General features: G+C 47.2%; 4 protein-coding genes, 1 long non-coding RNA gene and 1 pseudogene across 6 annotated transcripts; 2 read left to right on the forward strand and 4 right to left on the reverse strand.

The window, feature by feature from the left end:
- Nucleotides 1-19,443: 19,443 nt before the first annotated feature.
- Nucleotides 19,444-21,038, forward strand: LOC100273423 (uncharacterized). The gene has a single exon (NM_001147860.1). The coding sequence runs from the start codon at nucleotides 19,456-19,458 to the stop codon at nucleotides 20,716-20,718; it is 1,263 nt and encodes a 420-aa protein (NP_001141332.1). The 5' UTR covers nucleotides 19,444-19,455; the 3' UTR covers nucleotides 20,719-21,038.
- A 2,030-nt stretch (nucleotides 21,039-23,068) lies between these two features.
- On the reverse strand, nucleotides 23,069-27,244 carry LOC100273428 (uncharacterized). The gene is made up of 7 exons (NM_001147865.1): nucleotides 26,860-27,244; nucleotides 26,602-26,775; nucleotides 26,040-26,208; nucleotides 25,871-25,932; nucleotides 25,492-25,616; nucleotides 24,394-24,511; nucleotides 23,069-23,565 (listed from the first exon to the last, which is right to left on the reverse strand). The coding sequence occupies exons 1-7, from the start codon at nucleotides 27,091-27,093 to the stop codon at nucleotides 23,425-23,427; spliced, it is 1,023 nt and encodes a 340-aa protein (NP_001141337.1). The 5' UTR covers nucleotides 27,094-27,244; the 3' UTR covers nucleotides 23,069-23,424.
- Nucleotides 27,245-28,274: 1,030 nt separating this feature from the next.
- LOC109941796 (GTP-binding nuclear protein Ran-2-like) lies at nucleotides 28,275-86,240 on the reverse strand (annotated as a pseudogene).
- Nucleotides 40,161-43,680, reverse strand: LOC103635361 (uncharacterized). Its single transcript, XR_002264425.2, has 9 exons — nucleotides 43,455-43,680; nucleotides 43,290-43,368; nucleotides 43,121-43,188; nucleotides 42,335-42,504; nucleotides 42,048-42,221; nucleotides 41,148-41,620; nucleotides 40,930-41,037; nucleotides 40,687-40,845; nucleotides 40,161-40,588 (listed from the first exon to the last, which is right to left on the reverse strand). It is a non-coding gene; the product is annotated as an uncharacterized lncRNA (long non-coding RNA).
- Nucleotides 86,241-105,578: 19,338 nt separating the features above from the next.
- Nucleotides 105,579-108,012, forward strand: LOC103637020 (F-box protein At1g70590). The gene is made up of 5 exons (XM_020542651.3): nucleotides 105,579-105,812; nucleotides 106,269-106,451; nucleotides 107,100-107,366; nucleotides 107,466-107,573; nucleotides 107,650-108,012. Exons 1-3 carry the CDS (start codon nucleotides 105,594-105,596, stop codon nucleotides 107,277-107,279), a joined length of 582 nt encoding a protein of 193 aa, XP_020398240.1. The 5' UTR covers nucleotides 105,579-105,593; the 3' UTR covers nucleotides 107,280-107,366; nucleotides 107,466-107,573; nucleotides 107,650-108,012.
- A 29,129-nt stretch (nucleotides 108,013-137,141) lies between these two features.
- LOC100276744 (uncharacterized) lies at nucleotides 137,142-139,861 on the reverse strand. 2 transcript variants are annotated; one of them, XM_020542002.3, is made up of 7 exons: nucleotides 139,626-139,861; nucleotides 138,374-138,416; nucleotides 138,208-138,288; nucleotides 138,039-138,101; nucleotides 137,857-137,952; nucleotides 137,678-137,755; nucleotides 137,142-137,589 (listed from the first exon to the last, which is right to left on the reverse strand). In XM_020542002.3, the coding sequence occupies exons 1-7, from the start codon at nucleotides 139,799-139,801 to the stop codon at nucleotides 137,503-137,505; spliced, it is 624 nt and encodes a 207-aa protein (XP_020397591.1). In that variant the 5' UTR covers nucleotides 139,802-139,861; the 3' UTR covers nucleotides 137,142-137,502. The 2 variants fall into 2 exon arrangements, with proteins under 2 accessions (XP_020397591.1, NP_001278569.1); NM_001291640.1 differs by having other exon boundaries at nucleotides 137,234-137,589; nucleotides 138,196-138,288; nucleotides 139,626-139,816.
- Between the last annotated feature and the right edge of the window lie 4,318 nt (nucleotides 139,862-144,179).

Below are 144,179 nucleotides of genomic sequence, written 5' to 3' on the forward strand. Positions count from 1 at the left end.
TAAGCATTACAACTCCTATCATGATGAACATTTCTAGAAAATTTCCTATCATAAATAAATGCATGATTCTTTTGAGCACTATTAGCCATAGGGGCCTTCCCTTTCTCCTTGGTGGAGATGGGAGCCTTATGGCTTGTTAAGTTCTTGGCTTCCTTCTTAAAGCCAAGCCCATCCTTAGTTGAGGGGTGTCTACCAATAGTGTAGGCATCCCTTGCAAATTTTAGTTTGTCAAATTCACTCTTGCTAGTCTTAAGTTGGGCATTAAGACTAGCCACTTCATCATTTAACTTTGCAATAGAAACTAGGTGTTCACTACAAGCATCAACATTAAAATCTTTACACCTATTGCAAATCACAACATGTTCTACACAAGGCTTAGATTTATTTGCTACATCTAGTTTTGCATTCAAATCATCATTAACACTTTTTAAACTAGAAATTGTCTCATGGCAAGTAGATAGTTCACAAGAAAGCATTTCATTCATTTTAACTTCCAAAGCAAGAGATTTTTGTGCCTCTACAAATTTATCATGTTCTTCATACAAAAGATCCTCTTGCTTTTCTAACAATCTATTCTTATCATTCAAAGCATCAATCAGTTCATTAATCTTATCAATTTTAGTTCTATCTAAGCCCTTGAACAAACTAGAGTAATCTATTTCATCATCGCTAGATTCATCATCACTAGAAGAAGCATAAGTAGACTTTCGAGTACATACCTTCTTCTCTTTCGCCATGAGGCATGTGTGACGCTCGTTGGGGAAGAGGGATGATTTGTTGAAGGCGGTGGCGGTGAGTCCTTCGTTGTCGGAGTCGGATGAGGAGTAATCTGAATCCCGCTCCTTTCCAAGATGTGCCTCGCCCTTTGCCTTCTTGTAGTTCTTCTTCTTTTCCCACTTTCCACTCTTCTTTTCCTGGTCACTCTCATTATCGGGACAATTAGCGATAAAATGACCAATCTTACCACATTTGAAGCAGGAGCGCTTCCCCTTCATCTTGTTCTTGTTGGGATGCTCCTTGCGGCCCTTTAGCGCCGTCTTGAAGCGCTTGATGATGAGGGCCATCTCTTCCTCATTTAGCCCCGCCGCCTCAACTTGTGCCACCTTGCTAGGTAGCGCCTCCTTGCTACTCGTTGCCTTGAGAGCAATGGCTTGAGGCTCATGGATTGGGCCATTCAATGCATCGTCGACGTATCTTGCCTCCTTGATCATCATCCGCCCGCTTACAAACTTCCCAAGTACTTCTTCGGGCGACATCTTGGTGTACCTGGGATTCTCACGAATATTGTTTACAAGATGTGGATCAAGGACAGTAAAAGACCTTAGCATTAGGCGAACGACGTCGTGATCCGTCCATCGTGTGCTTCCATAGCTCCTTATTTTGTTGATGAGGGTCTTGAGCCGGTTGTACGTTTGGGTTGGCTCCTCTCCCCTGATCATTGCAAATCTCCCAAGTTCGCCCTCCACCAACTCCATCTTGGTGAGCATGGTGACATCATTTCCCTCATGTGATATCTTGAGGGTGTCCCAGATCTGCTTGGCATTGTCCAAGCCGCTCACCTTATTGTATTCTTCCCTGCACAAAGATGCTAAAAGGACAGTAGTAGCTTGTGCATTTTTATGGATTTGTTCATTGATGAACATGGGACTATTCGTACTATCAAAATGCATTCCATTTTCTACTATCTCCCATATACTTGGATGGAGAGAGAACAAGTGGCTACGCATTTTGTGACCCCAAAATCCGTAATCCTCTCCATTAAAGTGAGGGGGTTTGCCGAGGAGAATGGAAAGCAAATGAGTATTGGAACTTTGCGGAATACGAGAATAATCAAAGGAAAAATTTGAATTAACCGTCTTCTTTTTCTCGTAGTCATTGTCGTCGTCCTTTTGGGAAGAAGAGGACTCGTCGCTGTCGTCGTAGTAGACGATCTCCTTGATGCGCCTTGTTTTCTTCTTCTTCCCGTCTTTTCTTTTGTGACTCTCGCCCGAGTCAGTAGGCTTGTCATCCTTTGGATCATTGATGAAGGACTCCTTCTCCTTATCATTGACCACCATCCCCTTGCCCTTAGGATCCATCTCGTCGGGCGATTAGTCCCTCACGTGAAGAGAACGACTCTTATACCAATTGAGAGCACCTAGAGGGGGGTGAATAGGTGATCCTGTAAAAACTTGAAACTTAATCCACAAAACTTTGATTAAGAGTTAGCACAATAAAGCCAAGTGGCTAGAGAAGAGTTCTTGCACAACACGATAACCACAAGAATATCAACACAGAGATGGCAAAGTGGTTTATCCCGTGGTTCGGCTAGTCCAACACTTGCCTACTCCACGTTGTGGCGTCCCAACAGACGAGGGTTGCACTCAACCCCTTTCAAGCGGTCCAAAGACTCACTTGAATACCACGGTGTTTTGCTTTTACTTTACTATATCCTGCTTGCGAGGAATCTCCACAACTTAGAGCCTCTCGCCCTTACAAAGATGTTCACAAAGAAGCACAGAAGTAAGGATGGGATGAGCAACACACACAAGACACAAAATCAGAGCACAACACGCACACAAGTCACAACTCGAGCTCACAACACAACCCAAAGAGTTCTCTACTCAAAAGGAGCTCTAGTTGCTATCACAAAGAATCGAATGCGCGGAATTGGAGTCTTGGTGCTTAGGAATGCTTAGAGAATGCTTGGTGTGCTCCTCCATGCGCCTAGGGGTCCCTTTTATAGCCCCAAGGCAGCTAGGAGCCGTTGAGAGCATTCCAGGAAGGCGATTCTTGCCTTCTGTCGCCTGGCACACCGGACAGTCCGGTGCACCACCAGACACTGTCCGGTGCGGATTTCTTTCCTTCTTTGGCGAAGCCGACCGTTGGAGATTCAGAGCCTTTGGCGCACCGAACACTGTCAGGTGCACACCGGACAGTCCGGTGCCCCCTTCTGACCGTTGGCTCTGCCACGCGTCGCACGCGGATTACGCGGCCGACCGTTGGCCCGACCGACTATTGGCTCACCGGACAGTCCGGTGCACCACCGGACAGTCCGGTGATTTATAGTCGTACGCCGCCGATGAAACCCGAGAGCAGCCAGTTGACAGAAGCCAGCCTGGCGCACCGGACACTGTCCGGTGCACCACCGGACAGTCCGGTGCACCCAGACCGAGCAGTCTTTTGGCTGTACATAGCCAACTTCTCCATAATTGTTTCTCCTGTTTCTAGAACTTAGACACAATACATTAGTCTTCAACACAATGTACTAAGTCTAGAAACATACCTTTAATCTTGATTTGCACTTCTTGAGTCTTTGGCACAATTTAACACTTAGGCACTTGTGTTGGACACTTAATCACCAAAATACTTAGAAATGGTCCAAGGGCACATTTCCCTTTCAGCACCCCGGTGCAGGATAACATAAGGCTCATTTCCTTCTTGTGTTCCATCTTGCATCAACCCATCTGGGCAGGGGCACGCAACAACAAATTCACTGGTTGGTTGACGGACCTCGTGGGTCCGAAACGTCGACAGTTGGCACGCCAGGTAGGGGCTCGCTGCGTGTTTACGAATACTTTCCCGTTGAGTTCCAGATGGGTAGCCTTCAGCAGCCTCTTTAGCCGGGGACGGTGCTCCGCTTCGGGAGTCTCGAGTTCATGTCCGCGACGGCGGCTACGACATGGTACTCCTCCCCACGCAGCACGACAGCAACGACGGTCGTCGGCTCGCCCGGCGGCGACGAACTCGACGACGACTTCCCCCCGTGGCAGAAGAGGAACACCCGAGTTCGCCCCGCCACCCTCCTCGCCGGAGGAGGAGGAGACGAGGCAACCGTGGCCAGGCAGGAGGCGGCACCTCGTCGGCTGTCGGACCAGAGCGAGTCGACGGCGCCGGCACCCCTGCGGGGGACATGTCGAGTGTTGTCCTCGCACCTTAGACAACGACGGGTATCGCTTCCCCACAACGTGCCAACCCCGAGCGGACTGATGACGCCAGCATCCTCACGAAGGACTTGCTGGGCGTTAGCCTCGTACCTGAGATGACGGTGCATTTCGTCCCTGACGTGACTTCACCACCGTCCATCGACCAAAAGGTACCATCCGTTTTCCACCCTGTCCCTTTTAGATTCAGCTTCGATCCACCAAGCGACCCCGCTTCGGTAAGCGCTTTCGCAAGGGCATACCCTAACCTTCCAGGGTACCATATGTGGTCAACCTGAGACCGACTGATGACCGTCTCAACCTACGGACCCGCGGGTTCCAAGGAAGAGGACGACTCCGACTTCGGTTGGGATTTCTTCGGGCTCCGTGATCCCAGTGCTGTGCGAGACTTCATGTCCGCATGTGACTACTGCCTCTCCGGCTGCTCTGACGATGACCACAGCCTCGGCGACGAGGGTTACGACCCAAGTCGCGAGTGTTTCCACATCGATCAGGGGGATCACGGCGAAGACAACCACCTCGGCATGCCGGAAGATGACAACGCCCCTATGCCTACGTCTCGCGTTGACATCCCGCGGGAGCTAGTTGTGGTCCCAGTCCCTGCGGGGGGTCAGGACACACAGCTCGAGCAGTTCCGTGAGATGCAGGCCAGGCTCGACGAAGAAGCGGGGCGGCTTGTGCAGCTCCGACAAAACATCGAGCAGGAATGGGCAGGTCGAGCACTCGCCGGAGGAGCGCGTCTCGGGCCCGGGACGTCCAGCGCCGTATCGTTGACGGCGCCAGCGGGGTCGACCAGAATCTAGCTGCAGCAGCGATGCTGCTTCGAACGATGCCGGAGCCATCCACCACCGAGGGGCAGCGTATCCAGGGCGAACTCAAGGATCTCTTGGAAGATGCCGCAGTTCGACGAGCCGAGAGCTCTGCCTCCCGAAGGAAAGGATGCCCCTCGGAGCATCACGTAACGCCCTCACGACGCATACGGGAGGCCTCGGTCCACACCGAGCGCACACGGGACGAGACGCCCGCGGCCCCGGATCGCCTCGGCAACGAGCCACACCACCGCGACCGTCAAGCCTGCCTCGAGGAACGGGTGCGCCGAGGCTACCACCCTAGGCGCGGAGGTCGCTACGATAGTGAGGAGGATCGGAGCCCCTCGCCCGAACCACCAGGTCCGCGAGTCTTCAGCCGGGCCATACGACGGGCGCCGTTCCCGGCCCGGTTCCGACCCCCGACTACCATCACCAAGTACTCAGGGGAGACAAGGCCGGAGTTATGGCTCGCGGATTACCGGCTGGCATGCCAGTTGGGAGGGATGGACGACGACAACCTCATCATCCGCAACCTCCCCCTCTTCCTCTCCGATGCTGCCCGGGCATGGCTGGAGCATCTGCCTCCTGCGCAGATCTCCAACTAGGACGACCTGGTCAAGGCCTTCGCTGGAAACTTCCAAGGTACGTACGTGCGCCCTGGGAACTCATGGGATCTCCGAAGCTGCCGCCAGCAGCCAGGGGAATCCCTGCGAGAGTACATCCGACGGTTTTCAAAGCAGAGTACCGAGCTACCCAACATCACCGACTCGGACGTCATCGGGGAATTCCTCGCCGGCACCACGTGCCGGGACCTGGTGAGCAAACTGGGGCGCAAGACTCCCACCAAGGCAAGAGAATTGATGGACATAGCCACCAAGTTCGCCTCTGGTCAGGAGGCGGTAGAAGCCATCTTTCGGAAGGACAAGCAGCCTCAAGGAAGACTGAAGGAAGACGCCCCCGAGGCGTCCGTCCAGCGTGGCTCGAAGAAGGAGGCCAAGAAGAAGACGCAAGCGAACCGCAATGCCGTCGACACGGATCTCGTCGTTGCCGCTGAGCACAGGAACCCCCGGAAACCTCCCGGAGGGGTCAACACGTTCGACAAGATGCTCAAGGAGTCGTGCCCCTATCACAGGGGTCTCGTCAAGCACACCCTTGAGGAGTGTGACATGCTCCGGCATTACTTCATCAAGGCTGGACCCTCGACAGAAGGTGGCAAGGACCAAGGCAACAACAAGAAGGGGAGCGACAAGGATAAGGAGTTCCTGGAGGTCCACAACTGCTTCATGATCTACGGTGGGCAAGTGGCGAACGCCTCGGCTCGGCACCGCAAGCAGGAGCCCCGGGAGGTCTGCTCGGTGAAGGTAGCAGCGTCAGTCTACCTAGACTGGTCTGACAAGCCCATCACCTTTGACCAAGATGACCACCCCGACTGCGTACCGAGCCCAGGAAGGTACCCGCTCATCGTCGACCCCGTCATTGGCAGCGCTAGGCTCACCAAGGTCCTCATGGACGGAGGCAGCAGCCTCAACGTCATCTACGCCGAGACCCTAGGGCTCTTGGGGATCGATCTGTCCATGATCCAGACCGGTGCAACGCCTTTTCACGGGATCGTCCCCGGTAAGCGCGTCCTGTCCCTTGGGCAACTTGACTTGCCCGTCTGCTTCGGAACTCCCTCCAACTTCCGAAAGGAAACCCTCACTTTCGAGGTGGTCGGGTTCCGAGGAACCTACCACGCGGTGCTGGGAAGACCGTGCTACGCCAAGTTCATGGCCATCCCCAACTACACGTACCTCAAGCTCAAGATGACAGGCCCCAACGGAACCATCACCGCCGGATCCACGTACCGCCACGCTTACGAGTGCGACATGGAATGCGTGGAGTACGCTGAGGCCATCACCGAGTTCGAGGCCCTCATCGCCGACCTGGATTGCCTCTCTAAGGAGGCGCCTGATGCGAAGCACCGCGCCGACAACTTCGAACCGGCCAAGGCGGTCAAGTCCGTCGCCCTCGACCCCAGCAACGACGCCGGCAAGAAGGTCAGGGTCGGCTCCGAGCTCGACCCCAAATAGGAAGCAGTGCTCGTCGACTTTCTCCGCACAAACGCCAAAATCTTTGCGTGGAGTCCCTCAGACATGCCAGGCATACCGAGGGATGTCGCTGAGAACTCGCTGGACATCCGAGCCGGTGCCCAACCCGTGAAGCAACACCTGTGCCGTTTTGATGAAGAAAAGTGCAGGGCCATAGGCGAGGAGGTCCACAAGCTGATGGCTGCAGGGTTCATCAAAGAGGTATTCCATCCAGAATGGCTAGCTAACCCTGTGCTTGTAAAGAAAAAAGGTGGGAAATGGAGGATGTGCGTAGACTACACTTGTTTAAACAAAGCATGTCCAAAGGTTCCCTACCCTCTGCCTCGCATCGACCAAATTGTGGACTCCACTGCTGGGTGCGAAACCCTGTCATTCCTCGATGCCTATTCAGGTTATCACCAAATCAAGATGAAAGAGTCTGACCAGCTCGCGACTTCTTTTATCACACCTTTTGGCATGTATTGTTATACTACTATGCCATTTGGCTTGAGGAATGCAGGTGCAACCTACCAAAGGTGCATGAACCATGTGTTCGAAGAACACATCGGCAGAACGGTCGAGGCTTACGTCGATGACATCGTTGTCAAGACAAGAAAAAGCCTCCGATCTCCTCTCCGACCTCGAAGTAACTTTCGGGTGCCTGCGTGCAAAAGCGTGAAGCTCAATCCCGAGAAGTGTGTCTTCGGAGTCCCCCGAGGCATGCTCCTAGGGTTCATCGTCTCCGAAAGAGGCATCGAGGCCAACCCAGAGAAAATCGCAGCCATCACCAACATGGGACCCATCAAGGATTTAAAAGGAGTACAAAGGGTCATGGGATGCCTTGCGGCTCTGATCCGCTTCATCTCGCGCCTTGGCGAGAAAGGATTACCCTTGTACCGCCTCTTAAGGAAGGCTGAGCGCTTCACTTGGACCCCCGAGGCCGAGAAAGCCCTCAGAAACTTAAAGGCACTCCTTACTAACGCGCCCATCTTGGTGCCCTCCGCTGCGGGAGAAGCCCTCTTGATTTACGTAGCCGCAACCACTCAGGTGGTCAGCGCCACGATCGTAGTCGAGAGACGAGAAGAGGGGCATGCACTGCTCGTCCGGAGGCCGGTCTACTTCATCAGCGAGGTGCTATCCGAGACCAAGATCCGCTACCCACAAATCCAGAAGCTACTGTACGTAGTAATTCTGACATGGCGAAAGTTGCAACACTACTTCGAGTCTCATCCGGTGACTGTGGTGTCATCCTTCCCCCTGGGAGAGATCATCCAGTGCCGAGAGGCCTCGGGTAGGATAGCAAAATGGGCAGTGGAGCTCATGGGTGAGACAATTTCATTTGCCCCTCGGAAGGCCATAAAATCTCAAGTCTTGGCAGACTTCCTGGCTGAATGGGTCGACACCCAATTGTCGACAGCTCCAATCCATCCCGAGCTGGACCATGTATTTCGATGGGTCGCTGATGAAAACAGGAGCAGGTGCTGGCTTGCTCTTCATCTCACCCCTCGGGAAACATGTGCGCTACGTGCTGCGCCTCCATTTTCCGGCGTCAAACAACATGGCCGAGTACGAGGCTTTGGTTAATGGGTTGCGCATCGTCGTCGAGCTAGGGGTTCGGGGCCTCGACGCTCGTGGCGACTCGCAGCTTGTCTTTGACCAAGTCATGAAAAACTCCCACTGCCGCGATCGAAAAATGGAGGCATATTGCGACGAAGTTCGCGCTTGGAAGATAAGTTCCACGGGCTAGAACTCAACCATGTTGCTCGACGGTACAACGAGACCGCGGATGAGCTAGCGAAAATAGCCTCGGGGCGGACGACGGTTCCTCCGGACGTCTTCTCCAGGGACATATATCAACCATCCGTCAAACTCGACGACGCGCCCGAACCCGACGAGACCTTGGCCCAGCCCGAGGTACCCTCGGCCGCCGAGGGTGAGGCCTTGCGCATCGAGGGAGAGCGGAATGGGGTTGCGCCAAACCAAAACTGGCAGACCCTGTACCTGCAATATCTCCTCCGAGGAGAGCTGCCCCTCGACAAGGCCGAAGCTCGACGACTGGCTCGGCGCGCCAAGTCGTTCGTTTTGCTGGGTGACGAAAAAGGGTTTTACCATCGCAGCCCCTCAGGAATTCTCCAACGATGCATATCCGTCGCCCAGGGACAAGAGTTGTTACAAGAAATACACTCGGGGGCTTTCGGTCACCATGCAGCACCTCGGACCCTCGTGGGAAACGCTTTTCAACAAGGTTTCTACTGGCCAACCGCGGTGGCCGACGCCACTAGGATTGTATGCTTCTGCCGAGGGTGTCAATTCTACGCGAGACAAACGCACCTGCCCGCTCAGATCCTGCAAACAATACCCATCACTTGGCCGTTTGCCATATGGGGTCTGGACCTTGTCGGTCCCTTGCAGAAGGCGCCCGGGGGCTTCAAGCACCTGCTGGTCGCCATCGACAAATTCTCCAAGTGGATCGAGGTTCGACCCTTAACTAGCACCGGGTCCAAGCAGGCGGTGGCGTTCTTCACAAGTATCATCCATCACTTTGGGGTCCCAAACTCCATCATCACCGACAATGGCACGTAGTTCACTAGGAAGAAGTTCCTGGACTTCTGCGAAGGTCACCACATCCGTGTGGACTGGGCCGTCGTGGCTCACCCAATGACAAATGGGCAGGTGGAGCGCGCCAACGGTATGATTTTGCAGGGACTAAAGCCGAGGATCTACAACGACCTCAACAAGTTCGGCAAGCGGTGGATAAAAGAACTACCCTCGGTGGTTTGGAGTCTGAGGACAACGCCGAGCCGGGCCACGGGTTTCTCGCCATTTTTCCTAGTCTATGGGGCCAAGGCCATCTTACCCACGGACTTGGAATACGGTTCCCCGAGGACAAAGGCTTACGACGACCAAAGCAACCAGACCAACCGAGAAGATTCGTTGGACCAGCTGGAAGAGGCTCGGGACGTGGCCTTACTACACTCGGCGCGGTATCAACAGTCTCTACGACGCTACCACGCCCGAAGGGTTCGGCCCCGAGGCTTCCAAGTGGGAGACTTGGTACTTCGGCTGTGACAAGACGCTCGAGGGTGCCACAAGCTTACTCCTCCCTTGGAAGGGCCTTTCATCATCGCCAAGATTTTGAAGCCCGGGACATACAAGCTGGCCAACGATGAAGGCGAGGTCTACAACAATGCTTGGAACATCCAACAGCTATGTCGCTTTTACCCTTAAAAATGTTTCAAGTCGTTCATGTATCTCGCTTTTCTTTACATGCATAAATAAAGTCTAACCGTCAAGGAAGGATCAGCCTTGCCTCGGTAAAGCCCGACCCTCCCTCGGGGGCTAGAAGGGGGGAACCCCCTCTGCGTCAAAATTTTCCTCGAAAAAGTCTTTTACTAGAACATCTTTCGTGCTTTTCGACTGCGTCGATAACAGAATCCTAACAACGAGCAAGAGAGACCTTGAACGGCAAGGCCGACCGAGTCGAGGGACTCCTACGCCTCTGGGATAAGGATACCTCACTCATCACTTTCCGCAAAAAGTAGCTCACGCTCGGATAAGCGATTCTGCTACCGAACAAGTCCTAACGCTCGGAAACTTTTCTACCAAAACGACTTTCGTGCTTTTCGACTATATCGATAACAGGATCCTAAAAATGACGAGAGAACACGTAAGCGGCAAGGCCGACCGAGCCGAGGGACTCCTACGCCTCCGGGATACGGATACCTCACTCATCACCTTCCGCAAAAAGTAACTCACGCTCGGATAAGCGATTCTGCTACCGAACAAGTCCTAACGCTCGAAACGAGAGGAAAGAAAACACATCTTTATAATCCAACATTAAAATGTTTAAGCCTCAGTGGCCACGAAAAATATACGCATACTTAGAAACTGTTCCTGCAGGCTCAGACATCGGCAGGGGGAGGAGCAGCACGCTCGGCGTCATTTCCACCCTCGGCAGAATCTGGCCCAGCCTCGGATGGCGACACGAGCGGAAGGATCTCTACCTCAAAGGAGGAAGCCAGCACCGCACTCGAGCCCTCGACAGCCGCGTCAAGCCTCTGGACCTCGACTAAGGCAGCCTCCTCTTCATCGGGTAAGCAGTACCCCTCACTGACCCACTCTAGATCTACGTCGTAGTGGGAAGCGAGCACGGCGAAGGCCCGCCTAACGCCGTGGTGCAGCGCCCCGCGGAGTCTGTTGCGCACATGGCCGCCCAAGGCCCGTAGATGACTCTGGGGGGAGCTACCCGAGGAGACGCCGTCGAGGCCGAAGGCCTGGCAAAAGACCGAGATAGCCTCGGACATGGCCACACGGTCGGCCTCCTTCTACTCAGCCGCCTCGGCAAGCGCCTTGCAGTTCTTGACGGACTCGCTAAGAGCCGTCTCGAACCCTGCAGACAGCAGAACAAAATTCTTCGGATGCAAGAAGAAGAATGGAGACATAAACAAAGTCACAGAGCGGGCAAAACATACCTTCGGCCCGGTCACGCTGCTGTGAGGCCATGCCTCGGGCAGACCGGGCAGACCCGACGACCACAGCTAGACCCTCTGCAAGGGTCCCGGGCCGAGCGGTCGCCTCGGGTCTAGAAAGGGGGAAGCCCCCTCTGTGTCAAATCTTTCCTCGGAAAAGTTTTCCGCCAAAACGACTTTTGTGCCTTTTGACTGCGTCGATAGAGGAATCCTAACGACGAGCGAGAGAGACCTTGAACGGCAAGGCCGACCGAGCCGAGGGACTCCTACGCCTCCGGGATACGGATACCTCACTCGTCACCTTCCGCAAAAGGTAGCTCACGCTCGGATAAGTGATTCTGCTACTGACGAACAAGTCCTAATGCTCGAAACAAGAGGAAAGAAACACGACTTTATACCCAAATGTTCAAGCCTCAGCAGCCACAAAGAACAAACACAAGTACTTGGGGGGTAACAATGGTACCTAGACTTAGACGTCGGCAGCGCCCTCGGTGGTTGTCCCGACCTACAGCAGATGTCTTAGTACTTAAAGCTATTACATCTCGCTCTCAAGAGGGTACCATTACAAACGGGACTCCGGGTCCATTCCCGCAGGAATGAACAACCTTCACACCGGAAGGCCTGCGGGATAACAAACTCCAGGTGGCTCGCCGGCGACCACTGTACCAGCAGTGCGACAACGACCTCCGTCTCGGGCGGCTAGACAGCAGCAGCGATGGCCTCAGGGCAAACGCTACTGCTGAAAGGCCCTCGTTCACATCCCCTCACGAAGGACGAGAACCAGCCATTAAAGCCAAAGAGCCGGAGGTCCGGGGCGCAGGTGGCACTGACGGTCTCGTCGGCGGAGGCAACCGCTTCGGCAAGGGGGAGCCTCACCTATGGCGACCACCCCATCAGCACCGACGACAGCGGCCACCTGCCCACCAACACCGCACCGACGAACGGCGGCCGCCCCAAAGCGCACCGACAGGTCCTCACTCCCGTCCTCGCCGAGGCTGTCCCAGAACACGAGTACCGCCCTCGCGGAGTACGACATGTTGTGCGACCCCCCGGTGCAGCCGACGGCGCAAGGAGGACCTGGACGTGGCTGGCCCGTGCAAGGCGCGACCGACACCCGTGCGGCGGACGGGCAGCCACGCTCCGCCCCAGCGGTAGGAGGTGGCACCGGAAGCAGCGCCAGAGCCGCTTAGGCCGGGGAGCCAGTCACGCGGCCGCTGCCAGCGCCACGGACGGCGAATGCCCTTCTCCCTCGATCACTGAGGGAAGGAGCGGGCCGCTGCCCATACGGAGGCGGGCCCCAACTCGGTGCACCCTCCTCCCCAGCACGGATGATGAACATCCTTGAAGCTGAGGGTAGGGGGGAGGCCACGGCCCGGCTCGCTTTTCCCCACCACGAGGCCTACGGTCATCATCATGGGTGACCGTCGGCGGGGGACTGCAGCCGGGCTGCCTAATGAAAATCCTTGAAGCCGAGTGATGACTAAAGAGCGCCAACCCCCACGGGGTCACGCTCCTCAAACAGCAGCAAAAAGAAGGCAACACAGGTGCACCCCATCTGGGGGCTCGGAAGGTGGAAGGGCACGATGGATGAGAGGAGTGTGAAAGCATGGCTACCACCCGGGGGATCGATCCCTTTTTAAAGGCAGATCTCCTCACTCGCACCCCAAGCGTCACGGGCAAAGTCTCCACCGACGTGCTCCAGGGTTCCCACCCCACGACACAGGGGCTGGGTCCCACACGTCATGCGAGCCGACCTGAAACACAAAGAAGCCAAACCGCCGCACGCGAAGCATGTAACCGCACCGCGGTTATAAGCATTCCCCCATCCTCGCCGAAACCACCGGTCCAAAGGACGGACCGCCACACAGGAAGCATGCAACCGCACCACGGTTGTGCACCCTTTCGGCTTCATCGCATCCAGCGGTCCAGCATGGAGGCCCGGGCCCACATGTCATGTAACCGGCGCAACGGTTACTACGTGCAAGGAAACCGCACCGCCACTCGCGCCAATGCCGCATCTTCTCGACTGCAGAACCAGTGCCACGAGTTGAGGCAGCCCTGCGCGTGACCCAACAGTGCCAATTGAGTGCAACGATCACGGGTCAGTCAGCCGCGGGGATAGGCACGACAGTCGATATGGCCAAAAGCGGACCGGCAGTAATTGTAGCAACAAACGGGCGGAAGCAGCGGTCCAATCACCTACAGTATCGCATCCTCTCCTGAAACGGCAGGGGAGCCCTCTCCCGCGGAGTAAAGACGACATGCCCGTGTTATGTTCCTCGAACGGCTCGCGCACGCGCAACAGACGCCTCGCGAATCGCCCGTCCCGTCGCATTAACTCCTTGGCAGGGCAAGCGACACCTCCAGCAGGAGAAGCGGGCGCCGTTTCACCTCCGTCATGATGGCCACGTCAAAAAAGGTGTGCCACGTTATTTAAATTCATATCCTTTTCCTTTTCCTCTCTCTCTCTTGCCACAGGGACCGGGAAAGGGGATGTTCCGAAAAGGATCCTTCCCAGTGAAGGAAACGGGCCCTGAGCCCTCCTACTGATCAGGGGTTCGAAGGTTGCACCCTCCGGGGTTCGGCAACCTCCCCAGAGCACTCGGGCTTCGAGCCCATTACTGATCAGGGGTTCGAAGGCTGGCCCCTCGGAAGGGTTCGACAGCCGCCCCAGAGCACGTAGAGTCAGGGATGACCCTAGGTACGTCCGTTACATGGCTGAGGCTCGGGCTACGCTCCCGAGGTACCCTAGGACATTTCCGAGACCAGTGGGAACGATTTGTAACGGAATCCCACCGGAGGGAGGCATCAAGCCCTCGGACCCTATCGAATGGGTCCGGGTCCGGCAAATCACCCGTAGGTACTTTTGGAGCACGCCTCTAGGCCACTAGCCGACCCTTATCGAACGAGGCTCGGGCGTCCACTCAGATCACCCGCTAGCAACTCACTGGAAACACCATGTTCGATGCCCTCCGAGGGTAACATGGTGCTTCCCCCCCTTCCTCCTTGCGGAAAGGCGACGAAGGGGCGTACAATAAAAGTCGAGACGGTCCTTGATCGTCCTCTCGCTCCGTGCAGGGGCTCGGGGCTGCTCTCGCACCAGGCTACGACCGAACCGTTGACCACGTCAACAAACCAGCGTGAAAACTCGGAGCCTGACCGTGCACCCGGGCTACGGCCAGGCCGCATGAGGGAACACAAGGCCGACCGAGGCATCGCAAAAAGAATTAAGACCTCAGAGGAGTCAAACCACTCCTCCGAGGCCTCGGGGGCTACACCTGACGGGTGCGCTCGCGCGCACCCATCGGAACCAAACACGACCGAGAAGGGCCGGTCCCCTTGCAAAAATCTGACAGAACCTCCAAGCAAGTGACCGCACTCCCTTTGAGGCTCGGGGGCTACTGTTGGGTACCGTAATTAGGGGTACCTCCAATACTCCTAAACACGGCCGGAAAACATCTTCAGAACCAACCATAAATAGCTGATAAAGCGCGGTCACCATAAGTCAGGGCCTCGTCTACCAAGGGACGCAACCTCATCCGAGCCCAGCCTCGGGCGGGGAACAGTAGTCCCGGGCGGATTCACGCCTCGTCCGAGGGCCTCCTCAGGCAGTGAGCGCACCCCAGCTCGCCTGAAGCCCAGCTTGGGCGGACTTTGTCGTGCAGCGACCTCGGCCGGATCGCCCTCCCAACCGACCGTATCGCATGCACATTTAATGCGGGGATCGCCTGACACCTTATCCTGACACGCGTGCCTCAGTCGGCAAGGTCGAAGTGACCGCAATCACTTCGCCCCTTTACTGACCGTTCTGACGAGAAAATAGCACTGTACGCCCCGCTACTGTGCCAACCACCAGGGTAAAACTGAGTCACGATATCCCACGAGTTCGGCCTCGGGCACAACAGGGAGCTCCGCCTCGCCCGACCTCAGGCCTCGGCCTCAGCCTCGGCCTCGGGAGAAGGTCTCTGCCTCGCCCGACCTCAGGCCTCGGGAGAAGGTCTCCACCTCGCCCGACCCCAGGCCTTGGCCTCAGCCTCGACCTCGGGAGGAGTCACATCCTCGCCCGACCTCGACCTCAGCCTCAGGAGAAGTCTCCGCCTCACCCGACCTAAGCCTCGGACCGACTACGCTACAGGGGATACATCATTACCCTATTCCTAGCTAGCTACCTCAGGCTATGAAGGAACAAGACCGGTTTCCCATCTAAGGTTACTCCGACAACAGGTAATGATGGTTCCCCGCGTGCGCCCATGACGTCGGTTGCTCTCAAACCCCCTACGGAAGCAAGCAAACGTCAGCAGGATCCATGCCGCACCGCCAACTATGCTTCTACAGGGCTCAAGGCACTTCTCCGACGGCCACATTAGCTCGTGTACAGGGCTCAAGGCGCTTCTCCGCCAGCCACGTTAGCACATAGCTACACCCCCATTGTACAGCTGGGCATCTCCTTGTATCTATAAAAGGGGATGTCCAGGGCCTTCCCAAGGGAGGTTCAGGTTCACGTTGACACACAGACACATGGACGACGGGGCACGTCGACATAGAGGGAGGCATGGTAGACGAGATAGGCAGAGACGGACACACACAGGGACTCTCTCTCTCTCTCTCGCTCTCGCCCTCGCTATCTCGCGACGCTTGTAACCCCTACTACGAGCACCCCGGTGCAGGATAACATAAGCCTCATTTCCCTCTTGTGTTCCATCTTGCATCAACCCATCTGGGCAGGGGCACGCAGCAACAAATGCACTGGTTGGTTGACGGACCTCGCGGGTCCGAAACGCCAACAATAATTTTGAGAGAGAATTTATAACAATAGTTAATAATTTGTGATGTTGCCAGCAGGGCAAACATTTCTCCTCATATTATATACCAATTTGTTCTATAAAGCATTATTTCGATCTCTTTGTTGTTTGGCAAAAAGAGAAGCTTTGGAATAGAACAGACAAGGCCAAGAATTCATTTTTATCTGGGAAAAATTATTATATAACTAGCTTTTCATGAAACAAACGGTGATAACTGCTTGGCAAGAACGAAACAAGACTGGTATCCGCCTAGGATCCGTCTTCAACAACAGATAGTACTGCTCTCATATGAAGAAATCATCAGGAGTAGAGAGGATACAACAGGTCTCTACAAGATCTTCATATTTCTATCACAAATTATCATCACTAATAGTCTAGTGGTCAAGACATATGACTCTTCTGGCTCCGAGGACCAAGGACATGTTAATGTCTAATCTAGCTTCAAGCTCTGTGGTGATGTGGGATTTCATAGTTATTTGTCTACTCTTCTCACTTCCGGTAGATCGGAGGTAGATAATGGTAAGCATGCCAAAGGGTGGAATTCAGTGTAGTTCGACTACATAAACCCCAGGTATGTGTCCATTTAGGACCGACCTTTACCATTTAGCTTATAGTGTATACCAAATTGTCAAAGGACTATCCCGAGTCAATACAGTGACTATAAGTATTTACAATTCCGAGAGATGTATGCGACACAAGCATAGAGGTCCTAGATAGAACGAGTAAAGTGGTTCGACGGGAACACACTATGGTTTTCACACCAACATAGTGAAAAAATTCTCAGAATAACCTCTTGGTATACTCGCAACTTCATGTTGATGGCGATTACATGTCCTTTTATCTCATAGTTTGCTTCATATCATTTAGCGGCAAAGAGAGCAATGTGCTAACATCTGGTTGAGAAATGTATGGCTGAGATTTATAGTCTTAAATCATTTGGTAAGGCCTTTTGCTTACTAATAGAATCACAATTTGTGATGTCTTCTATGCCAAAAAGGCTTTCATGCATTATATTATATATCTTCGGGTTACTTCGGGTAAAACTTTATGCACGAGGAGAGAGAAAAAATTAACTTATCTGTGTTTTATTGTAATTCAATTTCATTTCCCAAATTATTCAAGCACTATAGAGCTTGATATAATTGTTATGGCCACTTGGCAATATAAATAAATATATGATGGCACACAAAACAATCAAATAAAATATGGAGTTAAACAACATTGTTTACGAAGGTTGTGCTATGCTGTGACTTCAGGGGCTCGAATAATCCACCACATTCCACGCGAGTACAAGCTCCAGCGTATCTAGCGTCAACGTGTGTGTGGCCATTAAGGCTACGACAACGAATAAGCCTCCGTAACAAGCGCAACAGGCACAATTGTGGCTCGATAGTCGGGGTACAGGATAAGTCCACGCAACGTGCGCAACAGGCGCAATTGTGGCTCGTTGATTATGGCGGCCGAACCGTGCCTGCAGGGCATGCAAAAAATACGCGACTCGGTGATGGGGGTCCGACTCAACGAGAGTTGTCCGACTAAGTAAGAGTGCAACATAGCAATCACATGACGCAGCCAAGTTCGTACGACACAAATAACGTGTCGTGTTGCCAGGGCGCAACCAATGCTCGCCAATGCCATAACTCAACCGATTAACAATAAAGTCTGATCAACATGTTTGAGTACCCACTATACAGTTTAATCGCTCGATATGAGTCCAAAAGCTCAAAATAATATAAATATTTAGTGCGATTTAAATATGCACAATAAAGAGTTTACATGCATTTTAATATTTTTCTGCTAAATATCTACCACGATAAATAAAAGCAGAAAAATAAACACTAAAATTAATGCATGAGCATAACACATCAGGGGTAAAAGGTGACTTCCTTGTATGTAAGCATGCATTTTTCTAGTAATTATTTACTACATGAAATAATTAATTGAGATACATACTGCAACAGAAAGCATGTCTTATTCTATTTATTATTTGCATACATAAAATATTATAGAAAAATCACACATGTAATTATCCGCATCCGCTCATGTTGTGCGTGGGCGTCTCTAGCCGTTTCTGGTTGGTCAAACGGAAGTGGTCCCTCACCTTTTTTCACGGCAAGAAACGAGTGTTGGACGGAGCCGTCCAGTGCAATACAACATAAAACATGCTTCACTCTATTTATTATTTGCAACATAAAATAAATAGAATTAATCATATGGAGGATGCGTATAAATTAAAATTAGACCTACTTGATTCAACGAGAATTAATAGGTAATATGGTAATCTTTTTTTCTAGCTGCATGCACTCATGCGTCACCAGGTGTGGAAGGCGTGCATGGCCACCAACTAGATCCATCTTTTTAGCAGCTTCTTTGACCGAGTACTCTCTTTTTTATCGGGACTAGATCTGACCGCTTGCCACATACGACGGACATCGGACGACACATTGTAATATCGCTCTTCGGTGTTGCAGGACTGGACGGTAGCGACGCTTGCCCGGGCGCAACACCACGATGGTGATGGCAGTTTGTCGCACACGGTTCACGGCACTTGCACAACAACATATCAAGAACAGTAAATTTACCGTTCTATTGTGTACAGGGAGAATCGAAGCCTGTCGCGTAGGTCAGTTCGGCTAGACCGAGGGACATGCCGGCTTGATGGAGAGTTGATGCCGATCGAATCCGCAGCAACGTCGAGATAGAGCGTGCTGATAACGTGTTGAGAACTATGTTACCACGGACCACCAGATCCGCTCCTTTCACTCCCGTTAGCAGATTAGGCGCGAGATGCTGTAGAAGATTCGTCTCCCTTCTCATAAGCACGACATAATAAACATACGAGACACAGGGTATATGGTTGGACCTCTGGCCTCTTTCTCTTCTCTGTATTATGAGGGAGTGTACATGTTCCTTATATAGAGATATGAGACTCCTCAGAGACAAAGCAGATATTTGCTCACATAACCCTAACTAGGGTTATTTAACAATTAACACTTCTGTGTCTGTGACAGCCGAATCCACCAACAGGCAACACCACACCACACGGAGAACTGAACTGCAGGCCCAACTAGACCCTCGGCCCGGGTCCTGACTCATGGCAGGCCATACTTCAGAGGATTCATTGATTGGGCCTAGCCCATGGCAATAACCTTTATACTTTTCCTTTTTTCCTTTTCTTGAAAAATGAAGTTCGGGGGCAGCCAGGAATCAGTGACGTAACTGCGTAACCGCTGCGCATACAGTTCTGTTTGCGTTGTGCTGTTTGCCGTGTGGCTGGCGTGCCCCGCATTTCTCCGCTCACCTCTTCCGTTCACCCTGCCCTCGGCCATGCAGCTGCACACGAAACGTGCCCCGCTTCACCTTTCGCACCTCTACCTAGTTTGGGCATGCAGCTGCGCACCAGACATGTCCGTTCCATGACCCAGTCCCAGCACGATCCATGTCATGCCTTTGCCGTTTGCAATCTTCGTCGTCAGAATCAGAAGCAAACCCCCGAGCAAGCTACCGTCACTGTGTACACCAGAAGAAGCACCAGCAAGGCAACTGCGAGCGAGCTGCGTTACGTGCCCAGCAACATGTCCCAGCACGGCGGCCTCGGGGACACGGCCCGGCGGTGGCGCGAGCTCCACGGCGGCGACAACAGCTGGACGGGGCTGCTGGACCCGCTGGACCTCGACCTGCGCCGCACCGTGCTCCGCTACGGCGAGATGGCGCAGGCCACCTACGACGCCTTCAACTGCGAGCGCGCGTCGCCGCACGCGGGGCTCTCCCGCTTCGCCAGGGCGCGCTTCTTCGACCGGGCGCGGCTGCCGGCGCACGCCGCCGCGTACCGGGTCACCAGGTTCCTGTACGCCACGTCGTCGGTAGCCGTGCCGGCCGCCTTCATGCTCTGGTCCGTGGCCGGGTCGCGCCGGCGGTGCAGGGAGTCTAACTGGATCGGCTACGTCGCGGCGGCCACCGACGAGGGGAAAGCCGCGCTCGGGCGCCGCGACATCGTCGTCGCGTGGCGCGGCACCGTGGAGGCGCTGGAGTGGGCCGACGCCCGACGACCTCGAGTTCCCCATGGTGCCGACGGAAGGCCGCCTCGGGGACGGCGACGCCTGCGACGCCATGGTGCACCGCGGCTGGCTGTCCATGTACACCTCCGCCGACCCCGCGTCCAGCCACAACCAGGACAGCGCGCGGGACCAGGCGCTGGGCGAGGTGCGGAGGCTGGTGGACGCGTACAAGGACGAGGAGCTCAGCGTCACCGTGACGGGCCACAGCCTCGGCGCGGCGCTCGCCACGCTCAACGCGTTCGACATCGCCGCCAACGGCTACAACGTGGCGGCGACGGCGACGGCCGCCTGCCCCGTGACCGCGTTCGCGTTCGCCAGCCCGCGCGTCGGCGGCGCTGGCTTCAGGAAGCGGTTCGACGCTGTCCCGGGGCTGCGGCTCCTCCGCGTCCGCAACGCCCGCGACGTCGTGCCCAAGTACCCGGCCGTGTTCTACCACGACGTCGGCGCGGAGCTCGCGGTCGACACGGGGGAGTCGCCGTACCTGAGGAGCCCCGGGCGCGAGCGGACCTGCCACAACCTCGAGGTGTACCTGCACGGCGTGGCGGGCACGCGAGGCGCGCGCGGAGGGTTCGAGCTCGCCGTGGCGCGTGACGTGGCGCTGGTGAACAAGGCGCACGACGCGCTGCGGGACGACCACGGGGTGCCGCCCGAGTGGTGGGTGCCGCTGAACAGGGGGATGGTGGAGGGCGCCGACGGGCGCTGGAGCTTGATGGACTGCGAGGAGGAAGAGGATGACGAAGCGGAGTAGACGGCGAAGCCCAGTGGAACGAACTCTTGACAGCATGCATGCAGGCGGCGGACATGGATAGCTTTGTGTGTTTTCTGCATGATTAGATGTGCAAATGGCTTATATATCATTTGTGTTAAAAAAAACTATATGTCACTTAAGCACCTAAAAATGATTTTAGGTCACGCGCGTGTTATGGTTTCTTCTTGATGAAACATTTTTCCTTTAAAACTACGGAACGACTTTCACTTTTATTTTTTTAATCACAGTGTAATGGCACTTAGACGTATACGTATTCTCACTCTCTCTTACAATCTCACTTTTCTTTTCTTTAATCACAGTGTAATGGTTTTGTTCAATGTTCATACTTCCGGCCGGTAGGAGGAAGAGGTGAGGTGAGAAGCATCACGCATACAACCAGAATACGATAATAATACTCGTAGATTACATGCATGCCGTATTGGCACACATTATTTGTACTACATCGATCGTGATCGATACAGAGGTAAGGGCCGTAGACTCGTAGTATATAGTTACGACTTACGAGCATGATACATGCATGCATCGTGCATGGCAGCCAGTGCCGGAGCTCAGATTTTGAGTGCGACATAAAAATTGGCCTTCCTTATAAGTATAATATTTTATATACACATATATGTGTACATATATATATATTTTATATTATATGATAATAATTAATGTGATTTCAAAATATTATACCAATAAAATTTACAATACTTCAAAAGTTTCTTCTAACATTTCTTAAGGCAAAGTCATTAATGATTGTGTTGATATCAATTTTATAATATTTTTTCTCAATACATAGGTAGTCAAATGATTAAATCATTTTTGAGAGATTGTAGATATCGAATAGTTCTTCAATTATTTCAATATTGAAACTCCTTTTATTTAATGCCACCAAGACAGGTATATTAAATAAGATTTGATAAGATAAGGTATAGAAGCATTAGGATACAAATTCATCTTATTGACATACTCAAATATTTGTGTAGAAGACATATGTGGTTCTGCCAAGCTTAACTTCAAAACTCTCAACTTAGATATTAGATTATTTAACTTAACATTAGCTATAATGTTAATTATATAATTAGTTGGGCCCTTAGAATTAGAGAGCCTGGGGCAGCCTTCCGGGTGGCCCTATGACCAGAGCCGGCCATGATGGTAGCACGAGCTTGTCCTCCGTCCACATTCGGCACCCATGGCCATGCGCTTGTTCTTGGTGCCCTTGACCCACCATGCGGCGGGCCGGGGGCATCGAGTACTGGTCCATGAGTAGGGCTGGATATCGACCAAACTCGGCTCAGCTCGTTAATCTAACGACCCATAGAGTCAGCTCGGCTCGTTTAGCTCACGAGACAGAGCAGAAAATAATATATATATATATATAATCAATTTCTAGTTAATTTCAAATTAATTTAACAATATAAAATGGTAATTATACTCATATTTTTACATAACACATCAATGTAACATCAAATTAACACAACTCGTCACTCATCAATTCACTATTCACACACATGTTCATCAGTATAACCCACACTTATATTTGTATAGACCAATTTAACACATAGACATAGTTCATTTAACTTATAGGTCATATACATCACATATACATCTAATATGATCATCAATTGTTACGTAAATAATATACATATAGTTTTATTTTGCTGAAATGTGATAGCTTGTTTAGCTTACGAGCTGGTTCGTTAACGAACCGAGCTAGATGCCAGCTCAACCCTTGAAAAAATTCAAACTAATTCGATTCGAGCCAAGCTAAATACGAACCGAGCCACCACGAGCATTTCGTCGAGAGCGCGTCCCTTCCTAGTTGGCCAGCGCGATGTCGCGATCCACCTCCAGCCTGATTGTCTGAACCCTCCGGCGCTGACCTGCTCGTCGGCCACGCCATGTCCCCAACGCCCGAGGCTCTGCAGCGTCGCGATCGTCCCGGGCTGCCGCAGGTGCGGCGACCGCCCCGTCCCCCGTGGCGATAGGCAGCTGCACGGCCACGTACCCCAGCGGCGGGTACGTACGTCGGCGCGATGTTCCCGGCGTTTTCACGTGGAGCGCCTGCAGGTCCGGGAACGAGGCCAGCGCCCTCTTGAAGTTGCCGCCCCCGACGCGCGGGCTCGCGAACGCCAGCGCATTCACGGACAAAATCTTCAACGTTGTATAACATTCCGAACAAAATATCACGAGAACAGCAGTCTGGATTTTTCATACCAGTATCTTGCAACTCCAGTGATTGGATTCCTGTGTGCAAGACGTCCAGCCTCGAGTCCAAAACATGCATACAATGAATGAGAAGGCGCTCGGAAATGAGCAAGTGGAAAGTTTTTCCATTCCTTCACGGCTCAACTACTGGTGGTTCAGCACAAAAAAGAACCGCTGTTTGTAAACTGCTCCTGGTGCACATTTTCTACACTCCGCTGTGTTTTATTATGGACCACAAAGCCTCGTTGCGCCAACCATAACGGGGCGGGGGGGAAAAGGCAGTCAAAAAAAAAATTTTGCAAGGGATATCAACTGTTAGAAGCCGGGCGAGTTGCCTAGCTCCCGTGGGCGAACTTGATACCCTTGTCAATGGAAGACTTGAGCTCGACCTTGAGGCTTTCCAGCCCCTTCTTCTCGAAGTCGTTGAGCTCACCCAGACCAAGCACTTCCTCCACTCCATTCTTGCCGAGCCGAACCTATAACATGAAAGGGAGTAATGTTAGAACTCCAAGACCAAGACCATCTTTTAGAAACCGTCCAAGACCATCTTTTAGAAACTGTTAGTGGATTTTTGTAACAAAACCAAGACCAATGCTGCACCAGAAACCGTCCAGCTAACAGGCAATAGTGAGGTTATTGGAGAACACTGAACACACTGTTTTTGCACCCTCCGGTCAAGATTACTTGAGGTTTAGAGCAAGATAAATGATCTAAAGCTAGTTCTCATTTGCTGTGTCCAAAACACAACAAGTAATGCTGACCGGAGGTAGTGCCACACAACTAAATACAAACTGACAAACAATGACATGTATAAAAGCATGGAAGATGCTACTTTTCAAAGGTTCCTGGTAACTGGAACTTGCTAATATGGAACCACATGGCTAACATGTGACGCCGATGCTCAATGCACCAAAATGGCAATTGGTTAGTTTGTTTGCAGGTTCAGTACTCCAGATCTGTTAATCCATAAGACATGACGAACCCATCGATACGAAAGAAGTATTATAAACATAAAACATGCCGAATCCATAATGACATGTAACACCTCCGACCAGAAATTATTCAGGCACAGAATGAATGATTAGGATCCTTGCTTCCAAAGTCAACTAAAACTAAGAGTTCCACTTATATAAGAAAGAACTGAGAAACAAATTGTACTATCGTAATTTAAATGCCATTAAGCTGTACAAGGCTACAAGCCTTCAACAGAAAAAAGAAAAGCAGGTAACAAGAACCAGAGATTTACTTTGACCATACGATAAATACATAACTAAACTTTACGTAGACAGTTATACATTAAGTACCTTGGAGGCAAAGAACGGCAACTCTGTCACAGTTGATTGCACAAAAGAGCACTCTACAATGTCCGGAACTCCATTCAGACCCTTCAAGCATGCATCTGCAAAAACAGCACCAGCATATCTGCGAAAAAAAGAGAAAATGAATAACACTATCAGCATAAACCTAATGTGGTTATGCACAACAAAGGTTGATGGAGTATTACAGAGTATGTCTACAAAGGCACTATTGACATGATGATTTTGTAAAACAGAAGAGTACATACAAGCAGAGCACTTATCAAATCTAAGGTAAAGTTACAGAGGAATTCCAGACAAGGGGGGTATTAGGAATTAGGATGAGGGTAATTGCTCTGTTTACTTTAAAGGATAAGGATCCAAATCCCACCTACCCAGACAGAGCTTCTCTCATGTTGCAGTAAATTATTGGCAAGAAGCTTCGTTCCAAATAGCAATATCACGAGGGGTATTTGACATGAATGCAGTAATACAGAGCTAACAAAGTAGAATGAGCGAGTTTTCCTATAAGAGCAATGTCTATAAAAACAGTGAAGGTGTCTCACTGTCTTGTATAGTTATAATCACAGATTTAATTCAATTATACCTGTATAATGAATATCATAAACTGCTAATGATGTTTACAGTTACATATAGCTTGATAGCTATACATCCAATTCTGACAGGAAACTATTGCAATAGACATACAATCAAATGAGTACAGGAACAACCATGAAACAGTAGTTCTAAATTTTGCTCTTGTGCATTTAACTATCTTGGAAGCTATAAGGTCAACATTAGTAGACAATCTGTGCACGAGCATGTATTGGGCAATCATGCAGCATCTAATTTATGACACAGGCAGTTGTTCAAAGAAAATTCAATGAAGGCAAGAATCATCCACTGGTGAAGCTGCTAATTCATGCCAGAGGCAGTTCTTCATAGAAAAATCTATGGAAGGCATGAAACATCTACTGATTGACTGGTTCCAGAATCCAGAGCATAGTAGAAAATACTCATAATTTTCCAAAAGGGTCATAAACAGACAGGATATGCTACGCAACCAATAGACATGCTGACAATGGTACATATGTTCTATAGACTTACGCCATGGACAATGTTGCAGAGCCCTTTCCAGCCTTTGCTTCAACAACCTCTGTCCCACCATCTTGTGTCCTCTTGGTGAGAGCCTCAATGTCTTCTTGGGACAACGAATTGCTTGCAGGAGTGGCCTGTACAAAACATTTTTTATTTTTATTTTGAGTTAGACATTTATGATTGAGTTGCTAGCTTCAGATATAAGGCACGTTATAGAATACACCTAGCATGACAATGGAAATGACTATACAACAAAGGGTTATGAAATGTAAAACGCTAAAAGGTTACTCTGTCACTGATTACATATATTCTAACTTATTACATTTTTGGAGGGGTCATGTGTATCACTCTTGCAGGAAACCTCAGACATGGTCCATGGACGCAATACCTGTGAGAAGAGTGGCAGAATAGTAATACCCGCATGGCCCCCGACAACAGGAACATTCACCTCTGCAGGACAACACACCAAGAGCTCATGTTAAGAGGGATGAAAAGTTGATTCTGACCCACAGTCTCAATGTCTACAGCAACTGCCAACTAAAACATCTTATTATTACCAGTAACTGGCACGCCAGCCTTTCCAGCATAAAACGTTTTAGCACGAACAACATCAAGAGTAGTCACACCAAACAGCTTCTTCTCATCATAAGTACCAGCCTTCTTGAAAACCTCCGCAGCAATCGGGACAGTAGAGTTGACAGGGTTACTGATCATATTGACAAGAGCCTAAGAAGCATATATTCAACATTATCAGTGTGATAGAACAAATTAAGCAAAACAGGATGAAAATGTTTACTGTGCATATATAAGGAACAAGCATGCATATATCACTCGTATTATCTAGCATCTCATATGGAAAGCATGGGGATGTTCACAGATCTATATGAGCTCTATAGCCCTCTTTACTTCAGGTGGCAATTTCAAAGCATTGAGGCTGGCAACTAGCACGTGGTAATTATGTATGTTTTGGGCAAACAAGTTCACTCTATTTCCTGTCGGGTAGGTTCAGTACTGAACGCTAGATCTGCACCAAATCCAACCACCGGCCGCTGCAACTGCCAAAAGTAGGGTAGCTACCTAAGTTGTAGATCTACAGTGGCAATGGGGCGCGACGCTTACGTTGGGGCAGTGCTTGGCGATGGCAGTGCACAGCGCCTTAACGATGCCGGCGTTGATGTTGAAGAGGTCGTCCCTGGTCATGCCGGGCTTCCTGGGCACTCCTGCGGGGATGATGACGATGTCGGAGCCCTCCAGCGCCTCCCCGAGCTGGTCGTCCCCCATGAACCCCTTCACCTGCAGGAGCAGAAACCAGTGAGCTCGGATCCAGTCCAGTTCCGTCCGAGCCAAGCCAGAGGAGCGCGCCGAGCAGGGAGGTACCAGGGCGGGGGAGTTGATGTGGGAGACGTCGGCCGCGACGCCGGGGGTGCCGGCGATATCGTAGAGGGAGAGGGAGGAAACGAGCGGGTTGAGCTTCATGAGGAGCGAGAGCGGCTGCCCGATGCCACCCGCCGCGCCCAGGATGGCCACCTTCCGCTCCGGATTGGCCGAGGACGCGTAGCCGCGGCTGCGGCGGAGGAGCTCGGCCGTGGACTTCAGCAGCGACGGCCTCATGGCGGCGGCTGGGTCGGGGATCACTCGCTCGGGCGTGTCTCGCTGTGGATTGGTGGGGGGAGCGGCAGTGGGCGGCGGCGAGAAGTGAGGGGAGCACTGGAGGAGAGGATCCAAACGTTGGATGGGATTGGGATCTGAAGAGAAGTTGTTGGTGGCGGACGGCGGTGGGAGAGAGAGAAAGGCGAGGGGTTTTGGGCGTCTCGTTTCGACGTCTCCGCCCGTTCGCCCGAGGTGATAACTGTGCTCTGCTGGCCTGCTGTGTGCCCAGTAGAGAGTTTAATAATACATGGGCTTTATGTTATTATCATGTCATATAAAGATAACTTAAAATCTAATCAAATAATAACACAACCTATCTTTTTAATACTTAGCTCATCTACTTCAATCTGTTTTAAAATCCATGAGCACTTGAGCAGCCTGCTCATAACTTGCTACTAGTGTGTAGGCCAGAGGCCGTAGGCCACTTTTATGATTTCTCTACTGCTCTTTCTTCTACGTTATGCGTATAGTATGTTAAGTGAGCACAAAAAAGATACTCTTGGTTTTGTACTCCATCTCTGGCTGAATGAACACAACCGTTTCTACAGTTGCGGAGGTAAGGCGCAACAAAGTTTAGATAAATTATATTACTTTGGATTACTCTTGGTTTTGTACTCCATCTCTGACTGAATGAACACAACCCTACAGTTGCGGAGGTAAGGCGCAACAAAGTTTAGATAAATTATATTACTTTGGAATCCCGAGTTCAAAGCAACTTCAGAAGATTGGCCAAAAAGATTAGTTAAATTTATTGATTTAGCTATTCATTTTCATGTTATGGTTGTACTCCAACATTTTATAGAAGAAAGCATTGACATTGTTGTAGTAGTAGTAACTAAATTGATACACCAACTCTATTGATCTTCAAAACTCATCTCTAACATTGTCAGGTCCTTATTATGACACCATTGATACAAAATAATATAACAAACCTAAACCGAAGAATATTACGGAACTCTGAGAACCTGAGGAAGCATCTGATATGGTACAACAGATATATAGTCGTATAGTAACGACATTACGGGTTGTTGCCACAACAACGTTTAACATCAAAGAGAGCTACAAAGCAATGTGTAAAGTAACATCCATGGAAAGAAAGATGATCCGCACAATGCTAACTCAATAAAGAGTTCACCCTAAAACAACTTAAAACGCAAGGCGCAACTCCTGCTCAAGCCTGAGACTCATGATCCTCCCTACTCAATCAGTTCATCATCGTCATCAGGAAGAGGTTGTGTGGCCGCTGCAACAAGATCCGCTTCATGCCTGAGTAAATAAAAAGTGAATCGGTGAATAAAAACTGGCAGATCATTGAATCAATGAAGTGGCAAGAACAAAAGGTCACACTCATTGCTGCTGCATAGTCATGTCGATGGTAACTTCTGGCGGCTTAAGAGCAACAACTTCCACAAAGTGAAGGTTGGGATCACCGATAAGACCAAGACATTGACAAGAATTAGCATGTAGTGGCAATTTGTTGTGACTTGTGATCACAACATGCAATGAACGAAAGTAGTTTCAATTACCCAGCGAGTTTCCTTGCAAGGTAAAGGAAAGGTTTCTCGAAATTGTAATGGCTCTTGGCATAAATTTTGTAGTACTGTAGATTCTTCTTCCTGTGGAAGGTCACCTGGTTGGCTTTGACTTGTCTATTATTAACGTCAACCTTGTTACCACATATGACAATGGGGATGTGTTTCACACACCCTGCATCAATTCATAATCGAACATTAGAATTTCCCAACAAAATTATACATTAGTATGCCATCCACAAAAAATGCAACTGTGGAATCCATGCCGGTCAAACTAGCTCAAGCTTGATTGAGTTTATAACAAATGATGTCTCCAAATAAATTTATTGTAAAAATATATTCTATAACTAATGTAATGATACATATTTTGTAAAATGAATGTTAGTACTTATCTATACAGATTTAGTCAAAGGTCAAACTACTTGACTCCTCGAAAAGCGAGAATTGCATTTTTATGGATGGATGGGCTACAAGTTTATAGTAAATAAAGATTGCAACAAACCTGCACAGATCCATATGCCATGTAGGAACATTCTTGTAAGTCAGCCTTGAGGTTACATCGAACATGATGATTGCACACTGGCCATGGATACTGAATGAAAACATAAATCATAAAGTGTGTAAGAAACTGTAACCTAAAACAGTTCAATATTGAAAGCATACATTGATTTAACATCTTATATACACTTGTTAATTCAGATGTTACTGATTACTGAACATATCACAAATACTTACAAGTATCCATCCCTGATGCCACAAAACTTCTCTTGCCCGCCAGTGTCCCAGCAGTAGAACTTGATCTTACCACAGTTAGTGGTGAAATCCAATGGGTGAACTTACACACCAATGGTTGTTGAAACAACAAAATGTATTAGAGAAGTAAATGAAGGGAAAGCCCAAGCAACATGACACTAACGTTCATATTTCTTCTCAAACTCTCCAGTGGGATGTCTCTTCACAAATGTAGTTTTACCTGCAACGAGAAAACATCGGGGATAAAAATCACACAGGGCCAAAAGAAGAGATTATAAAATCATTGAGTGTGATGTAAAGAACAAATATGCATGCATCTAAAACCTATGAGGGGTTTAGGACAATAGCAATTGAATTTTGAACCATCTAGTTTATGAAGGTTGCGAACAAAAAAAGTTAAATGACGTCCTAACAGACATCATGAATTAAATGTCGTTCCAACTGAATTTTCATACCATTTCTTATCAAGAGGTAAGTTAAGCATCAATTGAATTCCTATCCTGTTAGCATTCAGAATATTAGAAACAAGAAATAAACCCCTCCACCTCAAATTTGCTACAACCCTCACTTAGAGACAAGAAATGTATCACATGTACCCCTCACTTAGGATAGAAAGCAGATTTGCTACAACACAAAAGATGATAATTGAAAGTCGCCTAGAAAGGGTGGATAGGCGGAAACTGAAATTCACAACTTTAAACACACTACAAGTCGGGGTTAGCGTTAGAACAAATATCAAGTCCGGGAGAGAGGGAAAAACAAATCAACCAAGAAACAAAGTGGATGGACACGGTGATTTGTTTTACCGAGGTTCGGCTCTAAGGAACCTAGTCCCCGTTGAGGTGGTCACGAAGACCGGGTCTCTTTCAACCATTTCCCTCTCTCAAACGGTCACCTAGACCGAGTGAGGCTTCTTCCTTAATCTCACGGGTCACTTAGATCCCGCAAGGACCACCACACAATTGGTGTCTCTTGCCTCGCTTACAAAGCTTGAGAGTAAGAAGTGAGAAAGAAAATAAAGCCAACCAAGCAAACAAGAGCAACAAAGAAGCACAAATGATCCTCTCACAAGTCCTAATGCGCTAGAGTTGAATTGGAGACTTTGAGTGGATCGATCACTTGAATTGTGTCTTTGGAGTGGAGTCTATTGCTCTTGTATTGAATGCAATGTGTTGAATGCTTGGATGGTTGGAGTGGAGGTGGTTGGGGGTATTTATAGCCCTCAACCACCAAACAACCGTTAGGGAGGGCTGCTGTCGATGGGCGCACCGGACATTCCGGTGCGCCAGCCACGTCACCCAACCGTTAGAGTTCGGGCGCAGACGACCGTTGGAGCTTTGTCTTCTAGTGGCACCGGACAGGTACTGTCCACTGTCCGGTGTGCCTCTGGCGGCTTCTCTAACTTCTGCGCGCATTGTAGCGTTTGCAGGTGTCCGTTGCAGTCGACCGTTGCGCTGGTAGTCGTTGCTCCGCTGGTGCACCGGACAGTCCGGTGGCACACCGGATAGTCCGGTGAATTATAGCGGAGCGGCGCTGGAGAAACCCGAAGGTGACGAGTTCGGAGTTGTACGGTCCTGGTGCACCGGACACTGTCCGGTGGCGCACCGGATAGTCCGGTGCGCCAGACCAGGGCACCCTTTGCTCCTTTCTTTTTGAATCCTTTCTTTAATCTTTTATTGGTTTGTGTTGAACCTTTATGCACCTGTAGAATATATAATCTAGAGCAAACTAGTTAGTCCAATATTTGTGTTGGACATTCAACCACCAAAATTATTTATAGGAAAAGGTTAAACCCTATTTCCCTTTCAATCTCCCTCTTTTTGGTGATTGATGCCAACACAAACCAAAGCAAATATATAAGTGCAGTATTGAACTAGTTTGCATAAGGTAAGTGCATAGGTTGCATGGAATTAAAACAATTTATAAATTCACTAGATATGCATGGATTGCTTTCTTTCTTTTAACATTTTGGACCACATTTGCACCACTTGTTTTGTTTTTGCAAATCTTTTTGGAAATTCTTTTTCAAAGTCTTTTGTAAATAGTCAAAGGTATATGAATAAGATTGTAAGAAGCATTTTCAAGATTTGAAATTTCTTCCCCTGTTTTAAATGCTTTTCCTTTGACTAAACAAAACTCCCCCTGAGTAAAATTCTCCTCTTAGCTTTCAAGAGGGTTTTAATAGATACCAATTGGAACTTATACTTAGATACCAGTTTTGAAATTCTATCTTTTAAATATACCAATTTGAAAAATATCATATTAATTGAAGAAATTTCTATCATAAGATACCAATTGAAAAGACAAACATAAATCATTATTTCGAAAATTTTTGAAGTTTGGTGGTGCGGTCCTTTTGCTTTGGGCTTAATATTTCTCCCCCTTTGGCATTAATCGCCAAAAATGGGACTTTTGAGAGCCCTCATTACTTTCTGCTCCATTGGTAAATGAAATATGAGTGAAGATTATACCAATCGAAGAGGGGTGTGGACTGACGGCGAAGGGTAAATGATACCGATAGAGTGGAGTGGAAGCCTTGTCTTCTCCGAAGACTCCATTTCCCTTTCAATCTACGACTTAGCATAGAAATACACTTGAAAAACACATTAGTCATAGTCATGAAAGAGATATGATCAAAGGTATATAAATGAGCTATGTGTGCAATGTTTCAATCAAAATTCTGAGAATCAAGTATATTTAGTTCATTCCTAAGTTTGCTAAAGGTTTTCTCATCTAATGGCTTGGTAAAGATATCGGCTAATTGTTCTTTGGTGCTAACATAAGTTATCTCGATATCCCCCTTTGTTGGTGATCCCTCAAAAAGTGATACCGAATGTCTATGTGCTTAGTGCGACTGTGTTCAACGGGATTATCCGCCATGCGGATTGCACTCTCATTGTCACATAGGAGAGGGACTTTGCTCAATTTGTAGCCATAGTCCCTGAGGGTTTGCCTCATCCAAAGTAATTGCGCACAGCGATGGCCTGAGCTACTGAGTTTTGTTTCTTTAAAGCCCAAGACACCAGGGATCTCCCCAAAAATTGACAAGTCCCTGATGTGCTCTTCCTATCAATTTTACACCCTGCCAAATCAGCATCTGAATATCCTATTAAATCAAAAGTGGATCCCTTGGGGGTACCAAAGTCCAAACTTAGGAGTGTAAACTAAGTATCTCATGATTCTTTTCATGGCCCTAAGGTGAACTTCCTTAGGATCGGCTTGGAAACTTGCACACATGCATACTGAAAGCATAATATCCGGTCAAGATGCACATAAATAGAGTAAAGATCCTATCATCGACCGGTATACCTTTTGATCTACGGATTTACCTCCCGTGTCGAGGTCGAGATGCCCATTTGTTCCCATAGGTGTCTTGATGGGCTTGGCATCCTTCATTCCAAACTTGTTAAGTACGTCTTGAATGTACTTTGTTTGGCTAATGAAGGTGCCATCTTGGAGTTGCTTGACTTGAAATCCTAGGAAATACTTCAACTCCCCCATCATAGACATCTCGAATTTCTGTATCATGATCCTACTAAACTCTTTACAAGTAGATTTGTTAGTAGACCCAAATATGATATCATCAACATAAATTTGGCAAACAAACAAATCCTTTGCAATAGTTTTAGTAAAGAGTGTAGGATCGGCTTTTCCGACTTTGAAGCCATTAGTGATAAGAAAATCTCGCAGGCATTCATACCATGCTCTTGGGGCTTGCTTGAGCCCATAAAGCGCCTTTGAGAGTTTATACACATGGTTAGGGTACTCACTATCTTCAAAGCCGGGAGGTTGCTCAACATAGACCTCTTCCTTGATTGGTCCATTGAGGAAGGCACTTTTCACGTCCATTTGATAAAGCTTAGGCCCTGTTTGGCACAGCTTATTTTCAGCTTCTTCAAAAATTTAAGCTGAAGTTCTGCCAAACAGACAGCTTCTGCAGCAGCTTATCAGTTCAGCTGCTTCTCAAAATGAACTAAAAGCAACCAACAAGCAGAAGCTGCTTTTTACCAGCTTATCAGATAAGCTGCTTTTTCAACAAGCAGCAGCTGTGCCAAACAGGGCCTTAAAGCCATGGTAAGTAGCATAGGCAAGTAATATACGAATTGATTCAAGCCTAGCTACGGGTGCATAGGTTTCACCAAAATCCAAACATTCGACTTGCGAATAACCCTTAGCCACAAGTTGGGCTTTGTTCCTTGTCACTGCACCATGCTCATCTTGCTTGTTGTGGAATACCCATTTGGTACCTACAACATTTTGATTACGACGTGGAACTAAATGCCATACCTCATTCCTCGTGAAGTTGTTGAGTTCCTCTTGCATTGCCAACACCCAATCCGAATCTCTTAGTGCATCCTCCACCCTGTATGGCTCAATAGAGGACACAAAAGAGTAATGTTCACAAAAATGAGCGACTCGAGATCGAGTAGTTATCCCCTTATGAATGTCACTGAGAATGGAGTTCACGGGGTGATCTCTTTGAATCGCTTGGTGGACTCTTGGGTGTGGTGGCCTATGACCATGAATTTCTTGCTCATCTTCCTTGTCTTTATCATTGTCATCTCCCCCTTGATCATTGTCCTCCTCTTGTGATGGCTCATCCTCTTGATCTTCATTTTCATCATCTTGAGCCTCATCTTGAGTTGGTGGATATGCTTGATTGGAAGATGACGGTTGATCTTGTGCATGAGTGGGATCTTCGGATTCCTTAGGACACACATCCCCAATGGACATGTTCCTTAGCGCGACGCACAGAGCCTCTTCATCATCTAATTCATCAAGATCAACTTGCTCCACTTGGGAGCCATTAGTCTCATCAAACACAATGTCACAAGAAACCTCAACTAATCCAGTGGATTTTTTGAAGACTCTATATGTCCTTGTGTTTGAGTCATAACCAAGTAAAAAGCCTTCTACAGCCTTAGGAACAAATTTGGATTTTCTACCTCTTTTGATAAGAATAAAGCATTTGCTACCAAAGACTCTAAAATATGAAAAATTGGGCTTTTTACCAGTGAGGAGGTCGTATGATGTCTTCTTGAGGATTCGGTGAAGGTAGAGCAGGTTGATGGAGTAGCAGGCGGTGTTAATAGCCTCAGCCCAAAACTGGTCCGGAGTCTTGTATTCATGAAGCATGGTCCTCGCCATGTCCAGTAGAGTTCTATTCTTCCTATCCACTACACCATTTTGTTGAGGTGTGTAGGGAGAAGAGAACTCATGCTTGATGCCCTCATCCTCAAGAGAGCCTTCAATTTGAGAGTTCTTGAACTCCGTCCCATTATCGCTTCTTATCTTCTTGATTCTCAATCCGAACTCATTTTGAGCCTGTCTTATGAATCCCTTTAGGGCTGATTTGGTGATCGGGGATCCCGAGGGGATCCATGGGGGAGAAATCCCCTTGCTATTCAAAATTGAATTGCGAGAGGATTTCTCCCCCATGGATCCCCTCGGGATCCCCGATCACCAAATCAGCCCTTAAAGTTTCTTGGGTTTGTGATTTTTCCTGCAAAAAGAATACCCAAGTGAAGCGAGAATAATCATCTACAATTACTAGACAGTACTTACTCCCGCCGATGCTTATCTAAGCTATCGGGTCGAATAAATCCATGTGGAGTAGTTCCATTGGCCTGTCCGTTGTCATTATGTTTTTGTGTGGATGATGAATGCCAACTTGCTTTCCTGCTTGACATGCGCTACAAACCCTGTCTTTCTCAAAATGAACATTTGTTAGTCCTAAAATGCGCTCTCCCTTTAGAAGTTTGTGAAGATTCTTCATCCCAACATGGGCTAGTCGGCGATGCCATAGCCAACCCATATTAGTCTTAGCAATTAAGCAAGTATCGAGTTTAGCTTTGTTAAAATCAACTAAGTATAGCTGACCCTCTAATACTCCCTTAAATGCTACTGAATCATCACTTCTTCTAAAGACAATAACACCTATATCTGTAAATAGACAGTTGTAGCCCATTTTGCATAATTGAGAAACTGAAAGCAAGTTGTAATCTAAAGAATCTACAAGAAAAACATTGGAAATAGAATGCTCAGGTGATATAGCAATTTTACCAAGTCCTTTGACCAAACCTTGATTTCCATCCCCGAATGTGATAGTTCTTTGGGGATCTTCGTTTTTCTCGTAGGAGGAGAACATTCTCTTCCCCCCTGTCATGTGGTTTGTGCATCCGCTATCAATAATCCAACTTGAGCCCCAGATGCATAAACCTGCAAAACAATTTAGGCCTTGTTCTTAGGTACCCAAACAGTCTTGGGTCTTTTGATGTTAGAAACAAGCACCTTGGGTACCCAAACACAAGTCTTGGAGCCCTTGTGTTTGCCCCCAACATATTTAGCAACTATTTTGCCTGATTTGTTTGTTAAAACATAAGATGCATCAAAAGTCTTAAATGAAATGTTAGGCTCATTTGATGCAGTAGGAGTTTTCTTTTTAGGCAATTTAACATGGGTTGATTGCCTAGAGCTAGAAACCTCATTTTATATATAAAAGCATGATGGGAAATAGAATGAGATTTCTTAGCATGAATTCTCCTAATCTTATGCTCAGGATAATTAGCAGGATATAAATGTAACCTTCATTATCCTGAACCATGGGTGTCTTGCCCTTTACAAAATTAGATAATCTTTTAGGGCATTAAGCTTGACATTGCTTCCATGTTGGAAACCAATGCCATCCTTAATGCCAGGGCGTCTCCCATTATAGAGCATGCTTCTAGCAAATTTAAAAATTTCATTTTCAATCTCATGCTCATTAATTTTAGCAGTTAGTTGAGCTATATGATCATTTTGTTGTTTAATTAAAGCAAGGTGATCATGAATAGCATCAACATTCACATCTCTACATCTAGTACAAATAGTAACATGATCAATGGTAGATGTAGAGGGTTTGCAAGATTTTAATTCTTTCATCTTAGCATTTAAAATTGCATTCTCATTTCTAAGACAGGAAATAGAATCATCGCAAACATTCAGATCTTTAGCCTTGGAAATTAAACTATCATTTTCGGTCCTAAGGCTAGAAATTGATTCATTCAATTTATCAATCTTAGCAATTAAACTAGCATTTTCATGTCTAAGATTGGTAATTGAATCATGGTAAGTGCTAAGCTCCTTAGTCAAGTTTTCATTTTTCTCTACTTCCTCAGCATAAGCATTTTTTACTTTAACATGCTTCTTGTTTTCTTTAATAAGGAATTCTTCTTGGCTATCCAAGAGTTCATCCTTCTCATGAATGGCACCTGTCAATTCATTTAATTTTTCCTTTTGTTACATGTTAAGGTTGGCAAAACGTGTAAGCAAATCATCTTCATCATCACTAGAACTACCCTCATCACTAGATGTAGTATACTTGGGGGGCGGTTCTAGTTTGTACCTTCTTTTTGCCTTCTTTTGCCATGAAGCATTTGTGGCTGATGTTGGGGAAGAGGATACCCTTGTTAACGGCGATGTTGGCGGCATACTCGTCGGAGGAGGAGTCGGTGGAGCTCTTGTTGGAGTCCCATTCCCGACACACGTGGGCATCGCCGCCCTTCTTCTTGTAGTATCTCTTCTTCTCCTTCTTCTTTCCCCTCTTGTCGTTGTCCCTGTCACTATCACTAGACATTGGGCATTTAGCGATAAAATGATCGGGCTTACCACATTTGTAGCACACCCTCTTGGAGCGGGGTTTGTAGTCCTTCTCCCTCGTTTGCTTGAGGATTTGATGGAAGCTCTTGATGATGAGCGTCATCTCCTCATTGTCGAGCTTGGAGGCATCGATGGAGAGCCTACTTGATGTAGACTCTTCTTTCTTCTCTTCCGTCGCTTTGAGGGCGACGGGTTGCACCTCGGGTGTGGAGGTGCCGCCTTGCTCCAAGTCGACGATGTGTTTGGAGCCTTTGATCATCAACTCAAAGCTCACAAACTTCCCAATTACCTCCTCGGGAGACATTAGCTTATATCTAAAATCACCACGTATTAATTGAACTTGAGTAGGATTACGAAATACGAGGGATCTAAGAATAACCTTGACCATTTTATGGTCATCCCATTTTGTGCTCCCGAGGTTGCGCACTTGGTTGACCAAGGTCTTGAGCCGGTTGTACATCGCTTGTGGCTCCTCTCCTTGGTGAAGGACGAATCGACCGAGCTCCCCCTCGATCGTCTCCCTCTTGGTGATCTTGGTCACCTCATCCCCTTCGTGCGCGGTCTTTAGGACATCCCAAATTTCCTTGGCACTTTTTAGCCCTTGCACCTTATTATACTCCTCTCGACATAGTGAGGCGAGGAGTATAGTAGTTGCTTAGGAGTTAAAGTGCCAAATTTGGGTGACCTCATCCGAGTCGTAGCCCTCGTCCCCTACGGTAGGTACATGCGCTCCGAACTCAACAATGTCCCATATGCTTGTGTGGAGTGAGGTTAGGTGATGCCTCATTTTATCACTCCACATACAATAATCTTCACCATCAAAATATGGTGGTTTGCCTAATGGAACGGAAAGTAAAGGAGCACGTTTAGAAATGTGGGGATAGCGTAGGGGGATCTTACTAAACTTCTTGCGCTCATGGCGCTTAGAAGTGACGGACGCGGCGTCGGAGCCAGATGTGGAGGGCGACGAAGAATCGGTCTCGTAGTAGACCACTTTCTTCATCTTCTTCATCTTGTCGCCACTCCGATGCGACTTGATGCGGGGAGGTGATTCCTCCCTTCCTTTGGCGTTGGACTCCCTTGATGGAGCCTTCCCGTGGCTTGTGGCCTTCTCGCCGGTTTCCATCTCCCTCTTGGCGGATCCTTCCGACATAACTTCGAGTGGTTAGACTCTAAATGAAGTACCGGGCTCTGATACCAATTGAAAGTCGCCTAGAGGGGGGTGGATAGGCGGAAACTGAAATTCACAACTTTAAACACACTACAAGCCGGGGTTAGCGTTAGAACAAATATCAAGTCCGGGAGAGAGGGGAAAACAAATCAACCAAGAAACAAAGTGGATGGACAAGGTGATTTGTTTTATCGAGGTTCGGTTCTAAGGAACCTAGTCCCCATTGAGGTGGTCACAAAGACTGGGTCTCTTTCAACCCTTTCCCTCTCTCAAACGGTCACCTAGACCGAGTGAGACTTCTTCCTTAACTAGGTGAGTGCCCGTGCGTTGCAACGGGAACATATAATGTCACGGTAATTTTATGTACAAATATGTGTTATGTTGTTAAGAGAAAAAGTTTCGTAATCTATTTGTGGTTCTAGTGATAAGATGGAGAGCGAGAAAATTCAAGCTATGGAAATACAGAAGATGAAGAACTGGTCGAAGGTTACCACGCTTTCAGTTCTGTGGGCATCAGAGAATCAAATTCAAAATTTGCATATCCATGAACTGTTGTTCAATAATGATCGAAACTTGGAATAGATTGAAGAGAAACCTCATCGCATGGTACAACGGTCTGTACCAAAGCATGTATGAAAGAGGACACCCGAATATTGCGTAGATTACAATGAGGAACCATTTGATATTTGTTAAGAGAGTAGAGAGAGTTAGAGTCCGACGACGAACCAGACCTGCGAACGGGGCTGCCGTGGATGACTCCAGCTTCTTGCAGGCAGAACCGTCTAAGCTCAGGGCATCGATCAGCACAGGCGTGTTCCTTCGGGATGGTGAGACGTAAGTTGTTAGATCAGATCAGATCAGCACAGGCGTGTTCCTACAAGGGGCAGGGGAAGACATAGACACTTAGCTCGCACGCGGGGTAAGAACCACTTGTCAACTATTTCACCGTTGTCGAGCTGTCCGCTAGTGCCCCTCCCCCAGGAGAAGACATTTTTCTTCTCGGAGAGGGCCAGAGTGTGCCTCAATCCGCATGCAACCTAGGAGATTTTCTGCAGCAAACCACATTTTGTTTAAGGAAAAAGTCGGCATTACGCGCTAGCCCTCTCATATATAAGCACGCCGTACCTGATCCTCTGGAAAACTGACTTGTCCAAATAAAGCTAAATAAAGTATAGGCTAACACATGTATACGTTTTGTAAAGTTGAAGTAGTTCGTGCAATATAGATTTACATATGCCGATGACATGAGAAAACATTCGGTGTGGTCATTGTGGGAACAGCAATATAAAACAATTATTAACAAGCGCAGATTCATCAATCTAACTTAAATACTGAAAACAGTCCTAGAAAATGAGCAGTAAAGTTTTAAAAAAATTGCAAGACTCATGTACTCCTAGCAACAAAGTTCTGGCGAAGTACAACAGCTACAGGTGAATTTCTCTGGACTCTTCTCTAAATTACTATTATTAGAATGGAATTCAATTCCAATGATCCAAACGAGGCGTTAGAGGAATTGGAATTCACTCAATAAATTAACTTATTTAGTTTGGAATTTGACATTCCACCATTTTTCAAAGTTAATATATAAGTCTATCTCAAATTCATGGGGTGGATGATGAGAAATAATTTTATGCATTAGTATAATTTGTTTCTATCTGTAACTTACATGACACTCTTCATCTCACTCCTCTATAGTAAAAATGTGGCACATAAATATCTCCGACATCTTGATAATAATAGTATATAAATATATTTTACATAAAAGCGAATTAGCTTAATTGATATATGCCTAAATTACTATTATTAGAATAGAATTCAATTCCAATGATCTAAATGGGACGTTATTAGAATAGAATCCAATTCCAAAGATCCAAACAGACAAGATTTAAACCCACTCAATTCCTAATCCATATGGATCAGGATTGAAACGAACATGCCCTAATTGATATCTTTTGGCTAGGGTGCCATCTTACTCTTCGAAATCACCCACAGCACATTACATGGTGCAGAATGTGAGTTTCCGTTCAATTCAACAGACCATTAAAATGAAAGAGGGGAAAAACTGACTTACACTTGAGGGCATTCTTTACCATTTGCTGGTAAGATAGGTGGCGATCACCTAATATCTACACTTAACTGTCATATGCATCAAGATATTACACCCCTAGATTTGTACATCTTTGTACTATACAAAACCGCTCTACCTAAACTACAAAACCAGCGATAACCGCTAAGCTGTGCATGGTGTTTCTCAATCCAGTTTTCCGTCAAATTTTGAAATACTCCTCAAAAGTTGTTTAGAGCAGACGTTTTGTGCCTGAGCTACATATCGCACACGGTTTGCTTTCACCCACGCAGGCTCCTAATTGGCAGAAATAAAACCAAGAAACAGCACAATGGCACTTCAGTTATGAAGAAATCGCAGCAACTGAACAGAAGCAGATAGATACAGAAAATCACCTTAGGCACAAAGTGTGAGAAACCAAACTTGATTAAGAGGAGAGCATGCTCCATTATGAGGATTGCTGCTAGTCCTGGCTCAATCCTCCATTTCCCCTCCTCGTCATATAGACAAACGAGAAGCAAGCAGTTGGTGCATATTGCCATCACAACCAAGAACTGAAAACAAACTTCAGAGTGAATCAGGGCATGCATATTCCCACAACTCACAAGTAGTGAAATTAAAAAGCTCAGCTAGTAAACCTGGAATATGTTCAACCATGCTCCAATTGTAGCTGCAGCACGCGGCTCAGGTCTTTTCAACATGACTAACAACTTCAATGCATCTGCTCTGATTTCAGTAACATTGTTCTGTAGTCCAAGTAGTTCACAACAACATTAACCGAGTTACATCAAAGCAACAAACACAAGAGAGGCTAAACAACATAGTGAATTAGTGATTTAGTGATAGAGATCCATACCAGAGCTGCAAAGCAGAATATCAATGGAAATGCACAGGCAAACATCATGATCATGCCAAACTGAAGAGCCAGCTCCAGAAAGTCTATAGTGGATTCAATAATATAGGTATGTGCTCGTGCGTTGCTACGGGAGTTAAAACATTGAACCTGCACTTTATAAAGACACCATCAACGATCACACAAAGTAAACTTAAGAGAATATGTGATGTAGCCAACAAACATCCAATTGATAGGTCCAACCAAACACATTTATAAACCAATCACAACTGTAGAGCTAGTTACTATTAAATTCACGATGACTACACACTACATGTGTTGCCCCCTTAGCCACAATGGATTGTAATGCAAAAACACACTACATCAGTTAAAAAACAAAAATCATTCTACATCCAGTTGTTACAAGCCATTGGTGAAACCCTTGACGGAAGAGAAAGAGCTATTCTCGATGACAAACCAGAGAACACCATAACGCCCTGAAAATCAAACGAGCCAATTTAGTATAAGATTAAATACCAGAGATAAACAAAGGACACCAAAAGAGCATACTAACAACAATATTTTAGCAATCGAAGCTTGACCTATTAATAATAAAACAAACTCAAAACATACAAACAAACAAGTAATGTGGCCAACCATAAATATCTCATAAGCTTATCGCGAAAGCTTCTTAGAGGTACAATACCAGTTTGCACATGTGATATGGTCATCTTCTGACACAAGGTTGGTACATGGTAACCTATTTGTTGTATAGATGACAGGACACAACACAACTAAAACAACAAATCACTAAAATTGACGTAGTTCATAAGTGCATATTCCTCCAACACTTCGAACAATGGAAGAGTAATAAGTCCCTCCCACTAATTATAAAATGCAATGAAGGGGTTGAATAATTGTCACCTTCGAACACAGGCCTGGGGTAACTAAGAGCGTAACCTTCTCATGGCGAGTCCACCGAGAACCTTATAACATACGACTCAGCCTGGGCAATAGCGCAGAGCCCACGGTTGTTCACCTCTTCATACAGCTCAACGCCACCCTGTTCAGCGGATTCTTGTGCACTGGAGTTATCACCTTGAGCAATGAGTGGAGTTATCGAATGAGATTTTTATTTCAAACTGCAATGACTGTTTTACACCAAAAGTTGAGGACGCCAATAAAACAGCTAGTAATCTTGAGGACCTTACCAGTCCTATGCACTGACCGACCCATGGACAGTGATGATCAAACCGCTCCACATAGTTATTGCAAAACAGACAACTTCATTAATGCTTGCAGGCTGTCGCGGGCGGGGCAGGGTAGGCGTGATCTGCGGAGGTGGAGGCATGGTGTAGCCTGTGGACGCCCTCCTTACATCCTTATAGAGTAGTATGGATAAGTAACAACTATTACTTAAAAATATAAATAAATTTTACATTATCACAAAAGATTACAAAGTAAAAGAAATAAAATTGATAAAAATGGTATGAACAAATGAACATGGCGTAGAATCTTGTTAATTGCACATGGGAACTATTATGTCAACAGGGAAAACAAGCAATCTGCTTCAGTGAAGAGAAGTTCAGAATCATCAAATTGATCGTTAGTACTATATACATTATCTCGAGCACCCTCAGTTTGTTATATAACTTCAGACTATCCATAATTGCACATGGGAACTGTTCTATCAACAGGAAAAACAAACAATCTAGCTTTAGTGAACTAAGTAAAGAGAAATCCAGTATCCATCAAAATGATCGTTAGTAATATACATAATATCTCGAGCACCCTCAGTTTGTTATATAACTGATGAGGGGAGCACTGATCCGTTTAAGGATTGTCCATGAAACCATTATTATTTTGTTTATACTGCTCATACCATGAAGGTGAAAATCTAGCAAAGCTGGAATAAACATAGTTAACAAATAGCACATCACAATCAATTCAATAAATCTGTGCCAAAAAGGCATCATTAGTTCAATGGCATAACTAACCATGACTAAACCCAATGTGGTATGCCCTTGGGAATGTCACCACAAACTCTCCAGGATACTGTACTAACCTGAAACAGTACATATCAGCAAAAAATCATAAGATCTGATGTCTGAAAAATATCATGAACATTTGACCCAATGGAAACTCTGGCCATTTCAGAGCTTGTACCTACAGCAGGGCACACCACGGGCTACAAGAACATCTGGAGACATCAATGTTGTCTTCTCCCCAAGCACTGCCAGCGATGCTGCGTGGATTAACAATACAAATTTATGGAACCTGCTAGACCACAACCGAAACATGCAGATGGCGAGCATGAGAAAGGACAAATACCAAGGCGGTCAGGGTTTCCTCCATATCCATGTACACGAATAACTTCCTCTAGCTCTGAGGCTCGGTCCCTAGGGACTGCATACCATGTCTTGGGTGCACCGGTGTGAAAGGAAGTTAACTGGTTTAGTGTAGTGAATGAAAAGCTGGCATATTTAAACTTTCAATCAATACATGACAAAAGTAAAGCAGCGCATACAATTACTAAGCACACAATTTTCATTTTCTCTGTTTTCTTCAAACATATATAACAGCATACCTATAGTCTCTAGGAGGCTGGGACTGTGTAATGCACGTTTCCACATAAGGTTCTATAGAACAAATAGAATAGCAATATTGATGTCATGCACCTTTTTTCTCGAGCATTAATCCAGGTAGCAGTCCAAAATTTCCTATTGGCTTCCGTAAGAACACAAACAAAAATAGCAGGTAAAATGGTAATTCTTTGCAAACATGGTATAAAAGAAGGCAGGGATGGGAGCAAACCTTAGTACCAACAGGAAAGCAGATATCCATAGATCCTCAGGAACATAGCAACAAATCGTTAGTCAAAATGCACGTAAAGTAAATAGCAACATCATCATGCAAGGCAGTCAAACACTGTCTAAATTTCATGCAAAGTAAATAGCAACCCCATACACTTCGTAGTTGTTCTCTTTTCCTTCTAATTTTACAAAACAAGCATACACGATTTCTCAAATAACCTTTCCGAAGAAATCCCAAATAGTATAAAACGATCAATAGTTTTGGGTCAGTCTCGTGTACACAATACAAGAAACCATGCTAAAACTATAGATGTAAGCACAGAAGTCCTTACGGGACTATATACCGACCCATCGAGGAATCCGGCTTACAAGACATTTGTATATTCCTAGCCAAAAGAAGGTTGAGCTAAATGGACAGACCAAAATAGTTTAAGCTCTAACTTCAGCTGACTATTAATTAAAACATAATTTGTATAGTGCTAACAAAGGAAGACAAGATCATTGTCTTATAATTCCTTTTGAGATAAATGCACAATGTTTGACTGTCGGATTCCTCGATGGACAAAAATAGCATGTCCATTCTGCGAATTTGAACATTGTGTTCTGCTTATAAAACCAGTTGAAGGAGTTCTACACAATACATGGTAGTCAGTTTTACTTGAATTGTTTCATATTAATTTGGTTTATCTCCATTGCTTCTTTCAAATATTTAGATAGATCGTGTATTTGCATCAAACATCTGGCCGAGCAAGGGAAAACGAAAAAATAGTCCCTTTTGATAATTGTTTTGTTTGTTCTATATTCTCCTTAACAAGTGCTATGTGCCAAGGCAAAATTTAGCTATGTGTTCTCCACATATACTTGTTCTCCGTCGGTGACTACATATACTTGTTCTCCATCAGTGCCTTCTGATTCACTATTATTTGTGTTGTTTAGGTTATTGCTATGCACCACACCTCTTTCCTTAGCTTATTTACTCTACCTGGTATGGTGACCGCCTTAGAATTAATGTGTTAAATAATTAGGCACATTCATGTTGAATTCTGACCAGTGTTTATTTCAGCTATGGCAAAACTAATGTGCTACTGAATATATATAAAGGTCACTGAAAATTCTAGAAAATAACAAATTCTTATTCCAGAAGTGTGTTGAATAGAAATGTTACCTTCTCTAATTGTTGATCATACATATGATGTTAAGTAGAAAAAAACAGACACCAAGTATGTCCAACTGTGTTTAGTAAAAACACGGATAGAAGGTGAAGCCCCATGACTCTCAGGTTCCCTGTGTTGTATGAATCAACAGTAGAAGATTAGTATATCAATTAGAAATTAAACAAATAAGCAATTAGAAACTTACATAACTATCTATTCGAAGTCCCAAGTGCAGTGGCCTCCTCTTGTTCCCAATCCCCTTAATGGAGATGAAGCTACGGGGACGACTTGCCAGCCAGCCTGGCGGACGGTGTCCTCCATGTTACCCTCGGCACACAGATAGGCACGCATGGCCTTGAACGGGCCTGGGAACAGCTCGACCACACACAAATAAAAATCCAGGGACACCAGCACATCGTACTACCCAAGTGCAGTGGCCTCCTCTTGATGAAGTGGACAGGGATGAAGTAGTATGTCCAGGCACACCACCACATCGTACCGCAGGAGTGGGCGGGGATGAAGAAGCAGGCGTGGGCGTGCAGAAGAGTATGAGGATGGGGACGGGCCACCAAACGCAGATCTGACCTGACCCAAGTGCGTACAGCGGTGGAGATCACGGGCGAGGATGGTTAAGACACGGCGGCGGAGATCCGTGGCGAGCATGGGCGGGGGCGTGCAGATGAGGATGAGGATGGGCCACCAAATGCAGATCTGACCTGACCCAAGTGCGGACGGCGACGGAGATCACGGGCTTGGGTGGTGAAGACGCGGCGGCGAAGATCGCGGGAGAGCGTGGGCGGAGGCATGACGCGCGTGGTTGACGGGGGCGGGGCCACGGTGTAGTTGTGGACGCCCTCGTTAGGCTCATATAGAATAGTAGAGAATAGGTATATGCCCGTGCATTGCTACAAAATCGATATGATAAAATAGAGCAAAAAAATATGCATGTGTTTCCTCAATGTAGATTACTACATTATTCAGAAAACCAATTTGATAAGGGCATGGTACCATGCAGGGAAAACAGAATATGTACACACATAATGTGAGTACAATGTTTGGTTGAATATATACAAAATGCACATCAAAATCTGGTAGCCTTCCATGACTACGTGTGGGAAGACTAACTGCAATAAAGCACATAAGAATCCAAAAAAATGTGTCAAGTACAAAAATAACCAAAACATCAAAGGAGAAAGGCGTCACTATTTTAGAAATAAAACAAAGTCAAGTAGCTAGTACCACCAACAGAATTCGTTCCACAACCTCCCCCTACATAACAGAAGTGACATCAAGTGCATGTTTAAGACTTGTGTAAAGAATCTAAAAAGGTGGGGAGAATATGTGAACAGACACATTTGTGCCAGGAATGCAAACACTTATCCATGGGATTCTTGTTCCTAACATTTGACATTGTAGTGCTTGTCAACCAACAAAACACATTTGCTTATACCAAGTTAACAGAAAACTATACTAAAGTTGGACACCAGAAAAACAACTGTAATTATTCAGAATTGGTAAATAGTGACAAACAAAAGCAAGCAAATGCAAACATATATAACAACATACCTATAGTCTCTAGGAGGCTGGGACTGTGTAATGCACGTTTCCACATAAGGTTCTATAGAACAAATAGAATAGCAATATTGATGTCATGCACCTTTTTCTCGAGCATTAATCCAGGTAGCAGTCCAAAATTTCCTATTGGCTTCCGTAAGAACAGCAAACAAAAATAGCAGGTAAAATGGTAATTCTTTGCAAACATGGTATAAAAGAAGGCAGGGATGGGAGCAAACCTTAGTACCAACAGGAAAGCAGATATCCATAGATCCTCAGGAACATAGCAACAAATCGTTAGTCAAAATGCACGTAAAGTAAATAGCAACATCATCATGCAGGGCAGTCAAACACTGTCTAAATTTCATGCAAAGTAAATAGCAACCCCATACACTTCGTAGTTGTTCTCTTTTCCTTCTAATTTTACAAAACAAGCATACACGATTTCTCAAATAACCTTTCCGAAGAAATCCCAAATAGTATAAAACGATCAATAGTTTTGGGTCAGTCTCGTGTACACAATACAAGAAACCATGCTAAAACTATAGATGTAAGCACAGAAGTCCTTACGGGACTATATACCGACCCATCGAGGAATCCGGCTTACAAGACATTTGTATATTCCTAGCCAAAAGAAGGTTGAGCTAAATGGACAGACCAAAATAGTTTAAGCTCTAACTTCAGCTGACTATTAATTAAAACATAATTTGTATAGTGCTAACAAAGGAAGACAAGATCATTGTCTTATAATTCCTTTTGAGATAAATGCACAATGTTTGACTGTCGGATTCCTCGATGGACAAAAATAACATGTCCATTCTGCGAATTTGAACATTGTGTTCTGCTTATAAAACCAGTTGAAGGAGTTCTACACAATACATGGTAGTCAGTTTTACTTGAATTGTTTCATATTAATTTGGTTTATCTCCATTGCTTCTTTCAAATATTTAGATAGATCGTGTATTTGCATCAAACATCTGGCCGAGCAAGGGAAAACGAAAAAATAGTCCCTTTTGATAATTGTTTTGTTTGTTCTATATTCTCCTTAACAAGTGCTATGTGCCAAGGCAAAATTTAGCTATGTGTTCTCCACATATACTTGTTCTCCGTCGGTGACTACATATACTTGTTCTCCATCAGTGCCTTCTGATTCACTATTATTTGTGTTGTTTAGGTTATTGCTATGCACCACACCTCTTTCCTTAGCTTATTTACTCTACCTGGTATGGTGACCGCCTTAGAATTAATGTGTTAAATAATTAGGCACATTCATGTTGAATTCTGACCAGTGTTTATTTCAGCTATGGCAAAACTAATGTGCTACTGAATATATATAAAGGTCACTGAAAATTCTAGAAAATAACAAATTCTTATTCCAGAAGTGTGTTGAATAGAAATGTTACCTTCTCTAATTGTTGATCATACATATGATGTTAAGTAGAAAAAAACAGACACCAAGTATGTCCAACTGTGTTTAGTAAAAACACGGATAGAAGGTGAAGCCCCATGACTCTCAGGTTCCCTGTGTTGTATGAATCAACAGTAGAAGATTAGTATATCAATTAGAAATTAAACAAATAAGCAATTAGAAACTTACATAACTATCTATTCGAAGTCCCAAGTGCAGTGGCCTCCTCTTGTTCCCAATCCCCTTAATGGAGATGAAGCTACGGGGACGACTTGCCAGCCAGCCTGGCGGACGGTGTCCTCCATGTTACCCTCGGCACACAGATAGGCACGCATGGCCTTGAACGAGCCTGAGAACAGCTCGACCACACACAAATAAAAATCCAGGGACACCAGCACATCGTACTACCCAAGTGCAGTGGCCTCCTCTTGATGAAGTGGACGGGGATGAAGTAGTATGTCCAGGCACACCACCACATCGTACCGCAGGAGTGGGCGGGGATGAAGAAGCAGGCGTGGGCGTACAGAAGAGTATGAGGATGGGGACGGGCCACCAAACGCAGATCTGACCTGACCCAAGTGCGTACAGCGGTGGAGATCACGAGCGAGGATGGTTAAGACGCGGCGGCGGAGATCCGGGGCGAGCATGGGCGGGGGCGTGCAGATGAGGATGAGGATGGGCCACCAAATGCAGATCTGACCTGACCCAAGTGCGGACGGCGACGGAGATCACGGGCTTGGGTGGTGAAGACGCGGCGGCGAAGATCGCGGGAGAGCGTGGGCGGGGGCATGACGCGCGTGGTTGACGGGGGCGGGGCCACGATGTAGTTGTGGACGCCCTCGTTAGGCTCATATAGAATAGTAGAGAATAGGTATATGCCCGTGCATTGCTACAAAATCGATATGATAAAATAGAGCAAAAAAATATGCATGTGTTTCCTCAATGTAGATTACTACATTATTCAGAAAACCAATTTGATAAGGGCATGGTACCATGCAGGGAAAACAGAATATGTACACACATAATGTGAGTACAATGTTTGGTTGAATATATACAAAATGCACATCAAAATCTGGTAGCCTTCCATGACTACGTGTGGGAAGACTAACTGCAATAAAGCACATAAGAATCCAAAAAAATGTGTCAAGTACAAAAATAACCAAAACATCAAAGGAGAAAGGCGTCACTATTTTAGAAATAAAACAAAGTCAAGTAGCTAGTACCACCAACAGAATTCGTTCCACAACCTCCCCCTACATAACAGAAGTGACATCAAGTGCATGTTTAAGACTTGTGTAAAGAATCTAAAAAGGTGGGGAGAATATGTGAACAGACACATTTGTGCCAGGAATGCAAACACTTATCCATGGGATTCTTGTTCCTAACATTTGACATTGTAGTGCTTGTCAACCAACAAAACACATTTGCTTATACCAAGTTAACAGAAAACTATACTAAAGTTGGACACCAGAAAAACAATTGTAATTATTCAGAATTGGTAAATAGTGACAAACAAAATCAAGCAAATGCATAATATGGCAGACATAATAGCAAAATGAGTAAATGAATTGTTCCTGACCAAAAAATGAAACAGAATATGCATGTGTTTCCTCAATGTAGATTACTACATTATTCAGAAAACCAATTTGATAAGGGCATGGTACCATGCAGAGAAAACAGAATATGTACACACATAATGTGAGTACAATGTTTGGTTGAATATATACAAAATGCACATCAAAATCTGGTAGCCTTCCATGACTACGTGTGGGAAGACTAACTGCAATAAAGCACATAAGAATCCAAAAAAATGTGTCAAGTACAAAAATAACCAAAACATCAAAGGAGAAAGGCGTCACTATTTTAGAAATAAAACAAAGTCAAGTAGCTAGTACCACCAACAGAATTCGTTCCACAACCTCCCCCTACATAACAGAAGTGACATCAAGTGCATGTTTAAGACTTGTGTAAAGAATCTAAAAAGGTGGGGAGAATATGTGAACAGACACATTTGTGCCAGGAATGCAAACACTTATCCATGGGATTCTTGTTCCTAACATTTGACATTGTAGTGCTTGTCAACCAACAAAACACATTTGCTTATACCAAGTTAACAGAAAACTATACTAAAGTTGGACACCAGAAAAACAACTGTAATTATTCAGAATTGGTAAATAGTGACAAACAAAAGCAAGCAAATGCATAATATGGCAGACATAATAGCAAAATGAGTAAATGAATTGTTCCTGACCAAAAAATGAAACAGAATATGCATGTGTTTCCTCAATGTAGATTACTACATTATTCAGAAAACCAATTTGATAAGGGCATGGTACCATGCAGGGAAAACAGAATATGTACACACATAATGTGAGTACAATGTTTTGTTGAATATATACAAAATGCACATCAAAATCTGGTAGCCTTCCATGACTACGTGTGGGAAGACTAACTGCAATAAAGCACATAAGAATCCAAAAAAATGTGTCAAGTACAAAAATAACCAAAACATCAAAGGAGAAAGGCGTCACTATTTTAGAAATAAAACAAAGTCAAGTAGCTAGTACCACCAACAGAATTTGTTCCACAACCTCCCCCTACATAACAGAAGTGACATCAAGTGCATGTTTAAGACTTGTGTAAAGAATCTAAAAAGGTGGGGAGAATATGTGAATAGACACATTTGTGCCAGGAATGCAAACACTTATCCATGGGATTCTTGTTCCTAACATTTGACATTGTAGTGCTTGTCAACCAACAAAACACATTTGCTTATACCAAGTTAACAGAAAACTATACTAAAGTTGGACACCAGAAAAACAACTGTAATTATTCAGAATTGGTAAATAGTGACAAACAAAAGCAAGCAAATGCATAATATGGCAGACATAATAGCAAAATGAGTAAATGAATTGTTCCTGACCAAAAAATGAAACACATATTAGGCCTACAGTGCTGCAAATTACATATAAACCATGAAACATCATCATTAGAATAAGTTGTAGATCAAGTTACCCATCATGTGTTGATCGACGTTAGTGCTTCTGCAAAATCCTCTTCATCTTGTCTCCTTCAGTGCAAGCTTGGACGAGCTACATCCGACCACCATCGTTGTTGTAGTCTGCGAAAATAACCTCGGAGAAGAGCACAAGCAGCAGAAATGTAAGGTACCGAGCTAAAAGAATCCTAGGATTTGAAAACAACCAATAGTGTCTGAAACTGAGCATATGTTAACCAGAGCATATACTATGGAGACAACACATGTTAAAGCTGAAATTGAGGAACTAAGGTTAAAGCGCTGCCTTATTCCAATTAACCAAAATCCTTGCCCTAACCTAATGTCTGCATCAACAGTTCTTAAGCACAACTTAACACACGAAAAGAGATCTAGGGATTGGGGTTCTTACTGGGGCCTGAGAGCACAACAAGAAGCCCCTAAATTGGATGGGTGTGGGCTGGACGATGACCCGGGGCCTTCCAATTGCGTGCGGGCAACACCACTGCCAACTTCTCGGCGGAGTCTTCATCGCCCGCCGCCTTCTCCTTGCAATCGCCTGAGATGGCCATAGGGGGAGCTCGAAGAGGGGCGGCTCTGGCGTCCTTCGATCCGTCGGCGTCGACCTCACGAGCAGGGGAGGCAGCTAGCGAGGATCCGGGCATGGGCGGTCGCGCCGGGAGACAACACTGATGGCGAACTTGTCCTGCCCGTTGTTCCCTTTCTTGGAGCTAGAGGAGGAGGGCAAAGGCCACGACCACGCCGCACGGGGGGCGAGCTGGAGCTCCCGACGGTGGAGCTTGAGGCGTCGGGGTAGGTGCTGGCGGCGTGCCGAGGGCTCGACATGTTCTGCCTCACGAACCACAGCGCGCCCACGGTGCTCTGCAGGCCCGTCAGCGAGAGGAGAGGGAGGAGCCACCGCATCGATTCTATGAACCGAGGCCAGATCTAGCGCCAGGAAGCTAGGGTTCGCCAGCGGCCCGCCATGTCCTCCACCGTGTCGTGATCGCGTTACGGCGTCGTCCCCAATTCCTCCTGCAGCATGCGCCAACACCGACGCCGCAACGGCTCAAGCCGGAGAACGTTGCGGTCACAGGCGACGAGGCGGCACCCTTGTATGGCGGCAACGAAGACCGAGGCCGGATTCTTCTCCCTTGCGCACGGCGGGGCGTGCTACAGGAAGACCCGCGCGCGAGCGCGCCTGGAATCTCGATGAGGAGAGGCCGAGAGTGACGCGATGGGCGTGGGAGTGGAGGCGAGCGGCGGCGGCTACATGATTGGGAGAGTAGAGAAGGGGAACGACGACGGTTATGCGCGATTGAGGAGAGAACAGCAGAACGGACGGATGGGACGCACGATACTACGGACGGTCCAGATAGATGTGAGGCAGAACGGCAGAACGGCAGAACGAGGGGAGGCAGACTACTATTGCTTACTTAATAAGTAGTACAGATCTCACGGGTCACTTAGACCCCACAAGGACCACCACACAATTGGTGTCTCTTGCCTCGCTTACAAAACTTGAGAGTAAGAAGTGAGAAAGAAAAGAAAGCCAACCAAGCAAACAAGAGCAACAAAGAAGCACAAATGATCCTCTCACAAGTCCTAATGCGCTAGAGTTGAATTGAAGACTTTGAGCGGATCGATCACTTGAATTGTGTCTTTGAAGTGGAGTCTATTGCTCTTGTATTGAATGCTTGGATTGTTGGAGTGCAGGTGGTTGGGGGTATTTATAGCCCTCAACCACCAAACAACCGTTGGGGAGGGCTGCTATCGATGGGCGCACCGGACAGTCCGGTGCGCCACCGGACGCTGTCTAGTGCGCCAGCCACGTCACCCAATCGTTAGGGTTTGGGCACAGATGACCGTTGGAGCTTTGTCTTCTAGTGGCACCGGACAGTCCGGTGCCGCACCAGAAAGGTAATGTTCACTGTCCGGTGCGCCTCTGGCGGTTGCTCTGACTTCTGCGTGCACTATCCGCGCACTGTAGCGTTTGTACGTGTTCGTTGCAGTCGACCATTGCGCTCGTAGCCTTTGCTCCGCTGGTGCACCGGACAGTCCGGTGAATTATAGTGGAGCGGCGCTGGAGAAACCCGAAGGTGACGAGTTCGGAGTTGTACGGTCCTGGTGCATCGGACACTGTCCGGTGCCGCACCGGACAGTCCGGTGCGCCAGACCAGGGCACCCTTTGCTCCTTTCTTTTTGAACCCTTTCTTTAATCTTTTATTGGTTTGTGTTGAACCTTTATGCACCTGTAGAATATATAATCTAGAGCAAACTAGTTAGTCCAATATTTGTGTTGAACATTCAACCACCAAAATTATTTATAGGAAAAGGTTAAACCATATTTCCCTTTCAATAATACAACTGGATTACTATATACTCGTTCTGTTATCTGCAATTACAATATTTGTAGGTATTAACAAGCCATTAGGTAGGGGCGTAGGCAGCCACTATGATACTGAGGTCTAATATATTTGTGCAATTTATATGCGAAAGACATAAACTGGGTAAACTACTACACAAATGATTGCACACAACATCCAAGTCAAGTTCATCAGATCTCGTAAAATCATTTGCACGTGACAAGCTAACAATCACTTCCAACCGTTCCTAACAACTAATCAGACACGGGGCGATTCAGAAATTCATCCATCCCGCCATCGTCAACGATGACGAGTTTGAAATTAGGGTAATCTATGGTCCCCTGATTCGACAGCGCCTGGAAAAACCCACAAAACATCACAGATCAAACACACGCAACCCGAGGTCCATAGATCAAACACACCGGAATTGGAAATCGGGTCTGTGCGGTGCACTCACCATCTTGGTCCCATGCGAGAGGGGCCGCACTTGCTAATGCGAAGGCTGGCTTCGAAGTACGGGGGAGCAGCAAAACCCTAGAATATGAAATGGAAATGGGCAAGCCGCTGGAGCAGGTGGAGGCATAAAGTTTTATAGTTGCGGTGTTGTGTTGCTTTTTCTTCCACCCAAGGCCATGTTCGGTTACTAGTGGTTTGAAGGGGATTGGAGGGGATTAAATCCCATCCTATTCAAAATTGAATAGGAGGGGATTTAATCCCCTTCAATCCCCTCTAATCCCCTAGCAAACGAACAAGCCCCAAGGGGGGGGGGGGGGGGGGTTGGTAGCTTTGGATGAACGTAGGAATGGTGGCCGACGGATCTGGGGCGACGGGTGGGGATCGGTCCGACTAGCTTTCGTCCCACGTGAGATTTTCGATCGTCGGATCCGAAGGGTGTCGTGGAGGTGTGGGTCGCGTGGGCTTTATGTCGTGTTCGTTAAATGATCAACATAAATGGACGGTCAAGTGAAATTTGCCTAGAGGGGGGTGAAAAGGCGAAACCTAAAATTTATAAACTTTAAACACGCACTAAGGCTGGGGTTAGCGTTAGAATTAAATCAGAGTTCAAAAGATAGTTCTCCTTGCTTGGAGTTGCTCAATCAATGCGGATGACGTTTGGGAGCAAACTCAAATCAATATGAGCAAGGGAACTTTAGAGAGAGGAATGAGGAGAAACAATTCATGTGAAGATCAATGCAAGTGAACCTGGTGATTTGTTTACCGAGGTTCGGTTCCAAAGAACCTAGTCCCCGTTGAGGAGGCCATAAAGGTCGGGTCTATTCCAACTCTTTCCCTCTCTCAATCGGTCACACAGACCGGTCGAGAACTTCTCCTTAATCACTTGGGTCACTAAGACCTCACAAGGATAACCACACACTTAGGTGTCTCTTGCTAGCTTTACAAAGCACTTATGAGAATAAGAATAGAGAAGGAGAAAGCAATCCAAGAAACAAGAGCAACAAAAGAACATAAAACACTCTCTCTCAAGTCACTAATGAATTGAGTTGATTTTGAGGCTTGGAGAGGATTTGATCTTTGGAATGTGTCCTGGAGTGAATGTTATTGCTCTTGTATTGAATGTGAACTTCAGAAAACTTGGATACCATTGAAGGAAGTGTTTGGGGGTATTTATAGCCTCCAACCACTTCCTAGCTGTTGGCTGAGTTTGCTGTCGATGGGCATACCAGACAGTCCGGTGGTGCACTAGACAGGTATTGTTCACTGTTCGGTGCGTGCCACCTCAGCACGCCCGTTGGGGTTTGGAGCGGTCGACCGTTGAGAACCTTTGTCCTGTAGCTGCACCGGACAGTCCGGTGCCACATCGGACATATCCGGTGTGCTCTGACTTCTGATGCGCACTGTTCACTTTAGCAGTCGACCGTTGGTGCCAGGTTATTGTTGCTCCGTTGGCTCACCGGACATGTCCGGTGCACACCGGACAGTCCGGTGAATTATAGCGGAGCGCGTCCTGAGAAAACCCGAGAGTGGCTAGTTCGAGTGGAGCTCGGTCTGGGGCACCAGACACTATCCGGTGCACACCGGACAACACTCTCAAGTCTTTACTCCAAATTTATTTGAGTCCCCAACTGAATTTCTTTCTTGGTTTGTGTTGAACCTTATGCACCTGAGATAAAAGACATCTTGGCAAACTAATTAGTCGACGTGGTTTGTGATGGACGTCAACCACCAAAATCGATGATAGGAAATGATTAAGCCCATTTCCCTTTCAACCTCCCTTTTTTGGTGATTGATGCCAACACAAACCAAAGCAAATATAAAGTGTAGAAATGTAACTAGTTTGCAATTATGATTGATGTACATAGGTTACTTATATTTAAACCAATTGAAAGACTTTATGCATATGTCTAAGAATAAACGTGATTGCTTTCTTCTATTTAATATTTTGGACCACATTTGCACCGCTTGCTTGTTTTTGCAAATCTTTGGAAAAATCTTTTCAAATTCTTTTGAAAATAGCCAAAGGTATAGGAATATGACTTCTAGAAGCATTTTTAAGATTTGAAATCCCCCCTGCTTCAAATGCTTTTCCTTTGGCTAAATGAAAGCCCCCTCTGAAGAAAATCTCCCCTTAGCTTTCAAGAGGGTTTTGAAATGATTTCTCCTTTTTGAAACAGATACCATGTGAAATTATACCAATTGAAATTCTTATACTAAGTGAAATTTTGAAACCAAATGAGATACCAATTGAAAATCTATTTTGAGGCTAACTGAAATACCAATTGAAATAATTTCTTCCTTTAGTTTTTGAAAATTTTAAAATGGTGGCGTGGTCCTTTTGCTTTGGGCTTAATACTTTCTCCCCCTTTGGCATTAATCGCCAAAACAGAGAACTTGATAGCCCTTGTGAATTCTTCCCCTTTGGTAAAAGAAATATGAGTGAAGGTATATACCAATAGAGAGTTTTTTGAGTAACAGCAAAGGATGATACCATCAGAGTTGAAGTGGAAGCCTTGTCTTTGCCGAATACTTCATTTCCCTTTCAATTTAAGACTAATCATATAAATACACTTGAAAACACATTAATCTTAGCCTTGGCATAAGAAGAGTAAGAAATATGCATTTGTACCGTATGAAAGAGACATGATCAAAGGTATATGAATTAGCTATGTGCGCAATGTTTCCATCAAAGTTCCGAGAATCAAGTATATTTAGCTCATTCCTAAATTTGCTAAAAGTCTTTTCATCTAGTGGCTTCGTAAAGATATCAGCTAATTGGTTGTGGGTGCTAACATAAGCAATTTCTATATCCCCCTTTTGTTGGTGATCTTTCAAAAAGTGATACCAGATGTCTATGTGCTTAGTGCGGCTGTGTTCAACGGGATTATCCGCCATGCGGATTGCACTCTCATTATCACATAGGAGAGGAACTTTGCTCAATGTGTAGCCATAGTCCCTGAGGGTTTGTCTCATCCAAAGTAATTATGCACAATAATGGCCTACAACAATATACTCGGCTTCGACAGTGGATAGAGCTACTGAGTTTTGTTTCTTTGAAGCCCAAGACACCAGGGATCTTCCCTGAAACTGAGAAGTCTCTGATGTGCTCTTCCTGTCAATTTTACATCCAGCATAATCAACATCGGAATACCCAATTAAATCAAAGGTAGATCCCTTGGGGGTACCAAAGCCCAAACTTAGGAGTGTAAACTAAATATCTCATGAATCTTTTTACGGCCCTAAGGTGAACTTCCTTAGGATTTGCCTGGAACCTTGCACACATGCATACTAAAAGCATTATATCCGGTCGTGAAGCACATAAATAGAGTAAAGAACCTATCATCGACCGGTATACCTTTTGATCTACGGATTTACCTCCCGTGTCGAGGTCGAGATGCCCATTTGTTCCCATTGGTGTCTTGATGGGTTTGGCAATCTTCATTCCAAACTTCTTAAGTATGTCTTGAATGTACTTAGTTTGGCTGATGAAGGTGCCCTCTTGAAGTTGCTTGATTTGAAATCCGAGGAAATACTTCAACTCCCCCATCATTGACATCTCGAATTTCTGTATCATTATCCTACTGAACTCTTCACAAGTTGACTTGTTAGTAGACCCAAATATAATATCATCAACATAAATTTGGCATATAAACAAGTCTTTAGTAATTGTTTTATTGAAGAGAGTAGGATTAGCTTTGCCAACTTTGAAGCCATGAGTGATAAGAAAGTCTCGCAGGCATCCATACCATGCTCTTGGGGCTTGCTTAAGCCCATAAAGCGCCTTTGAGAGCTTATAAACATCGTTAGGATACTCACTATCTTCAAACCGAGAGGTTGCTCAACATATACCTCTTCCTTGATAGGGCCATTGAGGAAGGCACTCTTCACATCCATTTGATACAACTTCAAGCCATGGTAAGTAGCATAGGCAAGTAATATACGAATTGACTCAAGCCTAGCTACGGGTGCATAGGTTTCATCAAAATCCAAACCTTCGACTTGTGAATAACCTTTTGCAACAACTCGTGCTTTGTTCCTTGTCACCACACCATACTCATCTTGTTTATTGCGGAATACCCACTTGGTACCTACAACATTTTGGTTAGGACGTGGAACTAAATGCCATACCTCATTCCTTGTGAAGATGTTGAGCTCCTCTTGCATTGCCACCACCCAGTTTGGATCTCTAAGTGCATCCTCCATCCTTTATGGCTCAATAGAAGACACAAAAGAGTAATATTCACAAAAATGAGCAACTAGAGAGCGAGTGGTTACTCCCTTTTGAATGTCACTGAGTATGGAGTTGACGAGATCATCTTTTTGAATTGCTTGGTGGACTCTTGGGTGAGGTGGTCTATGGTCTTGAATCTCTTGTTCATCCTCCTTTTCTTGATCAACTTCATCTACCCCTTGATCGATGCCTTCTTCTTGAGGTGGCTTGTGGCGGAACTGCCCGAATTATTCCAACTTAAGTGCCTGAGCCCTGCCTTAGAGGCTAGACCACACTTAAATGGGAATAACCCGTCAATCCCTCGGATCTAGTCTGACACGGCCACTGACAGGATCAAGTACCACAATCTCACTCGAAGGTGAGTCACAGAGCAAATACAATAAAGCATACAACCATACATGAAGGAGTATTAAATTATTACATCACCATCGGAGTTTTGCAAAGTAGTCATCATTGTTCGAAGTGCAGCGGAATAAAACTAGCGGTAAATAAACAGAGAGATGGGGAAGCCTGTCCCATCACTCCTCATGCTCCTCCTCAGCCGAGGTAGGGTCCCACTCAACAGTCCAACCCGGTGGCAAGATGGACGGCCAAGTCACTCCAGCAACCATATCCTCCAGAGAACCTGTAAAAAATTATGCCACAAGCAAGGCTGAGTATACTAATACTCAGCTAGACTTACCCGGTGTGAGGAGTCTACTCCTCTATCTCTAGACATGCAGCTGTTTGGCTGTGGGGTTTGGTTGCCAAAAGCACTAGGTGAGTTTCTAAGGCAAGTTTTAACTTTGTCAGTTTAAGTGTGACTCTCTTAAGGCTAAATGTGTACTATCTACTCATACATAGTAGCAAACATTATTAGCAATCAACATCTTATATCAACTCATCATATTTCCACTTGTTACTCAATGCAGTACAATGGATCAAGCAGTCTCATTAGCTGCGAGAAGCAGACGATTCGAATCGAGTTTTTATCCTTGCAAGGTAAACCTAAACACACGACATGTAGGGGCACTTTGTCCCCACACACATCAACCATCCCCATCGATTCCCCGTCAGCAGATCAGGGCTCACCGCCTTGGCGTACAATGCCTCACTGACCCCGACTGCCGTCGTGCAGTGACCGCACTTGTACCCACCATAACCGGAATGGGAGACCACGTCTCAGGTCGCGTGAGGGGATATGTCCACTGCCAGGTTCACTCAGGTACTAGGCTTACCGATTTACCATATTTCTCGGCATGTGCTTAGTACGTTCAATCGCTTGACACAGGTATCCGCACGTTAATCCTTATTCCAATTTCACCTCGTACACCACGCATCCCCATGGATCTGTGTCCACCAACCAACTATCAATATGATATGAAAAGTGGGTACAACCAGTTCCTGATCTCGCGCGAGTGCTAGAAAAATCACTCGTCTTCTACCGAGATCCTAATTAAATAAAGCGACTACTCGGCCTAGCATACTAGTATCCATCTCAAAAGGATTCCTGAGATCATGCAACTAGGGTTTCAAACAACTCCTACACCTAAGTGCACATTCAATCCTACAATCATTAAGTATAGTAAAATAGCATAAATAACAGGTTATGCATAAAACCGGGGCTTGCCTTCCAAGGCTGTGGCAGGCAGATCCTCTGATGTAGGCTCGGGTGCTGGATCTAGGACTACCTCCTGAGCAGCTCCTTGCTCCGGCACGAGGACGTACTCTCCGTCAGCAAGGTTGCAGTCTATCGAAATGCAATGAACATGTATGTCATGATTATGCAGGATTTAATAACATTATGTTAAGAGAAGAAAGTCTAAGTTAAAGAGTAACTTAGGGTTTCCGGGTCATAGGTGGCTTTTAGTAGTTTATGCTTATCACTTTTAGGTTTAGGTTTTTGTTGAGGATAAATATAGGGAATTGGTATTGCCTTTATATACTTCAGTGGACAAGTTATAAAGAGTTTTTAGGATGACACTAATTTCCTGTTATTCACTTTTCCCTTTCTTTATTTTCTACTTATGGTTTCTAGTGTAGGTTTGAACTACAACAGTGGTTTAACATTTTCCAAAAATTCTGTAAAAATTACAGTGGGTTGTCATTTGCTATTCTAGCCTGTTTTAAGAATTTGAGGCTTAAAATATAAAGGCTATGCTTTAGACAAAAATAACAAGAGTTGTGTAAAATGGGCCACTTTACACTACATCTCTTAATTAGGGGTGAGTTCTGCTCTAAGGAGTATTTTTGTTGGCATCTAACAGTAATAATAGGCTTCTGTGCCAAAAATCACAGAAAGCTAAGGGATGGTCACTTAGTTATGATTTTCTAAATTTAAATGCCAGAAAGGCACTTTCTACTACATTGTTATTTGAAAAATATCAAACAACAGATTTCATATTTTTCCTAAGTTCTGATTAACAAACATTAATTATCCCAAGGGTTGGAGTGTTTTCACCTTGGGGTTATTTTTGTAGGGTTTTTCTAAGTTTTCCTTGTTTTACTAAAATAAAAGGTGTCCTACTTATTTTATACTAAACCAGGGTATGATAGATTTTTCCAGTGAACTACATTGAATAAGTACCCTAACAAAAATAGGGGTGCCCTCTGGTTCATTATTTAAATCACATTTTCTATTTTTCTTATCCTTAAGCATATTGTAAAATAAGTGGTAAAAACTAACTTAATGGGGTGGACAGAGAGGTTTAGCATTTTTAATTAGGTCAGTAGGTGGACATAAACTTCTCCAATTTTTTCTAACCCCAGTCAAATAGTATAACTATTTTTCTTCCTATTATTGAGCTTTTGGCCAAAACTATAATTAAATCAGAACCCTAAAGTTTTCTATAGTACATAGGGGGTTTTATATTTTTCTTAAGTAGGTTACATTATTTAGAGTCTGACAAAATTGGTTTGACCAAATTTGGATGAACTAAACAGAAGTTATGGATTTTCAAAGTTTATGTTCAAATTTAAAATCAGGTTTAATAAGGTTTTCTAGAAATGCAGTTTACACCGAGGTCCCTAGGGTCTTTCCTAATTAATCTTCGCAGTTCTACCCTTGCGCCACTATTCCTCTGTGTGACTGACAATGCGCAAAACCCCCTGACTTTCTCTTCCTCTCCCCCGCGGTCCCTCCCAGGTGTAAACAGTATCCGCAGAGAAGATAGGGGTGGCGCGGCTTACCGGCGACGAGAGAAGTCCGGCGAGGGGTAGGGTTATCTCGGGGAGGTTCTGGCGGTCACAACGACGTACGGCTCGCCGGCGGGGATGGCCGGAATCACTCGGTCCACGTGCGCAGGCGGGTGTCCTCGTCGGCGGCGGGTGTGCCGGCCAAACCACGGCGACCTAGTCCAATCCAATGGCACAGTGAGCTTCCTGGGGTGATGTAGAGGCTATTTGTGCATTGAATCGAAAAATGGCGCAGTGATTTACCCGGTCCACGTGCGCCGGCGGGGTGATGAACTCCGGCGAGCACGATTTCGCTATTCCGGTGACGCGGGTCCTCAGTTCAAGCTTGTGTAAGCTTCACAGCCTCACAAGGAAGCTATCTGAAGGCTTGGATCGAACGGAGGAGGACGGGAAAGGGGCGGGCCACGGTGGTTGCTCTCGGGCGGCTCTGGCGGGTCGCGGGGAGGTCGCCGGAGCTAAGGGCGGGCTCGGGGAAGTTAGGCGTGGTACGGAGGAGGCAACGGGGAAGGCAGCCGAGCACTGGGACGGGCTTTATAGCCGTGGCGTGGGCGTGGTCACGGGCGGCCGCGGGCGCGCGGGGGTTCGCGCACGGGCGTGCTCTGAGCGCGCCCCCGGGTGTCAGCCCGCGTCGAACACGTGGGAGCTCGCTTCTGCCATGGTTCAACGGCAGATTTGAGCACCTTAGCGTGTGTATCTTGGCAAAGTCACTGTGTACGGTCTCTTCCCTGCTCCATATCCTACCTTTTTGCTGTGAGTTCCAAGTCAAGATATGGTCGGGGTAGGGAGATAGAGGGGTGAGAAGTTGGCTATGTCAGCTAGGTCCAAGCCGAGACAAAAATGGTGCCAAGTCGTGTCAAACGCCCTAGGGTAGGTGTCACCTCTTTCCAGGGCATTCTAGGGTTAATTTGGCGCCACTTTGTCAATTGGGTTGAAGTATTTTGAATTTTGGATTAGGGTGAACGTGTGAGATCTTTGTTCAAAGGTTAGTTTTTAGACTTAGGCAAATTCTGAATTTTCTCTTGTGCTCAACCTTTGGTGAACTTTTTGGGGCTTTTCTGAAATCTTTTTGGGGTTACTTTCTTACTATCATTTGTAGGTTATGAAGTATATTACAACTTTTATATTTGGCCCAAGCCATGATCATGAGGTTTACATGACCTTTTGATCCTACTTATCTCTAGGGTTCCTATTGCCCAAGAGAGGTTTGCTTTAGGGTTTTGGGAAAAATTCTCCCCTTAGATGTGCATGACAAGCTAGGGTATGATATCCAAGATGGGTTGCACTTGCTTAGGACCTTGAATTCTAAGTTTGATGTACTTTGCTCAACTAACCCACATGTGATAGTAGCTCAAAATGGTGTAGCCCTGGGTGGACACCCTGAGTAACACCTGGGGTGTTACAGCCCTCCCCCCTTAAAGGAATCTCGTCCCGAGATTTTAGGTAGAGTCCCTTGGAGGGGTGCTTGAAGGTGTGTTGTTGTGCTACTCTTTCTTATACTCAAGTTTCTCTTGTTAACTTCTCTTCGAATGTCATTCTCTTTGCAACTTCAGAAGGAAGCCCTTTTTAAGTTAAATCCACAACTTAGACTATCCTTGTTACCTAAGTTTTTCTTATAATTGTATTCAAAGGGCCGGTGGGGGTGGGGTTTTTGGGTTACGTACCGACTCCTTTGGGCAGAAAGTCGGGGAAGCGAGAGCGTAGAAAATCCTCCGTCTCCCATGTAGCTTCTTCTGCTGAATGGTGACTCCACTGAACTTTATACATTCTGACTGACCTTGCCCGAGTTGATCTCTCCTTCTGATCTAATACCTTGACGGGGTACTCTTGATAGGACAAGTCTGGTTCTATCTCAATGTCTGGTTCTGGCAGCTCTTCAGTGGGTAGGCGAACACATTTCCGCAGCTGAGATACATGGAACACATTGTGAACTGCTGACATGTGAGGTGGCAATTCCAATTGATAGGCCACGGGTCCACAACCTGCTTTGATTTCATAGGGTCCAATGTAGCGAGGAGCTAACTTGCCTTTAATCCCCAATCTCTGGACACCCTTGGTGGGTGACACCTTAAGATAAACATGATCTCCCACTTCAAACTGTAGAGGCTTCCGCCTCTTGTCATGATAGCTCTTTTGCCTGGCCTGAGCAGCTTCTAGGTTCTTCTTGATAATTCTGACCTTTGCCTCTGCTTCAAGTACCAAATCTGGCCCAAATATTTCCCTCTCTCCTGCTTGAGACCAATTCAATGGGGTCCTACACCTTCTCCCATATAAGGCTTCAAAAGGTGCCATCTTCAGACTGGACTGATAGCTGTTATTGTAAGAAAACTCTGCCAAGGAAAGACACTTGTCCCAATCCTTTCCGTAGTGTAGTGCACATGCTCGCAATATGTCTTCCAAAATCTGATTCACCCTTTCTGTCTGGCCATCTGTTTGGGGATGATATGCTGAGCTTCGTATTACTTGGGTCCCAAGGGATTCTTGTAGCTGCTCCCAAAAGCGTGCCACAAACAGTGCTCCTCTGTCAGATACAATGGTTTTTGGAATACCATGCAACCGCACTATTTGATCAACATATATTTCTGCATACTTCTCTGTCTTGTGGGTGGTATGCACTGGCAAGAAATGAGCAGTCTTAGTCAATCTGTCCACAATAACCCAAATGGAATCATGGTGCATGGAGGTATTGGGCAATCCTACGATAAAATCCATGCAAATGTCCTCCCATTTCCAAGATGGTATGTGAAGGGGTTGTAAAGGGCCTGCTGCCTTCAAGTGACTAGCTTTTATCCTCTGGCAAGTGTCACACTCGGATATGTACTTGGCAATTTCCCTCTTCATTCTGGTCCACCAATATAAAGATCTGAGATCATGGTACATCTTGTTGCTACCAGGGTGCATGGAGAATTTGGAAAGGTGAGCTTCATCCAATATCTTCTTTCTGAGCTCAGGGTCCTTGGGAACAACTAATCGATCTCCAAACCATAGAATTCCCTTGCTGTCCTGCCGGAAGCACTTGTATTTCTCTGCCTTCTGCTTGATCATTTCCTTGATAACCTGAACACCCTTATCCTCAATCTGTGCCCTGACTATCTGCTCTTGCAATGTGGGCTCTACCGAGATATAACTTAAGTCACCCGAAGAAACAACTTCCAGGTTCAGCTTGCACAATTCATCGCACAGGGTGGTAACTCTTGCATCCATGCTCATACAATTGCACTGGGCCTTTCTACTCAAAGCATCTGCCACAACATTGGCCTTGCCCGGATGGTAATGCACTTCCAAATCATAGTCCTTGATTAACTCCAACCATCTCCTCTGCCTCATGTTCAGATCTGCCTGAGTGAAGATGTACTTGAGTCTCTTGTGATCAGTGTAGATGTTATAGTGAGCTCCCATTAAGTAGTGTCTCCATATCTTAAGAGCATGAACCACAGCTGCCAATTCCAGATCATGTGTAGGGTAGTTCTGCTCATGGGGTCTGAGTTCTCGGGAAGCATAAGCAATGACTCTGTTATCTTGCATCAAGACACAACCCAAAACCGTACCAGAAGCATCACAATAAACTTCAAATGGCTTGGTGTTGTCAGGTTGAGCCAGCACTGGGGCTGTTGTCAAATGCTGCCTCAAAGTGTGAAAGGCATCTTCGCACTTTTGGCTCCAATCATACTTGACTCCCTTTTTCAATAGTTCAGTCATTGGTTTGGCAATTCTGGAGAAATCCAGAAAACTTCGAATCTGCCTCACTGTAGTCGGGGGTTTCCAATCCATTACCTCTTGTACCTTCTCAGGATCAACTGATATCCCATCCTGAGAAATTGTGTGACCCAAGAATTTGATCTCCTTCAGCCAGAATTCACATTTAGACAACTTAGCATAAAGACGATGATCGTGCAGTCGCTGAAGCACGATGTGCAGGTGCTCAGTATGTTCGTCTTCATTCTTGGAATAGACCAGAATATCATCAATGAAAACGACCACAAATTTGTCTAGCTCTGGCATGAATACTGAGTTCATCAAGTACATAAAATAAGTCGGGGCATTGGTCATCCCAAAAGACATCACCAAAAACTCATACAGCCCATATCTGGTAGAGAAAGCCGTCTTGGGAATATCACTGGCACGGATCTTGATCTGATGGTAACCTGAGCGAAGGTCTATTTTGGAGAATATCTTGGCTCCTACCAACTGATCGAACAGAACATCAATGCGGGGCAGTGGGTATTTGTTCTTGATAGTCACTGCATTGAGAGGGCGGTAGTCAACACACATTCACAAACTCTCATCCTTTTTCTTCACAAATAATGCTGGACATCCCCATGGTGAAGTACTTGGGCGAATAAACCCCTTGTCTAACAACTCTTGCAATTGCTTTTTCAGTTCTGCCAATTCCGCGGGAGGCATCCTATAGGGTCTCTTGGAGATAGGAGCAGTCCCGGGTTGCAATTCGATTGCGAACTCAATGTCTCGGTCAGGTGGCATCCCTGGCAATTCATCTGGAAAAACATCTGGGTAGTCACAGACCACTGGGATCTTTTCTACCGGGGATTCTAGCATGACGAAGGCACAGGAATGGGTACAACCTTGGTCAGGCAAATATAGTGTGGTCTCACCACAAGTTGGTGAGTGCACCTCAATGGCCCTAGCTGCAATATCCATCACAGCCTGATTTCTGGTCAACCAGTCAGTTCCCAATATGATATCCACACTATCCAACCCCAAAATGAGGAGGTTGGTTTTAATTATCAGACTACCAAACTTTATAGGCACATTCTTGTTAATTTGGTAAGTGGCAACCCTGCCTCCTGGTGTTGAAATTGTGATGCCCCCATTGGTGTGGTGAAAAGGTAATTGGCACTTGGCACTAAATTTGGCACTGATAAAACTATGCGATGCACCAGAATCAAAAAGAATAATGGCAGGATAATTCAAAACTGTAAAGGTACCGGTCATGACGGGTGCTCCCTCTGGAATATCAGCCATGGTGGTGAAGTTTAGCCTGCCTTGCCTCACTTGCACCTTCTGCCTCTTGCCTTGGTTCTGATTAACATTCTGCCCCTGCCTCTGCTGGTTCCGGGGGCAATTCTTAGCATAATGTCCGGTGTTGCCACATGTAAAACACCTGTTGTCATTTGCCTGGCGGTACCGCTGCTGCTGCTGATTGTTCCTCTGAGCTGGAAACTGGGTGCGGTTGGGTGCCTGCTGCTGCTGCTGCTGTGGTCGGATCACCCATCTCCCTTGCTGCTGCTGGGGTCCCCTGTTCTGAGTGTCGGACACAATCCTGAAGCGCTGTGGCTGAGCTGAGGGTCCTGCCACAGGGGTCTTCCTCTTCTTTTCTGCCTGACAAGCTGTGATACAGTCCTTGAGAGCACCTAGAGGGGGGGTGAATAGGTGATCCTGTAAAACTTAAAAACTTAAGCCACAAAACTTTGATTAAGCGTTAGCACAGTTAATGCCACGTGGCTAGAGAGAAGATCTTGCACAATACGATAACCACAAGGAATTCAACACAGAGAAGACACAATGATTTATCCCGTGGTTCGGCCAAGTACAAAACTTGCCTACTCCACGTTGTGGCGTCCCAACGGACGAGAGTTGCACTCAACTCCTCTCAAGTGATCCAATGATCAACTTGAATACCACAGTGTTATGCTTTTCTTTTCTTATCGCGTTCGCGAGGAATCTCCACAACTTGGAGTCTCTCACCCTTACACTTGAAGTTCACAAAGAAGCACGGAGTAAGGGAGGGAAGCAACACACACAAATCCACAGCAAAATGCGCACACACACGGCCAAGAATCGAGCTCAAAAGACTATCTCAAAGTTCTCACTAGAACGGAGCTCGAATCACTGAGAATGACAAACGAATGCGCAAAGACTGAGTGTGGATGATCAAGAATGCTCTAAGGTTGCTTGGTGTTCTCCTCCATGCGCCTAGGGGTCCCTTTTATAGTCCCAAGGCAGCTAGGAGCCGTTGAGAACAAATCTGGAAGGCCATCCTTGCCTTCTGTCGTCGGGCGCAACAGACAGTCCGGTGCACACCGGACAGTGTCCGGTGCCCGATTTCCTTCCTTAAATAGCGAAGCCGACCGTTGGCGGCCTTGGAGCCGTTGGCGCACCGGACATGTCCGGTGCACACCGGACAGTCCGGTGCCCCCTTCTAGCCGTTGGCTCGGCCACGTGTCCCGCGCAGATCGCGCGGCCGACCGTTGGCCCGGCCGACCGTTGACTCACCGGACAGTCCGGTGAATTTTAGCCGTACGATGTCGGCGAATTCCCGAGAGCGGCCACTTCACGCCGAGTCAGCCTGGCGCACCGGACACTGTCCGGTGCACCACCGGACAGTCCGGTGTGCCAGACTGAGCTGAGTCTTGGCTGTACACAGCCAAGCCTTTTTCACCTCTTTTCTTTTCTTCTTCTTTCTATTTCTAACACTTAGACAAGTATATTAGTACACAAAACCAATGTACTAAGGCTTAGAAACATACCTTTACTCTTGATTTGCACTTTGTTCATCCATGAGCATAAATTCTCATTTAAGCACTTGTGTTGGCACTCAATCACCAAAATACTTAGAAATGACCCAAGGGCACATTTCTCTTTCAATCTCCCCCTTTTTGGTGATTTATGCCAACACAACATAAAGCAACTAGAACAAGTGCAAAATCACTTCAAATAAAACTCAAATTTATTTTGATTCAATTTTGGCATATATGGATCATCCTTTGCCACCACTTGGTTTGTTTTTGCAAATCAAACTCAAATCTCTATCTCTAAGTCAAACACACATGTTGAAGCATAAAGAGAGTCATTCCAAAAGAGATTGATCAAAGATTTCAAAAACTCCCCCTATTTCCCATAATCAACACTTCTCCCCACAAGAGGCCAACTTTTGACAAAAGAGACAATGCAAGAGTTTTGACAAACCAAAAGCTCTATTCTACTATTTTCAAAGTTTCTCAAGTGGTAGCTGATCCATCTATTGCTTTGGCCTTTATTTTCTCCCCCTTTGGCATCAAGCACCAAAACGGGATCAATCTTGGCCTTTTAACCCCATTGCCTCACCAAATTCTTCAATTAAGAGCAAATAGGCAATAAGAGTACATGAGATGAACTTGGAATAAGTTACCCTCTCATCGGAGTGCAGTGGAAGTCTTGCATGGTCCAAGTCCACCTTTTCCCTTTTAATTCTCCTTCGAGACTAAAACAAGCAAACTCAAGCATATGGTTAGTCTCAAAGGGTCAAGTTGTAACACATCTCCCCTTAAAACTGTGCATCACTTTGCAACGGACTTGTGAGGTCCAGGGAGTGTTTGTACAACTTGAGCACCATACTAAACAACAAAATGCAGAATGAACATGATCAAGGGCATAAACACATGTATGCTACAATTCAATCCAAGTTCCGCGAATCTAAGACATTTAGCTCACTACGCAACCTGCAAAAGGTCTTCTCATCTAGAGGCTTGGTAAAGATATCGGCTAGCTGGTTCTCGGTGCTAACATGAAACACTTCGATATCTCCCTTTTGCTGGTGGTCTCTCAAAAAGTGATGCCGGATGTCAATGTGCTTTGTGCGGCTGTGTTCAACAGGATTTTCCGCCATGCGGATAGCACTCTCATTATCACATAGGAGTGGGACTTTGCTCAGATTGTAGCCAAAGTCCCGGAGGGTTTGCCTCATCCAAAGTAGTTGCGCGCAACAGTGTCCTGCGGCAACATACTCGGCCTCAGCGGTGGATAGGGCAACAGAAGTTTGTTTCTTAGAGTTCCACGACACCAGGGACCTTCCTAAGAATTGGCACGTCCCCGATGTACTCTTCCTATCGACCTTACATCCAGCATAGTCGGAATCTGAGTATCCAACCAAGTCAAAGGTAGACCCCTTTGGATACCAGAGCCCGAAGCAAGGCGTAGCAACCAAATATCTAAGAATTCGCTTCACCGCCACTAAGTGACACTCCTTAGGATCGGATTGAAATCTAGCACACATGCATACGCTAAGCATAATATCTGGTCTACTAGCACATAAATAAAGTAAAGACCCTATCATTGACCGGTATGCTTTTTGATCAACGGACTTACCTCCTTTGTTGAGGTCGGTGTGTCCGTCGGTCCCCATCGGAGTCTTTGCGGGCTTGGCGTCCTTCATCCCAAACCGCTTTAGCAGATCTTGCGTGTACTTCGTTTGGGAGATGAAGGTACCGTCCTTGAGTTGCTTCACTTGGAACCCAAGGAAGTAGGTCAACTCGCCCATCATTGACATCTCGAATTTCTGTGTCATCACCCTGCTAAACTCTTCACAAGACTTTTGGTTAGTAGAACCAAATATTATGTCATCGACATAAATTTGGCACACAAACAAATCACCATCACATGTCTTTGTAAAAAGAGTTGGATCAGCTTTCCCAACCTTGAAAGCATTAGCAATTAAAAAGTCTCTAAGGCATTCATACCATGCTCTTGGGGCTTGCTTAAGTCCATAGAGCGCCTTAGAGAGCTTACACACGTGGTCGGGGTACCGTTCATCCTCAAAGCCAGGGGGTTGCTCTACGTACACCTCCTCCTTGATCGGCCCATTTAGGAAAGCGCTCTTCACATCCATTTGGTACAACCTGAAAGAATGGTGAGCGGCATATGCTAGCAAGATACGAATGGACTCTAGCCTAGCCACAGGAGCAAAAGTCTCCTCAAAGTCCAAACCTGCGACTTGGGCATAACCTTTTGCCACAAGTCGAGCCTTGTTCCTTGTCACCACTCCGTGCTCGTCTTGTTTGTTGCGAAACACCCACTTGGTTCCCACAACATTTTGCTTAGGACGAGGCACCAGTGTCCAAACTTCATTGCGCTTGAAGTTGTTGAGTTCCTCCTGCATGGCCAACACCCAGTCCGGATCTAGCAAGGCCTCTTCTACCCTGAAAGGCTCAATAGAAGAGACAAAAGAGTAATGCTCACAAAAATTAACTAATCTCGAGCGAGTAGTTACTCCCTTGCTAATATCACCCAATATCTGGTTGACGGGATGATCCCTTTGAATCGTCGCTCGAACTTGGGTTGGAGGTGCCGGTTGCGCTTCTTCCTCCATCATGTGATCATCTTGTGCTCCCCCTTGATCACACGCCTCCTTTTGATGAACCTGTTCATCGTCTTGAGTTGGGGGATGCACCGTTGTTGAGGAAGAAGGTTGATCTTGCTCCAAATGTTCTTGAGGCCGTACATCTCCAATCGCCATGGTGCGTATCGCGGCCGTTGGAACGTCTTCTTCATCTACATCATCAAGATCAACAACTTGCTCTCTTGGAGAGCCATTAGTCTCATCAAATACAACATCGCTAGAGACTTCAACCAAACCTGATGATTTGTTGAAGACCCTATACGCCTTTGTATTTGAATCATAACCTAATAAAAACCCTTCTACGGCTTTGGGAGCAAATTTGGAATTCCTACCCTTCTTCACTAAAATGTAGCATTTACTCCCAAAAACACGAAAATACGATACATTAGGTTTGTTACCGGTTAGCAGCTCATACGACGTCTTCTTGAGGAGGCGGTGAAGGTAGACCCTGTTGATAGCGTGGCAAGCCGTGTTCACGGCTTCCGACCAAAAGCACTCGGGGGTCTTGAATTCTCCAAGCATAGTCCTCGCCATATCTATGAGTGTCCTGTTCTTCCTCTCTACCACACCATTTTGCTGAGGTGTGTAGGGAGCGGAGAATTCGTGCTTGATCCCCTCCTCCTCAAGAAATTCCTCCACTTGAAGGTTCTTGAACTCGGACCCGTTGTCGCTCCTTATCTTTTTCACTTTGAGCTCAAACTCATTTTGAGCTCTCCTTAGGAAGCGCTTGAGGGTCCCTTGGGTTTCAGACTTATCCTGCAAAAAGAACACCCAAGTGAAGTGGGAAAAGTCATCAACAATAACTAGACCATACTTACTTCCTCCTATGCTCAGATAGGCGACGGGTCCGAAGAGGACCATATGTAGCAGCTCCAGGGGTCTTGATGTTGTCATCACATTTTTGGTGTGATGAGAGCCTCCCACTTGTTTCCCTGCTTGACAAGCTGCACAAGGTCTATCTTTTTCGAAATGAACATTAGTTAGACCTATCACATGTTCTCCCTTTAGAAGCTTGTGGAGGTTCTTCATCCCCACATGTGCTAAGCGGCGATGCCACAGCCAGCCCATGCAAGTCTTAGCCATTAAGCATGCATCTAGACCGGCCTCTTCTTTTGCAAAATCAACTAGGTAAAGCTTGCCGTCTAGTACACCCTTAAAAGCTAGTGAACCATCACATCTTCTAAAGACAGACACATCTACATTTGTAAACAAACAGTTATATCCCATATTGCATAATTGACTAACAGATAGCAAATTATATCCAAGAGACTCTACTAAAACACATTAGAGATAGAGTGCTCATTTGAGATTGCAATTTTACCTAACCCTTTTACCTTGCCTTGATTCCCATCACCGAATATTATTGAATCTTGGGAATCTTTGTTTTTGACGTAGGAGGTGAACATCTTCTTCTCCCCCGTCATATGGTTTGTGCATCCGCTGTCAATAATCCAGCTTGAACCCCCGGATGCATAAACCTGCAAGGCAAATTTAGGCTTGGGTCTTAGGTACCCAACTCATGTTGGGTCCTGCAAGGTTAGCACAAATATCCTTAGGGACCCAAATGCAAGTTTTGTCTCCCTTGCATCTTGCCCCTAATTTTCTAGCAACTATCTTCCTATTCTTTCTACAAATAGCAAAAGAAGCATTTAAAGCATGATATATTGTAGAAGGTTCATTTACTTTCCTAGGAACATTAACAACATTTCTCCTAGGCAAATTATGAACAACATTTCTCCTACCAACATTTCTATCATGCACATAAGAAGAACTAGAAGCAAACATGGCATGAGAATCAAAGGCATTATATGCATTACAACTCCTATAAGCATTTCTAGATTGTCTCCTATCATGGTACATAAAAGCATGGTTCTTTTGCACACTACTAGCTATAGGGGCCTTTCCTTTCTCCTTGGCGGAGATGGGGGCCTTATGGCTTGTCAAGTTCTTGGCTTCCCTCTTGTAGCCAAGTCCATCCTTAATTGAGGGGTGTCTACCAATCGTGTAGGCATCCCTTGCAAATTTTAGCTTGTCAAATTCATTCTTGCTAGTCTTAAGTTGGGCATTAAGACTAGCTAATTCCTCATTTAATTTAGAGATTGAAACTAAATGATCACTACAAGCATCAATGTCAAAATCTTTACACCTATTACAAGTTTCAACAATTTCTACACAAGAATTAGATTTACTAGCTACTTTTAGTTTAGCATTTAAATCATCATTAAAACTTTTTAACTTAGCAATAGTTTCATGACAAGAAGATAATTCACTAGAGAGCATTTCATTCCTCTTAATTTCTAGAGCAAGGGATTTCTGAGCTTCTACAAATTTATCATGTTCTTCATACAACAAATCCTCTTGCTTTTCTAACAGTATATTCCTATCATTCAAGGCATCAATCAATTCATTAATTTTGTCTACCTTAGTTCTATCTAATCCCTTGAATAAGCATGAGTAATCTATCTCATCATCATCACTAGACTCATCCTCACTTGAAGAAGCATAAGTACTAGTATTAGTAGTGCTTACTTTCTTCTCCCTTGCCATGAGGCAAGTGTGACGCTCGTTGGGGAAGAGGGATGACTTGTTGAAGGCAGTGGCGGCGAGTCCTTCATTGTCTGAGTCGGACGAGGAGCAGTCCGAATCCCACTCCTTGCCAAGATGAGCCTCGCCCTTTGCCTTCTTATAGTTCTTCTTTTTCTCCCTCTTGTTCCCTTGATCCTGATCACTATCATTGTCGGGACAGTTAGCAATAAAATGACCAAGCTTACCGCATTTGAAGCATGAGCGCTTCCCCTTGGCTTTGGTCTTGCTTGGTTGTCCCTTGCGATCTTTAAGCACCGTCTTGAATCTTTTGATGATGAGAGCCATCTCTTCATCATTAAGTCCGGCCGCCTCAATCTGTGCCACCTTGCTAGGTAGCGCCTCCTTGCTTCGTGTTGCCTTGAGAGCAAGAGGTTGCGGCTCGTTGATCGGACCATTCAAGGCGTCGTCCATGTATCTCGCCTCCTTGATCATCATTCGCCCGCTAACGAATTTCCCAAGAACTTCTTCGGGCGACATCTTGGTGTACCTGGGATTTTCACGAATATTGTTCACTAAATGAGGATCAAGAACGGTAAATGACCTTAGCATTAGGCGGACGACGTCGTGGTCCGTCCATCGTGTGCTCCCGTAGCTCCTTATTTTGTTGATAAGGGTCTTGAGCCGGTTGTATGTTTGTGTCGGCTCCTCGCCCCTTATCATCGCGAACCGTCCAAGCTCGCCTTCCACCAACTCCATTTTGGTGAGCAAGGTGACGTCGTTTCCCTCATGAGAGATCTTGAGGGTGTCCCAGATCTGCTTGGCATTGTCCAAGCCGCTCACCTTGTGATACTCGTCCCTGCACAAAGAGGCTAGCAACACAGTAGTAGCTTGTGCATTTTTATGAATCTGTTCATTGATAAACACAGGGCTATCCGAGCTATCAAATTTCATTCCACTTTCCACAATCTCCCAAATGCTTGGATGGAGAGAAAACAAGTGAGTACGCATTTTGTGGCTCCAAAATCCGTAGTCCTCTCCATCAAAGTGAGGGGGCTTGCCAAGTGGAATGGGGAGCAATTGAGCATTTGAACTATGCGGGATGCACGAATAATCGAAAGAAAAGTTTGAGTTAACCGTCTTTCGTCTATCGTGGTCGTCATCGTCCTTTTGGGAGGAGGAAGATTCGTCGCTGTCGTAGTAGACAATTTCCTTGATGCGCCTTGTCTTCTTCTTCCTCCCTTCTTTTCTTTTGTGGCCCGAGCCTGAGTCGGTGGGCTTGTCATCATTGGGCTCGTTGACGAAGGTCTCCTTCTCCTTGTCGTAGATCACCATCCCCTTGCCTTTAGGATCCATCTCTTCGGGCGGTTAGTCCCTTTCTTGAAGAGAACGGCTCCGATACCAATTGAGAGCACCTAGAGGGGGGGGTGAATAGGTGATCCTGTAAAACTTAAAAACTTAAGCCACAAAACTTTGATTAAGCGTTAGCACAGTTAATGCCACGTGGCTAGAGAGAAGATCTTGCACAATACGATAACCACAAGGAATTCAACACAGAGAAGACACAGTGATTTATCCCGTGGTTCGACCAAGTACAAAACTTGCCTACTCCACGTTGTGGCGTCCCAACGGACGAGAGTTGCACTCAACTCCTCTCAAGTGATCCAATGATCAACTTGAATACCACAGTGTTATGCTTTTCTTTTCTTATCGCGTTCGCGAGGAATCTCCACAACTTGGAGTCTCTCACCCTTACACTTGAAGTTCACAAAGAAGCACGGAGTAAGGGAGGGAAGCAACACACACAAATCCACAGCAAAATGCGCACACACACGGCCAAGAATCAAGCTCAAAAGACTATCTCAAAGTTCTCACTAGAACGGAGCTCGAATCACTGAGAATGACAAACGAATGCGCAAAGACTGAGTGTGGATGATCAAGAATGCTCTAAGGTTGCTTGGTTTTCTCCTCCATGCGCCTAGGGGTCCCTTTTATAGTCCCAAGGCAGCTAGGAGCCGTTGAGAACAAATCTGGAAGGCCATCCTTGCCTTCTGTCGTCGGGCGCACCGGACAGTGTCCGGTGCACACCGGACAGTGTCCGGTGCCCGATTTCCTTCCTTAAATAGCGAAGCCGACCGTTGGCGGCCTTGGAGCCGTTGCCGCACCGGACATGTCCGGTGCACACCGGACAGTCCGGTGCCCCCTTCTAGCCGTTGGCTCGGCCACGTGTCCCGCGCAGATCGCGCGGCCGACCGTTGGCCCGGCCGACCGTTGGCTCACCGGACAGTCCGGTGCACACCGGACAGTCCGGTGAATTTTAGCCGTACGATGTCGGCGAATTCCCGAGAGCGGCCACTTCACGCTGAGTCAGCCTGGCGCACCGGACACTGTCCGGTGCACCACCGGACAGTCCGGTGTGCCAGACTGAGCTGAGTCTTGGCTGTACACAGCCAAGCCTTTTTCACCTCTTTTCTTTTCTTCTTATTTCTATTTCTAACACTTAGACAAGTATATTAGTACACAAAACCAATGTACTAAGGCTTAGAAACATACCTTTACTCTTGATTTGCACTTTGTTCATCCATGAGCATAAATTCTCATTTAAGCACTTGTGTTGGCACTCAATCACCAAAATACTTAGAAATGACCCAAGGGCACATTTCTCTTTCAGTCCTCCTGGGAGATAGTCATGTTGACCAACTCATTATAGCTGTTGGCCTTGACGGTGTTGAGACGGTCACGGAGCTTAGTGCTGAGCCCCCTCCTGAACCTGTCTCTCTTCTTCTCATCTGTATCTGCGTGATATCCAGCATACTGGCACAGGTCATTAAAAGCCTAGGCATACTGCAACACTGTCCTGTTGCCCTGAGTGAGTGCCAGAAACTCGTTGATCTTTCGGTCCATAATCCCGGCTGGTATGTGGTGTCCCCGGAAAGCTGCCTTGAACTCCCTCCATTCCACCTCTCGATCCTCTGGCTGCATGGCAAGAAAATGGTCCCACCAAGTCCTTGCGGGTCCGCAAAGCTTCTGGGTGGCGAACCTGACTTTAGTGACCTCTGAACAAGCTCCATGGAGTAGCGGGAATTTGGATTCCACTACTCGCAACCACACATCTGCATCAAGTGGGTCCTCTGCCCTTGTGAACAATGGTGGCTGGGTACTGAGGAACTCCTGGTAGGTAGCTGCCGCGGGGTGACGCTGATGGTCTCCACCACCATAGTGCTGAGGTGGTGGCTGACGCTGAGCTAGCTGCCTCAAGATCTCATTCTGTTGAGCCATTAGCTCCTGCAGAGTGGGAGGCGGTGGCGGCGGTGGAGGAACGCGCTCATTCTGGCCACGACGCTGCCTCCCGGCCATCTGAAAAAACCACATATATACTTAACACCATATCTCCAAGTTCAAGGTTTAATCGCGACGAAAAGAGTCAAAAGCAAAATGATAGATTCCAACTTAAACAAAAAGGATTTCAAAAGGCATAAATTTTTCCTTCCAAATTTAAAACTGATAACATCCATCAGCCATGCTTCCAAAAGAGTTTAATGCAATTACATCAAGGATCCCAAAAAGACTCAACTCTATCTAGCCTAGTACCCCAAGGGTGCAAAAGCTAAGCTAGCTGCGAGGAGTCCTACCATCACCGACGTCTAACTCTATCCCGGACACCTAATGAGCGAACGAGGCAACACTCGACTCGGGGGAAGGTGGTCTCCCTGAGCCAGCAGTGTCCAAACTAGAGGCAGGCTCATCTCCTCCCTCGATGTCGACGTCCTCGTTGGCCTCCATATCCTAGATCTCCTGGTGATGCATATCCAAATGCTCGTTAGCCTCAGCAAGCTGCTGCTGAGTGTTAATGAGCTGATCCTCGAGAACCTCGATGGTGTTCTCCCTGGTGCCCACTAATTCCTCCAACTCTTGGATATCAGTGGATAGCTGCTCCACCTGCAAGTCCTTTTCCACCATTTCAGTGGACAAATCAACCACGAGCTCCTCTCTGTTGTCCAAAGTGATCTTGGTCGCCTCCAATAGTGCCATCAGATGGGACATCGCCTCACCGCGCATCACTTGCAGACGATACAGAGCATTCATGCACCGTACAGTCAAGTGCGCAGTCTGTCCTGGGAAGATGGCCCAGATATCCTTGGCATGCTCCACCCGATCCTTCCACATTGGGTCGTCCTCCTTCTCCACGGGAACAAGCCAATGGGGTGGGTAGACAGCTCCAAGGGATGGAATCCGCAGAAAGTGGTCAACTCGTGCAGAGCGATCGCCTCGATCGTGTCCTCAGCTCGGTATCCAAAAGACTCAGAGTCCAACAAGTGCCAGCCTGGCTGCAGGGGATGAGGCTCCAAGGTCATCCTCACCCTACAGCAGGGCACTCGATGCTTCTCGAACTGCTGCACCGCGTACTGAGGGGGTGTCGTGTATCCGGCCCCCTGAAGTACCTCCCACAAAATGCGGGGAAAGCCCTCTCGTGCAAGCCCGTCAGTGTGGGACAGTGCATTTCCGTCATCTGAGGATCCGTGGGAAGTCATCTGTGTACGGTTAAGTGTAAGTAAAAGAATTATAAAAAGAACAAGAAAAATAAGACTCAGCCTTTCTCTAGTTAAATAAAATGGTACTGGGGACTTAGTTGGTTATCATCTTGTTTTTAAGTCTTTACTCAAATGTCCATTTGTTTAATTTAAGAATGCATGCATGCTCGTCCTGAATGACCTTACCAGTATAAAGGGGATAGGGAAGAACTCCCATCCTGTAAGGTGGCCTGTAGGGCCTAATCACTTAGCCACCTAGCTACCCTTCTATCATCCTAAGGCTTCACGTCCTAGGTCTATCCTGCTCGTCCTACTATCTATCCAACATTGTTTCTATCATGTTTTACTTTGGAAAAAGATGGTATTTATATTTTATTGATTCCTCTGTGGTGGTACAAGCTCCGATACCAGCTGTGGCGGAACTGCCCGAATTATTCCAACTTAAGCGCCTGAGCCCTGCCTTAGAGGCTAGACCACACTTAAATGGGAATAACCCGTCAATCCCTCGGATCTAGTCCGACACGGCCACTGATAGGATCAAGTACCACAATCTCACTCGAAGGTGAGTCACAGAGCAAATACAATAAAGCATAAAACCATACATGAAGGAGTATTAAATTATTACATCACCATCGGAGTTTTGCAAAGTAGTCATCATTGTTCGAAGTGCAGCGGAATAAAACTAGCGGTAAATAAACAGAGAGATGGGGAAGCCTGTCCCATCACTCCTCATGCTCCTCCTCAGCCGAGGTAGGGTCCCACTCGACAGTCCAACCCGGTGGCAAGATGGACGGCCAAGTCACTCCAGCAACCATGTCCTCCAGAGAACCTGTAAAAAATTATGCCACAAGCAAGGCTGAGTATACTAATACTCAGCTAGACTTACCCGGTGTGAGGAGTCTACTCCTCTACCTCTAGACATGCAGCTGTTTGGCTGTGGGGTTTGGTTGCCAAAAGCACTAGCTGAGTTTCTAAGGCAAGTTTTAACTTTGTCAGTTTAAGTGTGACTCTCTTAAGGCTAAATGTGTACTATCTACTCATACATAGTAGAAAACATTATTAGCAATCAACATCTTATATCAACTCATCATATTTCCACTTGTTACTCAATGCAGTACAATGGATCAAGCAGTCTCATTAGCTGCGAGAAGCAGACGATTCGAATCGAGTTTTTATCCTTGCAAGGTAAACCTAAACACACGACATGTAGGGGCACTCCGTCCCCACACACATCAACCGTCCCAATTGATTCCCCATCAGCAGATCAGGGCTCACCGCCTTGGCGTACAATGCCTCACTGACCCCGACTGCCGTCGTGTAGTGACCGCACTTGTACCCACCATAACCGGAATGGGAGACCACGTCTCAGGTCGCGTGAGGGGATATGTCCACTGCCAGGTTCACTCAGGTACTAGGCTTACCGATTTACCATATTTCTCGGCATGTGCTTAGTACGTTCAATCGCTTGACACAGGTATCCGCACGTTAATCCTTATTCCAATTTCACCTTGTAGACCACGCATCCCCATGGATCCGTGTCCACCAACCAACTATCAATATGATATGAAAAGTGGGTACAACCAGTTCCTGATCTCGCGCGAGTGCTAGAAAAATCACTCGTCTTCTACCGAGATCCTAATTAAATAAAGCGACTACTCGGCCTAGCATACTAGTATCCATCTCAAAAGGATTCCTGAGATCATGCAACTAGGGTTTCAAACAACTCCTACACCTAAGTGCACATTCAATCCTACAATAATTAAGTATAGTAAAATAGCATAAATAACAGGTTATGCATAAAACCGGGGCTTGCCTTCCAAGGCTGTGGCAGGCAGATCCTCTGATGTAGGCTCGGGTGCTGGATCTGGGACTACCTCCTGAGCAGCTCCTTGCTCCGGCACGAGGACGTACTCTCCGTCAGCAAGGTTGCAGTCTATCGAAATGCAATGAACATGTATGTCATGATTATGCAGGATTTAATAACATTATGTTAAGAGAAGAAAGACTAAGTTAAAGAGTAACTTAGGGTTTCCGGGTCATAGGTGGCTTTTAGTAGTTTATGATTATCACTTTTAGGTTTAGGTTTTTGTTGAGGATAAATATAGGGAATTGGTATTGCCTTTATATACTTCAGTGGACAAGTTATAAAGAGTTTTTAGGATGACACTAATTTCCTGTTATTCACTTTTCCCTTTCTTTATTTTCTACTTATGGTTTCTAGTGTAGGTTTGAACTACGACAGTGGTTTAACATTTTCCAAAAATTCTGTAAAAATTACAGTGGGTTGCCATTTGCTATTCTAGCCTGTTTTAAGAATTTGAGGCTTAAAATATAAAGGCTATGCTTTAGACAAAAATAACAAGAGTTGTGTAAAATGGGCCACTTTACACTACATCTCTTAATTAGGGGTGAGTTCTGCCCTAAGGAGTATTTTTGTTGGCATCTAACAGTAATAATAGGCTTCTGTGTCAAAAATCACAGAAAGCTAAGGGATGGTCATTTAGTTATGATTTTCTAAAGTTAAATGCCAGAAAGGCACTTTCTACTACATTGTTATTTGAAAAATGTCAAACAGCAGATTTCATATTTTTCCTAAGTTCTGATTAACAAAACATTAATTATCCCAAGGGTTGGAGTGTTTTCACCTTGGGGTTATTTTTGTAGGGTTTTTCTAAGTTTTTCTTGTTTTATTAAAATAAAAGGTGTCCTACTTATTTTATACTAAACCAGGGTATGATAGATTTTTCCAGTGAACTACATTGAATAAGTACCCTAACAAAAATAGGGGTGCCCTCTGGTTCATTATTTAAATCACATTTTCAATTTTTCTTAACCTTAAGCATATTGTAAAATAAGTGGTAAAAACTAACTTAATGGGGTGGACAGAGAGGTTTAGCATTTTTAATTAGGTCAGTAGGTGGACATAAACTTCTCCAAATTTTTCTAACCCCAGTCAAATAGTACAACTATTTTTCTTCCTATTATTGAGCTTTTGGCAAAAAATATAATTAAATCAGAACCCTAAAGTTTTCTATAGTACATAGGGGGTTTTATATTTTTCTTAAGTAGGTTACATTATTTAGAGTCTGACAAAATTGGTTTGACCAAATTTGGATGAACTAAACAGAAGTTATGGATTTTCAAAGTTTCTGTTCAAATTTAAAATCAGGTTTAATAAGGTTTTCTAGAAATGCAGTTTACACCGAGGTCCCTAGGGTCTTTCCTAATTAATCTTCGCAGTTCTACCGTTGCGCCACTATTCCTCTGTGTGACTGACAATGCGCAAAACCCCCTGACTTTCTCTTCCTCTCCCCCGCGGTCCCTCCCAGGTGTAAACAGTATCCGCAGAGAAGAAAGGGGCGACGCGGCTTACCGACGACGAGAGAAGTCCGGCGAGGGGTAGGGTTGGCTCGGGGAGGTTCTAGCGGTCACAACGACGTACGGCTTGCCGGCGGGGATGGCCGGAATCGCTCGGTCCACGTGCGCAGGCGGGTGTCCTCGTCGGCGGCGGGTGTGCCGGCCAAACCACGGTGACCTAGTCCAATCCAACGGCACGGTGAGCTTCCTGGGGGTGATGTAGAGGCTATTTGTGCATTGAATCAAAAAATGGCGCAGTGATTTACCCGGTCCACGTGCGCCGGCGGGGTGATGAACTCCGGCGAGCACGGTTTCGCTATTTCGGTGACGCGGGTCCTCAGTTCAAGCTTGTGTAAGCTTCACGGCCTCACAAGGAAGCTATCTGAAGGCTTGGATCGAACGGAGGAGGACGGGAAAGGGGCGGGCCACGGTGGTTGCTCTCGGGCGGCTCTGGCGGGTCGCGGGGAGGTCGCCGGAGCTAAGGGCGGGCTCGGGGAAGTTAGGCGTGGTACGGAGGAGGCAACGGGGAAGGCAGCCGAGCACTGGGATGAGCTTTATAGCCGTGGCGTGGGCGTGGTCACGGGCGGCCGCGGGCGCGTGGGGGTTCGCGCACGGGCGTGCTCTGAGCGCGCCCCCGGGTGTCAGCCCGCGTCGAACACGTGGGAGCTCGCTTCTGCCATGGTTCAACGGCAGATTTGAGCACCTTAGCGTGCGTATCTTGGCAAAGTCACTGTGTACGGTCTCTTCCCTGCTCCATATCCTACCTTTTTGCTGAGTTCCAAGTCAAGATATGGTCGGGGTAGGGAGATAGAGGGGTGAGAAGTTGGCTATGTCAGCTAGGTCCAAGCCGAGACAAAAATGGTGCCAAGTCGTGTCAAACGCCCTAGGGTAGGTGTCACCTCTTTCCAGGGCATTCTAGGGTTAATTTGGCGCCACTTTGTCAATTGGGTCGAAGTGTTTTGAATTTTGGATTAGGGTGAACATGTGAGATCTTTGTTCAAAGGTTAGTTTTTAGACTTAGGCAAATTCTGAATTTTCTCTTGTGCTCAACCTTTGGTGAACTTTTTTGGGGGCTTTTCTGAAATCTTTTTGGGGTTACTTTCTTACTATCATTTGTAGGTTATGAAGTATATTACAACTTTTATATTTGGCCCAAGCCATGATCATGAGGTTTACATGACCTTTTGATCCTACTTATCTCTAGGGTTCCTATTGCCCAAGAGAGGTTTGCTTTAGGGTTTTGGGAAAAATTCTCCCCTTAGATGTGCATGACAAGCTAGGGTATGATATCCAAGATGGGTTGCACTTGCTTAGGACCTTGAATTCTAAGTTTGATGTACTTTGCTCAACTAACCCACATGTGATAGTAGCTCAAAATGGTGTAGCCCTGGGTGGACACCCTGAGTAACACCTGGGGTGTTACATGGCTCATTGTCTTGAACTTGATCTTCTTCTTCTTGAGTTAGTTCCACCGGATGCATAAACCTACAACACAAATTTAGGCCTTGTCCTTAGGTACCCAAACGGTCTTGGGTCCTTTCACATTAGAAACAAGCATCTTGGGTACCCAAACATAAGTCTTTAGACTCTTGTGCTTGCCCCCAACATATTTGACAACTACTTTGCCGGATTTGTTAGTAAGAACAAAGGAAGCATCAAAGGTCTTAAATGAAATGTTATGTTCATTTGATGCATCAATAATATTTTTCTTAGGCATCTTAATATGAGTTGTATGCCTAGAACTAGAAGCCTCATTACTGTAAATATAAGCATGATGAGTAACAGGATGAGATTTCTTAGCATGAATTCTTCTAATCTTATGCTCAGGATAGTTTGCATGATATAAAATGCAAACTTCTTTATCTTGAACCATGGGAGCCTTGCCCTTAACAAAGTTGGAAATCTTGTTTCTATGGGCATTAAGTTTGATGTTGTTTTGGCTCCTAGGCTGGAAGCCAATTCCATCCTTAATGCCAGAGCGTCTGCCGTTGTAAAGCATACTACGAGCAAATTTAAATTTTCATTTTCAAGTTCATGCTCGGCAATTTTGGCGTTCAACTTAGCTATGTGATCATTTTGTTCTTTAATCATAGCAAGGTGATCATTCATAGCATTAACATCAATATCTCTACATCTAGTGCAAATAGTAACATGCTCAATGGTAGATGTAGGAACATGGCAAGCATTCAATTTCTCAATCTTGGCAATTAAACAAGCATTTTCAGTTCTGAGATAAGAAATTGAATCATTGCTTGTTTTTAGCTCTTCAGTCAAGTTTTTGCAATTTTCAACTTCAAGAGCAAAAGCATTTTTAGCTTAACAAATTTTTTGTTCTCCTTAACGAGTAGATCTTCTTAGCATTGCAAGATGTCATCCTTCTCGTTAATGGATTTTATCAATTTATTGATTTTCTCCTTTTGTTCTATGGCAAGATTTGCAAAAAGAGAAGACAATTCATCATTCTTTTTACTAGAGCTACCCTCATCATCGGAAGTAGTATATTTGGGTGCATCTCTAGAGTATACATTCTTTGTTTTCTTTCCTTGGCCATGAGACACTTGTGGCCGACGTTGGGGAAGAGAAGACCTTTGTTGATGGTGATGTTTGCGGCATCCTCATCGGAGGAGTCGGTGGAGCTCTCGTCGGAGTCCCACTCCCTTCCTATGTGCGCCTCACCACCCTTCTTGTTGTAGTACTTCTTCTTCTCCATCTTATTTTTTATTTTCTTGTCGTCGTCCCTATCACTTTCACTTGCATATGGACATTTAGCACTATAGTGACCGGACTTACCACATCAGTAGCAAACCCTCTTGGAGCGGTGTTTGTATTCTTTTCCCTTCCTTTGTTTGAGGATTTGCTGGAAGATCTTAATGATAAGAGCCATCTCCTCGTTGTCAAACTTGGAGGCATCAATTGGGAGCCTTGCGGTTGGCATGGGCTCCCCCTTCTTTTCTTCTGTTGCCTTGAATGCAATGGGTTGTACTTCGAGTGTGGAAGTAGCACCTTGCTCTAAGTTGACAATGTGTTTGGAGTCTTTGACCATAATTTTAAAGCTCACAAACTTGCCAATCACCTCCTCGGGAGACATTTGCTTATACCTAGGATTCTCACGAATTAATTGCACTTGAGTGGGATTACGAAAAACAAGAGATCTTAGAATAACCTTGATCATTTCATGGTCATCCCACTTGGTGCTCTCGAGGTTGCGGACTTGGTTCACCATTGCCTTGAGCCGTTTGTACATGGCTTGTGGCTCTTCTACTTTGTTGAGGACGAACCGACCGAGTTCTCCCTCGATTGTTTCTCGCTTGGTGATCTTGGTCACTTCGTCCCCTTCATGTCGTCTTGAGGACGTCCCAAATTTCCTTAGCATTTTTCAACCCTTGCACTTTGTTGTACTCCTCTCTACACAAGGAAGCGAGGAGTATGGAGGTGGCTTGGGAGTTGAAGTGCCTCACTTGGGTGGCCTCATCGGAGTCGTAGTCCTCATCGCCCACTTGTGGTGCTTGCGCTCCAAACTCAACAATATCCTAAATGCTTGCGTGGAGTGAGGTTAGATGGTATCTCATTTTTTTTACTCCACAGAATAATATTCACCATCAAAGTATGGTGGTTTGCCTAAGGGAACAAAAAGTAAAAGAGTACGTTTAGGAATGCGAGGATAGTGAAGAGGGATCTTACTATACTTCTTACACTCTTGGCGCTTTGAAGATGTCGACTCAGCGTCGGAGGTTGAGGGCGTGGATGAGTCGATCTCGTAGTAGACCACCATCTTCATTTTCTTTTTCTTCTTGCTGCCCTTCTTGTGTGATTTGATGGAGCCGGCAGATTCTTCCTTGTCCTCCTTGTGCTTGTCGCCAACCTCCTTTGACGGAGTCTTGCCTTCATTTTTCTTCCCCAAAGATCCGGGCTTTTCCCCGGTGATCAACTCTTTTTTAGCGTGTTCTCCCGACATCACTTCGAGTTGTTAGACTCTAATAAAGTAACGGGCTCCGATACCAATTGAAAGTCGCCTAGAGGAGGGGGTGAATAGGCGAACCCTGTAAATTATAAACTTTGAACATGAACTTCACCTAGGTTGGGATTAGAAACAAATTATAATTAATACAGAGTGTGGAATAGAGTTCTTCTTGCTATGAGTTGCTCAATCAATGCGGATAACTTTGGGAGCTAACTCAAGAGATTGTGTGTAAGAGAACTTTAGAGAGAGGGGAGAGGAAGAATCAAATCGCAAGATAATGATCAACACAAATGAACACAACGGTTTGTTTCCTGGGTTCGGTTCCAATGAACCTACTCCTCGTTGAGGAGGCCACGAAGGCCGAGTCTTTTTCAACCCTTTCCCTCTCTCAATCGATCACTCAAACCGATTGAGTGCTTCTTCTTAATCTCAAGGATCACAAAGACCTCGCAAGGACCACCACACACTTAGGTGTCTCTTGCTAGCTTTACAAGTCAATAGAGTGTTTATATGGAGGTGAAGAAAGCACGATTAAAAAAGCCAAACAACAAGAGCAATAGATGAAACAAGAATCACACTCCCTCAAGTCACTAATCATTATTGATCACTTGTCTCAATTGTGGCACTTGGAGAGGATTGAAAGCTTTGAATGTGTCTTGGAATAAATTTCATGCTCTTGTATTGAATGTGTATGTGTAGAATGCTTGTATGTATTGAATGGAGGTGGTCGGGGTTGTATTTATAGCCACAAACCACTTCTTAGACGTTGCTCCTTTTCTGTCGACCGCGGATGGTCCGCGCCCCTGGTCCGGACGGTCCGCCCCTACACATCAACGGCTGAAATCGCAATGGTCAACAATAATGGCTATATCAATGGCTACAGGTGCATTTAATGTGTCGTTAGATGTCAGATAAAGCAGACGCAGATGGTCCGGCCGTGCACCCCGGACGGTCCACGAGGACACTAAAAATGCATTTTACCAAACCCGCCACCTTCAGGTTTTTCTGTTTTTTCAACGGTCGGACAGTCCGCGCCTGAGGTCGGACAATCCGCGCCTGGTCCCGAACGGTGCTCGCTTCTCCTTCAGACGGTCCGTAGTGTTAACTCGTGTTTTTGTAGTGTTCGTGTCTGAGGCTCACCCTGGTGTCGCGGATGGTCCGCCGCAAGGGCCCGGACGGTCACGCACAAGTGTTTTTCCAAAAATCTTCTCCTGTCCAGAATAATCCACAGTATTCTAATTAGTGGACTTAGAATTGATGTATATGAACTTTATGCACCTAAGAAATGATTAACTAGGCAAACTAGTTAGTCCAAAATATTTGTGATGGTCGTCAAGCACCAAAATCGATTATAGAAAATGGTTAAGGTCATTTCCCTTTCAGCAATGCCACGTATCTGCATTGCGCGCGCAGACGCGAGTGGAGACAGCGGCGCACGCGCGGCGCGCCTGGGACACCACCTTCTTCCGCCACCAATCCATGACAGCACGCACGGGCGGCGGGATCCTCGCGGCGGCCAACCTTGACGCTCACCGACGCGCTCCCCTTCGGTTTCCCCCTGGCTGGTCGCTCCTCTGCTTCTGATGACCGAGCGTCGTGCGCCTAGATCTAGTCTAGGGTGTTGAGGCTATTGTGGGGGAGCCGAGGGTGGCGACGATGCAGAGGACGTAGGTGAAGTGGTAGAGGGAGAAGGCGCTCCTGGCGACGAGGATGCAGTGGTGGACGACAACGTCGTCGCCCTTCGCAGCGGTGAGCCCAATCTCGGTGTCCGACACATGAAGAGAGGGCAGAGGGGGAGTGACGCATGGAGCCGGGTAGGACGGGGCGCCCGGGTACCAATCTCCAGGCGGCTATCGGCGGCTATCACGAGCACGATAATCTCGACGAGTGGGGACGCGGCTGTTGCGGCTTGTGCGGATGTGTGGGAGACAACGGGGGCGGGGGCACGCCCTCGCCCTGTGGATAGTGGGGGCGTCGATTGAAGGGGATGGCAAGGAGCGAGGCGATGATGGCGGAGGAGATCGCGAAGAATAATGGTAGGGAGCGAGACCGAGGTTGGCTGGGACTACCGCACCTTCCATCCATGGAGATCTGGGCAAGGGGCGCACAGGCGGGGGGCACTACAGGTTGTGGATGCCTTCGTTCATATCTTAATAGGAGTAGTATATATTAGCAATATCAGATACTTTCCTAGCTAGTTAGGGAATATCCCAAGATTACAGGGAGCTGCGTCTCCCTCCTTGATTTGTTGTGTCTGCTTGATTATTTCTTATGTATTGCTCCTTTCTATCTATGTATATCTCTGATTGATATATGTACATGACGCCTGCCACCCTTAGTGGTCAAGGCAAATCACCAATCAACATGGTACCAAAGCACATGTTTTAATCGATCCATGAGTGACTTCTCATCCACCTCCTCCCCTCTCTCCACCATTACGACAGCTTCTCTGCTCAACATGTCTTCCAGTGTAGTCCCCATTCATCATGTCGTGACCATCCGGCTCACAAAGGCCAACTACCTTCTATGGCGTGCTCAGCTGCTACCGCATCTCCGCGGCAACGGTCTGATGGGGTACCTCGACGGCACAAACGCTGCCCCAGATCAGCAACTTCCTACGTCATCGGCTACCGGCGCCACGCTCATTGTCAACCCCAACTACACGGCCTGGTATAACAAGGACCAGCAGATCCTCAGCGGTCTCCTCTCCTCCATGTCTGAGGACATCCTTCGTGATGTCATCGACGCCAAGACATCCAAGGACGTGTGGGATTCTCTCCAGAAGAAGTTCTCCACGTCAACTCGAGCGTGCACTGTTCAACTCCACGTCGAGCTCGCCACCACACAGAAGAAAGGTCTATCGGCGGCAGACTATTTTGGTAAGATAAAAAACCTTACCACCGAGAGGCTGCGCCGATGTAGCCCTACGTGATGATGAGATCCTTGCATATCTACTCGCTGGTCTACCTTCCAAGTATGACTCGTACGTCACCTCGATGATGACCAAGGACTCCATCATGCTCGACGACGCCTATGCCCACCTTGTCGCCTTTGAAGCTCGTCAGCTCAAGCATCAGGCGGTTCTCCAGCTCAACATCGGCTCCTCAGCCAACTATGTCAGGCTAGGTGGCTCATCTAGGGGGCGTGGCCGCTCTAACTGTGGGCGTGGTCGTTCCCGTGGTAGCGGACCCCCTCGCTTCAGTGGCGATTGACGTTGTCCCCCTTCTTCACGTCCTCCTTGCCAGATCTATGGCAAGGAGGGCCATGCTGTGATTCATTGTTGGTATAGGATGGATGACTCATATAATGCAGATCCTCCTTCAGCGGCCATGGCATCTACGTCCTCCAAGGTTGATGCTGATTGGTACACTGACACAGGCGCTACCGACCACATCACAAGTGATCTTGATCATCTTGCCCTCCGTGAGCGCTATCATGGCAACAATCAAGTTCAAGTTGGCAATAGCTCAGGTTTGCATATTATGCATGTTGGTCATTCCTCAATTAATATTGCTGCTCGTCCACTTGTGTTACGTAATACCTTGGATGTTCCTGAAATTACTAAGTATCTCTTGTCTGTTCACAAATTTTCCCATGATAATGACGTCTTTTTTAATATCATCCTTGACATTTTTCTATTAAGGATCGCCAATCGAGGAAAAGTCTGTTGGACGAACGATGTGAGTCAGGCCTATATCCCATCAAGGCACAAGATCTTCCAGTCCTCAAGCATGCTCTTGCAACCAGATCCATTAGTTACTCCCAGTGGCATGCACGTTTGGGTCATCCCTCCCCACAAGTTGTGCGATCTATTTTACATTTAAATAAACTTTCGTTTTCTTCAGTGTCTACTTCATCTGTTTGTGATGCTTGTCAACTTGCTAAGAGTCATCAATTACCATATGCCAATTCAGTTCATCATTCTTCGTCTCTTTTAGAACTCATTTTTTCTGATGTATGGGGTCCTGCGCCTTGCTCTATTGGTGGTTATAAATATTACATCAGTTTTATTGATGACTTTAGCAAGTTTTCCTAGATATATTCGATATATGACCGTTCTGAAGCACTAGACATCTTTATGCAATTTAAAACTCATGTTGGATGATTCTGTCACACCCGGGCTTTAAGGGACAAAGCCGGGTGCATCTCATACATGCGCCAAAGAAGACAACACATATAATAACAGAGTGTATAGATATAAATGTCACAATAATTAGATTATTTATTATATAGCGGAAGTCTTACAAAATAAAAGATAAATATAAAAGGATCTAAAATCCATCCTTGGCGCCAGAAAGTCAACTGGGAGACGCCACCTAGATCGAATCGAACTCCTCGATACGTGGCTCCACTTGAACCACCTGTTCTTCTCCTGTGGGGGTGTAAGACAACAAGGGTGAGCTCACACATGTTCATCGCTCAACAAGTTGTGGGGAATAATGTGGTATGAACTCACCAAAGGTGGGAGTTCATGTGATGTGTAAGGCTGATCAACAATAGAGGTTAAAGCTGAGCATTGCTTTTAATAAGTTGATCAAATTTTATTAGTAGTTACTAAATGTAAGTAAATACCAAACCATAATAAAAATAATAGAACAAAATTAATAAATAATCCCATACAAATGCAAATGACAAATTGAATTTAAGTTCCATAATTTAATCATGCGAGAGTCCTGAGCTCCTCATGACCGTGAGCTCGGCTAGTATACCAGTTTTACACTCTGCAGAGGTTGTACCCTATACCCACAAGTCGTGTATCCCATGTCGCCAGGGTTTGCAAGGCCCTTAGACACTATCGAGGTGAATGGCTAGGTATCCACTATGAGGCCTTTACAAAGTTCCACTAGCTTCCGAAAACCCGCTACAGTTTATGGGAAGAGCACTTGCAAGAATCCCCCGTCTGACCGCCATCGCAGCAAAATCAACCCGAGAACCTCCTTGCATGCAATCCCCTATTGCCCTTGCCCCTTTTGGGTAAGGTAGTCTTCCACTAGCTTTCCTAGTTAGTTGGCCAAGGGCGTCCCATTAAACCCTTGTGGTGGCACGTGTTTCTCAAGTTAAGCTTCATGTTCCAATTAACATTAATGATCTTGACATGAACATAAATAGAATAACAAAATAATTGGAACATGGATATAATGAAATATTAACCCAAAACCATATAAAGCAATAGCAGAACTACCCAAGTGATTCAAGGGTAAACAAGGTAAACAGGATAAACAGACTAGGGTGACCTATTGGTTCCCATCAAAATTAAACCTATGCATTGAATAGTGATAAAAAAGAATATTATTGGGTAACAAAAGTGGATCAAGGGCACAACTTGCCTGGCACTTGCGATTCCAGTTACCAGGGTGATTCTTCAAATCCTCGTGACCGCACTGCTAGTCGTAGCAATACAAACAAACATGATATAGACAAAATTAACATCACACCAAACATAAGAATAAAATGAATAATAATGATCTACGCGAAGCTACGAGATCGTGGGAACGAGAACCTCTAAAATCGAAGTCGTGGTCCTCAAGTTATGAATTTCTGAAGTTATTACGTACCCAAAATAGAGTAATTCATGTGAATAATTTTAAATCAAATTTCATGGTTAGATAAAAGTACTAGGTGATAAACAATACTTAAATAAAATTAATGTCACTGGAACGAATCAATTTGGAGTTATGGATTTTAAGTTATGAATTTCTAAAGGTTTTATGTATTTGATACAAGATTAAATAGGATATAAATTTTAATGTGACTTTCATGTGAAAACAGAGACACTATGTGATGCACAATATTATTACAAGATTTTAGGGACTGAAATGGACTGAAAAGGATTTAGTATGAATTTTCTAGACATTAAATAGGTTTCTAGAATAAATTTTGCACTAATAATAATTTTCTAAGCGAATTTCCATAGTTTATTCTCTGACCGGACTGCGCTGCTATAATTAGGAAGTTCAGGGTTCACTACGCAAAAAGTTCAAAGACTCAGCCCATTGCTCGGACTGTGGGTTGATTTCCTCGAACCCCGAGGGCTCTTTTACAAAACTATGCGCGCGAACGGGTACAGGCCAGCATGAGCCGTCCGATTCGATTCCACGGCTCGGATTAGACATTGGTTTGATCGAAATGGTGCGCCATGTCAACCGCTAGATCTAGAATCCACGAACAGGATTTAATGAATCAGGATCCCATCCTGATCGCTCGTTTATCGATCTACGCCTCCGGTTCACCCAAGGCAGAGCGCCTCCACCGATCTGATCTAGACCGTTGCTGTGAAAATCATCGGCATCCACTTCCCCGACGACGCCCCGATGCTCAAACCCACCGGACCAGGGCGACGCCGCCCGCAGGCAGCGCACCACGCCGGTGATCGGCGCGCTCGCACCCACGTCGACTATTCTCCAGTTGGACAACATCTACACAACGCGAAGGCTATGGCGAGATCAGGGGTGGTCGAGTTACCGGCCCTGAAGCCGTAGAAGCTCTTGCTCGCGCCGATGAGCGGATCCATGGCGGAAGCCAGTCGCCGTCGAGAAATTGCCGGTGCCTAGGCCATCCCCCATCACGCCACCGCAGTCAACTCGTTCGTGGGGCACGGGTGGCCCTCCCTGGCCGCGTGCCCGACCCTGAATGAGTGTGCGCTAAGGAATTGCACACGACAGCACCGTGTTCTCTCTCTCACTTCCGTTCCGTAAGCGGTGATTCATCTGTGCAAGCGCCCGGCGTAGCCATGGTCACAGGTGGCGGGAGGTCGCAGGGGCCTACTTATATGCACCCGGGCAAGGCACTGGACAAAGTACGCAACTCGGGATCTCAGGATTTCTTGTTACTGAGACCGACTCCCTGAAAGGGAAATGTGCCTTTGGGCCATTTCTAAGTATTTTGGTGATTGAGCGCCAACACAAGTGTTTAAATGTGAATCTATGCCCATGGGTGAACAAAGTGCAAATCAAGAGCAAAGGTATGTTTCTAAGTCTTAGTACATTGGTTTTGTGTACTAATATACTTGTCTAAGTATCAGAAACAGAAAGAAGAAGAAAAGAGAAGAGTTGGCTGTGTACAGCCAAGAGGCTGTTTTGGTCTGGGGCACCGGACTGTCCGGTGGTGCACCGGACAGTGTCCGGTGCGCCAGGCTGGCTCGAGCGAAGTGACCGCTCTCGGGAATTCACCGACGACGTACGGCTAAAATTCACCGGACTGTCCGGTGTGCACCGGACTGTCCGGTGAGCCAACGGTCGGCCGGGCCAACGGTCGGCCGCGCGATCTGCGCGGGACACGTGGCCGAGCCAACGGTCGGAAGGGGGCACCGGACTGTCCGGTGTGCACCGGACATGTCTGGTGCGCCAACGGCTCCCACATCTGCAACGGTCGGCTTCGCCATTTAAGGAAGGAAATCGGGCACCGGACAGTGTCCGGTGTGCACCGGACTGTCCGGTGCGCCCGACGACAGAAGGCAAGGATGGCCTTCCAGATTTGTTCTCAACGGCTCCTAGCTGCCTTGGGGCTATAAAAGGGACCCCTAAGCGCATGGAGGAACAGACCAAGCAACCTTAGAGCATTCTTGATCATCCACACTCAGTCTTTGCGCATTCATTTGTCATTCTCAGTGATTCGAGCTCCGTTCTAGTGAGAACTTTGAGATAGTCTTTTGAGCTCGTTTCTTGGCCGTGTGTGTGCACATTTTGCTGTGGATTTGTGTGTGTTGCTTCCCTCCCTTACTCCGTGCTTCTTTGTGAACTTTAAGTGTAAGGGCGAGAGACTCCAATTTGTGGAGATTCCTCGCAAGTGGGATAAAGATAAGCAAAGCAAAACACTGTGGTATTCAAGTTGATCATTGGATCACTTGAGAGGAGTTGAGTGCAACTCTCGTCCGTTGGGACGCCACAACGTGGAGTAGGCAAGTTTTGTACTTGGCCGAACCACGGGATAAATCACTGTGTCTTCTCTGTGTTGAATTCTTTGTGCAAGACCTCCTCTCTAGCCACTTGGCAATTATTGTGCTAACACTTAACAAGTTTTTGTGGCTATAAGTTTAAGTTTCACAGGATCACCTATTCACCCCCCCTCTAGGTGCTCTCAATTGGTATCGGAGCCGTTCTCTTCAAGAAAGGGACTAACCGCCCGAAGAGATGGATCCTAAAGGCAAGGGGATGGTGATCAACGACAAGGAAAAGGAGTCCTTCGTCAACGAGCCCAATGATGACAAGCCCACCGACTCAGGCTCGGGCCACAAAAGAAAAGACGGGAGAAAGAAGAAGGCAAGGCGCATCAAGGAAATTGTCTACTACGACAGCGACGAATCTTCCTCCTCCCAAAAGGACGACGACGACTACGATAGACGAAAGACGGTTAACTCAAACTTTTCTTTCGATTATTCGCGCATCCCGCATAATTCAAATGCTCAATTGCTTCCCATTCCACTTGGCAAGCCCCCTCACTTTGATGGAGAGGATTACGGATTTTGGAGCCACAAAATGCGTACTCACCTGTTTTCTCTCCATCCAAGCATTTGGGAGATTGTGGAAAGTGGAATGAAATTTGATAGCTCGGATAGCCCTATGTTTATTAATGAACAGATTCATAGAAATGCACAAGCTACTACTGTATTGCTAGCCTCTTTGTGCAGGGATGAGTATCACAAGGTGAGCGGCTTGGACAATGCCAAGCAGATCTGGGACACCCTCAAGATCTCTCATGAGGGAAACGATGTCACCTTGCTCACCAAAATGGAGTTGGTGGAAGGCGAACTTGGACGGTTCGCGATGATAAGGGGGGAGGAGCCGACGCAAACATACAACCGGCTCAAGACCCTTATCAACAAAATAAGGAGCTACGGGAGCACGCGATGGACGGACCACGACGTCGTCCGCCTAATGCTAAGGTCATTTACCGTTCTTGATCCTCATTTGGTGAACAATATTCGTGAAAATCCCAGGTACACCAAGATGTCGCCCGAAGAAGTTCTTGGGAAATTCGTTAGCGGGCGAATGATGATCAAGGAGGCGAGGTACGTGGACGACGCCTTGAATGGTCCGATCAACGAGCCGCAACCCCTTGCTCTCAAGGCAACACGAAGCAAGGATGCGCTACCTAGCAAGGTGGCACAAATTGAGGCGGCCGGACTTAATGATGAAGAGATGGCTCTCATCATCAAAAGATTCAAGACGGTGCTTAAAGGTCGCAAGGGACAGCCAAGCAAGACCAAAGCCAAGGGGAAGCGCTCATGCTTCAAATGCGGTAAGCTTGGTCATTTTATTGCTAACTGTCCTAACAATGATAGTGATCAGGATCAAGGGAACAAGAGGGAGAAAAAGAAGAATTATAAGAAGGCAAAGGGCGAGGCTCATCTTGGCAAGGAGTGGGATTCAGACTGCTCTTCGTCCGACTCCGACAATGAAGGACTCGCCGCCACTGCCTTCAACAAGTCATCCCTCTTCCCCAACGAGCGACACACTTGCCTCATGGCAAGGGAGAAGAAAGTAAGCACTCATAATACTAGTACTTATGCTTCTTCAAGTGAGGATGAGTCTAGTGATGATGATGAGATAGATTACTCATGCTTATTCAAGGGATTAGATAGAACCAAGGTAGACAAAATTAATGAATTGATTGATGCCTTGAATGATAGGAATATACTTTTAGAAAAGCAAGAGGATTTGTTGTATGAAGAACATGATAAATTTGTAGAAGATCAGAAATCTCTTGCTCTAGAAATTAAGAGAAATGAAATGCTCTCTAGTGAACTATCTTCTTGTCATGAAACTATTGCTAAGTTAAAGAGTTTTAATGATGATTTAAATGCTAGACTAGAAGTAGCTAGTAAATCTAATTCTTGTGTAGAAATTGTTGAAACTTGTAATAGGTGTAAAGATTTTGACATTGATGCTTGTAGTGAACACCTAGTTTCAATTTCCAAACTTAATGATGAATTGGCTAGTCTTAATGCTCAACTTAAGACTAGCAAGAGTAATTTTGATAAGCTAAAATTTGCAAGGGATGCCTACACAATTGGTAGACACCCCTCAATTAAGGATGGACTTGGCTACAAGAGGGAAGCCAAGGACTTGACAAGCCATAAGGCTCCTATCTCCGCCAAGGAGAAAGGGAAGGCTCCTATGGCTAGTAGTGCTAAAAAGAACCATGCTTTTATGTACCATGATAGGAGACATACTAGAAATGCAAATAGAAGTTATAATGTTTTTGATTCATATGTTTATGATTCTCATGACATGTTTGCTTCTAGTTCTTTCTATGTGCATGATAGGAATGTTGGTAGGAGAAATGTTGTTCATAATATGCCTAGGAGAAATGTTGTTAATGTTCCTAGGAAAGTTAATGAACCTTCTACAATATATCATGCTTTGAATGCTTCCTTTGCAATTTGTAGAAAGGATAGAAAGGTGATTGCTAGGAAGTTAGGGGCAAAATGCAAGGGTGATAAAACTTGCATTTGGATCCCTAAGGAAATTGTGACTAACCTTGTAGGACCCAACAAGAGTTGGGTACCTAAGTCCCAAGCCTAAATTTGCCTTGCAGGTTTATGCATCCGGGGGTTCAAGCTGGATTATCGACAGCGGATGCACAAACCATATGACGGGGGAAAAGAAGATGTTCACCTCCTACGTCAAGAATAAGGATTCCCAAGATTCAATTATATTCGGTGATGGGAATCAAGGCAAGGTAAAAGGGTTAGGTAAAATTGCAATTTCTAATGAGCACTCTATCTCAAATGTGTTTTTAGTTGAGTCTCTTGGTTACAATTTGCTATCTGTTAGTCAACTATGCAATATGGGATATAACTGTTTGTTTACAAATATAGATGTGTCTGTCTTTAGAAGATGTGATGGTTCACTAGCTTTCAAGGGTATTCTAGACGGCAAGCTTTACTTAGTTGATTTTGCAAAAGAAGAGGCCGGTCTAGATGCATGCTTAATGGCTAAGACTTGCATGGGCTGGCTGTGGCATCGCCGCTTAGCACATGTGGGGATGAAGAACCTCCACAAGCTTCTAAAGGGAGAACACGTGATAGGTCTAACCAATGTTCATTTCGAAAAAGATAGACCTTGTGCAGCTTGTCAAGCAGGGAAACAAGTGGGAGGCTCTCATCACACCAAAAATGTGATGACAACATCAAGACCCCTGGAGCTGCTACATATGGACCTCTTTGGACCCGTCGCCTATCTAAGCATAGGAGGAAGTAAGTATGGTCTAGTTATCGTTGATGACTTTTCCCGCTTCACTTGGGTGTTCTTTTTGCAGGATAAGTCTGAAACCCAAGGGACCCTCAAGCGCTTCATCAGGAGAGCTCAAAATGAGTTTGAGCTCAAGGTGAAGAAGATAAGGAGCGACAACGGGTCCGAGTTCAAGAACCTTCAAGTGGAGGAGTTCCTTGAGGAGGAAGGGATCAAGCACGAGTTCTCCGCTCCCTACACACCTCAGCAAAATGGTCTGGTAGAGAGGAAGAACAGGACGCTAATCGATATGGCGAGGACGATGCTTGGAGAATTCAAGACCCCCGAGTGTTTCTGGTCGGAAGCCGTGAACACGGCTTGCCACGCCATCAACAGGGTCTACCTTCATCGCCTCCTCAAGAAGACTTCGTATGAGCTACTAACCGGTAACAAACCCAATGTATCTTACTTTCGTGTATTTGGGAGCAAGTGCTACATTCTAGTGAAGAAGGGTAGAAATTCTAAATTTGCTCCCAAAGCTGTAGAAGGGTTTTTGTTAGGTTATGACTCAAATACAAAGGCGTATAGAGTCTTCAACAAATCATCGGGTTTGGTTGAAGTCTCTAGCGACATTGTATTTGATGAGACTAATGGCTCTCCAAGAGAGCAAGTTGTTGATTGTGATGATGTAGATGAAGAAGATGTTCCGACGGCCGCTATACGAACCATGGCGATTGGAGAAGTGCGGCCACAGGAACAAGATGAACGAGATCAACCTTCTTCCTCAACAACGGTGCATCCCCCACCTCAAGATGATGAACAGATTCATCAAAAGGAGGCGTGTGATCAAGGGGGAGCACAAGATGTTCACGTGATGGAGGAAGAAGCGCAACCGGCACCTCCAACCCAAGTTCGAGCGATGATTCAAAGGGATCATCCCGTCGACCAAATTCTGGGTGACATTAGCAAGGGAGTAACTACTCGATCTCGATTAGTTAATTTTTGTGAGCATTACTCCTTTGTCTCTTCTATTGAGCCTTTCAGGGTAGAGGAGGCCTTGCTAGATCTGGATTGGGTATTGGCCATGCAGGAGGAACTCAACAACTTCAAGCGCAATGAAGTTTGGACACTGGTGCCTCGTCCTAAGCAAAATGTTGTGGGAACCAAGTGGGTGTTTCGCAACAAACAAGACGAGCACGGAGTGGTGACAAGGAACAAGGCTCGACTTGTGGCAAAAGGTTATGCCCAAGTCGCAGGTTTGGACTTTGAGGAGACTTTTGCTCCTGTGGCTAGGCTAGAGTCCATTCGTATCTTGCTAGCATATGCCGCTCACCATTCTTTCAGGTTGTACCAAATGGATGTGAAGAGCGCTTTCCTAAATGGGCCGATCAAGGAGGAGGTGTACGTAGAGCAACCCCCTGGCTTTGAGGATGAACGGTACCCCGACCACGTGTGTAAGCTCTCTAAGGCGCTCTATGGACTTAAGCAAGCCCCAAGAGCATGGTATGAATGCCTTAGAGACTTTTTAATTGCTAATGCTTTCAAGGTTGGGAAAGCTGATCCAACTCTTTTTACAAAGACATGTGATGGTGATTTGTTTGTGTGCCAAATTTATGTCGATGACATAATATTTGGTTCTACTAACCAAAAGTCTTGTGAAGAGTTTAGCAGGGTGATGACACAGAAATTCGAGATGTCAATGATGGGCGAGTTGACCTACTTCCTTGGGTTCCAAGTGAAGCAACTCAAGGACGGTACCTTCATCTCCCAAACGAAGTACACGCAAGATCTGCTAAAGCGGTTTGGGATGAAGGACGCCAAGCCCGCAAAGACTCCGATGGGGACCGACGGACACACCGACCTCAACAAAGGAGGTAAGTCCGTTGATCAAAAAGCATACCGGTCAATGATAGGGTCTTTACTTTATTTATGTGCTAGTAGACCGGATATTATGCTTAGCGTATGCATGTGTGCTAGATTTCAATCCAATCCTAAGGAGTGTCACTTAGTGGCGGTGAAGCGAATTCTTAGATATTTAGTCGCTACGCCTTGCTTCGGGCTCTGGTATCCAAAGGGGTCTACCTTTGACTTAGTTGGATACTCAGACTCCGACTATGCTGGATGTAAGGTCGATAGGGAGAGTACATCGGGGACGTGCCAATTCTTAGGAAGGTCCCTGGTGTCATGGAACTCTAAGAAACAAACCTCCGTTGCCCTATCCACCGCTGAGGCCGAGTACGTTGCCGCAGGACAGTGTTGCGCGCAACTGCTTTGGATGAGGCAAACCCTCCGGGACTTTGGCTACAATCTGAGCAAAGTCCCACTCCTATGTGATAATGAGAGTGCTATCCGCATGGCGGAGAATCTTGTTGAGCACAGCCGCACAAAGCACATAGACATCCGGCATCACTTTTTGAGAGACCACCAGCAAAAGGGAGATATCGAAGTGTTTCATGTTAGCACCGAGAACCAGCTAGCCAATATCTTTACCAAGCCTCTAGATGAGAAGACCTTTTGCAGGTTGCGTAGTGAGCTAAATGTCTTAGATTCGCGGAACCTGGATTGATTTATAGCATACATGTGTTTATGCCTTTGATCATGTTCCTTTTTGCATTTTGTTGTTATGGTGCTCAAGTTGTACAAACACTCCCTGGACCTCACAAGTCCGTTGCAAAGTGATGCACATGTTTAGGGGGAGATATGTTACAACTTGACCCTTTGAAGACTAACCATGTGTTTGAGTTTGATGATTTAGTCTCGAAGATGGATTGAAAGGGAAAAAGGTGGACTTGGACCATGAAAGACTTCCACTGCACTCCGATGAGAGGGTAACTTATTCCAAGTTCATCTTTAGACTCTTATTGCCTATTTGCTCTTAATTGAAGATTTTGGTGAGGCAATGGGGTTAAAGGGCCAAGATTGATCCCGTTTTGGTGCTTGATGCCAAAGGGGGAGAAAATAAAGGCCAAAGCAATAGATGGATCAGCTACCACTTGAGAAACTTTGAAAATAGTAGAATAGAGCTTTTGGTTTGTCAAAACTCTTGCATTGTCTCTTTTGTCAAAAGTTGGCCTCTTGTGGGGAGAAGTGTTGATTATGGGAAATAGGGGGAGTTTTTGAAATCTTTGATCAATCTCTTTTGGAATGACTCTCTTTATGCTTCAACATGTGTGTTTGACTTAGAGATAGAGATTTGAGTTTGATTTGCAAAAACAAACCAAGTGGTGGCAAAGGATGATCCATATATGCCAAATTGAATCAAAATAAACTTGAGTTTTTATTTTTGAAGTGATATTGCACTTGTTCTAGTTGCTTTATGTTGTGTTGGCATAAATCACCAAAAAGGGGGAGATTGAAAAGGAAATGTGCCTTTGGGCCATTTCTAAGTATTTTGGTGATTGAGCGCCAACACAAGTGTTTAAATGTGAATCTATGCCCATGGGTGAACAAAGTGCAAATCAAGAGCAAAGGTATGTTTCTAAGTCTTAGTACATTGGTTTTGTGTACTAATATACTTGTCTAAGTATCAGAAACAGAAAGAAGAAGAAAAGAGAAGAGTTGGCTGTGTACAGCCAAGAGGCTGTTTCGGTCTGGGGCACCGGACTGTCCGGTGGTGCACCGGACAGTGTCCGGTGCGCCAGGCTGGCTCGAGCGAAGTGACCGCTCTCGGGAATTCACCGACGACGTACGACTAAAATTCACCGGACTGTCCGGTGTGCACCGGACTGTCCGGTGAGCCAACGGTCGGCCGGGCCAACGGTCGGCCGCGCGATCTGCGCGAGACACGTGGCCGAGCCAACGGTCGGAAGGGGGCACCGGACTGTCCGGTGTGCACCGGACATGTCCGGTGCGCCAACGGCTCCCGCATCTGCAACGGTCGGCTTCGCCATTTAAGGAAGGAAATCGGGCACCGGACAGTGTCCGGTGTGCACCGGACTGTCCGGTGCGCCCGACGACAGAAGGCAAGGATGGCCTTCCAGATTTGTTCTCAACGGCTCCTAGCTGCCTTGGGGCTATAAAAGGGACCCCTAGGCGCATGGAGGAACAGACCAAGCAACCTTAGAGCATTCTTGATCATCCACACTCAGTCTTTGCGCATTCATTTGTCATTCTCAGTGATTCGAGCTCCGTTCTAGTGAGAACTTTGAGATAGTCTTTTGAGCTCGTTTCTTGGCCGTGTGTGTGCGCATTTTGCTGTGGATTTGTGTGTGTTGCTTCCCTCCCTTACTCCGTGCTTCTTTGTGAACTTTAAGTGTAAGGGCGAGAGACTCCAATTTGTGGAGATTCCTCGCAAGTGGGATAAAGATAAGCAAAGCAAAACACTGTGGTATTCAAGTTGATCATTGGATCACTTGAGAGGAGTTGAGTGCAACTCTCGTCCGTTGGGACGCCACAACGTGGAGTAGGCAAGTTTTGTACTTGGCCGAACCACGGGATAAATCACTGTGTCTTCTCTGTGTTGAATTCTTTGTGCAAGACCTCCTCTCTAGCCACTTGGCAATTATTGTGCTAACACTTAACAAGTTTTTGTGGCTATAAGTTTAAGTTTCACAGGATCACCTATTCACCCCCCCTCTAGGTGCTCTCACTCCCCCGCGCGCACGTTACAGTGAGGAAGAAGCACCTGGCGAGCAGGCCCCACCGGGCGGTGACCCAGATTAACTCGGGCGCGCCCGCGGAGTCAGACCAAAGGACACCACACGACATTGACTTGGTCTTGAGAGGAAAGCTGGTGCGCAGCGGCCGCGGCGCGGTGGACATGGCTCCGTTGCACGCGACGCGCGGGTCGTTGCGAGGAAGGAGCAACTGGTGACGTGGGGCCCACGTGCCAGAGGAGCCTGCGCGCGAGTGGGTGCGGGTGTAGTACTTAGGTGGGCTGGCAGGTGTGCGTGATAGCGCGATTAACTGAGGTGGGTCGCGCACGCACAGAGTTGGGCCGCAAACAGGGAGCTCGACCCAAGCATAGAGATATCCTTTCCCTTTTCTTTTCCAAATTCTTATTTCCTTTTCTATTTTCAAATTTCGAACTCTAAAGCAGATTCAAACAAGGTTTAAATTTCAAACTTGGTTCAATGCTCAGTCAATGATCTAGGATGCCATGAGAAGTTTATTTTATTAATTTATTGGTTAATTATTCACCTAAATAAATGTTTCTATATGCATAACTCATGAGGGAATATTTCACACATCACTTTATTTTGTTTAGGAGAAATTTAATGTAAAAATTTTACCACGATTTGATTCAAATATTGTTAAGGAGTGCTTTAATTATAATAACTAAATCGAAAGTGTTTCTTTTAAGTTTCTAGATTTGGTATTTTGAAGTCAAATTTGTTGGTATGTTTCACATATTAGGTGCAAGAATAAGGAACAAGCCCGAAGAGTTACAATTATTTATTTGTTTTTTTTCTACCAATTTTTGGACTTTACAGACTCCTTGACACCACCATCAAGTACGTATAATCAGATTGGGGAGGGGAATACCAGAAAATGCATAATACATTTTTTCGATCTCTTGGCATTACTCATCGTGTCTCATGTCCGCACACACACCAACAGAATGGATTGGCTGAACGTAAACACCGCCACATTGTTGAGACAGGTCTTGCTCTTCTTGCTCATGCGCACGTTCCTATTAAATTTTGGGACGATGCTTTTCTCACTGCCACCTATTTAATTAATTGCATGCCTACTCGTGCCATTGACAACGCCACTCCTCTAGAGCACCTTTTTCATACACCACCAAACTATTCTATGCTGCGAGTATTTGGATGTGCATGTTGGCCTCATTTGCGAGCTTACAACAAGACCAAGATTTCTTTTCGTTCCAAAGGATGTGTTTTTCTTGGCTATAGCTCCTTGCATAAAGGGTATAAATATCTTGATCATGAATCTGGTAGGGTGTATGTCTCTAGAGATGTTATCTTTGATGAGCATGTCTTTCCTTTCCATCGTGATTCCAACCAGTCTAGTTCCACTAATTCTCATTCATGTGATATGAATTTGGATAACTACAGTGTTATTTTGAGTAATGATCCTCTACGCGCTCCTTTGCCTGCTAATCTTTGCATGCAGACATGACAGAGCCATTATCCTCCGGATTGCCACCGCCCTCTACTGAGCAGTTGCATGCAACCTTGATTGGCGGCCTTGATTCAGTTCCAGCAGTGCCCACAGCTCCCATGTGCCAGCAGGAGGAGATCCCATGTGCATCTTCTTTTCCTCCAACGACCAGTGAGCTCCCAGTTGTTCCACTTCTGTGCATGCACTTGTTCTAGCTGCTTCTCCTACACTGGACCATGTACATATACCAGCGTCGCCTGACTCAACTGTGGGACCTTCTCATCCATATGGCACTCAACTGAAACACAATATCCGGCAACCCAAGAAACGGACAGACGACACAATTACTTACTCTATGGTACGGTCCTCTATTTCTAAGCCTAACTCTTATGTTGTTGCTCTTAAAGATCTCTGTGGCGCCAAGCAATGGATGCTGAAATTTGTGCTTTATTGAAAAATGATACATGGCACCTTGTCCCTCCTCGAGCTGATCTTAATATTATTGACTGTAAATGGGTTTTTAAAATCAAGCGGAAGCCGGATGGTTCTGTTGATCGATATGAAGCTCGTCTAGTTGCTAAATGGTTCAAACAACAATATGGTGTGGACTATGATGCTACCTTTAGTCCAGTTGTGAAGCCAACTACAATTCGGCTCCTGTTATCACTGGTTGTCTCTCGAGGTTGGGTGATTCGGCAAATTGATATAGAGAATGCATTTCTTCATGGTTTTCTTGATAAAGAGGTATATATGAAGCAACCACTTGGTTTTGAGGACTCTTCTCATCCGGATTTTATTTGTAGGCTTGACAAGTCCCTATATGACCTCAAACAGGCCCTCGAGCATGATTTGTTCGTCTCAGTTCCAAATTGGTGCAATAGGGGTTCTCGGCCTCTAAAGCAGACATCTCACTTTTTCTCTTCAACAAGGATGTCATTCAAATTTATTTCCTCATTTATGTTGATGATATCCTCATCATTAGTTTTTCTCCCGCTGCCACTGATCGGTTACTTGGACACCTAAGAGATGATTTTGCGGTCAAGGACCTGGGGCCGCTTAGCTACTTCTTGGGGATTGAAGTGTGTCATCACCCTAGTGGGCTCACTTTGACTCAGCGGAAGTAAATACATGATCTCTTATTACGCACACACATGCTCTCAGCTAGTGGCGTTACCACTCCCATGGTACCGACCGACAAGATTGCATCCATGGATGGTGATTGTTTATCTCTAGATGATGCCACCAAATATCGAAGTATTGTGGCCGGCCTCCAGTGTCTATCTTTGACTCACCCTGATATTTCATTTTCTGTTAATTGTGTGTGTCAATATATGTCAGCACCCACTACAGTTCATTGGGTTGTAGTGAAATGTATTCTTCGCTATATTCGCCACACAATTGATCTTGGTCATCGCTTTACAAAGTCCAGCTCCATGCTTCTCAGTGCCTTCTCGGACGCTGACTGGGCTGGCAATATGGATGATCGGCGTAGTACGGGCAGCTACACTATATTCTTTGGTGGCAATCTCATTTCTTGGACTTCATGGAAACAGGCTACGGTCTCACGATCATGCACAGAAGCTGAATACAAGGCTATTGCTGATGTTACCGCTGAAGTTATCTGGATTCAGGTTTTGCTTCGTGAACTAGGGATTTCTTTGCCACGACCCCCCAGTCTCTGGTGTGACAATATTGGTGCTACGTACCTCACTGGTAATCCAATTTTTCATCGGCGCATGAAGCATGTGGAGGTTGATTATCATTTCCTCTGTGAACGTGTTGGCATGAACCAACTTGATGTACGTCACAAATCTTCTAAAGACCAGCTGGCAGACATCATGACAAAGGCTCTTCCAGCTTCGTCATTCACTCATCTGCGGATCTGAACTTACTTGATAGATGTCCAGATTGAGGGGGTATTACCGTATTAGCAATATCATATACTTTCCTAGATAGTTAGGGAATATCCCGAAATTACAGGGAGTTGCGTCTCCCTCCTTGATTTGTTGTGTCTGCTTGATTATTTCCTATGTATTGCTCCTTTCTATCTATGTATATCTTTGATTGATATATATACATGACGCCTGCCCTTTGTGGTAAGGCAAATCACCAATCAACAATATAGACTATGAAGACCTTCCGATCGTTTTGCGCACATTCAACCGCCGGTCTGCTGGCTGTTCCTTCTTCTTTTTTATTTTGTACATGTATTCTAGCGCGCACGTGTGTGCGTGCATGACACGAGCCATAGGGGATACTGTAATATACATGAGCTGAAAGCTCCAAAAAAACGACCTGAAGGAACCAACAAGTTACACACACCCTCCCTGAGCCAGGCTTGTAAAAGGAACTGTCTCGAACATGTCAGCCTTGAGAGCAGATGCCACTTCCTTCGACACGCTTCAGGATCCTCACTCAGCATCATCGGCCACCATCCATTTGGGAGCTGCCACCAGATTGTCGCCGCCCTTGCCTTGTGCTATGCAAATATTTTCTTTCAACAAAACGTTTTTTTGTCATCTGGACACAGCTATCCGATTCTGCGCCAATATCACTACCTTGTCTAAAAGTATGTCCACTACTTAAAACGCTAGTGTAGGCTACTTAAAACGCTAGTGTAGGCGTCCACATCTCTACTGGTGCACGGTTCTGCCGTCTGCCATCGCGTGCATGCCAATCTCAGTCGCCTCCCCCACCGCACCTCTCCCAGAAACCGCGCCTCCCCCACCGCGCGCATTCCATCCATCGCGTGCTCCCTCCACGCTAGATCTTTCTTCCCAACCGCGCCTCCCCCACATCGCCCTTCCATGGCAGCTGCTCCCTCGCGCATTCCATTCATGGCGCGAAACCATCGCACCCCCACCGCGCCTCCCCCAGCATTCCATCCATGGCGCTCCCTCCGCCCCAGAAATCGCGCGCATCCCATCCATGGCGCACACGTCGCCCACTTCCATCCATGGCAGATCTTCCATCCGCAAACCGTGCCTCCCCCAGGTGGCCCTTCCATCCATGGCGTCGCCGCGGTGAAATCCTCTCCCCCAGAAATCGCGCCTCCCCCAGCATTCCATCAAATTATCTGCAAACCGCGCCCCCCTCATCAATGAGCTCTAGCTTCTACAGAGCCGCTTCCACAAGCGCGAGATCTCCCAGGCCCGCCTGCAGAAGGTACGGAACGATTCGGTCCCAGTCTGCGGGTTGCTGTTCCTCTTTGCGATTTGATTCGGGGAAGGACATCTCTCCATCGCCGCTGACGCGCGCTAGGTTTTTCCTTTTCCCCCCTTCTTTCGCCCCTTCTGATCTGTAAGGACGAGGAGATCAGGAAGAGAGTCATAAAGGCTGAGACGACGATGTGTCTTGGCGGCAAGGAGCTTCAGATTCACTGCTGCGAGACTGTTCCTTAGCCCCAGCTTCAACTGTTCCTCATTAAGTTTCATCGTTATCCTGCTACTGGTGCGCGTTTAAAATACTTGATCGATCTCTGTCCAAGTGCTACAGGCTGCGATTCGTTCAGTATACTTTGGGTTGTTTATGTCCAATCCTATACATTGCATAGTACTCCGTAATAAAGAATCCACTGATAATTGATCAGTGTAGTCAAGCATGTTATTTATTAGTTCGTTACTGATAAATCGTCTTGTTAATCTCAAGGCATTGCATCTGATATTGCTGCTAAATGTTTCCGCAGCTGATCCACCCAAGGCCGAGGAAGCTATTAGATGGTTTTATCCATCAGCATCTGCAGGCAATGCTCGTGCTCAATACAACCTAGGCCTTTGCTTGCAGAACGGGAAGGGTGTCAAACAGAATCAGAAGGAAGCTGTAAGATATGATACCTCTGCTATGTCGGTGTCACACACCATTTAAAATTTTCCTTACAGTAGAAGTATTTCTTTTCTAGACGCATTCAGTTATTGAAAAAAACTAGGATAGTTGGTACACTATCATGTTCATACAATCTATGCATTTACCACACCTCTTACTAGATATATTAGGAATAGACAACTGATGTTCAGTTGATGAACTACTTGTTACCCTATGATCTGATGATGCTTTGAGTACCAGACTCTTTTGAAGCTCTTTAACTCAGCTAAGAGAAAGTAGCTTTTTATTTGAAAAAGGTAATCTTGGTTGGGTTTCCTCTATCAATGTAATTATGATCTTGTCACCTCGACCAATCAAAATACACTAACCAGCAGATACTGGACTACCAGCAGGTCCCCATACTCTTTTTAGTACTTGAGTTGTGCTGAATCTGAAAGAGACTTATTAATGCAGGCAAAATGGTATTTGCGAGCTGCAGAGGGAGGGAATGTACGGGCCATGTATAACATTTCCTTGTGTTACAGCTATGGTGAAGGGCTTGGACAGGATCCAGTGCGTGCTAAGAGGTGGCTTCAACTAGCTGCTGATTGTGGTCACAAGAAAGCTCTTTATGAGTGTGGTATTAAGCTTTGTGCGGTATGTCTCATCTCTTTCTCATAGGAGTGCCAGACTTGCTTTTCTGGATTTGTTTTTTTTTTCAAAATGTTTGGCATAGCAGTGCACTTTTTGTTTTGGAACTATTTTTCAGGAGCTTGTCCTGTGTTGCATACCGTTATGCATTTCAGTTTGTAAATAATGCGCACATAAGCTTAGGATATGCTTGATTTCTTCGAGAAAATGGAAATCGTCCTAGGAGTTCCCACATAATCAGATCTCCTACTAAACTACACAGTGTTAGCATTGACTTTCCATGTCTTCATTGCAAACGAGTACTGTGCATGGGTGAAACTTAAAGTAACATTGCAACTGGTCTAATTCCTTTGTAAAAGCGGTTACGATTAGAGTGGATGTGCAGGTAACATAGGCAAGGTAAATTTCTTAAACACAAGATTGGCAGTACCTACAGGTCAAATTGACATTTCAAGGTGATAATAATTTCCACGGCATGCTATTAATTAGACCAACCCTTAGTCCCTTGTATCAAAGTATGATAAGTTACTCATAACACGAACCAATGCCAGGTTCCCGTACTGTGATTGCTTCCTCAATTTTAAGAAATTCATGCGTTTACCTGTAACTCAGGTGGCGAGTGGCGTGACGTTGTCTCTCTCATTTTATACACAGGCAGGAGACAAGGTCAAGTGTTTCATGTATCTAGAGCTGGCGACACGGCGTGGAGAAGCTGCTGCTGCTCACATGAGGGATGTAATACTTGAATCGCTCTCTGTTGTGAATGCGCAACGTGCCATGTCGGATGCTGATAAATGGAAGCCTAGGACACTCCATCCTAGACCTAGAAGGTGAGGAAATGACCACGCCAAAGTGCAGAAGAACCATATCATCAAGATATTTGCTATGGAATAGGGATTATATTTGGGTGTATGCTAACAGGTAACAGTTCACACGGATCCTCCTCCACTTGGCTCTGTCTCTGATGAACCAGATAGCTAGATAGTCTCTACGTGCTGACCTCTAAATGTTTCAATGCAGCGTGACCATCAACTCGAATGAGCTATTCTAAGTCCGGGCAGTGACCGCAGCTGACCATCTACTCTGCTAGCTAGTCCATGCAGGTGTTCGTCAACGGCCAGTCCTATGGTACTGTCTGTCTAAACCTCACTACTACCCATCAAAAAATCTGCATCTCGTGGTTTACTGATGGACATTTCTGTAGAGTTCTTCAACAATAGGCGTCGTGTATGGTGGCTATGATAGTCCCAAGCTAACATACAACGGGCATGTGAAGATGTGGCAAGGCAACAACAAGAAATTCAGAACCATACGGCCTCCGTGTAAGCTCATAGCACTAGAAGTTCAGAACACTTCTTTATTAGTAATATCCCCCCTTTGCCCTAGAGATGAGCAAGAAAGGTTTATTATTTTTCTACTTGATTTCACTACTGTTCTTCCTTTTGTAAGCACATTTGACGTTTGAAACAAGAATTAGCTAATAGAGATGTCATTTGCAGTAGCTCGCTCTTTACAAATTCCAATTGGTTTAATTTGCATTTGACAAGGACAAATCACTAAATGATGGTTTGGTGTAGGCTCAAGCATCACTTAAGCGGGATGATGAGGTATATTCAGATTTATCCTTTACAATATGTAAAGGCATTTAATATAGCCTTTTTAACTGTGCTGCACTCTTGCCTGTATGAGTCTTTTTTTTCAAAAGAACCTTTTGTTTTCCAGAAAATAATTTAGAAAAAGTTGTTGGTCCTTTTGCTTACCTACAATCAGTAAAGGAGTTTCTCCTCCTTTTCCTTCCTGTATGACTAAATTTACTGCTGCGGATACCACTTTAGTTGAGATTTCAATTTTTTAACAATGAATCTAGCTTAAAAAGCTGAACCAAAGGTCTCCTAAATATGGTCTACTAAGAGAAATGGCACTGTTGTTGGCTAACTAGAATTACCTAATTAGTCTTAATATACTATAATTGTGTTAATCTCTACTACTATAATTGTGTTCCATTGGATTCAGAGCCAACATTCATTCCTCGGTGCTCATTCCTCGAGTCGTTGCTCAAATGAAAGGGCGCATGTATTAGGGGTTGCTAATCACACTGTTTATCAGAATGAAACTATGATCTTCTTCAGTTTTTGTCAAAGATGATTTGGGCTTCTATGAGCTTCAAACATGGATGGACTGCATTCGACCAGTTAACTGTTTCTCAGCAGGAAAAAAAGAATGCTTACCTATCCCAATAGCTCTCGATCATCGATGCCCATTTAGGATCTGTATCGCTTGGAATGTCCAGCCTCTGATCCATGAAACCAACAGCTCCAATAACCTGCTGTCACACCCGGGTTTCAGGGGCACCAAGACCCGGACGCGAACATAATCATCAGGTGTGCTGGGACCAAGTCTCACACATATGATGAATCATGGCACAGGATCGAATGTCACATCTTTACTACATAATAGGAGTTCTATACAAAATAAATAAATAATTACATTATAAGGAGACAACGGTCCAGCAACCCAAAGTTGACTGGGAGACGACGACCTAAATCTCTCATGAACTCATCACAGCATCCTCCTTGCGCCTCATCCTGCGGTACCTGTCCTTGACCTATGGGGGGGTGTGAGACAGCAAGAGTGAGCTCACATATGTTCATCGCTCAACAAGTTGTGGGGAATAATGTGCATGAACTCGCCAAAGGTGGGAGCTCACGTGAAGTGTAAGGCTTATCGAAGAGGATGGTTAGAGCTGAGCATTGCTTTTAAAGTTGGTCAAAATTTTATTAGCAATTACTAAGTATAAGTAAATACCAACCCAATTAAGTAGTAGAACAAAAGTAACAACATCACCTGCGATGCAATGCATATGACAAAGTGAATTTAGTTCCATAAGTTAATCATCAGAGAGTCCTGAGCTGCTCATGACCGTGAAGTGTAAGGCTTACCAAAGAGGATGGTTAGAGCTGAGCATTGCTTTTAAAGTTGGTCAAAATTTTATTAGCAGTTACTAAGTATAAGTAAATACCAACCCAGTTAAGTAGTAGAACAAAAGTAACAACATCACCTGCGATGCAATGCATATGACAAATTGAATTTAGTTCCATAAATTAATCATCAGAGAGTCCTGAGCTGCTCATGACCGTGAGCTCGGCTAGTATACTAGTTTTACACTCTTCAGAGGTTGTACCCTTTACCCACAAGTCATGTTACCCATCTGCCAAGGGATCGCGACTTCCCATACACCTCTACCGAGGAGGCGAGGCAGGGTAACACTACGAGGCCTTTACAAAGTTCCACTAGCTTTAGAAAACCCGCTACAGTTTATAGGAAGCTCCAATGCAGGGTTCTTGCCTGACCGCCATCGCAACAAAATCAACCAAGGACCTCCCTACACTGACCACTCCCCTACTGCCCTTGCCCCTTTCGGGTAAGGTAGTCCTCCACTAGCTTTCCTAATTAATCAGCCAAGGGCGTCCATAAACCCTTGTGGTGGCACGTGTTTCTCAAGTTAAGCTCTATGTTCCAATTAACATTAATGATCTTGACATGAATATAAATAGAATAACAAAATAACTGGAACATAGATATGATAAATAATTATCCCAAATCCATGTAAAGCAATAGCAAACTACCCAAGTGATTCAGGGGTAAACAAGGTAATGAGATAAACAATCTAGGGAGACCTATTGGGTCCCATCAAAATTAAACCTATGCATTGAATAGTGATAATAACGAATATTATTGGGTAACAGAAGTGATCAAGGGCACAACTTGCCTGGGACTTGAGATTTCAGGTACCAACTTGCTCTTCAGGTGACTTGTAACCTCGCTTCTAGTCGTAGCAATACAACAAACATGGTATAGGCAAAATTAACATTACATCAAACATAAGAACAACTGCATAATAATATTCTACGCGTTGCTACAAGATCATAGAAATAAGAACCACTAAATTCGGAGCTACGGTTATTAAGTTATGAATTTCTGAAATTATTTAGTGCTTAGAATAGATTAATTCAAATGAACAATTTTAATTCAAATTTCATAGCTAAACTGTGCTACTAGTTGATAGACAATATTAAAACAAGATTATTGCAACTGGAATGACTCAATTTGGAGTTAAAATGAATTAAATATGAATTATACAAGTTTCTAGCATTTATTTTCACATTATAATCATTTTCTAAATTTATTTTTCTGATTTTTCTATCTCTCTGGACCGCGCATCAAAAGATGTAAAGTAAAGGGGCCCCTGCGCGAATAAACCTAAGACTCAGAGCACAGTAGCGAGGGATGGCAGATTTATTATGTCTTCTGCTGGGGTCTCTTTAGCAAAAAGCCACGACCGAAGGGGGGTATCGGGGTATTACGGTCGTCCGATTAAAAGTGAACGGCCCAGATTAGATCTGGCCCCATAATGAATCGGTGTGCACATAGAATCGTCGATCGAACAATCGACGGTCACGATCTAAAGTATCTGCGATCACCCCAAATCCCTACGATCGCCATCGAACGACCCGGATAGCTCTGGCCGAAACGATTCGCTTCATCTAATCGCCACCCTCCAATTGTGAATCAACGACTAGAGACCTTCTTCCTTTACCCTTCTCTCTCACCGGTGTCAGCCCGACGGCGTAAAACAGAAGCACGGCGGCGCCATGACTGGTACTCTCGACTCACTACCTGGGCATCGCACCATCCTAACTCAAGCTAGCTACACGATGTTATAGACTCCACGAACCCAATAACAGACTTACCAGAGCGGGAGGTGACCCACCGACGAGTGCCCACGGCGGACAGCAGATTCGCAACCCAGGTCGAAGTCCGGCGAGGAATTCCCCGTGGCCTGGCCAACGGCCTTCCCCGGCGAGACCCGAGACCATCACGGCGTGCTTCGGAGGATCCCCCGCAACACCCTGCCGGTGACCCCGCGCAGCTAAAAGTCTTGGCCATGGCGCGGCGCGGATCTGCGGCGGAGTTACAGCACCAGCGAGGAATTGCGACTTACCCCGCCCGCAACACCACGACTGCTTCATTTTCACCGGTCCCGAACGCACACGAGCTTCACCCTCCCTCGCTCTCGCTGCTTGGTGGCGCATCTAGATAGCCGAGGGGAGCGGCGCACACGCAGGTATACATGGCCGGGACTTCGGGTTCAAGGGGTCCGCGGCAACCAGATATATATAGGGGCAGGCACTGCTGTTGCCGGTTCCGAGCATAGCGGCTAAATTCAGGGGAGATGCCAGAGGAATTTGTTGGGATTCCAGCCGATACTCGCGAACATAGAGAAGGAGACGAAGTCCGACCAGGGGGGAAAACGGCAGATCCATTCGCTAGGGCCTGCGATGCGGAGTCCGTTCGGGGTGCACGCGAGCTGGATTGAAGAAGGGGAATCCGACCAGTGGAGCCCACACCGCTGCGACCCAGAGAATGCGCCTGGTGCACAGAGAATGCCCGGTGGGACCCATCGGTCGGGCGGCCGTGTTGAGCTGCGCGCGTAAGCCGGGCCGAGCCCACGAGCTAGCGCTAGGTTTTCATACGCGCGCGGATAGCAGACTGGCGCGAGGGCCCGCCCAGTCAGCGCCTGGACGCGCGGATCCAAGGGGGAATGGGCCGAAGCAAAGGGATTTGGCCCAGTTGGAGGTTCCTCTTTTTCTTTTGTTTTTCTTTTATTGTTTTCTATTTTTAAATTCCCAATCCAGAATTCAAGTTTCAATTTCAAATACATGTTCAGTAAAAACTTTGATACGAATACATGAATATATTTTTATTAATCTATTCATATTTTATTTATAAAAATGCTTTCGAATATGTCACTTGTATATTTTGAATTGTATTTATTATATATATATTTAAGTAATTTCTAATATATATATATATATATCATATGTTAACTTAGATATTTCAAGAAAGTGTTTATAAATATATTACCCATATAAAGATCTTTTTATATACCCTCATTTCATTTTTTTTCTTGACTGGCTAGGGTTTTAGAAGTTAGATTCCAGGGTTTACAAATCCTACCCCCTTAACAGAAATCTCGACCTCGAGATTTGTGAGAAAAGGAACACAGAAGAATTGGCCAGCTATTAGTTTATATTTGGTTCAAAAATTCAGAGTCTCATTCTTTTAGTCAATAGTGGGTGATTAGGAGAGCATATGTATCCAACTACTTATAAGAGATAGATAGGTTAGGGCAAGAATATCCTAGGGTAAGAAAGTTTACGGTGAGAAAGGATTCCTTGTTGGGTGGTAATACATCTAAAGATCGAGTTTGACTTCTCTCCTTTCTTGACGAGGTTGATCCTTTCTTTTCCGGTCATGGTCTCATTGATTCGAGGTCAGTGTATATCCGCAGAGTTAGGGCATATGATCGAAGTAGTTATGGGTGAGTTGGACTACATGATGGAGGTCAAAATATTGTTTGATGTTAGGCGGGGATAGAAAGATTACACAATCCATCATGACACTATTGGTTTGGTTAGCTCTTATGCTCACGGTTGAGTTGGTCTAATGCACTAATTTAAGTTTAAGTGCATGAGGGGAGGACAAGGTTTATAGGAGTAGGATCCAGTTTATTTCACTAGTGTTAACTTGTTAAGTGACTATCCTTAGGTTAGCTCAACTTAAGGTTAGACTTAATTAGGTTAGATTAACCTATTAGGTTGGATCAGATCTAGAATAAATTGATATGACTATTTTAGACTAGACAAAATCTAAATAAATTTTAGACTAGCTCATGGTTGTTACTCTGGGGTGAGATAAGCAAAGTGGTTAGGATAAGATAAGATAAGATAGGATAAGATAAGATAAGATAGATTCTTCTAAGATAAGAATGGATCTATGAGGCTAGATATATATTAATGGGGAATAATCTAGGTTGGCTAGTTCTCTTATAAACATATTTTTTATGCCTATATGTATATGTAGATGTAATTGCGGACGTTACTCCACAACTCATCGCACTCAATCAAAGATCCAAATCAGACATGTATCACAAGAACAAACATTCAAGCATACAAATATATACAAAAATAGTTTTGATTTTGTTCCTAAAAATATGTCTCCTATTCCTAAAGGTCACTTTAGGCATAGGATTTCAAAGTGTGAAATCCACATTTGTATTTAGAAGAAAAAGGTAAGAGTAATCAGAGTAAAGCGGAAATAGATGAGAGTAGATTAAGATAAGTTTAAAAAAGAATCAGAGTAAGGTAAGTAGGTAATGGTTGTCCAGTTCTATCTAGGTTTCGTCCTACAGTCAACATTCCTCTGATACCACTTCTGTCACACACGGGTTTCAGGGGCACCAAGACCCGGGCGCGAACATAATCACCAGGTGTGCTGGGACCAAGTCTCACACATATGATGAATCATGGCACAGGATCGAATGTCACATCTTTACTACATAATAGGAGTTCTATACAAAATAAATAAATAATTACATTATAAGTAGACAACGGTCCAGTAACCCAAAGTTGACTGGGAGACGACAGCCTAGATCTCTCATGAACTCATCACAGCATCCTCCTTGCGCCTCATCCTGCGGTACCTGTCCTTGACCTGTGGGGGGTGTGAGACAGCAAGAGTGAGCTCACATACGTTCATCGCTCAACAAGTTGTGGGGAATAATGTGCATGAACTCGCCAAAGGTGGGAGCTCACGTGAAGTGTAAGGCTTACCGAAGAGGATGGTTAGAACTGAGCATTGCTTTTAAAGTTGGTCAAAATTTTATTAGCAATTGCTAAGTATAAGTAAATACCAACCCAATTAAGTAGTAGAACAAAAGTAACAACATCACCTGCGATGCAATGCATATGACAAATTGAATTTAGTTCCATAAGTTAATCATCAGAGAGTCCTGAGCTGCTCATGACCGTGAGCTCGGCTAGTATACCAGTTTTACACTCTGCAGAGGTTGTACCCTTTACCCACAAGTCATGTTACCCGTCTGCCAAGGGATCGCGACTTCCCATACACCTCTACCGAGGAGGCGAGGCAGGGTAACACTACGAGGCCTTTACAAAGTTCCACTAGCTTCAGAAAACCCGCTACAGTTTATAGGAAGCTCCAATGCAGGGTTCTTGCCTGACCATCATCGCAGCAAAATCAACCAAGGACCTCCCTACACTGACCACTCCCCTACTGCCCTTGCCCCTTTCGGGTAAGGTAGTCCTCCACTAGCTTTCCTAATTAATCAGCCAAGGGCGTCCATAAACCCTTGTGGTGGCACGTGTTTCTCAAGTTAAGCTCTATGTTCCAATTAACATTAATGATCTTGACATGAACATAAATAGAATAACAAAATAACTGGAACATAGATATGATAAATAATTATCCCAAATCCATGTAAAGTAATAGCAAACTACCCAAGTGATTCAGGGGTAAACAAGGTAATGAGATAAACAATCTAGGGAGACCTATTGGGTCCCATCAAAATTAAACCTATGCATTGAATAGTGATAATAACGAATATTATTGGGTAACAGAAGTGATCAAGGGCACAACTTGCCTGGGACTTGAGATTTCAGGTACCAACTTGCTCTTCAGGTGACTCGTAACCTCGCTTCTAGTCGTAGCAATACAACAAACATGGTATAGGAAAAATTAACATTACATCAAACATAAGAACAACTGCATAATAATATTCTACGCATTGCTACAAGATCGTAGAAATAAGAACCACTAAATTCGGAGCTACGGTTATTAAGTTATGAATTTCTGAAATTATTTAGTGCTTAGAATAGATTAATTCAAATGAACAATTTTAATTCAAATTTCATAGCTAAACCGTGCTACTAGTTGATAGACAATATTAAAACAAGATTATTGCAACTAGAATGACTCAATTTGGAGCTAAAATGAATTAAATATGAATTATACAAGTTTCTAGCATTTATTTTCACATTAGAATCATTTTCTAAATTTATTTTTCTGATTTTTCTATCTCTCTGGACCGCGCATCAAAAGATGTAAAGTAAAGGGGCCCCTGCGCGAATAAACCTAAGACTTAGAGCACAGTAGCGAGGGATGGCAGATTTATTATGTCTTTCGCTGGGGTCTCTTTAGCAAAAAGCCACGACCGAAGGGGGGTATCGGGGTATTACGGTCGTCCGATTAAAAATGAACGGCCCAGATTAGATCTGGCCCCATAATGAATCGGTGTGCACATGGAATCGTCGATCGAGCAATCGACGGTCACGATCTAAAGTATCCGCGATCACCCCAAATCCCTACGATCGCCATCGAACGACCCGAATAGCTCTGGCCGAAACGATTCGCATCATCTAATCGCCACCCTCCAATTGTGAATCGACGACCAGAGACCTTCTTCCTTTACCCTTCTCTCTCACCGGTGTCAGCCCGACGGCATAAAACAGAAGCACAGCGACGCCATGACTGGTACTCTCGACTCACTGCCTGGGCATCGCACCATCCTAACTCAAGCTAGCTACACGATGTTACGGACTCCACGAACCCAATAACGGACTTACCAGAGCGGGAGGTGACCCACCGATGAGTGCCCACGGCGGACAGCAGATTCGCAACCCAGGTCGAAGTCCGGCGAGGAATTCCCCGTGGCCTGGCCAACGGCCTTCCCCGGCGAGACCCGAGACCGTCACAGCGTGCTTCAGAGGATCCCCCGCAACACCCTGCCGGTGACCCCGCGCAGCTAAAAGTCTTGGCCACGGCACGGCGCGGATCTGCGGCGGAGTTACAACACCGGCGAGGAATTGCGACTTACCCCGCCCGCAACACCACGACTGCTTCATTTTCACCGGTCCCGAACGCACACGAGCTTCACCATCCCTCGCTCTCGCTGCTTGGTGGCGCATCTAGATAGCCGAGGGGAGCGGCGCACACGCAGGTATACATGGCCGGGACTTTGGGTTCAAGGGGTCCACGGCAACCAGATATATATAGGGGCAGGCAGTGCTGTTGCCGGTTCCGAGCATAGCGGCTAAATTCAGGGGAGATGCCAGAGGAATTTGTTGGGATTCCAGCCGATACTCGCGAACACAGAGAAGGAGACGAAGTCCGACCAGGGGGAAAAATGGTAGATCCATTCGCCAGGGCCTGCGATGCGGAGTCCGTTCGGGGTGCACGCGAGCTGGATTGAAGAAGGGGAATCCGACCAGTGGAGCCCACACCGCGGCGACCCAGAGAATGCGCCTGGTGCACAGAGAATGCCCGGTGGGACCCATCGATCGGGCGCCCGTGTTGAGCTGCGCGCGCAAGCCGGGCCGAGCCCACGAGCTAGCGCCAGGTTTTCATACGCGCGCGGATAGCAGACTGGCGCGAGGGCCCGCCCAGTCAGCGCCTGGACGCGCGGATCCAAGGGGGAATGGGCCGAAGCAAAGGGATTTGGCCCAGTTGGAGGTTCCTCTTTTTCTTTTGTTTTTCTTTTATTGTTTTCTATTTTTAAATTCCCAATCCAGAATTCAAGTTTCAATTTCAAATACATGTTCAGTAAAAACTTTGATACGAATACATGAATATATTTTTATTAATCTATTCATTATTTTATTTATAAAAATGCTTTCGAATATGTCACTTGTATATTTTGAATTGTATTTATTATATATATTTAAGTAATTTCTAATATATATATATATCATATGTTAACTTAGATATTTCAAGAAAGTGTTTATAAATATATTACCCATATAAAGATCTTTTTATATACCCTCATTTCATTTTTTTTTTGACTGGCTAGGGTTTTAGAAGTTAGATTCCAGGGTTTACACCTGCAGCATGGGGGTGTCAAAGAATCTGCCAACAAGGTTGCCATAATGTTTTTTGAGTAATTTGACAAACAAATGCTTGACTTCTGGACTATAAAAACCTAATAAGTATGAGTAAAAGATTGATTTTCATACTGAGTAAAAGATTGATTTTCATACATAATGAATAGAATTAATTGAATTATCGATCGTACTCTTTTTTTATGCCGGAGAGTTGCCGCTAGGGACCATGATTGAGATGTCGTACTAAATCTATGGATTTAGATGACTTTTATTCCCCTTATATGTCATCTAGACGTTTGAAGGACAAATTGGCGTTGGATAAAAACATTGTTAGAGATAGTACGTACAACTCATGATAATTATTGGTTTCATCTTTTGCAGCCAATGGAAATGAGTTTGGAGGAAATAGAAGAGAGGTTAAGTTCCGTTGTGAAATCTAAGAGAATTTCCCAGCTAAAGAGCTCTGTCTGGAAAGAGTGCCTTGAATGTTGCCAACATCCATGTGTTGTCTATCCTGTAAATTTTGTCTATTTGTTTGATTTTGAAGAATTAACTTGAATCACTTCTATTTTTCAGATCACTCTAAAGGGAGGAGCATGCTTGTGGCTGCACTTGTGGGTATCATCAATTCAAACTGTGATAATGCAGACTACTCATCGTTTCAGCCATTACTGCCTGCAGATGCTGATATAAGAGACAGTGGCCAATGTCCCCCTCTCACCAAAGGCCATCTCAGCGGACGCCATGGACACATAGTAAGATGCTTTTATCCTTGCTTTCTATACTCAATCTGTAGAATTGAGAAAGTGTTGTCTTTGTTGATGAAAATATGCAAGAAAGTGTAGCAATGATTCTCCGGGATAGCCTTAATCGGATGATTAGAAGGTGAGCAAAATGTCAGTATCTTTGGATTTATTTGGGCATATGTGATCGATATATACTGATCATTTTGTGTTATACAGGCAGCTCGTCAAGAAAATTACACAAAGGAAGAAGAAATATACTTGATGTATGAACTTTGTGTCAGCTATGTATTCAGTTATGTATGAACTTGGGGTCTGTTATGTATTCAGCTATGTATTCAGTTATGTATGAATTTGGGGTCAACTGTATTGATCACTTGATGTATGAACAAAATGGCAGCTATGTATGAACTTGATGTCCACCTATGTATGAATAAGATGCCAGTTATTTGTTTCATCTATCTGATCAGTCCCATTTTGTGTGTGTGTGTGTGCGGAATCAGAGAGCTATATTGTGTGAATTGTTGTATGTGTTCTAGACTAGGAACTGCATCTTAGTGAACTTCATCTTAGTGAACTGGGAATAGCATGGTTGAGCTCTGAGAACAACATGGTCTATACTATGTTTCTTCGTGTGGCTGATTGATCCACTGATCCTTAATTTATACAACATGGTCAACCACTGGGACTGAACAAATTTGTCTGCACACACTGCGTTTCACTGAAGCATGCTGCCTTGCCATTCTAATGCATAAGGCAGATTGATTTACTGATCCTTCTAATTCAGACAACGATTCTTCCGAGTTGTCTGGTTGTGTATTGCAGACAATGTTTCCTTGATTTTTTGCAGGGATCTTACTTCAAATACACAACATAAAAAACAATTCCAGGAGCATTGCTTTTTATTCAGACAACAAGCAGGAAAACAAACCCATTGCTTTATGAGCTCTTCCTAAATATGAAGTGATTGTACGTGGTATTTCACTACAAAGACAAGAAGCACAGATGGAGAGATTTGTTTATAGAAACATCCACTTTTAGAAGGTGTTTGGTTCCTCTGACTAAAGTTTAGTTCGTGTCACATCAAATATTTAAATATCATTATAAGTATTAAATATATCTTCACACTTTTGTGAATTGATTTAAGGGTGTCACTGTATTTCCCCAATTCATCTATCAGTCTGTTACACAAATTCGTTATCTCCCTTTATTTTAATTGTGAGTCAACTATGTCTATCTTCACACTTTTGTGAATTGATTTAAGGGTATCACTATTTTTCTCAATTCATCTATCAGGTTGCTACATAAATTCCTAACATCTCTTTATTTTAATTGTGAATTGATTTAAGGGTAAGTTGCATTCCTCATCATCTTTTAACATAATTCTCTTAGTCACCTTGTTGATTTTTCCTGCTACTGTTCTCACATTTTGCTCGACCTTTCACTTCCCAGTATGAAGCAAAGCTCTTGCCTGACTTGATCTATCGAATGAAGCAGCCAAAAATCGTGCTGCTGATCTTTGTTTCCGGCAAGATTGTTCTGACAAGAGCTAAGGTTAGCAGTCGTTTCTTGAGTCCATTATCATTAGAGTACATCTCAGTTTTTTTCTAATCGTGTTAGAGTATATCCAACATTTTCTCTTTCCAGATGAGAGATAGGACGTTGCTTTTGAAATTATCTATCCAGTCCTCATAAAGTCATAAAAGTCTAGCAATGCTAAGTACATGGTAATTGCTAATGGGCAAGAATAATTAGGGCATGTTGTTCAAGTGTGTGCCCAGTTGTTGTCCCCCTTTTATCGTTTTGTTTCCTGATTTCGACGATACCATTACCTGGGACGCTCACGAGACTTATATAATATACTATCCTTCTATAGAATCAATGTGTTGATTAATATTCGCTACATATTTATCATTGTTTATTTTTTTATCAATGACAAAGCACATGTACAATTTTATATATTTTTTAAGATATGTAAACGTCCACTTTTGGTGATGCTAATAAAAGTATAAAATAACATATAATATTTTTGCATATCAATGTATTTTATCACTATTTGAATTGCGCACAAATTTCATATCATTAGTGTTAATTTGTGAGATATGAGATTGATAATATATATGTTGTTCGTTTTCATGTAATCATTGCGCACTAATATTTATCGAATAAGTTATACGTCGTCGCAACGCACGGGCACATACCTAGTAACTAATTGTTAGTGTTAATTGACAAACTTCTAGCCATTGTTCTTCCAACTTGTCATCTATAATCCTTCTAAAGGAGCACTTAAGAATTATATCATTCGAGTGATAGATTCTAGGATCTAACAGTGTGTACTAAGTAATCCAAGTTCTTGAATTATATTATTACTTTTACTTATTATTACTAAGGTTTGGTATTTACTTATACTTAGTAATTGCTAATAAAATTTTGACCAACTTATAAAAGCAATGCTCAGCTTCAACCTTTATTTTGTTGATCAACCTTACACTTCACATGAACTCTCACCTTTGGTGAGTTCATGCACATTATTCCCCACAACTTGTTGAGCTATGATCATGTGTGAGCTCACCCTTGCTGTCTCACACCCTCCACAGGAGAAGAACATGTGGTTCAAGTGTAGCCACAACGAGGAGTTCAATTCGATCTAGGTGGCGTCTCCAAGTTGACTTTCTGTCGCTAAGGACGATCCTTAGTTTGTTTTATATTTACCTTTTATTTTGTAAGACTTCTGCTATGTAATAAATACTCTGATTATATTGTGACATTTATCTCTATACACTCTGTTATTATATATGTTGTCTTCTTTGACGCATGTATGAGATGCCCCTGACTTTGTCCCTTAAATCCGGGTGTGACAGATAATTGATCTATACTTCTGCATACTATAAACACAAAGGGTTTAGGCATACCATCTTGCCCTTGATTGAAGGCATGGTTGGAAACGTGGAGTAGTTGCTGTCGTCGGTCCCGCTTCCCTACAGAGGTGGTGGAGGAGCGTGGACTGCGTGGTCGCCAGAGTCGTCGCTTGGAGTCGAGGTGGCTCAGATCCAAGGCTCATTGGTCTCCGACGATATTAGGGTAGAGCTATTCCAGTCACTTGCAAGCACCTAGACGATGGGATCTTTGGTAGATGTGGATTAGGGTTTTAGGGCGAGCTGTTAGTGTTGGCTAATCTGTCACCCCCCTTAATCCTTTTATATGGCGCTTGTGTGACCGGTAGTTGTAACCATGGTTAGGGTGGCCCTCCAATCAAGGACACAAATTAAGAGAGTTTGTTAATGATAACCCATCTCGGTTTTGTTAACCGCCTATTGGGAACACCTTTAACACCCAAAGAAAATAAAAAACACCCAGCTCTCAGCCACCGTACCATTCCTCTAATTAATACTAAGTATGTGTCCGTGTGTTGCCATATGGCGGGCGAGCGGCGCCTAGGCTGCAAATATAATTATTGTTTATTTCTAAACACTAAGGTACATGTGGTCTGGTGGTTAGCCCCAAATTTGGGTAGAGGGGTGTGAGTTTGAGTTCTTGCTTTGCACTATTTTTTGCGGACGCTGGGCCTGAGAAGGGTGAAGCTATGATAGTACCAGTTGCTATCCACTTTAGGTTCTTAATAGAGTAGTATAGATAAAAGAACATATCTAATGCACATATTAAATTATCAATATCCTTCTCAGATTTAACATGTTATATTTTACAAATAATATTGTCGGCGTTTCGAGACCAGGGGTCCCTGGGCCGACGAGTGAAATGTCGCCGCGTGCCCCAGCCCAGATGGGTCGGCGCGAGGCCGAGCGCGAAGGGGGGAGAAAAGGCAACCGGAGACGGGCGTGAGAGAGGTGGAAATCCCGCGGCCTTCGTGTTCGTCCCGCGCCCAGGTCGGGTGCGCTTGCAGTAGGGGGTTACAAGCGTCCACGCGGGAGAGGGAGCGAGCGGCCTCACGCGAGCGCCTGTCCCGTCCTCGTCCCCGCGCGGCCAACCCTCTGTAAGAGGGCCCTGGTCCTTCCTTTTATAGGCGTAAGGAGAGGATCCAGGTGTACAATGGGGGTGTAGCATAGTGCTATCGTGTCTAGCGGAGGAGAGCTAGCGCCCTAAGTACATGCCATCGTGGCAGCCGGAGAGGTTTTGGCACTCGGTTCGTGTGGTGTCGTGGCCGTCGGAGGAGCGCTGGAGCCTGGCGGAAGGACAGCTGTCGGAGCTGTCGAGTCCTTGCTGACGTCCTCTTGCTTCCGTAAGGGGGCTGAGAGCCACCGTCGTCACAGAGCGTGCGGGGCGCCATCATTGCTTATCTGGCGGAGCGAGCCAGATGGGACGCCGGTCTTGTTCCCCGTAGCCTGAGTCAGCTTGGGGTAGGGTAATGATGGCGCCTCCTGCTGACGAGGCTGGTCCGCGCCCTAGGTTGGGCGATGTGGAGGCTCCTCCGAGGTCGAGGTCGAGTCCGTCTTTCGTGGCCGAGGTCGAGTCCCAGCCCCTGGGTCTGGCGAGGCGGAGACCGTCGGCTGAAGCCAGGGCTGAGTCCGAGCCCTGGGGTCGGGCGAAGCGGAGTTCGTTGTCTTCAGGGGCTGAGCCCGAGTCCGAGCCCTAGGTCGGGCGGAGCGGAGTTCGTCGTCTTCAGGGGCTGAGCCCGAGTCCGAGCCCTGGGTCGGGCGGAGCGGAGTTCGTCGTCTTCAGGGGCTGAGCCCGAGTCTGAGCCCTGGGTCGGGTGGAGCGGAGTTCGTCGTCTTCCGGGGCTGAGCCCGAGTCCGAGCCCTGGGTCGGGCGGAGAGGAGTTCGCCGTCTTCCGGGGCTTAGCCCGAGTCCGAGCCCTGGGTCGGGCGGAGCGGAGTTCGCCATCTTCCGGGGCTGAGCCCGAGTCCGAGCCCTAGGTCGGGCGAAGCGGAGTTTCCTATGGTGCCTGAGGCCAGGCCTGACTGCCTGTCAGCCTCACTCTGTCGAGTGGCACAGCAGTCGGAGCGGCGCAGGCGGCGCTGCCCTTCTGTCAGGCTGGTCAGTGGAGCGGCGAAGTTACTGTGGTCACCTCGGCTCTGTCGACTGAAGGGCGCACGTCAGGATAAAGGTGTCAGGCCACCTTTGCATTAAATGCCCCTGCGATTTGGTCGGTTGGCGTGGCGATCTGGCCAGGGTTGCTTCTTGGCGAAGACTGGGCCTCGGGCGAGCCGGAAGTATGTTCGTCGCTGGAGGGGGGCCTCGGGCGAGACGGAGATCCTCCAGGGTCGGCTGCCCTTGTCCGAGGCTGAGCTCGGGCGAGGCGTGATCGAGTCCCTCGAATAGACCGATCCCTGACTTAGTCGCGCCCATCAGGCCTTTGCAGCTTTGTGCTAATGGGGGTTACCAGCTGAGAATTAGGAGCCTTGAGGGTACCCCTAATTATGGTCCCCGACAGTAGCCCTCGAGCCTCGAAGGGAGTGTTAACACTCGCTTGGAGGCTTTTGTCGCACTTTTTTGCAAGGGGACCAGCCTTTCTCGGTTGCGTTTTGTTCCGGTGGGTGAGCGCGAGCGCACTCGCCGGGTGTAGCCCCCGAGGCCTCGGAGGAGTGGTTTGACTCCTCCGAGGTCTTAATGCCTCGCGCAATGCTTCAGCTGGTCTGGTCGTTCCCTCATGCGAGCTGGCCGTAGCCCGGGTGCACGGTCGGGTCCCAAGTTCTCGGGCTAGCATGTTGACGCTGTCAACGGTTTGGCCGGAGTCGGGTTTGCGAGAGCAGCCCCTGAGCCTCTGCACAGGGCGAGAGGACGGTCAGGGACAAACTCGACTTTTTTACATACGCCCCTGCGTCGCCTTTCCGCAAGGAGGAGGGGGGAAAGCGCCATGTTGCCCTCGGAGGGCGCCAAACATGGTGTCTCCGGTGAGCTGCTGGCGGGTAATCCGAGCGAACGTCTGTGCCCCATTTGTTAGGGTCGGCTAGAGGCCCAAAGGCGCGCCCAAAAGTACCTGCGGGTGATCTGCCGGACCCGATCCCCTGTCGACGGGGTCCGAGGGCTCGATGCCTCCCTCTGATGGGATTCCGTTACAAGATCGTTCCCGCTGGTCTAGGAAATGTCCTAGGGTACCTCGGGAGCATAGCCCGAGCCTCGGTTATGTATCAAACGTACCCAGGGTCATCCCTCGCTCTATGTCTGAGGCGGCTGTGAACCCTTCGAGGGCCAGCCTTCGAACCCCTGATCAGTAGTGGGCACGGAGCCCGAGTGGCCTGAGGCGGCCGTTGAACCCTTTCGAGGGGCCGGCCTTCAAACCTCTGACCAGTAGTGGCTGTGGAGCCCACGCGCTCTGAGGCGGCTGTTAAACCCCTCCGAGGGGCCAGCCTTCGAACCTCTGATCAGTAGGGAGGCTCGGAGCCTGTTTCCTTCACGGAGAAGGATCCTTTTCGGGGTATCCCCCTTTCCCGGTCCCTGTTGTAAGAGAGAGAAAGAGGAAAAGGAAAAGGACACGAAATCGAATGATGTGGCGTACCTTTTTTTTGACGCGGTCATTATGGCAAAGGCGAAGCGTCGCTTGCTTCTCCTGCCAGAGGCGCCGCCTGTCTCGCCACGGAGTTAATGCGACGGGGCGAGTGGTTCGCGGGGCGGCCGTTGCGCGTGCGCGAGCCGTTCGAGGAACGGAACACGAGTGCATCGTCTTCACGCCGTGAGAGAGGGTTCTCTCGCTGCCCCCGGATGGGACGTAAGCTAGGCTGACGACGTGACCGCTGCTCCTGCCCGCCTGCCACCGCCATTACTGCCGGCCCATTTTTGGCCGTATTGACCGTCGCACCAGGCTGGTGCTGCTGGGTCGTGCGCTGGGTCGCCTCGAGTCGCGGTACTGGTTCCGCAGTCGAGGAGGCGCGGTAGTGGTGCGAGTGGCGGTGCAGTTGCTTGCACGTAGCGACTGGCGCGCCGGTTGCATGACGCGTGGGCGTGTTGGAAGTCGGAGAAGTGCGCCCACTTGGCACGGTTGCATGCCGCCTGCATGGCTGCCCGCCCTTTCACCCGCTGGTCTGGGCGAAAGTGGAGGGACGCTTGTAACCGCTGGACGGTTGCATGCACCGCGCGCGGCGGTTTGGCTTCTTCTGCCCTGGGCCACCTTGCATGACGCGTGGGACCCAGCCCCCGCGCCGTAGGGGGAGGACCTTGGAGCGTGTTGGAGAAGACTCAGCCCACGACGGCTGGGGACGCAAGTAGGGAGAGTCGCATTTAAAAGGAGGGTGACTCCCTTGAAAGGCGACCATGTCTTCGCGCTCCCTTATGCATCGTGTCTTTCCACCTTCCGAGCCCCCGGATGGGGGATACCCGCAGTCCTTCCGCCTTGTCGTTGGAGGAACGCAACTTCGTTGGAGTTGGTACCTTTCAGCCATCGTTCGGCTTCAAGGATTTTCATCAGTCAGCCCGGCTGCATCCCCTCGCCGGTGGTCACCCGAGACGGTGACCACCAGCCCCTGGGTGGGGAGAAGCAAGCCGGGCTGCGATCTTGGTCCCACCCTCAGCTTCAAGGATGTTCATCATCCTCGCTGGGGTGGAGGCCGGGCTGAGCCGGAGCTCTACCTCCTGCGCGGGTTCGTGGGTCAGCCTCTCCCTCAGCGTTCGAGGGAGAGGGCGCTCACTGGCCCTGCGAGAGGGGCGGACTTCGACAACACGGGGCTGGTCGACGGCGGGCGTCGTTGGCCTCAGCGCGTTGGGCTCGCCGGCTTGGCTCCCGGTGCCCCCTCCTGCCGCGAAGGCGGTTGTCACGCCGCGCGTAAGGGAGGACCGCCCAAGACGCCACGCGCTACTAGGGCGGCGTTCATAGGCATGTTTGGTTCGGCTTTTTTCTGACCAGCTTTTCTGAAAAGCTGGCTGTGGGTAAAAGCTGGCTGTGGGGAGAAGCTGATGGTTAGAATCTGGGTGTTTGGTTCGCCTGCTGTGGAGAGAAGCTGGTGGTTAGAATCTAGGTGTTTGGATACGCAGATTCTGAGATTGTTGATTTTTTTTTGAAAAAAAGAAACAGGTAAATAAATCAAACCAACAAGGACATTACATTAAAACAAGTACAGTTCATTACAATATAACTCCAATCGTAACTCCAACATGGTTCACGCGTCCATCCTGCCTCTTCTCCAATCAAGCCGCAGCCAGGCAAGGCTCCCTCCATGGCCACCGCGTCCTCGAAGCTTCCTAGCTATGCGCCGCCTGGGCCCGACGCTTCGTCCTCATCACCAGCTCGCACGCCCAGACCCTCACCGTCGTTCCTCCCTCTGCGCTCAACCACACCGGACCGTCCTGCTCGAGCTCGGTCCCCGCCGGAGCTCACCAGCGCAGCCACCCTGGGTGTTGTGCCGAACTCCTCCACAGCTTGCCTCCTCGCCGGACTCGTCTTCCCCAATGCTCGCCTCTTGCCTGTGCCGCCGCCTGGTCGAGCCGCTCCTCAAGCGCCGCTTGCCCCCGCCACTCTCCTGTCATGTGCTGCGCCCAGGACCCACGCTCCGAGTTTGTCGCCAGGCGCCGAGCCTCCCTGGTGCTCGTCCCCTCGACGCGAGGTCGCGCCCTCTGTGTATGCGGTGGGTGGGGGAGGGGGTTAGAAGAATCGGCCGACCATCCAGCCGAAGCGGCCTTTTTGGCGCTTCTCGCGGGCGACAGTATAACGGCTGCGGGGGGAAGCGCTTCCACCAGAAGTCACCCCAGAAGCTAGGCGTTTGGTTCAGCTTCTAGCTTCTGGCGGCCAGAAACCCCCCAAAAGCTGAACCAAACACGACCTGTTCTGGGGCGGTCCTGCCTTTGCACCGGTACGGCGCCCCCGCGCGGAGGTCGGTGCTCCGGTCGTCCAGGAGGATCCGAGTGGGGATTTGCCGGAGGGCTGACGGCCCCTGTCGTTGGTGCCGAAGCGGGGGCAGCTCGAGAAGTCCCCGTCGCCGACGGGATCACCGCCACCATCCACGCTCCGGGCCTCCGGCTCTTTGTACTTGTCCTCGCCCCTCGAGCGTCGGCGTGGGCGAGGGCAAAGTCGCAGCAGCGTCCGCCCTGAGGCCATCGCTGCTGTAGTTCGGCCACCCGGAGCGGGGGTCGTTGTCGTTGCTGCCAGAGCGGGCGACGGCGAGCCGTCCGTCGGTCTTCTGTTGCTCCGCAGGCCCCCCGATCGAGTGGGGTTGTTCGTACCTGTGGAGGTGGAACCGGAGTTCCGATTGTAATGGCACCTTGAATGCCGGTCTTTTTGTTCATTGTGCCTGTCGAGGCCTGAACATGTATGTATTTTTGGCGCGGAGCCATGTTTTTTCCTCATTTTCGAGCACTAAGACTCGCTTGTTGGTTGTCTGAACCGCTTCACCAAGCGTGAGTCGCCCCGTGCAAAGGTGACGAGTGAGGTATCCGTATCCCGGAGGTGTAGGAGTCTCTCGGCTCGGTCGGCCTTGCTGTCCGAGGCTTCTCTTGCTTAGTTAAAGGAACCCCTCGGTCGCTCTTCGATGAGCCGAGGCCAGGGGTAGCGGTGTCAGCACGGACAGAGACAGAGTTGGCTCGAAAAGAAGACTTGGTCGGCCGGAGCCTGGCCGGGTCGTCCGTTAGCGGGACCGACGCCGGAGTTGATCTGCCGAGGCCTCGGGCCGGGCTGATGTCTTCGGGGGACAGCTGGCCGAGGCCTCGGAGTGACCAGCCGAGCCGCCTGCTCGGGCCGGATTCTTGGAGGAGACCCAGGCGGCGATGGCCCGGGCGTGATGATGAAGTCGTCCTTCAGAGTGGAGATCCTCGGACCACGTCGCCGTCGGAGGCTAGGTCAGACCTCGCCGAAGGTGTAGTCAACGCCGAGGGTGCTGTTGCTCCCTTCAGCCGTCAAGATCCGAGCCTGCATGATCGAATTATCTTGTAGTGTGTGTTTTCTGCGGCCGCCGAGGCCCAAACACACCCTCGCCGTGTTGTAAAGTTGCGTTTCTTTTCCCCTTGCTTCGAGTATCTGGACTTTTTCGTCGGTAACAGAATTGTCTGTGTGAGCGAGAGTTGCTTTTCACGGAAGGTGATGAGTGAGGTATCCGTATCCCGGAGGCGTAGGAATCCCTCGGCTCGGTCGGCCTTGCCGCTTACGCGCGCTCTTGCCCGTCCATGGGGTTCTGTCACCGACGCAGTCGAGAAGGCCCGAAGAATCGCTTCGGTAGAGGAACTTTCGAACGTGAAGACTTGTTCGGTCCGCGGAATCACTTATCCGAACGTGAATTACTTATCGCAGAAGGTGATGAGTGAGGTATCCGTATCCCGGAGGCATAGGAGTCCCTCGGCTCGGTCAGCCTTGGCTGCTTACGTGTACTCCGTCGTTTTCAGGATCCACTTTCGAAGTAGTCGAAAAGCACGAAAGACATTCTGGCAGAAAGGATCTTTTTTCGAGGAAAAAATTCGACGCAGAGGGGGTTCCCCCCTTTTTGCCCCCGAGGGAGGGTCGGGCTTTGCCGAGGCAAGGCTGACCCTTCCTTGATGACTAAACTTTGTGTGGGAGCGAGGTATATGAACAACTTGAAAACATCTTAAGGGTAGAAGCGACGTAGCTGTTGGATGTTCCAAGCGTTGCTGTAGACCTCGCCTTGGCTGTTGGCCAGCTTGTATGTTCCGGGCTTCAGAACTTTGGCGATGACGAACGGCCCTTCCCAGGGAGGCGTGAGCTTGTGCCGCCCTCGGGCGTCTTGTCGCAGCCGAAGCACCAGGTCGCCCACCTAGAGGTCTCGGGACCGGACCCCTCGGGCGTGGTAGCGTCACAGGGACTGCTGGTACCGCGCCGAGTGTAGCAAGGCCATGTCCCGAGCCTCTTCCAGCTGGTCCAGCGAGTCTTCTCGATTAGCTTGGTTGCTTTGGTCAGCATAGGCCCTTGTCCTCGGGGAACCGTATTCTAAGTCTGTGGGCAAGATGGCCTCGACCCCATAGACTAGAAAGAACGGCGTGAAGCCCGTGGCTCGGCTCGGTGTTGTCCTCAGACTCCAGACCACTGAGGGGAGTTCCTTCATCCATCGCTTGCCGAACTTGTTGAGGTCGTTGTAGATCCGAGGCTTGAGTCCTTGTAGAATCATGTCGTTGGCACGCTCTACTTGCCCATTCGTCATGGGGTGAGCCACGGCGGCCCAGTCCACCCGGATGTGGTGATCCTCGCAGAAGTCCAGGAACTTTCTGCCGGTGAACTGGGTGCCGTTGTCGGTGATGATGGAGTTCGGGACCCCAAAACGGTGGATGATGTTGGTGAAGAATGCCACTGCCTGTTCGGACCTGATGCTGTTTAGGGGTCGGACCTCGATCCACTTGGAGAATTTGTCGATGGCGACCAACAGGTGCGCGTAGCCCCCGGGTGCCTTCTGCAAGGGGCCGACGAGGTCCAGACCCCACACGGCAAAAGGCCAGGTGATGGGTATTGTCTGCAGAGCCTGAGCAGGCAGGTGGGTCTGCCTTGCGTAGAACTGACACCCTTCGCAGGTGCGGACAATTCTAGTGGCGTCGACCACCGCCGTCGGCCAGTAGAAACCTTGTCGGAAGGCGTTTCCGACAAGGGCTCGAGGTGCTGCGTGATGGCCGCAAGCCCCCGAGTGTATCTCTTGCAGGAGCTTCTGACCTTCGGCGATGGGGATGCATCGCTGGAGGATGCCTGAGGGGCTGCGGTGGTAGAGCTCTTTCCCGTCTCCCAGCAAGACGAACGACTTGGCGCGTCACGCCAACCGCCGAGCTTCGGCTCGGTCAAGGGGTAGCTCCCCTCGGTGGAGACATTGCAGGTACGGGGTCTGCCAATTTCGATTAGGCATGACCCTGCTTCGCTCCTCCTCGACGCGCAGTGCCTCACCCTCGGGGGCCGAGGGTGCCTCGGGCTGAACCGAGGGTGCCTCGGGCCGAGCTGAGGGTGCCTCGGGCTGAGCCGAGGGTACCTCGGGCAGGGCCGAGGGTGCCTCGGGCTCGGGCGTGTCGTTGATCTTGACGGAGGGTTGATGCAGGTCTCGGGAGAAGACGTCCGGGGGAACCGTTGTTCGCCCCGAGGCTATTTTACCAGCTCGTCCGCAGTCTCGTTGTAGCGCCGGGCGATGTGGTTGAGCTCGAGCCCGTAGAACTTGTCTTCCAGGCGCTGAACCTCATCGCGGTAGGCCTCCATCTTTGGGTCGCGGCAGTGGGAGTTCTTCATGACTTGGTCGATGACGAGCTGCGAGTCACCGCGAGCATCGAGGCGTCGGACCCCTAGCTCGATGGCGATCCGCAACCCGTTGACCAGAGCCTCGTACTCAGCCACATTGTTGGACGCCGGGAAATGGAGGCGTAGCACGTAGCGTAGATGCTTTCCGAGGGGCGAGATGAAGAGTAGGCCTGCGCCGGCTCTTGTCTTCATCAGCGACCCGTCGAAGAACATGGTCCAGAGCTCCGGTTGGATCAGAGCTGTTGGGAGCTGGGTGTCGACCCATTCCGCCACGAAGTCCGCCAAGGCCTGGGACTTGATGGCCTTTCGAGGGGCGAACGAGACTGTTTCGCCCATGATTTCCACCGCCCACTTCGCGATTCTACCCGAGGCCTCTCGGCACTGGATGATCTCCCCCAGGGGGAAGGATGACACCATAGTTACCGGATGAGACTCGAAGTAGTGTCGTAACTTCCACCGCGTCAGGATCACCGCGTACAGCAGCTTCTGAACTTGTGGGTAGCGGATCTTGGTCTCGGACAGTACCTCGCTGATGAAGTAGACTGGCCTCTGGACGGGCAATGCATGCCCCTCTTCTCGTCTCTCAACCACAATCGCGGCGCTAACCACCTGAGTGGTCGCAGCGACGTAGATCAAGAGGGCTTCTCCGGCAGCGGGGGGCACCAAGATGGGCGCGTTCGTGAGGAGCGCCTTCAGGTTCCCGAGGGCTTCCTCGGCCTCAGGGGTCCAAGTGAAGCACTCGGCCTTCCTTAAGAGGCGGTACAGAGGCAGGCCTCTTTCGCCGAGGCGTGAGATGAAGCGGCTTAGAGCCGCAAGACATCCCATGACCCTCTGTACGCCTTTCAAGTCCTTGATGGGCCCCATGCTGGTGATGGCTGCGATCTTCTCCGGGTTGGCTTCGATGCCCCGCTCAGAGACGATGAACCCCAAGAGCATGCCTCGGGGCACCCCGAAGACACACTTTTCAGGATTGAGCTTCACACCTTTCGCCTTGAGACATCGGAATGTCACTTCAAGGTCGGAAAGGAGGTCGGAGGCTTTCCTCGTCTTGACTACGATGTCATCGATGTAGGCCTCGACCGTCCGGCCAATGTGTTGGCCGAACACATGGTTCATGCACCGCTGGTACGTCGCACCCACATTCCTCAAGCCGAACGGCATGGTGACATAGTAGTACATGCCGAAGGGCGTGATGAAAGAAGTCGCGAGCTGGTCGGACTCCTTCATCCTGATTTGGTGATACCCTGAGTAGGCATCGAGGAAAGACAGGGTTTCGCACCCAGCAGTGGAATCCACAATTTGATCGATGCGAGGCAGAGGGTAGGGAACCTTCGGACATGCTTTTGTTTAGACCAGTGTAGTCTACACACATCCGCCATTTCCCTCCTTTCTTTCTCACAAGCACAGGGTTGGCAAGCCATTCGGGATGGAATACCTCTTTGATGAACCCTGCCACCATTAGCTTGTGGATCTCCTCACCTATGGCTCTGCGCTTTTCTTCGTCGAATCGGCGCAGAGCCTGCTTGACGGGTCGGGCTCCGGCTCGGATATCCAGCGAGTGCTTGGCGACATCCCTCGGTATGTCGGGCATGTCCTAGGGACTCCACGCGAAGACGTCGGTGTTCGCGCGGAGAAAGTCGACGAGCACTGCTTCCTATTTGGGATCGAGCTCGGAGCCGATCCAGATCTGCTTGGAGGCGTCGCTGCTGGGGTCGAGGGGGACGAACTTAGCCGTCTCCGCTGGCTCGAAGTTGCCGGTGTGACGCTTCACGTCTGGCACCTCCTTAGAGAGGCTCTCTAGGTCGGCGATGAGGGCCTCGGATTCGGCGAGGGCCTCGGCGTACTCCACGCACTCCACGTCGCATTCGAACGCGTGTTTGTACGTGGGGCCGACGGTGATGACCCCGTTGGGGCCCGACATCTTGAGCTTGAGGTAGGTGTAGTTGGGGACGACCATGAACTTCACGTAGCATGGCCTCCCCAATACCGCGTGGTAGGTTCCTCGGAAACCGACCACCTCAAACGTGAGGGTCTCCCTTCGGAAGTTGGAAGGCGTTCCGAAGCAGACGGGAAGGTCGAGTTGTCCGAGGGGCTGGACGCGCTTCCCGGGGATGATCCCGTGGAAAGGCGCAGCGCCTGCCCAGACCGAGGACAGATCAACATGCAAGAGCCCGAGGGTCTCGGCGTAGATGATGTTGAGGCTGCTGTCTCCGTCTATGAGGACCTTGGTGAGCCTGACGTCGCTGATGACGGGGTCGACGACGAGCAGGTATTTCCCCGGGCTCGGCACGTGGTCGGGGTGGTCGGCTTGGTCGAAGGTGATGGGCTTGTCGGACCAGTCTAGGTAGACTGGCGCCGCCACCTTCACCGAACAGACCTCCCGACGCTCTTGCTTGCGGTGCTGAGCCGAGGCGTTCGCCGCTTGCCCACCGTAGATCATGAAGCAGTCGCGGACCTCGGGGAACTCTCCTGCCTGGTGATCTTCCTTCTTGTCGTCGTCGCGAGCCCTGCCACCCTCCGCGGGTGGCCCGACCCTGTGGAAGTGGCGCCGAAGCATAGCGCACTCCTCAAGGGTGTGCTTGACGGGCCCCTGATGATAGGGGCACGGCTCCTTGAGCATCTTGTCGAAGAGGTTGGCACCTCCGGGGGGTTTCCAAGGGTTCTTGTACTCGGCGGTGGCGACAAGGTCCGCGTCGGCGGCGTCGCGTTTCACTTGCGACTTCTTCTTGCCCTTCTTGGCGCCGCGCTGAGTTGACGCCTCGGGGGCGTTTTCCGGTGGGCGGCCCTGGGGCTGCTTGTCCTTTCGGAAGATAGCCTCAACCGCCTCCTGGCCAGAGGCGAACTTGGTGGCGATGTCCATCAGCTCGCTCGCCCTGGTGGGGGTCTTGCGGCCCAGCTTGCTCACCAGGTCACGGCAGGTGGTGCCGGCGAGGAACGCGCCGATGACATCCGAATCGGTGATGTTGGGCAGCTCGGTGCGTTGCTTCGAGAATCGCCGGATGTAGTCCCGGAGAGACTCTCCCGGCTGCTGCCGGCAGCTTCGGAGGTCCCAGGAGTTTCCAGGGCGTATGTACGTGCCCTGGAAATTGCCGGCGAAGGCTTGGACCAGGTCGTCCCAGTTGGAGATCTTCCCCGGAGGCAGGTGCTCCAACCAGGCGCGAGCGGTGTCGGAGAGGAACAAGGGGAGGTTGCGGATGATGAGGTTGTCATCGTCCGTTCCACCCAGTTGGCAGGCCAGCCGGTAGTCCGTGAGCCACAGTTCCGGTCTCGTCTCCCCTGAGTACTTTGTGATAGTAGTCGGGGGTCGGAACCGGGTCGGGAACGGCGCCCGTCGTATGGCGCGGCTGAAAGCCTGCGGACCGGGTGGTTCGGGCGAGGGACTCCGATCCTCCCCGCTGTCGTAGCATCCTCCATGCCTGGGGTGGTAGCCTCGGCGCACCCTCTCGTCGAGGTAGGCCCGACGGTCGCGGTGATGGTGCTCGTTGCCGAGGCGACCCGGGGCCGCAGGTGCTGTGTTGCGCGTGCGCCCGGTGTGGACCGAGGCTTCCCGCATGAATCGGGAAGTCGCGACGCGATGTTCCGAGGGGTACCCCTGCCTTCGGGAGGCGGAGCTTTCGGCCCGTCGGACCGCGGCGCCCTCCAGGAGATTCTTGAGCTCTCCCTGGATTCGCCGCCCCTCGGTGGTTGATGGCTCCGGCATCGCGCGGAGAAGCATTGCTGCTGCTGCCAGGTTCTGGCCGACCCCACTGGAAGCGGGTGGCGGCCTCACCATGACATCGTCGGCGATGCGGTGCTGGATACCCTGGGGTAGATGACGCATTTCTCCGGCCGGAGGCTGACCCGCCCATTCCTGCCCGACGTCCCGGCGGATCGGCTCAAGTGCTCCTGCTCCCTCGTCGAGCCTGGCCTGCACCCCGCGGATTTGCTCAAGCTGTGGGTCATGACCCCCCGCCTGAACGGGGACCACAGCTAGCTCCCGTAGGATGTCAACGCGAGGCACATGCCTAAGGAGATCACCGTTCTCCGGCATACCGAGATGGTTGCCTTCGGAGGGACCCCCTAGATCGACGTGGAAACATTCACGACTTGGGCCGCAGTCCTCGTCGCTGAGGCTGCGGCTACCGTCGGAACAGTCGGAAAGGCAGTAGTCGCATGCGGTCATGAAGTCCCGCATGGCACTGGGGTTACCAAGTCCGGAGAAATCCCAACAGAAGTCGGGCTCGTCATCTTCCTCGGACCCCGAGGGCCCGTAGGTCGAGATATCCGTCAGCCGGTCCCAGGGTGACCGCATACGATACCCCAGAGGGTTTGGACTCACCTCTACGAGAGCGAAGCCGCTTGGCGGGTCGAGGCTGAACCCAAGGGGCGTGAGATGGGAATCGGTCGGTACCTCTTGGTCGACGGGCGGTGATGAAGTCACGTCAGGGACTGACTGCACCGTCGTCTCAGGTACGAGGGTGACGCCCAGCGAGCCTTTCGCGAGCGTGCTGGCGTCGTCCGTTTGCTCGGAATTGGCATGTTGCGGGGAGACGGCGCTCGTCTTCGTCTCAAACGCGAGGTCGATGCCCGACGCGCCCCTCGTTGGGGCGCCGACGCCGTCGACTTGCTCGACAGCCGACAAGGTGCCGCCTCCTGCTTGGCCTTGGTTGCCCCGCCTCCTCCTCCGTCGGCGGGGGAGAGGGTGGGGTGAGCTCGAATGTTGTTCTTCCACCACGCGGGGAAGACGTCGTCGATTCCGCCGCCGGCGAGCGGGCTGTCGGCCGCCATTGTCGCTGTCGCACGGCGAGGGAAGGAGTATCATGTCGTAGCTGCCGTCGAGGGACATGAACTCAAAACTCCCGAAACGGAGCACCGTCCCGGGCTGGAGAGGTTGCTGGAGACTGCCCATCTGGAGCTTGACGGGAAGCTGTTCGTCAACACGCAGCAGGCCCCTACCTGGCGCGCCAACTGTCGGCGTTTCGAGACCGGGGGGTCCCTAGGCCGACGAGTGAAATGTCGCCGCGTGCCCTAGCCCAGATGGGTCGGCGCGAGGCCGAGCGCGAAAGGGGGAGAAAAGGCAGCCGAAGACGGGCGTGAGAGAGGTGGAAATCCCGCGGCCTTCGTGTTCGTCCCGCGCCCAGGTCGGGTGCGCTTGCAGTAGGGGGTTACAAGCGTCCACGCGGGAGAGGGAGCGAGCGGCCTCACGCGAGCGCCTGTCCCGTCCTCGTCCCCGCGCGGCCAACCCTCTGTAAGAGGGCCCTGGTCCTTCCTTTTATAGGCGTAAGGAGAGGATCCAGGTGTACAATGGGGGTGTAGCAGAGTGCTATCGTGTCTAGCGGAGGAGAGCTAGCGCCCTAAGTACATGCCATCGTGGCAGCCGGAGAGGTTTTGGCACCCGGTTCGTGTGGTGTCGTGGCCGTCGGAGGAGCGCTGGAGCCTGGCGGAAGGACAGCTGTCAGAGCTGTCGAGTCCTTGCTGACGTCCTCTTGCTTCCGTAAGGGGGCTGAGAGCCGCCGTCGTCACAGAGCGTGCGGGGCGCCATCATTGCTTATCTGGCGGAGCGAGCCAGATGGGACGCCGGTCTTGTTCCCCGTAGCCTGAGTCAGCTTGGGGTAGGGTAATGATGGCGCCTCCTGCTGACGAGGTCGGTCCGCGCCCTAGGTTGGGCGATGTGGAGGCTCCTCTGAGGTCGAGGTCGAGTCCGTCTTCCGTGGCCGAGGTCGAGTCCGAGCCCCTGGGTCTGGCGAGGCGGAGACCGTCGGCTGAAGCCAGGGCTGAGTCCGAGCCCTGGGGTCGGGCGAAGCGGAGTTCGTCGTCTTCAGGGGCTGAGCCCGAGTTCGAGCCCTGGGTCGGGCGGAGCGGAGTTCGTCCTCTTCAGGGGCTGAGCCCGAGTCCGAGCCCTGGTCGGGCGGAGCGGAGTTCGTCGTCTTCAGGGGCTGAGCCCGAGTCCGAGCCCTGGGTCGGGTGGAGCGGAGTTCACGGTCTTCCGGGGCTGAGCCTGAGTCCGAGCCCTGGGTCGGGCGGAGCGGAGTTCGCCGTCTTCCGGGGCTTAGCCCGAGTCCGAGCCCTGGGTCGGGCGGAGCGGAGTTCGCCGTCTTCTGGGGCTGAGCCCGAGTCCGAGCCCTGGGTCGGGCGGAGCAGAGTTTCCTATGGTGCCTGAGGCCGGGCCTGACTGCCTGTCAGCCTCACTCTGCCGAGTGGCACAGCAGTCGGAGCGGCGCAGGCGGCGCTGCCCTTCTGTCAGGCTGGTCAGTGGAGCGGCGAAGTGACTGCGGTCACCTCGGCTCTGTCGACTGAAGGGCGCGCGTCAGGATAAAGGTGTCAGGCAACCTTTGCATTAAATGCCCCTGTGATTTGGTCGGTTGGCGTGGCGATCTGGCCAGGGTTGCTTCTTGGCGAAGACTGGGCCTCGGGCGAGCCGGAAGTATGTTCGTCGCTGGAGGGGGGCCTCGGGCGAGACGGGGATCCTCTGAGGTCGGCTGCCCTTGTCCGAGGCTGAGCTCGGGCGAGGCGTGATCGAGTCCCTCGAATGGACCGATCCCTGACTTAGTCGCGCCCATCAGGCCTTTGCAGCTTTGTGCTGATGGGGGTTAACAGCTGAGAATTAGGAGCCTTGAGGGTACCCCTAATTATGGTCCCTGACAAATATATTCTATCATTTTAGATGGCGTAACCAGAGATGTTAGATCTGAGATAAATGATGATGATTTATTAAGTGCACCATGTACACCAAACTTTAATGTACTCTGCGTGCATCAGATACGTTCGGTCATTCGCGGAAGTAACAGAGCAGTACGGAGAAAGTCAGGGTCAAAGTCCAAAGAGATTTGCTCTCTTCACCGATCGAATCACCTGGTCACACTGCCTAGATCATATATAGAGGTCAGATGATAGATAATATACAGCCGATCCCTTGTTCCTTTCGTCTCGCAAGCACGTTATCGAGCTGCCCAAACATCATCCTCGCCTTTCCGGTGCGTGTGAAAACCATTGCATATATTCGTTGCAGCCCAGCGGTCTCTGTTTTGTAACGTAGGAATAACGTTTTTTTTAAAAAAGTTGCCGTAGGTCGCGAGAGTGCATGCAGGAGCTGCTGGCGACACCATAGACTCGACGTCTCGACCAAACAACAGACACGTAAAAGTGAAAAGAGGCAGTGGCCAAAACTCGAAGCACTTTACACAGAAAGGAGAGGACATCAAGAAAGAACCGCGCCGTAACTCGCTGCAGATGAAGGCGCAAGATGTGCAGCGCCGTCTTCCTCTTACCAAACCAGGCAAGCAGCAGGCGTACAACAGAAAAGTATTCCACAGATATGCATGCTTGGCCATCTGGTGCTATGGGCGCCGTGAGAGGTCTTCCTGTACAATACTAGCGTGTCCGACAGTGCCAAACATCTCCAGAAAGCCAGGGCATATTCTACACACCAACATGTCTCTCAGCTTTTTCAAGCCACCTGCTAGTCTGCACCTGATCGATTTACACCAATCATCACTACATCAGTAAGCAATCCCACCCGAGAACGCGTCTCCATCGTTTATTAAGCTCTCTGTCAGCCAGTAACCATCCCATGATCCTCCGACCCTCTGCAACAGGCAACAAGACTAAAACCACCGGACGGCCCAAATGACGGCAAGTTAAAAAAAACACGCTGGCATAGTGACAGGCAGGTACCTGAACCATTGTGAATTGAAATATCTCTTCTTCCTCGGGACGGGCTCCTTGTATCCAAACTCTTTGCTTGAACTGGTTCTGTTCAACATGATTCGATGCAGGGTAACATAAATCCAACACTCAGAGAATGTATGCATGTATGGATTATGCTAGCTTTCATCTGTTTCGCCTTGTAATACCTCTTCAACCCATAAACTGCTCAATATTCTTCTCTCTCTGTGGCCCAGCAGCACTCTGTAGGTTGAGTGGTGAAACAGACGCCGGAAGCGCTCGAACTGGAACAGTATTTGGTGGCAGTCAGTAGGTAACACGCTATGGCTGCCAGTATAAATAAGCCAGAAGGAGCAGGTTTTCAGGTTACCTGTCCTAGATCAAACTGTCGTCCAAAGTAAGTTGACCTCTCGAAGGGGTCAAAGCCTGCAAACTAATAAGAAAACACGACTTGTCAGCCTCATCAAAGTTGAGTTTCATCAGCACCAGGCCCGATGAACGAACAGTTTTCATGCTTGTATAGTTACCCGGTACATGACCTCTATCCCATAATCTGGGCGGGGCAGATCATTGTACTTTAAGGACTCAAGCTGGTATTCGACTGCTTCTTCTGCACTAAACTGAAAGATAGAACCGCTTTAGATGCCCAATGCTGAGATTCAAATATTTATGCGTGTTTGCAATCGTTTTCTGACAGGGCATTACATTCAACCTGGGACCGAAGGGCTTTCTCTTGCGGGTTTCAAGCCTGAGGCAAACAACAGCAAGTTCCAGTCAGTATTGCAAGCCCATCAACTGCAGGATTAACTCATGTTCATGTACTATGTCAGACTTAATTATTAAATCTGGTATGTTAGGCCATAGTATCATGGCCGACACAATTTCACAAGTTTACAAAATAACTGCAGTTATAGTTTACAAAATCTTGAAGGATATATGCAAGTAATAAAAGTGATTCAGCCCGTCTGCCTCATGTTAAAGCCCCTATATCTATATGTGCTGTGCAGATACTTTACCGAACATAAGCTACTAATGTATGCTCAGGCAACCTAATCTTCAGAAGAGTCAAGCCCAATAAAAACAGGCATCCCTCACCTGGGATACTCACAGCTCCAGAAATCTGTGGCTAATGTTGGAAAACGAAATTGCAGAAGGAAAAAGGCACTCCTGACCCAGTATTTATCCATTCCTATCTGCTTTCATACTGATCTTTAGCATATCCAATTGGAATGTATGGTCTAGGTAACCAACTTAAACAAACACAGAAGCCCTGAAGTGAACAAATTATTACCACAATGTTTTGTAATATGCGGCATCCAGATAGCTGTAGCCATGTGACAGTTTTGGTAGGCAAAAGGTGGGTTGGAGAAATGAATGGTATGGTATCTTTCTACAGAAAACCAAATTGAGGCTCGGATGTCTAAAATGGGAGCAGAATCACTTTTCTGTTTGATTTATTGAATCCATTTTATCGGTTAATAGACTTAGTCGAGTCCAGAGGAACTTATTTCCAGTACATACTTTCATTGCCAATGATAACATCCTGTCAATACAATGTTTAGTCAGGAACACAGATTTCAGCTGATGTATATACCTGAAAAATTTGTGTGTGTGTGTTTTGCGCTCGGGTTTTGTTCCAATAGCGGACTGTTTGGATCACGGTAACCAACCCAAATAATATTGTCATGGAATTTTGTTCCATTCTAAATTTCTAATGAATATATTTACTTTATTGCTGGGGAAAAAAAGGTGGTGTAGTGTAGTAGTCACAAAAATGAGTTAGAGAACACACTAAAAACCAAAACCAGAGGCCCCATCAGCTAGCTATTCGTGTCTGCCCTGATTACTCAACCTAATCATACTAAATCCCATAACGTATACTCAACCTAGCTGACTTTTCATACGTGCAGAGCAAGACGCAGCAGGGGCAAGGGAAGTCGAAACGGCGGGTACTGACCAATTGGACGAGAGGAAGTCCGGCACGTCCGACGAGGCGGCGGAGGCGGAGACCTTGAGGCGCGCCGCCGCCGCGGGGATCGCGGGCCTGCGTGTCCTCCAGCAGCAGCAGCCGCCGCGTGTTGGCGCCGGCGGGAGCGCGATCAGCTTCGCGGTCGTAGCAGCTGACGACGCCATTGTTGGCTTGTCGGTTTGTCGCACCACGCAACCTGAGATACTTCGTTTCCGCCTCCACTTTATTCAGGACCGGAAGATTAATTCAGACCAGTTATTTTTGCTAGACGTCTTTGGGCTTAGGCCGAGCCGGGCTTCCGCTAAGTCGGGCTGGATAAGGACCTCAGTAAGATAGAGGCCCATCAAGATTGATGGAAGCCCATAATGTAGCCAGTTAACTTGTGAACACGGAGGGGGACGTCAGCTCCTTGTATTTAGCCGTCCTAAAACTATAGATTAGGATCTCTTCAAAACAGCCCGTACTTAAAGCAACTCTAAAAGATTAGTTAAAAAGTTAGTTAAATTTATAGATTTAGCTACTCTCTAAAATTGATTTTACAGAAAAAGTGTAGGTTCATCCAACAAGCTCGTTAAATCTATAGATTGAATGAAGAGTGAAGCAGTCTATCCAAAAATAAAGAGCAAAGTTGGAAGAGCCATTTATGGTGTGTTTGGTTAGCGGGTTGAAGCGGGTTGGAACAGATTCAACCCACAACAACTCGTGTTTGGTTCAAAAGGTTCGCAGGTTAGGTTGATTCTAGGTCGAAATACTTATTGTAAATATGAGTTCTAGTGATTGCTCAAAAACAAGTGAACCATTTCGACCCACTTTCTCTCCACCCTCTCGTCACCCATGCCTTATCCACTCGAGACCAGCACAGGAGTGCGCTGCCATTGCCGACCTGCTGGGACGAGAGACCCCGCCGGCCTACCTTCCGACGTTAATCCCCACCTGCCTCCCGTCGTCAGTCCCCCGCTGGCCTACCCTCCGAAGCTGGCGTGTTCGCTAGTAGGCACAACTTGCGAGCCTTGCTAGTGCTGTCGCCGAACAGGTAAATGTCAGTGTTCGTCACCGCCTAGACAAGCCTGCTAGTGATGGCAAATGTTACAAATTCACTGAAATACATCTTTATGTTGTTGCGATGTCTTTAATTATGACTAAAATATAATAGTGAGATCTCGTCACTAAAAATTTACGACTTACCCATTTATTTATATCTTATGCTTATGGATTCCTCAAATATTAAAATAGTGTCAGTTTCATGTATTTTGAATGATGTCATCTTATTGAATTGAAGATATCATCCTGAATGTGGTAATATGACCAGAAAGATGACCATATTCATTTTATCCTTCATCACGAAGCAAACAAGAGATGTTGCATCTCTAACTCACTTTAACCCTATAATCAAACAAGAAACTAGATCCAACTTGTCACTGAAATCAAATAAGGAACGGATCCGATCCAACCCAGAAAAATGGGTCGACTCCGATCCGACCCACATCGTTCCGAAACCAAACACATGCTTACAAATCTATTGGATATATTTTTCTTTTAATATTAGTCAAATTTATCTAATAAAACCATATACCTAGTCTCTTGTTAAAAATTATATATATCTCCAACAAATTATTATTGGTTACCCTATAAATCCTACTCCGTGCCATACGGAGTATGACAGGAAGTAACAAATTTCGTGCGGCCAACTACCTCTTTCGTATCTCGTCGGTCGCACAGCACCCAACCCGCAACGAGCCAACGAAGCTCCGCTCCGGTCAAGAACTGAATAGTTGACGAAATCTTCAGCTCCAGTGCGCCGTATCTAGGGGTGAAAACGGATCAAATACGCATGGATACAAATTCGAATGTTACAGTTATTTTAGCCCGAATTCGAATATCTTTAAATATAAATACAAAACGGATAGTCGAGTTCTAATTCTTATTCGGATATTTACTCAATTCAACTTAAACAACATACCCAAAAATTTAACACATGTACATGTGAATTTTTATTTAATTATAAGTTTATAGGTAGTCAATAGATAGTCAAAACAAATTTAAATTAAAATAGATTTCTTGTAATCCTTCATATCCAAGTCAACAAAACTATATAAATAATACTTTTAAACTATTAAATCATGTAACAAAAGATAAACAACAACACGTGATATTTAATAAGTGACATTTGTATAAATACAAGTAAACTAAAATTAATATAAAATAGTAAATGTACCAAGAAAAACAAATTTTCTATTCTAAAATGAATGAATGTCCTATATAAATGTGTGTACCAAAACTTAAATGAAAACATGAATAAATTTATCTATATATTGTAAATTGAAGAGTTATAATTGAACGTTTATGGAACCTCGTTGAGATGTGTTCGCTATATAGATAAAGTGGAGAGTTATAATTGAATGTTTATGAAATCTATTAAATTTTATTGTTGAATATCATTAAAAATATAAGGTTGATATATTTATTTATTTATCATATAAATATTTTTTAACATTTTAAATGATATATATCATTTTTCTAGTGTATTATTAAATTTAAAATCATTTTTAATTAGTAATTAGTGATAAAGTTAAGTTTTAAATGGTTTTATGGAACATATTTTTTACGGATACAGATAGTATCGGATGTTTCATGGTTTTTTTCGAATACGAATATGGAATCGGATAGAGAAAAGTAATATAAATCGAATTCAGATACGTCAACTTGACATCCATATTGAAATCGAATGCGGATACGGATATCCATATTAGCAGTTTTAGCAAATATGAATACGGATAATTCGGATTTCTAAACATCCATTTTCAGCCCTAACCGTATTGATTCTTTGGAAGGCCATATTGATTCTTTGGAAGGCATTGGTCTCTCACCTACATCCAGCCAAATGGTAACGATGTGGTAATTCTTTTTTTACATTGAGTTCAATACTTGATTGAATCTTCGTACGCGGCTCGCGATGGGTGATGCGTGGCCGGGATGCCGGCGTGACTGAGGCCGTCTTGAGTAGTCTATCCAAAGTTTATCTAAGAATACTATTTTACACTGTATATTGTACTGTTAGCAGAGTAGAGTTTGAATATAGATATGAGTATGGATAAACTATTGGAGATAGCCTGAGTAGCGAAGATTTGCATCAGGAAGGTTATGTTTTTGGGGCACCGAAAATTTGGGACTATAGATGAGAACATGTTGGATGTGAGTTTTTTCTTCAAAACAAAGTTATAGATGCACTTATTGGGAGCTATTGAAGATGTTCTTACCCTCTCGCTTTCCACCTGCTTGCTTTATCCACTCGCTTTCGTCCCAAGCGGCTTCAACTTGGAGTGGCGAAGCTAAAGTAAAATTAAGGATAGTTTATGTGCATCTATAGAATTTACATATTTTGGTGCATTTGCATCCACTAAAAAGAACCATTCGCCCTTGCTAGCTTGGACACGCACTCAGACGGCCAAACCTCTCCAAAACCCCGCGGTCGTGGCTACCAGCGCCATGCGCGCCTCTTCCTCCTCCGCTTTAAGAGATGTCGCCACTGGGCACTAAGCCTGCACTCAATCCAGTCCTCCTCCCACTCGCCTCCCATGCCTTGTCGCGCGCCCTCCCACCAATCCGTCTCCACGCAGAGAAGCGCCTACGCCGTCTCAGCGGAGGCATCCACCTCCACGGTCTCAAGTGCGGAGCTGCGAGAGCTCTGCTCCCATGGATAGCTCGCGTAGGCGCTCTGGCTTCTCGAGTCCTCGGCGGAGCCACCCGACGAGGATGCCTACGTGATGTTGTTCTGCCTCAGCGAGTGGCACCGCGCGGTGGAGCCGAAGCTGCGAGCGTGCGCACATACGGACGACCGACACACGTGGTTCAGGGTCCGCCTCGGGAACGCCATGCTCCGCATGCTCGTTAGGTTTGGGGACACGTGGCACACGTGGAGGGTTTTTGCCAAGATGCCCGAGCATGCTGTCTTCTCCTCGAACGTCATGTTGGGTGGGTACGGGAAGGCTGGATTCCTAGAACAAGCGCTAGATTTGTACCGTAGGATGATGTGGGTAGGCTTGAGGCTGGACGTGTACATGTTTCCCTACGTGCTACAGAGATGTGGGGGTGTCCCAAACTGGATGACAAGGAGGAAGGTGCATGCTCATGTCCTTCGGTTTGGGTTTAGAGAGGTCGATGTCCTAAATGCACTCATGACCATGTACGCGAAATGTGAGGACGTTGTGTATGCGCACAAGGTGTTTGAAAATATGGTCATAATGGATTGTATCTCATGGAAAATGAAAGTCGCATAGAGGGGGGTGAATAGACAAAACCTAAAATTTATAACTTTAAATACAAACTTCAACCTCAGTTAGGCTTTAGAACGAGAATATCAATAATCGGAGTGAGGGAGAGAGAATTCTTCTTGCACAACTTGCTCAAGTGATTTGCGGATAACTTTGGGAGCAACTTAGTTGATATGAAATCATCGCAAGCAAGAGAACTAGAGAGAGGGGAGAGGAAGAAACAAATCACAATCGAAGATCAAACATAAAGAACGTGGATGATTTGTTTTTC

This window comes from Zea mays, chromosome 8, assembly GCF_902167145.1.
Source record: "Zea mays cultivar B73 chromosome 8, Zm-B73-REFERENCE-NAM-5.0, whole genome shotgun sequence".
Lineage (NCBI taxonomy): Eukaryota > Viridiplantae > Streptophyta > Magnoliopsida > Poales > Poaceae > Zea > Zea mays.

Excerpts from the sequence above, each read along its gene's own strand:
- LOC100276744 (NM_001291640.1), bottom strand. The coding sequence starts at position 139,801 with ATGGCGTCGTCAGCTGCTACGACCGCGAAGCTGATCGCGCTCCCGCCG. Across the intron at positions 138,417-139,625 it reads GACTTCCTCTCGTCCAATTG|GCTTGAAACCCGCAAGAGAA; the intron begins GTCAGTACCCGC and ends TGTTTGCCTCAG. Across the intron at positions 137,590-137,677 it reads TTCAATTCACAATGGTTCAG|AGGGTCGGAGGATCATGGGA; the intron begins GTACCTGCCTGT and ends TGCCTGTTGCAG.
- LOC100273423 (NM_001147860.1), top strand. The coding sequence starts at position 19,456 with ATGCAGCTGCGCACCAGACATGTCCGTTCCATGACCCAGTCCCAGCAC.
- LOC100273428 (NM_001147865.1), bottom strand. The coding sequence starts at position 27,093 with ATGAGGCCGTCGCTGCTGAAGTCCACGGCCGAGCTCCTCCGCCGCAGC. Across the intron at positions 26,209-26,601 it reads TCGCCAAGCACTGCCCCAAC|GCTCTTGTCAATATGATCAG; the intron begins GTAAGCGTCGCG and ends TATGCTTCTTAG. Across the intron at positions 25,933-26,039 it reads GGCTGGCGTGCCAGTTACTG|AGGTGAATGTTCCTGTTGTC; the intron begins GTAATAATAAGA and ends GTTGTCCTGCAG.
- LOC103637020 (XM_020542651.3), top strand. The coding sequence starts at position 105,594 with ATGTTATTTATTAGTTCGTTACTGATAAATCGTCTTGTTAATCTCAAG. Across the intron at positions 105,813-106,268 it reads AACAGAATCAGAAGGAAGCT|GCAAAATGGTATTTGCGAGC; the intron begins GTAAGATATGAT and ends TTATTAATGCAG. Across the intron at positions 106,452-107,099 it reads GTGGTATTAAGCTTTGTGCG|GCAGGAGACAAGGTCAAGTG; the intron begins GTATGTCTCATC and ends TTTTATACACAG.